General features: G+C 42.9%; 6 protein-coding genes across 16 annotated transcripts; 4 read left to right on the forward strand and 2 right to left on the reverse strand.

Moving 5' to 3' along the window:
- Nucleotides 1-1,208: 1,208 nt before the first annotated feature.
- Nucleotides 1,209-23,685, forward strand: ZDHHC5 (zDHHC palmitoyltransferase 5). 2 transcript variants are annotated; one of them, XM_082845569.1, is made up of 12 exons: nt 1,209-1,452; nt 4,483-5,677; nt 13,937-14,058; nt 17,615-17,772; nt 18,532-18,704; nt 18,860-18,962; nt 19,557-19,648; nt 20,069-20,201; nt 20,674-20,797; nt 21,232-21,344; nt 21,813-22,672; nt 23,106-23,685. In XM_082845569.1, the coding sequence occupies exons 2-12, from the start codon at nt 5,574-5,576 to the stop codon at nt 23,269-23,271; spliced, it is 2,148 nt and encodes a 715-aa protein (XP_082701695.1). In that variant the 5' UTR covers nt 1,209-1,452; nt 4,483-5,573; the 3' UTR covers nt 23,272-23,685. The 2 variants fall into 2 exon arrangements, with proteins under 2 accessions (XP_082701695.1, XP_082701696.1); XM_082845570.1 differs by lacking the exon at nt 1,209-1,452 and adding an exon at nt 3,083-3,343.
- A 934-nt stretch (nt 23,686-24,619) lies between these two features.
- Nucleotides 24,620-31,169, reverse strand: MED19 (mediator complex subunit 19). Its single transcript, XM_082843824.1, has 5 exons — nt 30,909-31,169; nt 26,900-27,156; nt 26,656-26,752; nt 26,246-26,340; nt 24,620-26,145 (listed from the first exon to the last, which is right to left on the reverse strand). The coding sequence occupies exons 1-5, from the start codon at nt 31,123-31,125 to the stop codon at nt 26,077-26,079; spliced, it is 735 nt and encodes a 244-aa protein (XP_082699950.1). The 5' UTR covers nt 31,126-31,169; the 3' UTR covers nt 24,620-26,076.
- Nucleotides 31,170-31,530: 361 nt separating this feature from the next.
- TMX2 (thioredoxin related transmembrane protein 2) lies at nt 31,531-40,136 on the forward strand. Its single transcript, XM_082844763.1, has 8 exons — nt 31,531-31,764; nt 36,402-36,462; nt 36,923-37,036; nt 37,304-37,380; nt 37,611-37,717; nt 37,893-37,958; nt 38,038-38,167; nt 39,276-40,136. Exons 1-8 carry the CDS (start codon nt 31,576-31,578, stop codon nt 39,420-39,422), a joined length of 891 nt encoding a protein of 296 aa, XP_082700889.1. The 5' UTR covers nt 31,531-31,575; the 3' UTR covers nt 39,423-40,136.
- Nucleotides 40,137-40,591: 455 nt separating this feature from the next.
- SELENOH (selenoprotein H) lies at nt 40,592-42,347 on the forward strand. The gene is made up of 4 exons (XM_082845788.1): nt 40,592-40,843; nt 40,931-41,076; nt 41,219-41,349; nt 42,119-42,347. The coding sequence occupies exons 1-3, from the start codon at nt 40,722-40,724 to the stop codon at nt 41,317-41,319; spliced, it is 369 nt and encodes a 122-aa protein (XP_082701914.1). The 5' UTR covers nt 40,592-40,721; the 3' UTR covers nt 41,320-41,349; nt 42,119-42,347.
- Nucleotides 42,348-43,064: 717 nt separating this feature from the next.
- On the reverse strand, nt 43,065-48,160 carry BTBD18 (BTB domain containing 18; the record flags this gene model as incomplete). The annotated part of the gene is made up of 2 exons (XM_082845135.1): nt 48,020-48,160; nt 43,065-45,076 (listed from the first exon to the last, which is right to left on the reverse strand). Exons 1-2 carry the CDS (start codon nt 48,141-48,143, stop codon nt 43,065-43,067), a joined length of 2,136 nt encoding a protein of 711 aa, XP_082701261.1. The 5' UTR covers nt 48,144-48,160.
- A 7,796-nt stretch (nt 48,161-55,956) lies between these two features.
- On the forward strand, nt 55,957-103,113 carry CTNND1 (catenin delta 1). Of its 10 annotated transcripts, XM_082845573.1 has the most exons (20): nt 55,957-56,163; nt 64,658-64,711; nt 78,991-79,107; nt 80,542-80,832; nt 82,829-82,900; nt 83,640-83,792; nt 84,207-84,742; nt 87,927-88,390; nt 89,493-89,676; nt 90,537-90,654; nt 91,116-91,269; nt 92,143-92,211; nt 93,063-93,190; nt 93,293-93,443; nt 94,201-94,393; nt 94,747-94,861; nt 95,935-96,022; nt 99,290-99,352; nt 100,075-100,178; nt 100,585-100,908. In XM_082845573.1, the coding sequence occupies exons 4-20, from the start codon at nt 80,638-80,640 to the stop codon at nt 100,744-100,746; spliced, it is 2,949 nt and encodes a 982-aa protein (XP_082701699.1). In that variant the 5' UTR covers nt 55,957-56,163; nt 64,658-64,711; nt 78,991-79,107; nt 80,542-80,637; the 3' UTR covers nt 100,747-100,908. The 10 variants fall into 10 exon arrangements, with proteins under 10 accessions (XP_082701699.1, XP_082701704.1, XP_082701705.1 ...); XM_082845578.1 differs by lacking the exons at nt 64,658-64,711; nt 100,585-100,908 and adding an exon at nt 100,939-103,113; XM_082845579.1 differs by lacking the exons at nt 64,658-64,711; nt 100,585-100,908 and adding an exon at nt 100,942-103,113.
- The last annotated feature ends 38,330 nt before the right edge of the window (nt 103,114-141,443 follow it).

Below are 141,443 nucleotides of genomic sequence, written 5' to 3' on the forward strand. Positions count from 1 at the left end.
CACAGGATTTAGAATCACACTTTACAGGTGAGACACCTTGGCTTCAGAGAAGTGGCTGGTGGAACACTTTTTTGAAAGACTATTATGTAATAGCCAGAGCAGCTTTCAAAAGAGAAATGGCCTTGAGCGAAATGAGAGAACACCGGGCCTTGCTCTTGGGTTCACAGCTGTGTTGGGCTAATTAGGGCAAAATGTGGCGCTGTGAGCTAAGTAGAGCTGGCCAGCAGCTCGCCAGGGACTGGAGCTTCTAGAGAACCTTTTCCTTCCTGTCTGTATTCCCGGATTGGGAGAGGTTAGGCTTGGGGGCGTCCAGCCTTTGTGTTGCGGTGAAACATAGGGAAATAAGCGGAGCTAAGAGCCGGCCCTCATTCCAGGGGGCTGCCACCGCCTCAGCGCGTATTCCCTGCGCCTCCTTCCACGGTTGGCACTACGGCTCCAAGGCTCGCGGCCGCTCTCCTTCCTCTTCCTCCCGTGCCTTAGGCAGGAGCTTCGGCCCCCACTGACTCTTCCAGTCCCTGCGACCCTTCCCTGCGGAAGCCACAGCCCAGACTTTTCCATCATCCTGGGATTCTGCTGGTACCAAGGAACTCGTCGGAGTTCCATAAAGATGCTCCATAAAGATGGTTTTAAATAAAGTTTTCGCCATCCAAAAAGGGGGGAGGGATTGGGGGCGGGCTATTTAGTGGCCAAACCGCATTGGCCAATGCATGAAGGGGCTGAAGCAGGAAGACGCAGGGGCCAGTGGATGATTGGTTACGCCAGAAGCCTGTCTAGACTGTACCATACTTATTGGAGGGGGGGGTTGGCGAATTCGGGAGGGTAGCTGCTTGTTCTTGAGTACTTTCAGTAAACACATATAATTATTTTTTAGTTCTGAGGATTTCTGCTTCGATTCAGGAGGGGTAGAAAGCAGGACAAAGGAAAACGGAATATTCGCTCGGCCATTTCCCCAGTTCCAACTCCTGCGCAGTACGCCCACCCTCCTCTCCCGGTTGCCTGCGGAGCCTGACGGCCCTGCGCGCGCGTTCTCGTTTTCTCGCGTGGTACGGCGCTGTGCTCCTGCAGCCAATCAGGCCGCGAGGTCGCCGCGGTCGCCAGGGTGCGCGCGCACGCCCTAGAGCGGAGTTGGGGTGGGGGCTATGGGTGAATGGGAGAGTGAGCGGGGGCGGGCACGGCGGCGCGAGCCGCATGAATGAGAGAAAAGTGCCCCGCGCGAGATGTCGCGCGCACCCGGGACAGGGAGCCAATGAGAACGCTGGGAGGGCTCGAGACCCGGCACTGAGGGCAACGGCCGCGCGCCGGCTCGAAGACGAGCGTCGCCGGGCCGGGAGCGCGCGGAGCGGGGCGGGCGTGGAGCGTGCGGGGGCCGCGCGCTGCCTCTCAGAGGCCGGACGGCGCTGCTGAGACGCGGCGGCGACTACGACGGCAGCGGTAACGGGAACCGCGCCGGGGGTGAGTACTGGGGACACGGGTCCTTGCGGAACCGGAAGTGCCGGGCCAGGAAGGTGGGAGGGGAGAGTGACCTCTAGGGAAGGGGGACCAAGGAGGGGGAGGTGGCTTGAGGCCCCATTCCTCCCCCGGGCCGGGTCATCCAACTGCGGCGGGACCCTTGGGCCCCGGAAACGGACGACGAGTAGAGGCCAGGGATCCACGGCTGCCGGGGCTCAGAACGGGTTAGTGTCGGGCCTCCGGGTCCTAGCTCGGGACCCCGGTCCCTCCGCTCCCGGCGCCCAGCCGCCGCCCCTTCCGCCCCCGGCCCTGCGCCCCGAGGCTCTGTCGCCTCCCGCAGCCTGCTCCCGCAGCCCCAGTGGGCCCTGCTGCCGCGGATTCCGTCTTCTCTGTCTCGGCCAGCCCTGCCCCATACGGTGTTTCTCAGTGCCCCGGCTCCGCGCTGGGGACTGGATGCTGTTCCCTCCCTGCGTTTCACGTCCCCTCGCCCCTTTCTTCTGATACTTATTTTGGCTCAAGCCTCATCCTGTTACCTGTTCTTTCGCATCCGTCCGCTTCCTCCCCTACCCCCACCAGCCGGGAGCTCCACGCTTTTAGTACTTTGTACTTTTTATAAGTGGGAACTCGAATATATTTGCCATTTTTTTACGTATAGGAATCTGTTATGGGACAGGGCAGAAAGTGTTTTACCCACTTGGCCGCATGAAAACATTGAAATGAGACGTAAGAAACTGACTTACATGTTATACTCTAGACCATTTTTCTGCCTTGCATTTTTCACTTACTGGTTAATGCCATCTTGTCTAGGTTGGCCTTATATTCTCATCTCTATCCTTTTATCCCAGTATCCCTTTGTACTATATTAAATCTCTTCAGAATATTCATTATCACTCGTTCTTTAAATGCTTACAAGATTTATATTGCCATGTACTTTGGTACCTCGGTATAAGATGATAATACCCATATTAAACTTCTGTTTGACTCTTCAGCCAATATCTTGACATGTGGATCATTCCATGAAACGTTGATAACTGTGTTCAGATTTACTGTATTTTACTATTATACCACTTTATTTCCACAAACAATACTTTTGCTCTCAGTCATGCTGCCATGTCCATTTACCCCTTTAAGGAGGTACTTGTATTAAACGTTTGTTAAAGCCTTGAAACCACATATTCTATAGTTTGTTTTGTATATACATATTACTATTACATAGATTAAGCCTGAAATGTGTCATACACATTCCTGTACACCTTTCTTATACTGGTGTGGATGCAGACTGCTGGCTCTGATGAGCCACACTCACCCTGCAGCCTCATCCCTGCTACCCACAGTACATCCTTCTGCTAAGCCTTGGTGCATCTTTATTATACCCAATACATTCTTAGGTTTTGTCTTGTCACTTCTAAAGCATATGCCCTAAACATCTGAGACACTGATATCTTTTGTTTCCCAGTATTGTACTCCCTAGATGCCGTGGCCTTTTATGTCTCTGAATTACTTTGGCAGTATTAGCCCATGTGACTTTTCTCCTGTCAGAAAATATAATCTGAAATAATATATGGTGTTTAAATGATATCCTACCCTAGATAAAATATAAGCAGTGCAATTTTCCACCTTCTCTAATCTTTGGGGTTTTGAGGGGCAAGTTTACTTTAATAGTACTGTCTATAAAGCAAGAATTTGCTTCTCATTGTTAACAAAGTTACTTAAGCCTAAATTCAGAAAGTTGGGTTTTGATTCCTGTAGGAATCAATCTATTCTAATAATGCTGTTTGGCCCTCTAAAACTCTTTTTTTTTTTTTTTTGAGAGAGAGAGAGAATGAATGAATCTTGAAGGAAGGCACCTTAGCCTTTCATGCCACAGAAAAGAAAGGAAGTGCTAAGTTCCAGGGTACGTTGATATTTCACTATTCAAAACTTCTGGTATTTTAATTTCAGCCTTTGGAATTAAGGAAGCTATTACTCCTCTTAGGTAGAAAAAAACCTTAAGTAAATTTTTGGTCTGTAGATTCCAAGTTGTCATCACTGAGCAGGTAGTGTAGTGGGTGAGAAAGAGATAAAAAGGGTTTGTGTCGGCAAAGGGGCCTGTGGACTCTTGGGTTCTGAACCTGACTGCACAAGTCTTTCAGTGGAATGGCCTCAGGCGTTCTCTAGACTTCAGTTTTACCGAGTGGGATAAGGAACTGTGTCACCAGATAATGAGTTAAATGCTTTGCGATCACTAGACGAAAAGCATCCTATAAAATCCAAAGTGCTAATGTTATTTTACTACTACCATCAACAGAAATAATTGTTATTTTTAATCATATAAGGGAAGGTGGGGCTCACTTGACTTCCTAATAGGCCAATGTAGGAATAAAAAACTGTTGAATTGGGAAGAAAAAACCCAGCCCCCCCCCCCCTTGTTGACTCAGTTTCTCATAGAGGGCATCTCACCTTTCAGTGCAGGGACATTTCTCATCCAGCTCCTTTCATGAGTTATTTCAGAAGACCAGAAATTCAGCTTTTGCCTCTTTAAGTTTATAACTAAAAAGTATAGAAGGGTAAGAGTGAGAGAGACATACACAGAAAGGAAATGAGACTGTCCTAATTTCGTCCTACTTTTTTCTTTTTTCATTGTAGCAATAAATATTCTCTTTGTTCAAAGACAAGTCTCTTTTCTAGGACTGCCCTTCACTGCTGTGCCTTTGTTTGTTTTTAGATTTTGATATTCTTGGTATTTGTTACTGCCCATATGTGTCAGGTGAGATGGGCCCCATCTGTGTCAAGAGCTAGTTCTTTGATGACTTTAGGCCAGCTGAAGCCATGTTTTTCTTTTTTCAATATGAAGAGGACTTAGAAGAGTGAAGAATTCTGAACCCATTGTCCTCCCAATTCTCAGTCCTTTCCCACATACACATAGTGAAGTAGAAAATCATCTTTCTTTCAAAAGGCACTTTTTAACAGAGTAGCTTGTGGGGTTTTAGCCTTGCTGGTCTTAAGAAATGCCATGAAAAAATTTCTCTGATAAAGATATTTGTTTTTCTCCAGGTGAGGCACTGTAACACAGTTGAACTCTGCATCCAGAAAGCCCAAGATTGAAGAAGAAATATCAGAGACATTGACTAACCTGGAAACAGGGACCTCTTTGGAACTTTGCTTTCATCCACAGTAGCTTTTAAAAGTATCATCGAGTGGAATTGATTTCTTCATCTTATTTTGCTTATTGGGAAGAACATGGCTTCAGGGATTATATGTTTCCCTTTAGTTTTGCATGAACTCCATAGGAAAAGGAGCCCTTAAAGGGTTTGGGAGTAACAAGAGACTGAAGACAGGCAAGCTTGCACGAGCTCGAGCTCTCTCTCTGTTTTCCCTCCCCCTTCAAAGAAAAGGATTTACAACTTAACCTTGTAACAGCTGCTGCCCAGCTTTAACCATCAAGAGAAAGTAAATAAAATTAAACCACCATTGCCAGACTACAGGCCCTGAAGTCAAGGTGTGGGAGTGGTGGCATTGAGAAAGCTGCCTGAAAGGGACAAAGACTGCAGTAAAAACGGCTTCTCTTTAAAGCTGGAAGGGGCGCCAGGTTCCTTCTTGGATTGAAATAGAAACACCTCTTTTAGGTGCTGCTCACATCTTGTGGAAGTGTGGTAGTCGTGGAGGTTCTGTAGTATCTCCTCCAAAGAATTTTTCCTTGCTTGAAGTGTTCCGTCCTACCCTGATATCCTCCCCTTCTTTCCTTTGGAAGACTCGCCTCCCTCCATGAGCTGTTCCGTGATCTGTCTGACTGCCCATGTTCTCTACCTGCAGCCATTTTCATGTGTACAGCCTACTGTTTGTCTCCAGTTTTTAAGCTGTACAAGTTGTGTTTCTTAATCTCTCCTTCTGCCTTGTTCTGGGGAGGTGGTTATTCATCATTTGGAATCACCTTTCCCCCTCCCATGTGCTTTCCTTCATTTGAGATCTTTTGACCTTTGGTTTTATTTGGGAGGGGGAAGGGTGATAATTCTAAATTTTCTGCTTCCCTGGTTTCCTTCTGTACTCCTCTGGCCGTTGTCTCCCTCATCCCATTTTCTTGTCTGTTCTGCCGCTGTGTGGGCCTGGGCTATGCGGCAGGGCAGATCTTCCATCAGAGCTCCAACATGCCCGCGGAGTCTGGAAAGAGATTCAAACCCAGCAAGTATGTTCCAGTCTCGGCAGCCGCCATCTTCTTAGTGGGAGCTACGACCCTCTTCTTTGCCTTTACGTGAGTTTTCTCCCAGTGGTGGTATGGGCGGGGGAGCTCCATGGGAGGCGGGCGAGGGGGTATTTTTCCTCTGGAGTTCGGCTACTTACTTGCAAAGGCAAGTGACTGGGAGAGTTTGAGGTCTGATACAGGTAAATCCAGATCCCAGAGATGCGGCAAGAAGAGTAAGAACAGGCCTACCCTCTCGACCTTGTTAGGAATTTTACTCTGCTGACTCCTCTACTTTCCCCTGCCTCCCTTCCTTTGAAATCACAGATGTCTTCATATTTTCCTACCCAGTTTCATCGTTAGATGATTCTGCACTAGGAAGGAAATGGGAGGGAATCACCAGAGTCTTGAAGCAGCCTAAGCAGTCAATTCTGTGAGAGAACTGGACTAGATGAAAGGTTTTTCAAAAAGTAATGGCTTTTCCCCAGGATATCTGAAGCTTAGATTTGAGGCTGTGGGAACTGGGAGTACTAGAGAACTTCAGAGTTGATTTCGAAGGTATACCAGTAAGATGGTCTTGGCTCTTAGTGTTATCAGATGGTTTTCTCTGTATTCTTAAGAGCCGAAGCCTGGAGAAGTGAAGGCCACTGGGAAAGGGCAAGTTTTACTTAGGAAGAGAGTTCTAGAAGGCTTCCTTTATGTTAGTTCCTGCTGAAGGGAATGACAGTCATTTCTCCCATTCCCTGGTCCTATTAGGAAAAACAGTTGGTGTCGAAAGATTTCCCACTTAGGATATTCAGCCTTTGTTCGTCTGCTTGTTACTGGAGGAGACGTGAGTGATTTACATCTTTTTCCTTTTCCCTGGTATTTCAGCTGTCGACTACCTGGCAAGCGTCTTTGCCGTTACCTGTTTATAAATTAACAAGTACCAGGCTTCTGAGCCTTAAACTGTTGAGTCATTGAGTTAGTGTTCCGGTTGTAGCTCTTGGAACAATCAGAGCATGCTAGATTTTCTGGGGAGTTCACTTTGCTGTGATTCAGGCTCAGACCTAATGGTGGGGTGCTGTTTAGAGCCAGTGTGAGGTTGCTGGCAAGAGGAAGAGAATGAATTGACGTGGTAGGGAATAAAAGCAGTTTGGAGTCATTGAAGGATGAATGAGCAGGAGTTGCTGGGGTACAGACAAATTAAATCTGAGATAGGAGGGAAGGGGCACCCGCCACCTCCACCCAAACAGAGCTTCTGATGCCAGAAGGAATTCTAAAAACTATGGGTCGTTTGGCCAAAAGAGTAATAATGCAGAAGTAAAGTAAATACGATGTTTTCCTATTTAGTTTTTAAACAAGGAAAGAGTGAATCTCTTATCTAAGGTGTGGGCATCATCCTGCTTCCCACCTCTTCCTCTAAAGAGTAGAAGTCCTAGATTCTTTGGCCCCCAGCTCTTCAGCCTGAGCATACCTGTTGAAACCCTCAAGGATTCCACTCCTACCCATAAGGAGTGAGTCTTCAGTGTCAGACTTGTTTTGGTTTCTGCTCTTATGACCACTAAGTGGAATCAGCATTTTAACCAAGGGACATTTATATGGGATCTTAGTATCTTTGTAGCTGTTGTGGTGCTGTATCAGGAGGGATAAGTACAACACCAATTTGACACCCTTAGACCTGCTTAATTGGAGAGGGTCTGTTTTCCTTTAAGAGGCAGAGCCTTCGGGAGTTAGGAAATTTGGGGAACTGGCTAAGTGGTTTCTCTTTCAACCCATCCATTCTTGAGTTTGGACAAGCAGAAACCTTGTTCTTAATTTGCTAATCTGGAACCATTGAAGTGTTTGGCTGGTTATACCAGTTTTGCCACAAAGAGTTGTCCTGACATAGACATTTTCTCAACTGAGAGTTGAAGCTGTTTAACCTACTTCCCTGTTGCCTGATGCTAGAAGAGTAGGGGGCCCTCCTTATTCCATGGTCTCTCAGCCCTAGGACAAAGAATTTTGGAGGACAGTATTGACTCTTATTTGGAATTACTGCCTCTAACCCAAAGTTAGAAGAGCCTTAAGTCTTAGCTAGAGTTCTCCCTGGCAGTTTCCTCAGGACACGTTTCTGGGCTGTCTTTTCCTCCCTAGGCTTTCCCCTGTCCACTTTGGGGAGACATAAATACCCTGTTTATCTTACCTAGCTCTTGTACCTCTGAAATTCTCATCTCTTCTTGCCATCTGACCATAGCAGTTCCTCTGCAAGTCTACACCTGGGCTGAGGTGTGCCGCTGTTCTCCAGAGCTGTTCTGTCCCTTTTGATGTTCAGTTCTATGTTTAAAACCATATACCACCTAAAAAAGAATTACTGGTTTCAAATAGAGATAAGAGGAAGGCTCTTTTTGAACCAGCTCCTATTTGGGGCCTTAAACCTGTAGCTACTTTGTCATCCTCCTGTTCTCTTCTCTAGGCTACAGCTGTCTGTTTTTACATCAGTATAAACCCCAGGTGAGAATTACTTTAGGACCTATAGGACTGGAGTAGGAGGACGAGCCCTTTCAGTTGGCAGACATAATTAGTGGAGGCCTGTGGGCTTCCACTAATTAGGAACAATTTACCCTCCGAGTCTCTCTGTCAGGTAGGGAGGGCTATGAGCAGAAATTATCAGTTGGGCTTCGTCATCAAAAAAATGGTGATCCTCTTCTGCCCCAGAGAACCTCGAATAGAACAGTTGAGGTCTCCCCCTTTGCCCCCATCCCTCTCATTTATAGGGTTTGTCCGGTACTAAAACTAGGCAGGAGTTATTGGGGAACCTGTGTTAATTCTTTTCCCTTTTCACTATTTGGGAAGGAGAGTGTCTGCTAAAGTAACCCTCCTGGTCCCCATTAGGTAACAGACACTGCATTTAAGATAACGGGCCTGGACCCTCATCTGGCTTAGTCTCCTTTTGTGATTGGCAGGGGGCAGTGCCAGGTGAGAGGAATAAGCACTGTTTGGGGCAAGCTGATTTTGGTAAAGTCTGTTAACCTTTGTGGACCTCTTTCTTCTGTGTATAATGAGGAAGTTGACCTAGAGCAGTTTATTTAAGCAATATGACCTTTTTTTTTCCAAATGAGATCTTTTGGGGAACCCCAGTATTTAAAATGTCAGAGTAGGGCTGCTCTGGTTCGAGTGAGGCTGGTGCATAGAGGCCCATACACTGCGTATCTCCTCTTTGCCTTCCTGGGGACCCCTGAGACCTTCTTAGGGCTCCTGGCAATACCATTTGAAATAAATCGCAGACTTGTATCCCCTAAAGTCTCTTTGAGCTGTGAGTTAAGTCAGCTAGTTTCCCATATATCTGTTTCTAAAACTGATGAGGTGGGGACTTCCCTGGTGGTCCAGTGGTCAAGACTTTGCCTTCCAATGCAGGGGGTGCGGGTTCGATCCCTGGTTGGGGAGCTAAGATCCCACATGCCTCGTGACCAAAAAACTAAAACAGAAAACAGAAACAATATTGTAACAAATTCAATAAAGACTTTAAAAATGGTCCACATCAAAAAAAAAATCTTAAAATAAAATAAAATTGATGGGGAGGACATGGGGGTAAAGTCTCCGCTGCAGGTGATCCTCTGTGGGAAGGCTGAGTCAGGGTTGTCCAGAAATCCGTGATGGTCTTTCCAGTGTCCCATCCATGAAAGAGCTTTCTCCATTACAGTTTCTGCTTCTATCCCCTCTCAAGCATTTCATCCACAGAGTTAGTTGGGCAACCTCAGTGACTCTCCCTTCTGGCCCTTTTTTTCCATGACTGCAGAGGTGCTAGCACCTGATTTGAGTGGGAGCAGCCTCGTGATTTAGGGCATTAATTGAGCAGTGGTTGTTCTTTTCTTCCCCACGTTGTTTTCTCAACTAGGAATAAGCGCCCAAGTCCTGTATCTTGTACTCAGCTGCTTGAAAGTCTGGTAAGACAGGACAAATCAAGTCTCTTACGAGACATGTATCCACTAGAAGCGGAGAGATTGTTTTCCTGTGGAATCTTGAGGATCCCCAGGGGCAAGAAGTGGGATATTCATTCTAGCCTTGCCTCATCACCAAAGAACACTAGTCACAGTGTTCATACACATAGTCAAAGTATGTGCTAGGCATGGGAGGAATGCATAGACCTGTTCTTCAGGAGCAAAGTGCCTCTGTTGTTAAATGTTCTTGAATCTAGTAGTTCAGAGGAGAGGAAGTGGAGTTAGCGATGAAGGTGGAGCTGGAATGATAATTGATGATGATGGAGATAGTTAATAATGTGGTTTTTTTTGTTTCTTCTATCCCATGAATGCTCAGTATTAAACCAGCTGGTTTAAAAAGAATTCTAGGCTCATTTAAGACACTGTCTCCTTCATTCTCGTACCTGTATTAGGTAGCTGACCTAACAAGCTTGGAGACTTTCCTGTGAATTACCTAAGGCTACAATAGCAAAGCATTGATCAAGACAGGGTTAAAATCCAAAGCTTCTTGACTCCTACTTTATTTTTCTTACCAGGAACTTATCCATTTTTTATAATGGGCAGAGTTAGAGAGGGCTAGGAAACAGATTTGCAGGAGTGTGGGTATTGAAACCCACTCTCCCAATTTTATTTGGCCTTGAAAACAGGAGTGCTAAAGGGATGGGCAGAAGAGCCTGTTCTCCCTGGGATGGTGTAGGTTTGGGAGTCTCATCGGTGAGTCAGCCAGCCTTCTGGGCTACGGCCACTCCCTCTGCTTTGGAGCTCTGTGATTATCGCCATCGGCTAAGGACGAGCCCAGCAGCTCCTCAGCCCAGCCCTCCTCTCCGTCCATCAAAGGCAACAGATTCAGATGGGCCACTTGGGGTGGTCACTTAGGAATCTGGCGAAGTTCTGTAGCAATGGCAAGCCTCTCCCGGAGCCAAGCAGAATGTGGGGTACAGTGGGAGCAGGCTTTGGTCTCACAGGCCTCTCCTTGATGGGATGTTCCCTCAGAGTGCTCAGGTTGGAAGCAATGGTCTTTGACTTGAATCTAGGAGCGGCTGTTGCCTGTGAAGTTGAGTTATTTGCATCATTTCCAGATACTGCCACTGTGAGGGTAGGCTTTATTTTGGCAACAGATATTGGAACTTGATTCTAGAATTACTTCAGCTGGGATGGGTTGATATCAAGAAGGTTGTAGGGGTAAAGTTCATTATCTAGGGGCAGGTCATTGGCAGGCTGTCCAAGAAATGGAGTGATTTGCTTTGTTTGGAAATGCAGAAACTGGAGGAAGAATGGGTTCAGAAAGACTGACATCTGGGCCTGCAAGGGGACTGATGTCTCATTCTCATTCACCTTAGTTTCCCTCAGAGATGGAGAATACCCTTATTTTTTCAGAAGCTCAAGAGGCCATGTAGCCAGTTCTAGGAATGAGACATTTAAATCACGGACACCTCAGTGTTCTAAGGATTTCATTTCTTTTTCCCTTCTAATTATCTTCCCAGGCTGTAGGAGTCAAGTGAGTCACCCTTTCTCCTCTTCCCTGGGTGGAAATTGAAATGACAGCTAAGTACTAGGGAGGTGCTCTGACCTGGACGACTGGTTTTCAGTTTCTCTCCCTCCCTCTTTAAGATCCTAGGAGGTCAGGCTTTGGGTGGGGCTGTGTAAAGACTCTTGCCTTCTTGCTTGTATTCCACCCCAAATCCTGCCAAGGTATGGGGACATCTTTTTTGAATGAAAGAACCCCCAGAGGAAGAGGCTTCCATAGGAGACTTTGGTAGAATAAAACTAGAGCTGTGACTGAAGGTCTAAAGTTTTTTCCTTGAAATCACTGCCTGCGCTCTAGCCTCATTATTTTTTCTCCCAATTATGTACTAACCCATAAAGAGAAGCAGAGTTAATTGATAATTACTATCTAAAAAGCCTGGCACATCATAAATATTTACTTAAATTTTTTTTTTTAATGAATGGCTAAATGGAATTTGAATAAATAGATGGTGCTGGTAAAGACTTGTGAGATGCTTTGTGACAATCAGTTTTACTTCTTATCATTAGTTTATTTTTCATTGAGGAGCTCAGTTCTTTTGAATTGTCCTGAATCACTATTCAGGGCTGTGCTTTTTATTTTTTAAAATTTATTTATTTCTGGCTGCACTGTGTCTTCGTGGCTGCGTGTGGGCTTTTTCTAGTTGCGGCGAGCAGGGGCTGCTCTTCGCTGCAGTGCGCGGGCTTCTCATTGTGGTGGCCACTCCCGCTGCGGAGCCTGGGCTCTAGGCGCGCGGGCTCTAGAGCACAGGCTCAGTAGTTGTGGCGCACGGGCTTAGTTGCTCCATGGCATGTGGGATCTTCCCAGACCAGGGCTCAAACCCGTGTCTCCTGAATTGGCAGGTGGATTCTTAACCACTGTGCCACCAGGGAAGTCCCGCTGTTGTTTTTTTTTAAAGGTCTATTACAGTGGGGAGAGGCAGCATAGGGGTAGAGGGGTAAAAGGTACACATCATTAGGTATAAAATAAGCCACAAGGATATATTGTACAACATGAGGAATGTAGCCAACATTTTATAACAGCTATAAATGGAGTATAACCTGTTCTTTTTATTTTAATGGAGACAGATAACCTCTCAACAGAATCCAGGACTGCTGTGGATTAATTCTCCGGAGTCAGTTGCTGTCTTGTTCTCTTGGTCCCTTCTTCCTTTCCTTCACTGAACTCTTCCTTTCCTTCCGCTGGTCTAGATAAAGGGAACAAGGACAGATGCTGGCCTAATTCTGGAGATTAAGTTCTCAGCCACAAAGCAGATTAGGGTATTTAGCCACTGTCTTGTTATGGGAAGTTCTTCCTGAGCTGAGACAGGAGAGAGGGTGTTTGATACCACTGACCAAGCAAGCAGCACATCACATGTTCTTTTGACACTTCCAGCTCCCAGGAACCATCTTCAGAGAAAGGGAGAGCTCTTGCAGCATTCCTGAGACATATATCCTGACAGAAACTGAGCTTAATCCTGGACTAGGTCACTATTTTGTCAAGGAAAAGTTACCTAAAGCATATCTCTTGATTTGAACCCTGTGGAATATTGGATATGTGTGGCCAGTTTCTTTTTCCTGCAGGATTTGGGGCTGCTTTGGTCTGATATCGTCCCTTTTTTTTCTCCTCCACTCTTCTGCTTCATTTATTCATCTCGGGGTCTAGTCCTGTGTCTTGGTATCCTTCCTTACCTGTGAGTGGTTTCCTTTTCTTTACCTTGAGAACTAGCCTCTAGTTGAATAAAATTCTGAGGAATATCTGATGTATAATGTGTCTGGAGAGACTTTAGGCAGTTGAGAGTAGTTCAGAGCCAGCTGGGAGGAGGGAAGAGAAGCCAGAGAGGCAGGTGGTGTCCCATGCTTTGGGTGAATGTGCAGGTCAGTGGGGCATGGCTGGGGTCCAGAAGCCTCAGGCTGTTCCAGAGAAGGGAATGCAGCTGGTGTCAGTTACATACTTAGTCCCTAGCTCTTGTGCCTGGTTAAAAGGAGGTAAGGACAGAGTCTAAAACATGTGCAAAGATCCACGAGGTAAGAACACAGACTTTAGTGCAAAGGGTTATGAGTCTTGTACCTTGATCAAAAATGAGTATTTACTTATTTATTTTGGGCTGCGCTGGGTCTTTGTAGCTGCGCGCAGGCTTCCTCTAGTTGCAGTGAGTGGGGTCTACTTTTCATTGCAGTGCATGGGCTTCTCATTGCGGTGGCTTCTCTAGTTGCGGAGCACACGCTCTAGGCACGCGGGCTTCAGTAGTTGTGGTGCGTGGGCTCAGTAGTTGCAGCTTGCGGGCCCCAGAGCGCATGGGCTTCAGTAGTTGCGGTGCGTGGGCTCTAGAGCGGGCGGGCTTCAGTAGTTGTGGTGCGTGGGCTCTGGAGCGCAGGCTCAGTAGTTGTGGTGCACGGGCTTAGTTGCTCCACGGCATGTGGGATCTTCCCAGACCAGGGATCGAACCCGTGTGTCCCCTGCATTGGCAGGCGGATTTTTAACCACCGGACCACTACGGAAGTCCTAAAATGAGTATTTCTGTGGGAAACTAGACCCACTTGTTGGGAAGGATAAAGATAATTTGAGACTTCAAAGGTGAACCACACAAGATTTATATATAGGTATGGGGACTGAATCTTTTTTTTTTAATATTTATTTGTTTGGTTGCACTGGGCCTTTAGTTGCAGCTTGCTGGCTCCTTAGTTATGGCATGTGAACTCTCAGTTGCGGCATGCATGTGGGATCTAGTTCCCTGACCAGGGATCGAACCCGGGCCCCCTGCATTGGGAGTGTTGAGTCTTAACCACTGCGCCACCAGGGAAGTCCCTGAATCTTTATAGATTTTTTTATGTGGTTGGTGTCCAAAGTGTTAGAGACAGCCCCTCACTTTCTTTATTATCTGTGCAGCTGTCCAGGACTAAGCCTCTACGTGTCACCTGCAGTGCCCATCTACAATGCGATTGTTTTTCTCTTTGTGCTGGCCAACTTCAGCATGGCCACCTTCATGGACCCAGGGATTTTCCCTCGAGGTAAGATCTCCCTCCTCTCTCTTGGAAGTATCTTACTGCCTTTGAAAAAGAATGATTTTTGGACATTTATACATTTGGTCTGGGGCCTTAGGAGTCTTGGGTTTTGGGATACTTTTATAGTCTAATGATGAAAAGCAAGTCAGGATCTTAGGAATATATGTCATAACTTCTAGGCATCTGATCCACTTTGGGTCAACTCTTTGATTTTCAGTTACTCATTCAGCAGAAATTTATTTCGAGCACATGGGTTGGGCATTGTTGCTAGTTTTGATACTATCTAAGATGAATTAGAGAGTGACAGTGTGATAACAAACTGTAATGGAAGCATGAGAAAGGTTCTCTGAGACCTTAGAAAAGGGCACTTATATCTGCCCAGATAAATTGGGGAAATGCTGCTGAAGGTAGGTAGGAAGGACTTTACCGAGTAGAGGATGGAAGGGAAAGGCATTCTAGGAAGAGGAAGCGGCATATACAGAATTGTAGCTGTGAAATGCAGAATTCAGTGGGTGGAAGTTAGAATGCATGGTGGGGCCAGAAGGGGCAAGAGATAAACCAGAGCCAAGTGTAAAAGACTTTATGTGCTAAATTAAATAGATTATAATTCTTCCTTTGGACAGCAAGACGTCTTTAATTGGGGGAATCACAGGATCACATTTCCTTTTACAATAATAATTCTTATAAGAATGTACAGATACCTTTTGGGAGGCTATTGCAATAATGCAGACCAGATGAGAACTTTAATTCAAAGCTGGATTTACAGATTTTTCATTAGTAGACCCAGCAGAATTTTTCATTACTAATTGCTTACTAGGGGAGAGTGAGAGGGTGAAGGAATTGTCTAGGGTAGTTCCAAGGTTCCTAACCTGAAAGATAGGTTGTATGCTGGTTCTTTATAAACCAAGACCCAAGTTATAGACTGTTGAGTGGGTTTGGAGGGAAGACAGAGCATCTTAGACATGTTGAATTTGGGATACTTAATGGATCATTCAGGTAGTTACCCAATGGGCAGTTGAGTAGTCAGACTCATGGCAGAGTCCTCAGCCACGTAGTATTTGAAGCAACAGGAGTAAGATCGCCTAGAGAAAGTAGAATGAGATTAGGAAGGAACGAAAGTCAGCCTGACCAGCACTAACATTGTAATAATGAGGAGAAGGAGGAGCCGCTGAAGAGCCACTGAAGAGGGACTGAGCAAGGAAAGTTAGGAGGAGGACAAACCGGACACAGTGGGAACTGAGGAAAGTTCATGAAGTAGCTGATGGTTGGCAGTATCAGAACTTAGGTCCAGTAGTATGGAAACTCAAAGTTGCCCATTGTTTTAGTGTCTAAGAAATTAGTGATCTTAACAAGAATAGTTTGAGACATCCCTGGTGTTCCAGTGGTTAAGAGTCTGTGCTTCCACTGCAGGGGGCATGGGTTCGTCCCCGGTTGGAGAACTAATAAGATCCCGCGTGCTGCGTAGTGTGGCCAAAAAAACAAAACCAAAACAAAACAAAAAACCACACACACACAAGACTAGTTGGTTTTTGTTTTTGTTTTCATTGTTGTTTTTTTTGGCCACATGGCTTGCAGGATCTTAGTCCCCGACCAGGGATTGAACCCAGGCCCCAGCAGTGAAAGCACTGAGTCCTAACCAGTGGACTGCCAGGGAATTCCCAACAAGAATAGTTAATAGTGTGTTTATGTATGTATGCGGGAGAGAGACAGTTAAATTACCAAAACTATAATGGTTTGGAAGGCAGTGAATAGGAAATGAGGAAGCAGAGTCAATGAGTATTAAGATTATTCTTTCAGGAAGTTAAGCAGAGAAGGCAGAAGATGGAATATCTTAGGGCAGAGGGAGGAGTTTTGTTTGTTTGTTTAATGATACAGAAGACTTTAGCATGTTGATAGCATGAGGAGGTGGAACCAGAAAAGAGAGAAGCAGGAGGTGATGAAAGAGGGTAATTGAAGAGTGGCCATCTGGAAGGAGATGCTTTCCTCTGCGTGTTGGAAGGGTTATGCTTACAGAAGTAGGCTGTTTCTGGAATAGGAGGTGAGAGTGAGGACCAACCAGCATTAGTGGAATAAGAGACAGAAAGAGAACTGATGATGGTTGTTACTGATGACATCTCATTTTTCTCTCAAATGTGAAGTTACCTTGTAAGAGTGAGGCAGGTGGGATTGGGATAGCAACTTCAGTGAGATGAGGTTTTTCTGAAATTCATTGTGCTCACAAAGCCTGTGTCACTGTGCATGGTGACTTTTGTTTCAAAGCGTAGATTAACAAAAGGTGCTTTGAGTCCCTAAAGCCAAGGAAGGCTATTTTAATGAATGTTTAATGTTCATTTATCAAATATTTATTGATTATTATGATATGGTCATTTGGAATGATTATTATGATGGTCAAATAGCTCGGTCTTGAAGGGAAGATAGAGAAGACATTTACATAAATACACTGTGGTAACTTTAAAGAGTAATCAAAGAACTGTAGTACTTTAAGAAGAGAAAGCTCACTTCTGATACATGATAGTGTGGAAGAATCAGATATTCAATATAAGTAGCGTTTGAATTTTTTTCCTTTAAAAAACTTTTTTTAAAAAAGATTTTAATAAGTAGTGAATATTCATTATATAGAAAGTATAAAAAAGATAAATATATTTCCCAGCCCAGAGATAACTACTGTTACATTGTGGTATATTTCCTTCCAATCAATATTGTGAAGATTTATACATACAATATTTATTTATATATACCGTAAATCTGTAGCATATATATGTGTGTTTTTATTTGTTTTCAAAATGGGATCTTTTTGTTTGTACAGTTCTTTACCTTGTACTTTTTCACTTAGTTACATTGTTAGCATTTCCCTAAGTCAGTACATTTGAAAACTTCTAATTCCTATACCATCACTTACTTAATTTTTCCTCCTCACGGGTATTTTTTTTTTTAGATTAATAATAAAAAATGAAAATTGCACACTATAGATGAGAAGGCAAATGATGTCCTTTAAGTTTTGAAGTGGGGTGGTGAGTTTCGGACAGCTGAAAATTGAAAGGGCATTCAGGTAAAGAGAATGTCTGCAACCAAGAAACAGTCCTGAAATGTATATAGGGAACTAGGGGAAGATCTTTTGGGCAAGGGTGTCTGTGTGTGGAAAAAAGGTTGATGTTAGTTCGTTACTTCCTCTTTCGGATTGTTGTAGTTCAGTCGTGTACTTGTAGACACTGAACTGTTACGCAAACTCATTATAGATGTACTTTGATATATAAAGTGTCTCTTTCTTTTGAAATATAATATGTAAACCAAGAATAGCAGCATATCCATATCAGAGCCACCTCTGAGTCATATTCTTAAACCTCGTTTCCCAGTGTAGAATAAATTGCTTCCTCATCTGCGTTTCCATAGTGTTGTATATAGAGCTGATCTCACCGTATTAGAGTTACTAGTTCCTAGTCTCTCTCACCATTAGACTGAATTCCTCGAAGGCAGAGGCCATATTTTAAATATCACTGCATCCCTAGTGCCTAGTACACAGTTCTAGCATAGTCATTTTTTCATTAACTTTTACTCTCTACAGCTGAAGAGGATGAAGACAAGGAAGATGACTTCAGAGCTCCCCTTTACAAAACAGTGGAGATCAAGGGCATCCAGGTGCGCATGAAATGGTGTGCCACCTGCCGCTTCTACCGTCCTCCTCGATGTTCCCACTGCAGCGTCTGTGACAACTGTGTGGAGGTAAGAACTCTGGGTGGGGTTAGCTGAACCTAAGTTATCTTCTTCCTACCCACAGAATAAGAATTGAATCCAGTGGATTCTTGGCCATGGACGAAAATGTAGCCCTGTCTGACTGCCTGGGCTGTGTTCTAGCTCTGGCAGAAAGTGTTAGCAACGATGTACACACGAGAGGTAGAGCATAAATATTCTGTTACAGGAGGAGCCCAAGTGGGTAGGCATAGGCTTTCCCAGCACCATTAGTCAGAGCTCCAGCCTTCCATCCCTGGGCTCATCTTTGCAGTTATTTGACCTGCTTAGTGTTCTCCACTCCTTCCACTTCATCATGCTGCTGCATTCAACCTTTCCAATTATATTTCTTTCTTCTGCGTTCCTTGTCTTTTATTTTTAACCCTTTTTTCAGTGCGTTTTTACTTAGCTGTAAGCAGTTGCCTGCCAGATTTTTCTTCTAAGCCTCTTTTTTCATGAATCTTAATGTTTCTGTAAAGCCTCTGACATTTGTACCTCTCAGAGTTCCTTGGTCACATAGGATAAACTGAGAGGTGGCCTTGGCCTTTGATCAACCTCTGGAACGTCTTCCTTATAGATTGATAGAGCAAGATAAACTGCATGAACTGTTTTTAAATTTTGTAACTAAATGGTGAACATGATGACAGATTATTAAAAGAAACACTTTAAGTTCTGCTGTTTGTTCTGCTTGACAGAAATGATCTAGTGCCGTGGTCCAAGGATGCCGCTCAGTCTGTCTCATTTTGCTCCTAGGAATTTGATCATCACTGCCCCTGGGTGAACAACTGTATTGGTCGCCGGAACTACCGTTATTTCTTCCTCTTCCTCCTTTCCCTGACAGCCCACATTATGGGTGTGTTTGGCTTTGGCCTCCTTTATGTCCTCTACCACATGGAGGAACTCTCAGGGGTCCGCACGGCTGTCACGTATCCTTCAAGGCCTGTGGGTTGCAGGAGTGGGAGGGGGAAGAATGTAGAAAGTTGAGTCCTGTGGCAGTGAGGGTCAAAGGGAAGATGGCTACAGCACGGGCTGGGGAAGGCGAGATCACGTTGCTCTGCTCTCCTTGATTGTCTGGCTTCAGAATGGCAGTGATGTGTGTGGCTGGCTTATTCTTCATCCCAGTAGCTGGCCTCACGGGATTTCACGTGGTGCTGGTGGCTAGGGGACGCACAACCAATGAACAGGTATGGGGAGAAGTGATGGGAGATCCCTGAAGAGCAGGGCATGTGTCTCTTGGCCCTCTCGTTAGTGTATACTTTTTATGATGAGGTGTCCAGGTTCCTCATGTAAGCATGAGTATGGGCCATTTCTTAGTTAACAGACATTGATAGAATGTCTGCTGTATACTGGTCGATTTAGGCTCTGAGGTAATAGAAACAGTAAAAGACCTGGGCCAGCCCTCAAGAAGCTTATAGTCCTGCTTAAAGGAAAACAATTATTTTTGTGCCCGTAACAATAGCTAACCTTACTTGCTTATTCTTACGTTATGTTATCTTAGTTTTCAATATTTAGAGAGCTATTTATCCCCATTTTACATAAGAAAACTGATGATTAGGGTCAGATAGCTACCATGAAGTGGACCCAGAATTTGAACTGATGGCCCTGACTTTGGAGTTCCCATTCTTAGCTTATGCTTCTTTATGGTAGGACTGTATTTTACTCATTTTTATATCTCCCCGATAGTGGGTGCACAATAATTTGTCATTGATTTGTGTTTTGGCTTTTGGAGGTCAAGGTCCCATTTTTTGACTGATCTGGTCCTTTTTCCCTCCCTCTAGGTTACGGGTAAATTCCGGGGAGGTGTGAACCCCTTCACTAATGGCTGCTGTAACAATGTCAGCCGTGTACTCTGCAGTTCCCCAGCACCCAGGTACACCTACCCCTTTGCTCTAGTGTTCACCCTTGGTCAACACTTTTGTCTTCTTTGGGTTTGTTCTGGCTGCCTTTTAGGGAGGGTTCTCTTAGAATGAGAAGTGCCTACAAGGGAGAGGCACACCATCCTTTAATGGACCCTGTGAGTTCAGTTGTATTCTTTAGATGTTACTCTCTTTGGAGAACTGAGGATGAGATTTACTCGAGTGCCTTGAGCTAGGTGTATCTGCCCATAGGCCTGGTCTTGCTGTTGTTCTTGTTCTTCATAGAATCAAAGAAATCAGTTCAATGCTGATCTTTTCCCTGGCCTGGTAGGACTGTTTCTTGTATTTGTAAAACTGCTCTACACAAGGTGGGCAACCATTAGATATTTTGGAATGAATGAATGAATGAAAGCCCTCTCACTCTTGACACTCAGGTATTTGGGGAGACCAAAGAAAGAGAAGACAATTGTAATCAGACCACCCTTCCTTCGGCCAGAAGTGTCAGATGGGCAGATAACTGTGAAGATCATGGACAATGGCATCCAGGGAGAGCTGAGGAGAACTAAGGTGAGGAGAATTTAGGGAAGTAAAGCTAGGTAATTTGGGGGGGTCTCACCCATGGCAAAGAGATGGAAACTTGCTTTGTTTACATCTCTCTTATAGTATCTATCACTTTCTGATTTGTGTTAAAGTTACTTAAACACATATCTTCTTTTTCCCATTAGATTGTAAGTTCATTGACAGTAGAAATTTAGTCCATTCATTTGCATGTCTTCATAGGACTTAACATAGCAGTTTATAGATGGTAGGAGCTCAACAAGTAGATGTTGGTGAAAATGAACAAATAAGTGACAGAATGAAGCCCTTGTTGAAAGCTTTTCTTTCTCCAAAACCGTCCCCAAACTGATCTTGTGTCCTGTCTTCCAATTCCAGTTCAGAAGTATGTGATGACTCCCCAGTGCCCCTCTTACACCAGTTTCATACTTTGAGTTGCCCTAACGCTCAGTTCTCCAAATCTGATTTTTCCTCATTTATCCAGTCTAAAGGAAGCTTGGAGATAACAGAAAGCCAGTCTGCAGATGCTGAACCTCCACCCCCCCCTAAGCCGGACCTGAGCCGTTACACGGGGCTACGGACACACCTCAGCCTGGCTACTAATGAGGGTAAGGGCAGAAGCAGGAGTGAGAATGTTATTTGTTAGCTGTGGAGATGACACAGGCAAGGGCTGGGAGATAATGCTTGTGTTGTGACTGAGAAAACCCAGCAAGTGGTACTTGAACCACTTCTCTGGACAGCCGGGAGAAAGGGGATGACATAACAGTTAGCTATTGGCAGTGAGTTGGACATCTCTGTGTGTCTGTGTGTACTCTCAGCATCCGGACAGACCAGAGAACATTCTGGGATCTGTTTGGTACATTCACTCACTCTGTGTTCTGGGCTGGTGTGAGTCTGTAGTCTTGGTTTCAGCAAAATCGTTATGCTCCTTTGCTTGGTATATCTTTTCCTACCTTGTCCTCCCCTGGTACTTTAAGGAACTCTAGCCAGGTCAAAAGAACAGCTTGTAAAGTGGTGCCCCCTGGGCCTTTTCTTCCTGCAGAGAGCAGCCTCTTGGGCAAGGACAGCCCCCCCACCCCTACCATGTACAAGTACCGGCCGGGCTACAGTAGCAGCAGTGCATCAGCCGCCATGCCTCACTCTTCCAGCGCCAAGGTACTGAGTACTCTCTAAGGAGTAGGGTTGTCATGTATGCCAGCTGTTCTGGGAGAAGGGGAGGAAGAAGCAGAGGGAAGAGAAGAAAACCAAAGGCATTTTACTAATTGTTGGCTTAGTAACAGCGTTGACAGTTTTTCCTTCATCCAAGAGAGGTCACGGTAGCATAATAGATAAAAGCATTGATTACAGCATCAGATCTGAGTTCAAAACCCAGTTGTGCCATCACAGAGAAGTTCCTTAAACTCTCTAAGCCCCATTTCCTGCATCTTAAAATGAGATATTATTTGTTCCTACTTACAGATTTACTTTAGGGGTTAAACAGGATAATGCCTGTGAAAATTCTAAGCATATTGCTGGCACGTAGCAAATACTGTTTCTGACTGCCTCCTTGGGCTCTGGGGCCTACTGTCCCAAGAGGGGACAAGAGGGGGAGCACTAAGAACCTGCTTTGCTTTTCTCCCTCAGTTGAGTCGTGGGGACAGCTTGAAGGAGCCAACCTCAATTGTGGAGAGCAGCCGTCATCCCAGCTACCGTTCAGAGCCGAGCTTGGAGCCAGAGAGCTTCCGTTCTCCCACCTTTGGCAAAAGTTTTCACTTTGATCCACTGTCCAGTGGCTCACGCTCCTCCAGCCTCAAGTCAGCCCAGGGCACAGGCTTTGAGCTGGGCCAGTTGCAGTCCATTCGTTCAGAGGGCACAACCTCCACCTCCTATAAGAGCCTGGCCAACCAGACACGTAATGGAAGCCTATCTTACGACAGTCTGCTCACTCCTTCAGACAGCCCTGATTTTGAGTCCGTGCAGGCAGGGCCTGAGCCAGACCCACCTTTAGGCTACACCTCTCCCTTCCTGTCAGCCCGACTGGCCCAGCAGCGGGAAGCCGAGAGGCACCCACGTTTGGTGCCAACCGGCCCAACGCACCGAGAGCCCTCACCGGTTCGGTACGACAATCTGTCGCGCCATATCGTGGCCTCCCTCCAGGAACGAGAGAAGCTGCTACGCCAGTCACCCCCACTCCCAGGCCGTGAGGAAGAACCAGGCTTGGGGGACTCAGGCATCCAGTCAACACCAGGCTCAGGCCACGCCCCTCGTACTAGTTCCTCCTCAGATGATTCGAAGAGATCACCCTTGGGCAAGACTCCACTGGGACGCCCAGCTGTCCCCCGTTTTGGCAAGCCAGATGGGCTAAGGGGCCGGGGACTAGGGTCCCCTGAACCAGGCCCAACTGCCCCCTACGTGGGCCGATCTATGTCTTACAGCAGCCAAAAAGCCCCATCTGGTGTCTCTGAGACAGAGGAAGTGGCCTTGCAGCCATTACTGACACCCAAGTAAGTATTAGTCCATCCTGGCCCCCAATGGACTTAAAAGTAGCGTAGTGCCCTGCAGAAGGTATCAGGGCTTCACCTGTACATTTTAGTGCAAGTGGACCCAGGGTTATCCTGCTTGTAAGAAAGCCCTTCATTTTCACTCTTAACTCCAGCTGCCTTCACGGGCTATTCCTGTTAAGAGACTGAGGATTAATACTTTTTTCTTATTTCTGTCTTCCTAAAAAGTAATTTATTTGCCTGAGAGTGAAAGGAATAAGTAGAGGAGAGAGGGTATCAGGCTGCTTGTAAGCAGGGCAGTAAAATAAAAGGGAATCTTTGTGTAAGAAAGTATATATGTAGAAAGCACATTTTTTTTCTCTTAACTTTTTAAACTACCTCCCTTTTCGGTGCTGTGTGTCCCACTTCTGACACCTCTCTCTTCTTTTCTTCCCAGAGATGAAGTACAGCTCAAGACCGCCTACAGCAAAACCAACGGGCAGCCCAAGAATATAGGCTCAGCCTCCCCTGGCCCAGGCCAGCCACCTCTCAGTAGCCCTACAAGGGGAGGAGTCAAGAAGGTGTCAGGGGTGGGTGGCACCACCTATGAGATTTCGGTGTGAGCTTTGGGCAGCTCCCCTCCCCCACACCTCTGCGCCTACACCAAAGGGCCCCAGGTGGCCACCTTCCTTTCCTCAAGGGGCTCCCCTCCCCTGCATGGACATTTTTTAAACAACCGATTCCAAGAGGATGAGGACATTTTATAAAATGCAGTGGGGTTGGGGAGTTGGAGAGTTGGGGCCCTGAGACTGGGGTAGCAACCCCCTTCACCTTTTAAGACCTTCCCCTTCCTTAACCCCTGGACCAGACTCAGTGGACATTTGTGCAATTGCTCGCCTGGAGGGAACCAGATCATTTTTAAACCAGAAATAATTTTTTTTATTATTGTTACGGATTCTATTTTTTTCCTCTTCTGCGTTACCAGGTGTGTGTGTACATTATATATATATATATATATATATATATATATATATATATATATATATAAAATAAATATCAAAGAAATTATATATCTATCCTGGGATGGGAAAATGAGGGAGGGATATGTATAAGGAGAGGGATTTTACTCTTCTTACTCCTCAGACCAGCAGGAAAAGAGGGGAGACATCGATTGAAGTCTTCCTTTCCCCCGTGGTTCCCTCTCTTTGTCCCAGTTACCATCTAAGGAAATAGCACCCCCTGTTGTTGGTGCTAAGTGACCAGGAAAGAAACCCAGGGAGAGGCGCGTCTGGGTGGGGTTCTGGTCAGAGGAGGGAAGGACCTGGAGAGGAGAGTTTGTTTTCTAGGCTCACTGGCACTTAGTTTCCCCCAGGGAAGGGGTCGCAGCCCCATGACTTTGGTGGTGGTGGTGGGGAGATCAGGACAAGAGCTTGGCTGAGCTCCAGAAACAATACTGGATAATCCCCCCTTCTTGGGGGAGAGGAATTGTGGTGGGCTTCTTCAACTGGCCCCTCAAAGCCTTCCCCCAACTCACACGGTTGACATTATTTTTAAATTCAAGGCCGGGAGAGAAGAATCCAAAAAGCAATATTTCTCATCACATGCCAAAAACGGGATAGAGAGAAGGAGTGGCAGGCCTAGGCCCCTCCAGTTGTCCCTTGGGGGGTCACCCCTCAGCCCACCTCAGTATGGTGCTGGGTAGAGGGGATACCTGGGTTCTAACCTTTAAGTAGGGGAGACCCCAGCCTCTAAACAGAAGCCCTTTTATTTTTTATTCTGACTAGCCATTTTAAACCAACAAGGAATAAAAAGAAATCCTGATCTAACCAGCTCCCCCTGACTTGTGTTATTTTGTGTGGTTAAGGCAGGGTGAATGATCTCTGATGGGAAGTTAGTTACATGGAAAACCGCATAAGCGTCTCTGGTCCTGGTCCAACTTTAAGCAGGACTGTAGTGAAAATAACCACTTAAAACAAGAGGTCCTGTTTTTATTTCAGTGATTTAGATGTTTCAGAAAAAGGTCTTTTGGAACCACCAAAACTTGTCATTTCAAAGCTTAGAGAGCTCTTGACTTTTGCCACAGTTGTTCCTTAATACAGAATTTTGTCTCTGGAAAATAAAGCTCATTTTGGATGTAGTCAGAGGTGAGCCAGTGGATGATCACAGTATGAAAGCCTGTTAAAGGCAGATAGGCTAGAGGGATATATGGGTGGCAGTCTGACATCTCATATTGTCTCTTCCGTTGGTCGAAAGCAAAAGGCTGTGCCCTCACTTTAAAAAGGCACCATCAGATACTAAATCTCAGAAAACTGGCCAGAACCCTTTATTTTCACTGTCCATAACTTAAGTATTTAAACTCTTGCTCTGAAATCCTAGTTAAAACGAGCTGAATGAGTGGTTTTCCACCTGCTGATCTAGGTTAACAGTCTTGGCTCACTGCAGCAGATTTTAACTGTTCTGTGTCAAACTGAGCTTAAAGTCAGATTGCATTAGCTTGTTTTCTCATGGATGTTTCTGGTTATCTGGCCTGCTGCAAAGACAAGGGATTTATTTTACATTTTGCTAGTTTAGGCTACCTTTTTTTTTTTTTTTCCTGTCTTAGACATGTTTTCACATCGGCCAAGTAATTTCATTGTCGTAAGGAATGAGGCAGGTCAAAAGTTCTTATAAAGAGAAGCATTTACCTTTGCTTGCCAGAGGTTTATTTCAAAAAATGATAGGCTTGACCAAGAAGCAACCTTGCTGAAATATGTTGGTGACTGTGGGTGCTTTTTCCATTGGCTACTCTGTTTCAACACAAAACTGACGCAGAACACAGCTGAGACCTAAGTGAATCCACTCCTTGAGACAGAGCCTGAAGATCATCCAGGTTACTGGTTCTCAACACTACAGGCAGAGTGTTATGTGTCTGCTGTGGAAAGGTATTAGCAAGCTCTGCCTCGCCTTTGGACCATGTTCCCCAATCTCATTTTGGTTGTTTCCCTGCCTGCTGATGAGAATGTAATACAAGACCCAAATCCCCTCAGATCTTAGCATGCCTTGGCTTAAACCCTGACTCTCATAGAAAGGCACTTACCTCTTAACAGGCAGCCACACTTCAGCCAGTTTGATAAATGCAATTTTAAGAAAATAAAAATCCTAAAAAATCAGATAAAGTCCTAAATCAAGACAAATGGCACAAAAGAGATGAAAAGAAAGCTTCCTGGGAGAGGAAGAGATGTCCATGAGAAAGCAAACTGGGCTGAGGCTTACAAAAGCAGAGCCCTTCTCTCTTACAGTGTGTTCATCTTAACTGAGCACAGCAGGAGCTGGCTTCTGTCCCAGCGGCAGGGGATGCTCCCAAGGCGGTGGCCAAGAGCCTGCAAGGCAGCTTTGTCAGCGGGTTCAGTACAGCAGGAAGGTCCTCCTGGCAGAGTCCCCTGGTCCTGCTAGCGGAGGCTGCTGCTGCTGCTGGCCTGAGAGCTGCCCACGCCTGGGTGGTCGGGGCTGTGCCGGTTCTGGGGAAGAAAAGTGAGCAAGAGTAAGAGAGCCAGACTCCACCTAGGATGAGTGAGACGGGAAAACTCACCGGGCTGCAGACACAAGCCGCTCCCATACCTTCTTTTTCTTCTTCTCTTTCTTCTTCCGTTTCCGTTCAGGATCCTCTTCTTTTTTCTTTTTCTTCTTCTTGTGATCTGAATCAGATGGTGTTTCTGTAGGAGAGATGAGGAGCCTATCACCTGTCGAGTTCAAAATTCTCCACCGCCGTAAGTCTGAAGACTAGAGGAAAACCCCTAGTCAAGGGCAACCGCTTTTCTTCAAATGACCAGCAAGGATTTGGAGGCAGTGCTTAAGCTCCTGCCCCAAGGTCCTACTTGCCCAGGAGACCCACATTATGTCAATTTCTTCTTTAAGGAGAATCTGGGAGTCCAGGGCTCATAAGGAATTTGACTGGGTTTTTAACTGAGGAAGGTCAAAACAGATTCAGAATGTCCGGTTTTCTGGCTTTGAAGAGAACCACTTCTTACCTGGGGGGACCGGATCCTGGGTACGGCTCTGTTTGTGCTTCTGCTTATTCTTCTTCTTGGGAGGCTGAATATGCATCAGACGACACTGCTCTGGCAACTGAAGGAACCAAAGGAAGGTCCAGGTGAGTAGAGGGAGGGAATCCCCTGCTCCCATCATCTGTTCTGCTCAGTAAGTTATGAAGGAACAGAGGTAGACAGAAAAACCACCTCCGTGCCTCTCAGGCCTCCCCATGAGGGGACTCACCGGGCCTGTGTGGAGGCGGAAGCCAGCCAGCATGGTCCCTGTGATAGGATTGAAAGAGCCACCAAGAATAGGGGGCTTCTCAATGAGGGAGCGGAGGCTGCTGTTGTCATGGGAACCAGGCAGATCAATCATCCCTGGCAGGTCAGGCAGGAAGTTACTTAGCTTCTCCTTCACTTTCTTCCCACAGAATTTATTATAGGCATGTTCCAGGTTGTAGTGTGTGATCAGATTAGTGCTGCCTGTCAGCTCAGTGCTGCCTAGAAGATACAGGGAGAATAATAATAAGAAAAATTAGTACCAAGAGGAGAGAATTTTTTTTTAAGTCATTGACCCAGAAGGGAAAGTAAATTAATCTTTTAAGTGAGAATTACCAAAAAAAAATAATTTAAAAAGTTATTTTTAAAGTAAGAAATAGCAAAAGTAGGGCTTCCCTGGTGGCACAGTAATTACGAATCCGCCTGCTAATGAGCAGGAGACACGGGTTCGATCCCTGGTCCAGGAAGATCCCACATGCTGCGGAGCAACTAAACCCATGCGCCACAACTACTGAAGACCACGCGCCTAGAGCCCATGCTCTGCGACAAGCCACTGCAATGAGAAGCCCGCGCACCACAACTAGAGAAAAGCCCACACGCAGTAACGAAGACCCAACACAGCCAAAAATAAATAAATAAATAATTTTATTTAAAAAGTAAGAAATAGCAAAAGTAAATAACATACAATAAACACTAAAAATATAATACTATAGAATGGTAGGTTGGAATGAGAAGGAGAAAAAATAGGCAAAAATCCAAATAGGGCAGCAGTGGAAACTGCTTTAACCCAATGAAGGATACACTCGGACTAACCAGAGTAATAACTTACATGATGCTTATACTCTGTGTTAAGCACTGTGCACTGTTCTGTGTTTCATAAATGTACTAATGAGAAATTATACTTTTGGCCATGACCAGAATAATACAACCTCACAGCTCAGCTACAACCAAACTTAGGGTCAAATATGACCCAGTGGCTTGAGTGTCTTGCTTCCTTTTTTTTTTTTTTTTAAACTAGCAAGAAACACTAATCACCTTTACAGAGAAAAACAGGAGATTTTTCTAGCTACTGCTACATAACTTTTGTTACCACCATCTTTAGTCTCCTAATAATACCAAATATGATAGCTTTGCCTAGAAGAAAGAAAGGTTTGATTAGAAGCTGGGCAACTAGATTTCTAATCCTAGCCGTCCTCTATGTCTCAGTTTCCGCTTATCTATGGAATGGAGTAAAAGCTACCTTAATTACACAATTTTTCTTAAGGTTCAAATGAAATATTGAAAAGTATAAAGTATTATATAAATGGAAGGCTTTATTAGTATAAATATTTCACAGCTGGCTTTTTTGAAAGAATACAAACTTATGAGTAATTTAACTAGGGTCCAGTGGCGAGGGCAGAAATATCTAGCCTACAATTTCATGTATAGTTATGATGAACACTCAGGGTACAAATAACAAAAGTGACTTGTTTATAATCATTCACTTGATAAAACTCAGGTTCTGAGCTATGAGCCCACTGAGGGCAGAGAAAATGCCTTGTTCATTCACGTACCACTGGTGCCCAGCACACATTAAATGAACAATGTATTTTTCCTCCCCACTTTCAGGCCTTACGTTATTCTTTTCCTTTGTCTTCCCAAGCCAAATATCTCAGAAGAGTGGTCCACGGTAATGGAAGGAGACTCAGTGCCCCCGTACTTCTCATAACTCAGCACTGCTTCCTGCCATTAAGAGTATCCTGATTTTTTTCCTCTCTGTCAGCTCTCCTTCCAGGTGATTATTCTCAAGGCTCAGGTGAAAAGGCACTCTGTGCTTTTTTGTAAATTCTTTAAGAGTCCATCCAACTTTCTGTTTTGCCCATCAGTTCTATAAAGATGACTTATAAATCTCTCTTCTTCAGTTTCCTCTCCTGACAACTAACCTTCCATTTCCAACATTGTCTTAGTTAATTCACTGCAGATTTAATTTTTTTTTAACTCCAAATCTTCCCCACCTCACTCATGGTTCCTTTATTCTAGTACATGGCACCCACATTCTCCAGATATCTTTAGAAGCAGTACTCAGTTCAAATATCTCAATGGTTTCCTATTCCCTCAGGAAAAAGCTCAAATTCTTTTGACTGTCACTCACGGTTAAACACATCTTACTGTAACTTAGCTTTGGGGCCTGACCAACTGGTACTCCCCTATGTAAAATTTCTGATCCATCCAAACGGGTATCCATCATCTCTTGAAAAAAAATACCCCTCGTATTGTTTCCTTTTAGAAAATTTCTTTTAGAAAAATTGACCTAATTATAGGAAAATTCTTCCTAATTTTCCTCACCAGTATGAATTCTTCAGAGTCCAGCTAAAGTGACAACTTATTCTTGCTGTCATGTTGAACAACAAGAAACACATTTTGAAAACCATTACGCAGTTCTTAGTAGTTGTATGTGAGGCATGACCAGAAAATAATGACATTGATCTTGACAAGAAATAACAGTCATTATCTTTAAACAACATACTTTTCATTCTTAAGTAAAATTAGCTGCTTAAAAGCAAGGACCAGGCTTACTGATCTCTCTTCCCTTCTCATCACATGCTCCCTTTTTACACACCCAGTGTTTGCCCAGAACGGATAGTCAATATCTATCAAGTGATTGATGTAAGTAGGTACAATCAGAACAGGTTAAGGTTAAAGAAACTGCTGGTAGACATCAACCAGTAATTAACTAAAGTCAAGTCAACCTCGCTATTTTTTTTTTTAAGATTTAAAAAATATTTATTTATTTATTTGGCTGCGTCGGCTCTTAGTTGCGGCAGGCGGGATCTTCGTTGAGGTGCGCGGGGCCTCAGTAATTGCGGCGCGTGGGCTTAGTTGCCCTGCAGCATGTGGGATCTTAGTTCCCCGACCAGGGATTGAACCTGCATCCCCTGCATTGGAAGGCGGATTCTTAACCACTGGACCAGCAGGGAAGTCCTTGCTTCAGTTTTTTCAACTATAAAATGCAGATCACAATGCCGATCTCAAGGGACTATTTAAGTATTAAATACTATAATATAAATAACTGCACTGTGAACCTCAAAGTGTGTAACAATATTCATTATTATTTCCCTCAGCTCTTGATGTAGCAGTAGGACTTGGGATGAACTAAAAGGCATCCTGGAGACGTAACACATCCAGAATGACTCTTGAGGATCTCCCTGGTGGTCCAGTGATTAAGAATCCGCCTGCCAATGCAGGGGACATGGGTTCGAGCCCTGGTCCGGGAAGATCCCACATCCTGCGGAGCAACTAAGCCCGTGCGCCACAACTACTGAGCCTGAGCTCTAAAGCCCGCGAGCCACAACTACTGAGCCCGCGAGCCACAACTACTGAAGCCCACGCACCTAGAGCCCGTGCTCCGCAACAAGAGAAACCACCGCAATGAGAAGCCCGCGCACCGCAACGAAGAGTAGCCCTCGCTCGCCGCAACTAGAGAAAGCCCGCGCGCAGCAACGAAGACCCAACGCAGCCAAAAATAAATAAAATAAATAAATAAATGAATTTATTAAAAAAAATTCTAATCACTTCCAACAGATGAGGGAAACGCCGAGGCCCAGATTAGGAAGGAAGGCAACACGCCCCAAACCAACAGGAAGTTTGAGGCAGATTTGAAACTAAGTTCGCAAGGATATTAAATCTGAACTCTCAAGTTGCAAACTCAAACTCTGGATAATTTTTAGGGAGCCATAAACCACTGTCAGGGACAGGGGCACGATAGAGCGTGAAAGGTGGTCACGGATATCCACTCTTCTCATTCTCAATCCATCCCAAGAATTCATGTCATCCCTTTGCTTGTGAATCCTCAGAGTCCGCTCCGATATACAGCTCTGGAATCCCCACACGCGTTGCCTACTTTATCCCTCACCTCTGCCAGCCGGCTGAGAGGCACGCCCATTCCCTCCTCGTTATGATCTGACTGGCTGGCTTTGGCCAGGCCTCGAACTCACCTGGCAGTTCCCGCATTAGGTAGAAGGGGCCACAACCTGCCGCTGACTTGTCAGCGCCGGAAGGGGCCGAGGCCGCGGTTGGGGGCGGGGCGGGGCCGGGCCCTCCACCCGGAGGAGGAGGCGGTGGGGGTGGAGGTTTTCCAGCTCCGAAGCCGAGTGCGGTTGGGGGCGGCGGTGGGTCAGCCTGAGCCCCGAACAGCGCCGTGAAATTCTCCATCGTCCCCTCTGCCCCGGCGCTGTCCCGGTGTCTGGCGTTAATGACTTTCATTGGTCAATCTTTTCCCGGGGTACCGCCCCCTTCCTCCAGGAGCCTCTTACCATTGGATTGCCTCGGGCCCTGCCTACCCTCTTCCGGTAACTACTTCCGGCGCCTTCTGAGAACTTTCCGGAAGTATTACCTACCTTTATTAAATTCTCCTCCTACCTCCGTTCGCCACAGTCGTATATTCAATAATATGACACATAGAAAAAGCGACAGCTAGGTGAGCCAATAAAGTATCAAATCCCTTTCTCAGTTTTTACCTGCCGTAGAGGCCAATCAGATATCTAATTCCGGGTCCAGAGGTGGTGCATCCGACACTGGACCCAATGGAAGCCTCAATGGTGGGAGAGGCGGGACCAGACCTACGGACGCCGAAGAGTGGTCGGCGCCCCAAGGGCCGGAAAGATGGCGGTCCTAGCACCTTTAATTGCTCTAGTGTATTCAGTGCCGCGACTTTCACGATGGCTGGCCCGACCTTACTACCTTCTGTCAGCCCTGCTCTCTGCTGCCTTTGTACTCGTGAGGAAGCTGCCTCCTGTCTGCCACAGTCTCCCTACGCAACGCGAAGACGGTAACCCGTGTGACTTTGACTGGGTGAGCGACCCCCGCCTTAGGACCCCGCGACCTTGACTGTCCCTGCCCCTGCCCCTGTGATTGCATCCGGGAGCCCCGAGGTTTACCTTTTTGAGAACATCTGAGGTTCCGAGCCTCTGGCGGACTTAACAGACTATTAGGAGTGTAGGGCGTGGATCGTCATCGAGCCTAAACCTCTTGTTTAGGATGGGAAAACATCCGGTTAGCCTGCACAACAGCCTAAGCCTTCTCCCTTTTGAGTCCAAGCTCCTTTCTGTCTCACAGTTCATAGTCGACAACAGACCTACCCAAACTAGGCAAGTACACTGTTTTCCAGAGCTACTCATTATGTAAAGCCTTTTGAGGAACCAGTGAGTTAAACAAGGCAAGTAGTATACTTGTTTTATTGATGAAGAAATTGATCTAGGCGTGGTTAGGCGACTTGTCCAAGGTCACACAACTAGTGAGTGACTAGGGCTTGAAACCACTCTTCGGCCATGGTATCAGCACGCTCTGTCAGCCATTGCTTAATTCAGTTAACAATTACTGAGTGAGGACTGTTAATGCTACGCACTGTGCTGCATCCTGGGGATGTAAAAATGAATAAAATTGTTAGGGCTATTGAAATGGAATTGTAAAAAATACATTGCAGAGAAATCTATCTCAAGCCTCTTGCAGTATTCCCTGAGCTGGAGTGGAGAGACCACTCAGAAAAATAAGTTGAAGCTCTCTGACCTCTGCTGTGTAGCCGCATCTGTGTTCTGGGAAAGGAGGATCACCTGAGTTTTTGTCCTTTTTTCAGCCCCAAAATGAGTCTTGACCTTTAACAGAGCCCACTTCCTTACTTTTATTCTCCATCCCTTGTTTACTTTTTCATACTTCCTCTGTCCTTTCCCAGTGTTATTAATTAGCTCAAATGTAGCCATGCTACTTCAAAAGATTCTATTTTTATCTATACCACTTTAACCAAAATGAGACTCAAACATATAAGTGGTTAGTAATAAAGATTTTAATAAAAGGAGGGACCTTTTATACAATAAATTTCTCTGTATTCTCTTGTCTTAATTATGTGCAAAATACTGTAAGGTTTTATATTTTCATATTACTCTGTTATGTTTTTTGTTTTTAAACTATGTAGGGTTTATGGCCAGTGTTTGTTTTCCTGGAAAATCTGTGTTTTGCTGATTTACCTTGGTGATTTGGAAATTAGAATATAAGGTAAATAATGTTAGCAATAACAGGTAAACTTCAAAATTTCAGTGGCTTAACAGAATAAAAGTTTATTTCTATTTTGTTAAATAAAAAGAAAGAATCAAGTATTTTGCTTTTCCTCTACATACTGTCAGAGTAACCAAATAATTGATATAGAAAAATTTGAGCTAATGCAGAAGGAGTGATAGCATTTAAAAGTCATGTAGCATTCTCGAATGCAATAATACATGTAGACAATGATCATGTAAAGCCATCAGATGAAAGGTTGCTATGTCCTCTGAAGTGATTCAGTAGGGAGTACCTAGTACCTCCTATGATGTATTTTTGGCAAAAGATTTGGATTTCATTGTATTCACATCTCTAGATTTCGTTACCATTTTACAAGAAATATGGGAAATAGAGGATCATCATCGTCAGAACGCATACCAAGAGTATTGCCAGCAGCCAAATCCAAGAAAGTCAGACAGTTGACAGTGCAAATGACTCAAGGTCTTCAACAGATAAATAGCCTGGGATAGAAAGGAAGAACAGGTATCCTTTAGAGATTAAAGAAGACCAAAGAAACACATTGGCCAAATGCAATTTGTGGTTCTTGCTTGCTTGTTCCTGATTTGAACAAACAACTGTACAAAGTTGTACAAAATCTAATACTTTGTTCTTTGAATTTGAATAAGGGCCAGGTATTAGATAACAATAAGTAATTATTGTTAATTTTGTTAGGTATGATAATGGTATTTTGGTTTGTTTTAAAAAAGAAGTCCTTGGGACTTACCTGGTGGCTCAGTGGTTAAGAATCCATGAGCCAGTGCAGGGGACACGGGTTCAAGCCCTGGTCCGGGAAGATCCCACATGCCGCGGAGCAGCTAAGCCCGTGCACCACAACTACTGAGCCCACACGCCACAACTGCTGAAGCCCGCATGCCACAACTACTGAAGCCCGCGTGCCTAGAGCCTGTGCTCCACAACAAGGGAAGCCACCGCAACAAAGAGTGGCCCCCCACTTGCTGCAACAAAGAAAGCGCGTGCGCAGCAATGAAGACCCAATGCAGCCAAAAATAAATAAATAAATGAATAAAATTTTTTTTAAAAGTTCTTATCTGTAAGCAATACATACTGAAGTATTTACAGGTGAAATGATGTAGTTGGAATTTGCTTTAAGTTCCTCCAGCAAAAGAAATGGGTAGCATAGATGAAATAGAACCATATTGGCAAGATATTACTATTGAAGCTGAGTAATAGGGGTTTATTAAGGTATTGTAGGGGTCAGAAAAGAGTTTTCCCTTTACCCTTCTGAGGTCTTGCCTGAGACCCCCTAATAAAAGACAGATTAAAGACAAATACAAACAGAAGTTTATTAACATGTATAACTTGTATACAGGGGAGATACCCAGGGAAAAATCAGTAACTCAAAGAGGTGGCTTCCAGCTTATATGGCATCTTCAACAAAGAACAATAAGTTTGTGGAGAAATGACAGGATGAAGGAAAGAGTTTTAGGCTTGCAAGAGCAGAAAACTGTGGAAAGGTAAACTAATGGTAGGTAAAGGCTAGTTTGTTATGTAGATTCCTCTGGTGCTGTTTCCAGGTTGATAGGGTCTAAAGTTATCTCCCCTGATTAGTTTTGTCCTTGGTAGAGGTTGGAGGGACACCTTTGAGAATTTACGTCCTACCTTTCGACAGATAGGTAGAGGGCAGGGAGCTTTTCTTTATTCTACTTCTTCTGAATTGCCTTTAGACTCAAAATAATCCTTATGTCAAAGTGGCATATTTTGCTACCCTCAGTATCCTCTCTGCTTTTGTGTATTGTTTGAAAATTTCCTTAATAAAAAGCTTGAAAACAATGAATAAACAAGTGAACAACCAAGGGGGCTCAGGTTTATATAGTTATTCTGGAACCCTGTCTCATGCTGTCTTCAACTGATGGCTTTAAGATCATCCCAGCATCATCAAGCTAGCAGGTGAAGAAAGAAAGCTGGACTGCAAGGGCATACATACCCTTTCTTATTTTATTTATTTATTTTTTGGTACACGGGCCTCTCACTGTTGTGGCCTCTCCCGTCGCGGAGCACAGGCTCCGGAAGTGCAGGCTCAGCGGCCGTGGCTCACGGGCCCAGCCGCTCCGCGGCATGTGGCATCTTCCCGGATCGGGGCACGAACCCGTGTCCCCTGCATCGGCAGGTGGACTCTCAACCACTGGGCCACCAGGGAAGCCCTACATACCCTTTCTTAACCACCTGGACACAGAAGAGGCACATCACTTCCATTCACATTCCATTTAGGAGTACTAGTCACACAGTTCTCCCTAGATCCAAGGAGGGAGTCTACCTGCAGTATGCCCAGGAGAAAAAGGAAATAAGGTTTGGAGTATACATGGCCAGTCTTTACCACAGACCCATTCTCTCTCTTTAGAGTATGTTCCTTTTAGTCCTATCTCTGGTCTCCTGATTGGCCATACTTCCCTTTTTAAATTCATCTTTCCATAATTATAACTGCCAATTCTAATCCAGCTTCATTCTTGAAAACTCTTCCTAATTTCTACTCGGATGTAATATTTAGTAAGGTCTGTCACATTCCCTACCCCCCACTTTACATGTTCATTTCTAAATCCAGTCAGTTGCTTTTTGTTGGAGATTGGGGCTAAAAACCTAAGTCCCTGACTGCTAGCTGTAAATCGCAGTTAATTGGTTCTGTCTGAAGTAAAGATTTGGATCCCTGTATTATAAACAGAAAGGTATGGAAAGCCTCAGACCCTCCCCCTATACTTTCTCTCACAAAGTCCTTGTTATTCTTCATTGCAGTCTTTACTCTTTGAAATTATGTCATGTTTATCGTCTGTCTCACTCATTCACATGGAGCTTACATTCTAGAAAGAGAAAGAACAGTAAGCCAAGGGTACTGAAAACGATCTTTGAGAGCTTTGAAAGGCCTCCTTCAGCTCTCAAATTATATTAAAGGTGCATGGATTATCACTATGAATATTAGGTGGAGAGGAATGATTTAACTTAAATAAAAATAAATGGAAGAACCATATGTTGTATTAATGGAGTATTACTGAGAAAGTTTACCTGGAAAAGTTTTATTTTACCAGGGTCACACTGAGTTGATTGTAATATCTACAGTTTTATACCATGTACTTTATATTAACTCTTTCATACTCATCTTATTTAATCCTCACAGCACCACTTTGAAATATTCAATCAAAGAAACCAAAGCTCAGAGGTTAAGTGCTTTGCTGAAGGGCACCAGCCAGTTTGTGGCAGGGATAGAACCGGAATCTAGATCTTCTGACTGGTGTTTTCCCCATTACACCTTAGCTGACTCCAGTTACTTCGCTATGGTTACCATTCCCAGTGTGGATCTCTGTTGGTTTTTATTACATATTTGGCTCCCTTGCTCACCCAAATCATTTCTGTTCATGGCATTCCTGTCACTCTGATTTCTGTTCCAGAGAGAAGTAGAGATCCTGATGTTCCTCAGTGCCATTGTAATGATGAAGAACCGCAGATCCAGTAAGTGTAGCCTGCTTCTCTGTCTCTCAAGATTAGGACTAGTGACCTCTGAGGTGCTTTCATCCATGTTATGAGAGGGGCGTTATTTGGTGAACTTGTCCATCATTCCGTGCCAAGGCTGAATTTGATCTTGGACTTTTTTTTTTTTTTTTGCGGTACACGGGCCTCTCACCATTGTGGCCTCTCCCATTGCGGAGCACAGGCTCCGGATGCGCAGGCTCAGCGACCATGGCTCACGAGCCCAGCCGCTCCGTGGCATGTGGGATCTTCCCGGACCGGGGCACGAACCCATGTCCGCTGCATCGGCAGTGGACTCAACCACTGCGCCACCAGGGAAGCCTGATCTTGGACTTTTATCCTCTTCCCCCTCTCCCATTTCAAAATACTCTAGGAACAGGGGCAAATAATAGGTCATAGGAGCGTGCAGCCCAGCCTGACCTGTGACATCTCTGTGTTTCAGTCACTGTGGAGCAACATATCGGCAACATCTTCATGTTTAGTAAAGTGGCCAACGCGATTCTTTTCTTCCGCCTGGATATTCGCGTGGGCCTGCTTTATCTCACGCTCTGCATAGGTAAGGAGACCGCAAGACTTGGTTGTGGGAACCAAATTCCATCCCCAAACCAGGTTCTCCATAACCTTCTGCCATATCTTATACCTAATTAATTATGTGTGAGCCTCAGATGATAAGAATCTACAGAGATTTTAAGAGGAAGGGAATGTGTCTGTGTATGTCCACAAAATGCATTCTTTGGTGCTTGAAATCTTTGAGTTGCTTTGAAAGTAAATCCGCTGCCCAAGGCCTTATATGTTTCCTGTGACGACTTTTTTCTGTGTTTAGTGTTCCTGATGACATGCAAACCCCCATTGTATATGGGCCCTGAGTACATCAAGTACTTCAGTGATGAAACCATTGATGTGAGTGCTCTTTCTCCCCTGTGTCTTGGGTCCCTTGTGGGTGATTTTGTAGTTGTGCTCTCTACTCACTAGGAGGAACAGCGGTGCTTCAGAATGGAAGTCAAGGGCACTCGTTCACTGTGGGATCTAGAGGAGAGGTATAGGGAAGCCAGCATGAGGAATTAGGTGCTAAAGTCGGAATCTTTCCAGGAGCCTGTGTAATCCGGTTCACTGTTTGTTCTCTGTGACAGGAAGAGCTGGAGCAGGACAAGAGGGTCACTTGGATCGTGGAGTTCTTTGCCAATTGGTCTAATGACTGCCAGTCATTTGCTCCTATCTACGCTGATCTGTCCCTCAAGTGAGTAGGACAAAGGGAGGGATGACAGAAATTATGCCTTCCCTCTCATTGTTTTGGCCTTGATTTTTGCATATTGCAACCAAAGGCACTCCCACCCCCATCCCAAAATATCTGTACTTCTACTTCATTGATTCATTCTCTCTTCTTTCACCATGTTAAATAATCTACTTCTCAGGTACAACTGTACAGGGCTAAATTTTGGGAAGGTGGACGTTGGACGCTACACTGATGTTAGTACACGGTATGTAAGGGCCTGGGCAGGGGATCTTTCAGAGTGATATACACAGATGCATTTACAGAGCACCTTCTGGGCCCTGTAGGTACCAAGTGAGCATGTCACCCCTCACCAAGCAGCTCCCTACCCTGATCCTATTCCAAGGTGGAAAGGAGGTCATGCGGCGGCCACAGATTGACAAAAAAGGACGAGCTGTCTCTTGGACTTTCTCTGAGGTAAATGAAAGAGTGGGCAAGTTTTGGAGGAGGGTGTGGAACAGTAGGTAAGTTTTAGAGCCTAACCTGGGTTTAATTCCTAGTTCTGCTACTTGCCCATAAGCTTTGAGAGTGTGGACTAGTTATTAGACCTCATTCATGAATTCACTTAGCAGATTTATACTGTTTCTACCATATGCCAGACATGGTAGTACTGGGCAACAATTATTTGTTAAGATTTAGTCTCAATGGCTCTCGTACCTATAGTCTTTTTCCTTGGCAGTACATTGGAGATGGTAGCACTTGGCTCACAGGTTTTGTTTTGCAGGTTACATTAAATAATGTAACCATAATTCTTGGCATAGTGACCGGCACATAATACGTATATATCAGTTGACTTTTCCAGGTACCCAAAAAAGGACAGCTGGGTTAGAGTAGATTCCTGTCCTTTGCTTCCTCCTTTCCTAGACTGTGTCTAAATACAGTTGACCCTTGAACAAATGGGTTAGAACTGTGTGGGTCCGCTTATGTGGACATTTTTCAATAGTAACTACAGGGCTTCCCTGGTGGCTCAGTGGTTAAGAATCCGCCTGCCAATGCAGGGGACACGGGTTCGAGCCCTGGTCCGGGAAGATCCCACATGCCGCAGAGCAACTAAGCCCATGTGCCACAACTACTGAGCCTGCGCTCTAGAGCCCGCGAGCCACAACTACTGAGCCCACGTGCTGCAACTACTGAAGCCTGCGCGCCTAGAGCCCATGCTCTGCAACAAGAGAAGCCACTGCAACGAAGAGTAGCCTCCGTTCACCACAACCAGAGAAAGCCCGTGCGCAGCAACAAAGACCCAATGCAGCCAAAATAAATAAATAAATTTATTAAAAAAAAAAAAAAGTAACTACAGCACTATACGATCCATGAGGTTGGTTGAAGCCGCCACACGTGTGGAACCACGGATTCAGAGGAACTGTGGATACGGAAGGCTGACTATAAGTTATAGGTGGATTTTTGACTGTAAGAAAGGTTGGCGCCCCTAACCGCACACCTTTGTTTAAGGGTCAACTGTACTTACTTCCCAGACATGACACCCCCTTCCAACCTGAACCCTGATGTGTGCACCTCTATTGCGCAGGAGAATGTGATCCGAGAATTCAACTTGAATGAGCTATATCAACGGGCCAAGAAGCTGTCAAAGGCTGGAGATAATATCCCCGAGGAGCACCCTGTGGCCCCAGTGCCCACTGCAGTGCCAGATGAGGAGAGCAAGAAGGACAAATAGGATCCCTGCCTCCAGTACTTCATCTCCTGTCAATCCCAGGCGCCTCTGAGGCCCTGCCCTTTCTGTAGCCACAAGCGTTGCCTGAGGCCTTGGCCTTTTTTTTTTTTTTTTTCCCTGTTTGGCTCTGCCCAGGAGGGGCAGGATATTGCTTCTGATTTTTAAGAGGCATCCAGGGAAATGACAGATATCCTCCAGGAAGGCCTCTACTGCTGTGGTCTGCTATTTGACTGGAAGGAGGGAAAGATCTTATATGGTGGAGGGGGAAATGCTTTCCTTCCAAGCTTGGGCCAGTGTGTCAACTGCTGTGTGCTGCCCACACGTCTCCATCACACGCTGGTTTCATTATTCCTCATAGTGGATATACACAGCCTGCTTAGATTAGATTAAACCCTAACATAACAGGCCAAGATGCAGAGTTAGTGCTAAGATTTTTCCCTCAAGACTCTTGCTTCTTTAAGCCCTTTTGGCTTGGTCTGTGGCCTATATTTAAAAAGTATAAGCCTGTCACTGGTCCCAAGGAGAAACCTTTAACCACAGAGTTTTCTCATTGAAGATAGTATTGAATTATCTCCCTATTTTATGGAGATTGGGAGGAAGGGGAATAGAAGTTTGAGACTTCCTTTGTGTGGTGGGCCCTGGAGGAGAAAGCCCCTGGGCAGGGTCTCACTCACCCTCCTACGTCCTCCCCACACCCAGTTGATGGTTTTCCATAATAAAGAGGCTGGGATTTACTTTTGATTGCGCCTTTGTGTGTTATTCACGTTTTAGAAAAGCCGGGCAACTGCAGAGGAGTTGTCCATCTTAATTTCAAAGGGCATCCTGATCAGTTTCACCAAATGCTGTACATCGGTCCCCAGGATTGCGAAGAGCTGGAGAAGGTTTAGATTCCCTAACCCTAGAGTTAAGTTGTCTTGGTTTGGGATTGGTCCGCGGGTCCCCGGAAGGAGGTTTTGGGTAGGGATCGTGATGCACACCATTTAGCTGGTCGCGCGGTTACAGAAAAGCCTGTGTGAAGCCAGGCTCGTTGTCAGAGCTGTCCGCCCCCCGCCAAGCACTGGTGGTTCGGTCTGGAGCCTACCTCCCCCGTCTCTACGTGCGGAGTGGCTCTGCCCGAAGGCTCCGCCCCCAGGCCACGTGGGCGCCCACCGCCACGCTTTCTGCAGTTTAAGAGGTTTTGTTTGGAGAGCAGAGTGGGTTGCGGTTTGGATCTTGGAGCTTGGCTGGCCTCTCCTCGGTGGCCGCGTCTCCACCCTATTCCCGCCCCAGGTCGGCTCGGTTCCCAGCCGGGCTCCAGGCGCCATGGCTTCCCGCGGGAGGAAGCGGAAGGCCGAGGCGGCGCTGGCCGCAGCGGCCGAGAAGCGGGAGAAGCCGGCTAGCAGCCAGAAGGAAGTGGAGGAGGCGAGCGTCGTTATCGAGCATTGGTGAGGGGGTCTGGGGAGTAATGGGGGGCGGGCAAGGGCGCCGCAGACCAAGGGTCCCAGTCTCTGACCTCCCCCATCTCTCCTTAGCATGAGCTGACGCGTCTACGGGCGCAACGCCGCGGCCCTGAGCCAGGCGCTGCGCCTGGAGGCCCCGGAGCTTCCAGTGAAGGTGAACCCTACCAAGCCCCGGAGGGGCAGCTTCGAGGTGACACTGCTGCGACCCGACGGCAGCAGTGAGTGAGGGCCCGGGGCGGGGCGTTGGGGGGCATGGATCCGAGGCGAGGAAGCGCTGGTCTCAAACCGCCGCCACCTGATGATTTCGGGGACTTGCTGGTGGATTGCAAAGTAATTTCGCTTCACGTGGACTTTTCCCAGGTGCGGAGCTCTGGACTGGGATTAAGAAGGGGCCCCCACGTAAACTCAAGTTCCCTGAACCTCAAGAGGTGGTGAAGGAGCTGAAGAAGTACCTTTCGTAGGGAGGTTTGGGCAGAAGTCCTCACGCTAAGGTTTGAAATGGGAAATGGGGGAGAGTGGACTGATCTTGGTGTGGCTATTGGCGGAGCAGCACTTACTGTTAAACCCCTTATTTCACGCAGGACCTACATTTTCATAACTCTTTTCTGCTCTCAGGATTTCCTCTAGTGGGAATACCTCTTCCCCTTACTGGTGGGAAAAACTGAAGTCCGCAAAAAATGATTTCTATCCAGTGTGCCCTTTGCTAACTCCATGTTTCATTTCATTGTCTTTGAGCTAAGTCGTGGAATACCGATGGTAATGTAAATGATTACAAAAATGCAAATTGTGTCCTTAGAGGATGCAGTTAATTGTTGCCCTTGGGGTGTAGACCAGTTTTATATATTTGTTTAAAAAAAACTCATTTTCCTGTAAATCCCACTTATTTATTGGGGATTCCCGTATTTATTGGTAAGGGTTATGATTCTCCCCTTTCCTGATCAAATCTTTGTGTAACTTCAGGTATGCCTACTCCTGTCCTCTTGTCTTTTTTGTTACTGGTGTGTTGTTTCTGTTACCACCCACGTAATAACCCTGCATTGTAGTCCTCTCACTCCTGGTCACAGGATTTGACCTTGTCTTTATCCCTAGTGCTTCACAGAGTGCTTTGGCATGTTGTCAGGCACTTGATACGCTGAGGGAGATGTCGGGGGAGGATGCAGTCCTTGAGCTCTCCTGGGTTTGTGGGTTCAAGGGAGGAGGGCTGGCCATATGATTGCCTGGAGCCCTTCTCTAACTTTTTTCCCACTCTCATTTTCACAGCCTCTGTCCCTGGTGATGTTGGAGCATTTATGACGGGACATGGCCAAACTTCAGTCATGTGCCTGAAGCTGTGGTTTCTTCTCCAGAAACGGCGGTTCAGTTGTGAGGCAATCCTCTAGTAAGGCACTGAAAAGTTCTTGGATTGGTTTAATAAAAATTAAAGTATTTGAATTTGATATAATCTATGAGTAATGAAGTAAAACTTAATCTTATGGTAAGGGATGCCCTAAGCCAGCCTTATGGGATTGGTCCCCCTTGTGTTTTTCATAACCTAAGGTCACCAATTAACCTGGAACTCCTGTGGTCCCTGTTAGAGCATGTGAAATACTTGTAAAAACTATGGGGAAAAACTAAATAATTTCTTTTTAAAAAAGCAGCTGTATCTTTTTCAACTCACTTCTCCGAAGAGGTGATGGAAGTACATCTTCCTGGCCCCTGTGGAGGTTCTGGCTAGACTAACCATACTGGCAGTGACTAAGCCACGCACATTAGGTACTAGACAATATCCTGTCACTCCCACCCACTTAGTGTTCCATCCCAGCATTGCTTCACACCTCCTTCTGGAACATTTTCTCTCCCACAGAACCCCCACCACAGAGGGCTGGTCTTTCTCAGCTCTTCCTGAGTTGCCTCTTGACCTGGGAGACCTGGCTTTGGCTGTTGGCTGTTACCTATGACCCACTTAGAGTTGTGACACACAGTTTATTGTTTCACTTGTCACTAACTGCAAAATAGATTATAAAGAGGTAAGATGGTTCAAGTTCATAATTTTCTACTCATGGAACGATTTTTGTCTGCCTCCAAAAGCCTGGGGAGGGAAGGAGAGCTGGGGGTATATCTGCCTCTTGTGCTAAGAGGACAGGGCATGTGCCAGCCCGCCCGTGTACCTTCTGTTAGCCAACATTTCCCACCCTCCCAGTCCCTCTAACCTGCCCTCCCCACTCCATTACGTTAGTATGTCCACCTCTGTTTCTGACTCTGAGGAAGGGTCGGGCCATACGGAGGGAATACTCATGGGCACAATCCCCTCTGACATCGAGTCCACCACATCAATCTCTTCCTCTTCAGGGCTAGCAGGAAGTGGATCCAACAACTCAGAGTTGCTAAATCCCTCCTTGCTTGCCTCTGGAGCAGGGTAGAATACTTCATCCGGAGTTAGGGACACTTCCAGCCCAGTCTCCACCCAGTTTGAACAGGGAGGTAAGAGGTCCCCATAGGACCTTTGGGGAGGGTCAAGGGAGTTGATGTGGAAAAGTTTGTCTCTCTGACCATCCAGTGGCTGGGAGCTGGGAATTTCCAGGTCTGGAGTCCAAGAGCCTCCTATTGAAAGCACCTCCCCTTCACTCACCTCAGAGGGCATGACAAGGGGGCTAAAAGGCTCAGTTGGCCCTTTGTTCTCACCAGCAGGTTCCTTTTCCAATCCTGTGATTTCCCTGGGCCAGAGCTCCACGTCTGGCAAACACCATTCTTCCCCTTCAATCCAGTTCTTTCCTGTTTCTGTCAGGTGATAACTAGGGGTCCTGCAGCCCTCAGCCCGGGGACTCTCCAGAGACCCTATGGGTGGCTCGATGTCTGAGCCACAGAGCATGAAGTCCAGGATTTCCTCCAGCTCACTGGTGGCAGCAGCACTGGTGATTCGGTACTCCTCAGCCTCGCACGGCTGCCCGAGCAGGGCTGTGTCAAATGCATAGGGCTCTCTGCAGTCGATATCCAGTCCTGGTTCCTGCCCTGTCAGCTCTGGACTGGACCCAAACCCGGACTTCACCACTGGGTTGTCCGGGGAGTGGCTAGCAGAGAGCAGGATGTCTTGTAGCCTAGAGTGCATGGGGGAGTCCTCACACAGCTCTATTCTAGCAGATGTCACTTGCTGCTCGTTACCTGAGGACGGCTGAGTCCCTGGAGGCTCTTCTGAGTCTTCAGGTTCTGGGATCTGAGGGCTATCTGGAGAGTTTTTGAGGGGAGGCTCTTGAACTACCTCCCAGCAGGTCCCGTTGACGATCTTGCGAAGCTTCACTCTGCCGACCTGCCCCTCTGCAGGGTCTGAGTTAGGTGCCCTGACCTCAGGGCTCTGCTTCCTGTTCCCACCCGACTTTCCAAGACCAGACTGGCTTGGAGTGCTCTGTAGAGGACTAGTTCGCCCTGTTTTCTGCTTGTCCTCTGGTGCTTCTTTCTTTATACTCTTCTGCCGCCAGAGACGCCGGCCAGGGGCTGGGGGTACTGAGCTGGGTCCACTTAAAAGGCCGGCAGGCTTGGACGTACAGACATCAGGAGACAGCTTTGAGCGGCTCAGCCTGATCTTCCTGGGCAACAGTCGCTCGTCCACAGAGGGGTACAAGCTGGGTGGGGAAAGTGCTGTAGGACCAAGGGCAGGGTAACTTTTGTTCTCTTTAGGTCCCTGACTGTGGCTTGATGGTGAAGAGCCTTTTTCTTGTAGAGTTGGGCAGGCTCTGGCCTTCCTCTTGAGCAGAAGCGTGCCCGACAGGTTCTCTGTGTTCTGTCGGTTGTTCTCCTGGGGCCCCTCCTCCTTCCCCGAGGACTTCAATCTCACTGCCCCAAGAGGACAGGGAGTCTGGGTAACAGGCAGTGGAGTTCGCGGGCGGCAGATGGATGCCACCACCCTGGCAGAGATGGGAGCAGCACTTGGAGGTTGTAGGCACTCCCTGTTCAGTCTTCGACCCTGAGGGGCCTTCACCAACTTCCCACCCTCTAGATGGAGGGATTCTAGCTCAGATACACGGAGCTGCCGGGCAGCAGAAAGCACATCCTGGGCTTCTTCTCGAGATACTTCCATCTCTGAGGTATACAGGAAGTCCACCAGCTTCCTAAGTGTCCTGATCTTCAGGCCCCCCAGCTCGAGCACCACCTTCCGACCCTGAGCTGGCCTCTCCCGCTCCAAGCGCTCTGTGAAGAAGGGGCTGCAGGCCGAAAGGATGCAGCAATGGGCTGGGACTGCCTCACCTGGAGGGAAACCCAAACACTTTTTATCTGTCTCATGCCAACTGGCATGTTCACGGGTTAAGCACAGACATTACTACCTAAATGTGCTGCCTCTTCTCTCAGTTTCCCTCCACATTAGTTGAAGGATAAATTTAGTTCTTCTGCCTGCCTGGAACATTCTGCCATTACCTAGTTAACTCAGTTTTTACCTATTTTAGGCTTTCAGAAAGCCTTCCCCCGCCCTACCCCGTCTGGGTTAGGTGCTCTGCAGCTATCACAGCATTCAGCTATCTGCGCTGCAAGTGTCCATCTCCTTCACTAAACTGTAAGCTCTGTGAGGACAGAGACCGTGTGAGTAAATGTTTTTGACTTACACAAGAGTTTAAAACTTTCTGTAGAAGCTGCTTGTGGTCTAACAGATCATGAGCTCTGGATATGGACGATCAGGGCTCAGTTCTCTCCTGAGCTCTCTTCGCTGCCTGGTATCCACTGTCCTGAACAACCTTCTCATTTTATGGGCATTTCATGGGCAATTTCCATCTCTCCAATGGCCTCAGTTACCAAAGGCTTGCAGATGACTCCCAGATTCTACATCTGCCCAGGTATCTTTTCTGAGATATTAAGCATGCCGTAAGCCTGCATGACTACATGGAGGTCCCACAAGTACCTCCAATGCAACCTTTCTAGAAAGTGAACTCATCATTCCCCACACTCCAAAACTTCCCAATTTTTGCTTCAAAATAAGATAGCACATTCATCCAATTGCCCAGGCCTGAAAACCAGAAGTCATATTTGATTCTTTTCTCTTACCCACTGCATCTAGTCAAATATTAAGTTTTTTAAAAAAGCTAATACTTCTTGAGTCCTTATTATGTGCCAGGCGTCTAAGGATTTTATCAGCATTAATTCAATCTTCACTGCAACCTTGTGGGGTAGCTGTCATTACAGATGAGTAAACTGTGGCATAGTGAAGTAACAGGCCCACAATTACAGTTAAGGAGCAGGGACAAGATTTGAACCCAGGGCTACAGTCTATGCTCTTAACTGCAGCAAGTATTGTAAATTCTCTTGAATAGCTCATAAACTATATATTTCTTTCTATTCTCAGTGCCTTAGTTCAGGCCACCATTCCCTCTCTCCTGGATTCCAAAATAGCCTCCTATCTGGGCTCAATAACAATCTAATAATTCTTCTCATTGCAGCCCCAGTGCTGTTTCTAAAGCAGTTAGGACCTTCTTGAAACCTTTAAATACATTTCTCAGTGTGCTGAGGATAAGACCAACTTCCTTGGTATAACACTTCAGACCTGCTGATCTCTCTAGCCACACCTCTGATCAATACACTCATAGTCTGTGCTCTAGCCATAATGAACCACTTGCAAATCCCTGGTCACATGTGTACATCTCCGTACCTGCTGTTTTCTCTGCCTGGGAAAATCTTACCCATTTCCTCCTACTTCTATGTGTCCTTCACAACTCACCTATGGGGTTATTTATTTATTTATTTTTAACACTTGTTTTTTTTTTTTTAATTTATTTTTTGGCTGCATTGGGTCTTCGTTGCTGCGCGTGGGCTTTTCTCTAGTTGTGGTGAGCCGGGGCTACTCTTCGTTGCGGTGCGCGGGCTTCTCATTGCGGTGGCTTCCCTTGTGAAGCATGGGCTCTAGGTGTATGGGCTTCAGTAGTTGTGGCACGCAGGCTCAGCAGTTGTGGCTTGCGGGCTCTAGAGCACAGGCTCAGTAGTTGTGGTGCACGGGCTTAGTTGCTCCGTGGCATGTGGGATCTTCCCGGACCAGGGCTCGAACCCGTGTCCCCTATATTGGCAGGCAGATTCTTAACCACTGCGCCACCGGGGAAGTCCCCTATGGGGTTATTTCCTCCAAGAAATTGTCCCTAACACCCATCCCCCAACCTACTCAAGTCTGTGAAGGATGCTCCTCTTTTGTGCTCCTGTATCAGCTTATACTCACCCCAATGTTATTATACTGCCCAGTTATCTGGAGGCACTGGTTATTTGAACGTCTCCCCTTTACATGGTTTCCTTACGAGGATGGACTTATCTTCATATATACTATATGCCATGCTAGTAAAGTACATTAGCATACACCGGGCAGTTGATACTTTTTATGTTTATTTTGAATTAAGGAATGCATCCCAACTCTGCACTTCCTAAGAGAACCAATAGACAAGTCACTTAACTCTAGGCCTCAATTCACTCATCTGTACTGCTGGAACCATGTAACATTCCACATCTCACAAGGCTGTTGTAAGAATCAAATGAGACACTAAACTGTGCTATATGTGCTCTGCAAACTAGAGTGTTACACAGTGTTGGCTGTCATAATCCTTTTTGATAAATGAAGAAAGTGAACTGGAAAGAGGTGAAGTTACTTGCTCATTTGTTACTGTTAGTAACAAAACTAGGACTTAAACTCGGACTTCTAGTCTTAGGCCTTTTACACTATACCAGGCTCTACCCCAAGCTGATTTAACATCTCAAGTGTAAAGGGAAGGGGTGGAAATAAGCTATATGTTTTTAGGTTTAACAACAAAACAATAAAAGCCATCAATTTGAAGACAAGAAAAAAGGAAAATATGTAATATCATTTAAGTAAGTATCTAATACTTACATTGTGCTTAGTACATTAAAAGTACTGTTCTAAGTGCTTTACGTATGTTAACTCAACGTTCACAACCATCCCACTACGGTGTATCCATGTTTTACCGAATTTCTGTGCTTACAAAACTTTATAATTAGTTTCATTTTTTAAGAGAAGGGGCATAATCTCACTTTCACTCATTGAAAAATGTACCTGTCCTAGAAACAGCTCTTTACCAAATAGCTTACAGCACTCAAAGGCAATAATTACACACTTTCCTGGTTTTGTCCTTCACTGCTTGGCCCTGAAGTCATTTTATCTTAGTCTATGGTGAGTTTTCAATTGAGTCCCTACTAGTCTCTTACCTTCTGCCTGCAGAAGGACATCACAGAACACACCACTCTGTTGCTGGTGATGAAGCTGCAGAAAAGCTAGCCGGAGGAACCGGGGATTCCTGTATAGGATTTTGGGACTGGCAGGAGAGGACATGTTGGTCTCTTAACAAACCTAGGTTTTCATGGATCAGATTCCTGTGGGTGAAATAATACCTTTCAGAAGCACAATTATACCTAATTTTTTTTTTTTTTTTGTCTTTGAAATGACAGGGAAATTTTGAAAGTGGGAGACAAAACCATGAGTTGAGGAACCATAAGCCCAGGAATTGTGCCAAGGGTATCTTAAGAAAGAACATCCTAGTGGTTACAGGTGGGAGCTCAGAAACAGCCTAGATTTGAATCTCAGCTCTGTTATTTATTAGCTTAGCTGTATAATTTCAGGCAACTGACCTAAGTTCTCTGAGTCTTACTTTTCTCATCTAGGAAATGGGAATTATAACAGTCCTGTACTTACCTCGTAAGGCTGTTTTAGAGATTTAATGAGTCAATTTTACCAAATTGCTTAGTACTGTGAGTGTCTGGCACGAAACTAGCACTCCAAAAATGGAGTTGTTGTTATCCTTAAACCTTCCTCATTCACATTGCCAGAAACTCAACTCCTATGGTGCTCACTACTCATATTCTTCCTGAGCACCACATTTCTGAGTTTCCTGGGTATATACTTCCCCAATTTAACACATTTTAACAAAACACTATGGAGTATTAAATGACCTCTAGGAAGTCGTACACACCTTCTTTTCTCTGAGCTCACTCTACCACACTAACCAGCAGAGGGTGCACAGTAAAGAAAAGAAGCTGCTGGACTTGGTGGGAAGGTCTCTCACAGCAGTAAGAATATTGCCACCGTGGGTTCAGATGTTCTTGACCAAAGTGAGCCTGATTCCACCTGGAAATGGGCAAAGAATCTGGCCTTTAGGTTTGTCAATCTGGTCAGTTCTCTGGCTAACAATCAAGCAAGGATAATTAAGCGTTCTACGCCTCCCAACACAAGCTGGGTATTCTGATTTCAGGCTCACTATGTCTCCAGGTTTTGCACTGAGATCCCCACACTCACTGCACAGCTGGTGCTCCTTCCCTGGCACGCAGTTTTCTATCAGGTGGCACAGAAGCTCCAAACAGTTCACGTCAAACTATCAGGAAAGAAAAGAGTGGAAAGGTAAATTAAGAAACTGTAGGCTCAGTTCCATCCCAGCCAGATAGATGGGGATATGGAGGATGGCAGCTGTTGCAAGGGCCCAGAGGTAGGCCCTGGGGAAGCTTCCCAATCCACCAGCACTGGGCCTTGTCTCCAGACCCAACCTGGAAGGGCTCTGCGGCAGGAGATGCTCCTGCTGTCCTCTCCGTGCTTGGGTCCTCGGTCCGGCCTGCCTTGCTTCCTCCCAAGGTCCAGGCTCGCGCGGGACGGGGCTGGGGGTGGGGGTGGGGTTTAGCAAAGCTGCACAACGTCCTGAGGGTTCTCCCCATCCAGAACCAAGGGAATCGGGGTTGGCGGGGGAAAGCAGGGCTTCAGGGAAGGCCCTGCAAAGCTGGGCGCCTCGGCCCAACTCCTTTGAAGAGAGAGCTCTCGGCGCAAAGGTTTCTGGGAATGGAGCGTGGGGATCCCGGAGGCCCTAATTCAAGGCTCACCCAACACCGTCACCTCCGGCCGCACAGGCTTTGCAGCCACTCCCCGGTGCCCTCGTCCTGCCGCAGGCTCGGGGATCCTTATGCACTGGGAAGTGGTGACAGCGAAAGCCTGAGGCCACGCGGCCGGTGCCACACACCTCGCGCCACTTTTCCGCTCACCGCACGTCGCGGCCCCGACGTCCTTCCTCCTCCCCCAGCTCGCGGGCCTACGTCTGCCCGAATACGTTATCCCTATTGGCCGAGGCTCCTCAAAGAGCCAATCACAGGACGAGCGCTTTGGGCGGGAGGCTAAGTCTCGAGGGACTTGGAGGCTGCGGGAAGGCGATAGGGCTGCAAGAGGAAGGGGGAAGGGCCCGCTCGGAAGGAATTCTTCTGGAAGCCAGCCTCGTCCTCTGTACCCGATGAAAACACACGGAAAAGAGGCTCAGGACTCCCAACAGGGCAGGCTCCAAGGTGGTAGAAGGGCATCTGCGGCTTCCCTTTGAGGAGGCTGCGAATGGCCTCGGCCTCACTAAGAGTGCCCCAGGCGTAATGGAGGAGAAGGCCTCTGGATGGCTCCAGCTGCACCTTGTCCCCCATGTCTCTCACTAGATGTCTCCTAAAGCCAGGAATGTTCTGGAACAAGGTCTTCGGGCTAGTTTCTGAATTCAAATTATTCACAGATTCCACTCCAGCCCCGCATCCCGGAGACCTGGTGATCCAGGGGGTGGCAGACCTTTCCGTCTGGAGGGGGTCACTGGTGTTGATTTCCTTCACACACTTCCCGACTGGAAACAGCTGTTCTTAGGGATGATATCAAAAATTAGAAGATCTCGAGATTAAACATTTAGAGAGAATGCTAAGCCACGTTAGAAATCTGGACAGCTGCTCTCTCCCCCGTGCGCGTTAGGACCCTGGTCCCCGCGTCGGGTAGCTGCCTGGTATGTCCTGCGCTGGACAGAGCCGGCTGAATCCAACGCCACTGGGGACGAGGTGCGATGAATTCGCCCGGAGCAGCCCCCGCGGAGGCCAACTGGAGGCAGGAAGGACGATGTCTGAGAGAAGGGGAACCTGCCCACGGACAAAACGTAGAGGGGTGAGTAGTACAGGGCGCTCAAGTGTATCTTTATTGATATTTTACACCTTTTCAAAAAGGATTTGAGGTGGTTGATTGAAATATGCGGGGTGGGGGTGGATTTCCAAGTCAGGTAATATTTTCCCTAGTTTGAGGCTCCTGCTCTTAAAACGAAGAAAGAAACAGGGAACAGAAGACATTTTTGGTTGCTGTCATATTTTGAAGAGGTAACAGTTCGTGAAAGGACATAAAACTTAGCAGAAGGACAGGTTTTAGATGTTGTCAGCACCCACACACACACAAAGCGGGCAAGCAAGGAAAAACAGGCAGAACAATACTTGTTCACGCATCTGTTACTGTGGAATCAAGACTAGATTACGCAGGTGCAATACCACTATCGGTGATTCTTTGGGGTTGTAAAGAAAATATAAGTATTATATCTCCTCATGAATATATTATCAGGATTAGATTAATTTTCAAGAGGTACGAGGACACACTTCTTGGTTTTATGGGTTTTTTTTAATCCAATTTTAGTTACATCTTGTGTTAGTAGATTTTCTAAAGGGAATGATAAATGGCCATCCTACGCAGGGCTTCAAAAATGACAAACTTTGTATGGTAACGTGTTGTCATCAGAGGGTAGAGAAGAGTAAAAATGTTTTGTTTTCCTTTGTATGGATAGCCAGTGTTTTTTTGGAGTTGGATTTTTTAAAGTTTCTGGGCTTCTCTGGTGGCGCAGCGGTTGAGAGTCCGCCTGCCGATGCAGGGGACACGGGTTCGTGCCCCGGTCCTGGAGGATCCCACGTGCCGCGGAGCGGCTGGGCCCGTGAGCCATGGCCGCTGAGCCTGCGCGTCCGGAGCCTGTGCTCCACAACGGGAGAGGCCACAACGGTAAGAGGTCAGCATACCGAAAAAAAAAAAAAAAATTTCTTCTCCTTGGCATTTATAGTTTTAATCTGTTTTAGAAGTAGAGCCATCACAGCACAATGCTCTAGCCTACATAATATTTCAACACTTTTTTTTTTTTTTTTTTGCGATACGCGGGCCTCTCACTGCATCGGCAGGCGGACTCCCAACAGCTGCGCCACCAGGGAAGCCCCCAACACTTTTTTTTTTTTTTTAATGTTTTTTTTTATTTTTATTTTTTGCGTTACGCAGGCCTCTCACTGTTGTGGCCTCTCCTGTTGCAGAGCACAGGCTCCGGACGCGCAGGCTCAGCGGCCATGGCTCACGGGCCCAGCCGCTCCGCGGCACGTGGGATCTTCCCGGACCGGGGCACGAACCCGTGTCCCCTGCATCGGCAGGCGGACTCTCAACCACTGCGCCACCAGGGAAGCCCCCAACACTTCTTTTTTAAGTATAATTTTATTTCACGGCTCTTCTCTAATCTTTCACCATTTTATGGTATCTTTTTTTGTGTGTATGTGGTGATGGTTGTTGGTGGAGCAGTTAAACTTTGAGAGCTGTAAGAGTGAGCACTGACTGTAGTCTTCCATGCATAAAAAACAAAACAGGAAAGAAAAAAAAGCCCCAAACAAAATCAACCCTGTATCTCTGAACACATCCTCAATCCATTGACTTATCTCCATTTTTACTGCTACCGCTGTAGTCAACTCCATATCACTGCAACTTGACCTTCAAACTAATTTCCTTGCTTTCACTCCTGACCCTACTTTTTAAAATTATTGTTATTTTTTACAATTTTTATTTATTTTTGGCTGTGTCGGGTCTTCGTTGCTGCGCACGGGCTTCTCATTGTGGTGGCTCCTCTTGTTGCGGAGCACTGGCTCTCGGTGCGCGGGCCTCAGTAGTTGTGGCTCACGGGCTCAGGATTTGTGGCTCACGGGCTCTAGAGAGCAGGCTCAGTAGTTGTGGTGCATGGGCTTAGTTGCTCTGTGGCATGTGGGATCTTCCCGGACCAGGGCTTGAACTCGTGTCCCCTGCATTGGCAGGCAGATTCTTAACCACTGTACCATCAGCGAAGTCCTCTTGCCCTTCCTTTAATCCATTTGTCACATAAGCAGCCAGATCTTTTCAAAATGTGGACTGGATTATGTCATTCTGCTGTTTAAAATCCCCTCAGGCTTTCTTCTACCTAAGAATAAAATAAAAACTCCTTTCTCTAACCTATAGAACCCTTCATATTCTGATTCCCACTTATCCCTCCCTCCTCATTTCCAACATGCTCTGCTGGATCCAGTATGTTTCAGCCCCACACTTTAGGGCTTTGGCATTAGTAGTTGCCATTGCTTATATTTTCTCATGGTTGGCTGCTTCTTACCATTCATATTTCAACTTAAATGTCACCTGTCCAGAGGGACTGTCCCTGACATCCAGTCTAGAACAAGCCCCAAGTCATTCTCATCAGTCTGTTTTGATCTCTGCATAATGTTCCATCTGACATCTTATCTGTTAATCTTCTGCAACCCCCCCCCCAACACCCCCCCAACTAGAATGTAAACTTGAGAGCAGGAAACTTGTCTATTTCATTATCCTTGACGTCTGGAAGAGTGGGATGGTGCTCAGAATAACCCAGAAGGAACTAGTCTTTTTTCTGTTCACTGAGTATAAACAGTTTTTCTCTCAGTGAGTATTAATCCTTGTGATTCTTTATTTGGAGATGGCTGTTTGAGATAAATTTAAAATTTAACAACTTTTTCACCACTGAGTTAACTTTTTTGACTTGTATATAATTTTATTTTGAATGTTATCTACAAATTCATTAATGTTAAATGGCTTGTCCAGGATTATATAACTAGTAAGCTAACAGACTTCATTCATTTATTCATCTGTTGCTAAATATGAGATACAAGGCTGAGCTCTGGGGATACACCATAAACTAGAAAGACATTTTTTATGCCTTCATGGAGCTTATCTTCTGGTGAGGGAGACAGGAACACACACACACACACATACATACACACGAAAAAAGGAAGGCAAAATACTTGCAAGTTAGTGGTGGTGTGAAGGAAACAAGCCTAATCCATCTCTAGAAAATCATAGCATATTCTAGATAATGGCTCTGATCTAGGAACCAGTGAATCAACAAACATATGTGTTGATTGTTTTCCTTTGACAATCATCTTTGGCTTTTTTTTTTTTCATCTTTGGCTTTTAAACTTGCTATGTAGGACTAGGAATAGATGGAAAGTAGAGGTAGAAGATGTGATAAGGTAACTGGAAAAGATTCTTAGACAATGAGAGTTAAAGGCTGTTTGTTTCGCTGTCAAATGTATTCATTTCCTATTCTATTACAGTTTGTTTAAACCCCATCAGACAAGTGCTGTGATGTCTGTAACGTCTTCCAGCACTTCTGAGAGAAGTCCTTTTTGGCCACATTAGACCAAATATGAGGGTATATGAGACAATAGACCAAATATGAGGGGGTGGATAACGATCAGATAAACCTGATTAGAAGGGCACTTTCATCCTGAGGAGGAGCGGAATTCCAGTTTAGAAAGATAAGGAAAGGTCAGATTATGGTTAATAAGTGTTACTTTAATGTATTGGATGAATAGATATGGCATCTTGAAAACAGACGAGGAACCTGGCCTTTATCCCGACCACAGTGTAAGGTAATGGAAAGAGCATGGGCCTTGGAGTCAGACTGATGAGGGGCTCACTCCTTAGCCAGATGAGCTCAGGTTAGTTTCTTAACCTTGCTGAGCCTTGATTTTCTCATCTCTAAACAGTGGTAATACTATCTCCATGGTGGTGTTTGAGAAGTTAGGGACAGTGAGTGCAAAGTGCCCTCACGTGATAGATGCTTCATTTATTCGTTGCTATTATTGGGCAGTGGTGAATCACTGAAAGTTTTTTGGTAGGGTAGATATTGGTAATAATAACTCATTCTTATTGAGTTTGTACTGTATGCCATGCATTATTTTAAGAACCTTATGTGTATTTTAATTCTCACAACAGTCCTGTGAAAGAGATATAGCTATTATCTCCATTTTATAGTTAAGAAACTGAGTCACAGAGAGATTATCTAACTTTTACAAGGTCACAAAGTATGTAGTACATTGACTTGATTAAGTATACTTACAGAAGAGAAGGTTTGAAGCCAGTCAGTCTGACTGCGGAACCTATGCTCTTAACTATTTTAGATTATGAAACTGTTATGAAGATTCATTTGGTAGCAGTTTACAGGATAGATTTTTCAGTAAGAAAGAAAAATTTCAATTTATCAGTATGATTTTCACATAGCTAATCCCCGAATGACCATAAAATACTAGTCTTTGTCAAGCATGTAAAAAAAAATTTTTTCAATCTCTGTCCTTCATGGCCTAATAGTCTAAGAACATATTAAAGATAACTCTTAATTCAGAAAAAGAATACTTGCTATAATCCTTTATTTAGGTCAAGCATAAACAGAATGCATGAACTAGACAGTCTTAAGCTCAAAGTTAACAAATAAATTGAATTTTCTAGGTATGAGATTTTCTTTTCCTTACACATGCTCTCGTCTCCTCCAAATATATTGTTTATTGGATATCATTTACTCTCCCCCTCAAACCCACATTATTTTGATTTGGGGACAAATGGGAAGACAGTGATTTTCCTCAACAGCCTAGTGGATTCAGCTTCCTTCTGGTTGAAAGTATAGACACTGAAAATTGTTAACAAGTCCAAGCATTAGGTTTTCTAATTAACTCTAATGCATTTAAACCAAAACAATAAAATTGAGAGTTTACCTCAGATATCCCCTACCGTCCCAATCAACACATTGTAGTCCTGTTTCTAGCATTTCACGCTCCTTCCCTTCCTGTCTTCCTTTGGGGAAATGCTTTGGGGTAGAAAGCAACAAGCCAAATAGCAGCAGGCAAATAAAACCAGCTCTTTTTTGCTTCCCCACCCGGAAAGGAAGGAGGGAGCAAGAACCCTACCATCAAAGAGAGCCGAGGTCCTTAGGCATGCCATTCTGAAAACCCCTTATTCCTTCAGCCCCCTTCCCCCGGCCCCTCCCAGCTCTGCAGAATTCCTCAGAGATCATCTAGGTCTCCACTTTAAATATAAATAGATATATAAAACTTCCCCCTGTCTTTTTCTCCTCCTCTTGCTCTCCCCCCTTCTTTTTTTAATTTCCTATAATAAAGTTTCCTATTGGATAAAATCAGCTCCCTGATTTATGCCCGGCTCCTATTGGAAGTTCTCAGGGGCTGACATCACTTAGGAAAGCGAGGGGGTAGGGCTGCCAGATCAGTTTGTCACCACCCAGGCTCCCTAGCCTCTGGCTGGGTGCAACTTCCATTTTAGGTGTTGGATCTGAGAGAAAAAAAAAGAGGGAGAGAGAGAAAGAAGAGCAGGAAAGATCCTGAAAGGAGGAAGAGGTGGCGAAAAATCAACAACCTTGCTGGATTTGTCTTTCTCAGAACATTGACGAAGCCTTGGTTTTCTTTCTTAAAGGACTGGTTTTTAGAAGTCCACATTTGAGGTGTGTGCCTTTTTAAAAAATATGTGTATAGACGGGTAAAGGAGGATAAGCCAAGTTGAATTTTTGTCTTATGGTAACCGAGGGAATTTAGAAACGAGAGGGTCTGTTATGCTGACGGGTAACTTTTAAGCAGTTAATTTTTCTTTCTACTTATTTTGGGGAATTTTGGTATTTTATCATATTTAAAGCAAAGTAAAATATTCAAGACCCAGAAACAAACTTCTGGTCTCTCTAATGTAGGGAGATGAATAGATTCAGGGGGGTGAGAGCAATTCCATAAATTTACATTTTGGTGTGTTCTTTGATCTTATGTATTTTTTTTCTAGGTTAGGCTAACAAACTTCTGTTTTCAGAGCCCAAACCAAAAGTTGGTTTTTTTGGCATGTTGCGTGTGGGTTGGGAAAGGAATTTGTCCGGGTCGGAAGCTAGTTATACAGATGGTTCTTCATACGTTTCAAAACTTTTTTTTTCTCCCTTTTATCATTAGATTTGTGGAAGTGGAAAGTTGCAGGGAGCTTTGCAGCTTAAATGGTGATATTTTTTTCCCATAGAGAGTTTGAACGGCCCAGATCGGTTTCAGCCCTGCTGTTCCTGGGTGGATCCTTCTTTTACTTTTCCAGGTGTGGTGGGTAGGAGCCTCAGCCTCATTCTCCTTCTAGACTTAGCCTCCCTGCTTTGCCTTATAAAAGAAAATAAATGGATCCATGGTAACTGAATTGCCATCCCCTTACTTCTAAAACTACCTTTGCTAGCAAAGATTTGTGGAGGTGTTGTATGTTCAGTCTGCATATACGATAACGTTTGGTTTATGTGCTTAAAGGAGTAAGGAAATTCTAATCATGCTTTTTAGTTCACCTGAGTAAAGTGGCACATGTGAAAATATTTTCAGCTTTGTGCTCTCTGAAAGGGCCTTGGATTAAAACAAGGTTAGGCTAAGAGTAAAACACTTACACAAACTTTAGTGTTTAGGATGCAGTTGAGAAAGCACAAGGGGAATTCTTATTTTTAAACCAAACTGAAAGTTGTTTTTTGGAGGTGAGTTTTTTATTTGGTTAATTTGCCGTGAAATCAGAAGTTTTTAAGATCTGAAGGCCCATGACTGCTTTCATATCTTATATTTAATTTTAAGATTTGTTTTTGTTTTGCAAACACATTCTTGTAAAAATACTGATGCCAGATAACCATATAACCAACTCATCAGTGGCTGAAAACTGGATGTTCTCTTCCTTCTCCCTTTGAAAATGCGAATCATTTGAAAATTAAAACTGCAATAGATACTGCCTAATTGTAACAAGATGGGCCTTAATATGTAAGCTGCTCGTTAGCTTTAAACTGGTATGTATCTATAATAATCCTCTGATTTGGTACCCCCCACCCCTTAATTCTTTTCAGACTAGAGCACTTCCTTGAATTTCTTTTCCAGACATGAGTATTTCTTGAAAGCTGATTTCATTCTTGTGAGGTTGTGGCTTCAGAGGAAATGGAACTTTGTTCCTTCTTTTAATATAATTTATGCAAGGGCTACAGTAAGATTTTAATGTCTGGATCTCCTAATTATAGCAAGTGCAGTTAAAAAGGAAGAAAAAGGACAGTGTGTACAGTTTGTTGGGCTGTAGTTCTTATTTCATTTCCAGATTTTCAAATGCTCTTTCTGCCTTGACCCCAGCCTAGGGGTTTCTTGGTGGATCTTTGGAGAATTGGTCATGTTGCTACCGGAGTGTCAGTTTCCCACTCAGCCTTTAGGGGGAGGGATGAGGGAATCTGAAGAAGGAGTACAAAGGCAGTTTGAAAATAGGTTCTGGATGACTGAGTGGTGGTGGTTTGGGTCCAGCTTTAAATGCTGGGCTTTGTGTAGCTGCAGTGAACATCCTAGTTAACTAGCGTCCAGGACTGTTTCACGAACTGAGGCATTGTTTTGACTGGTGTGTACTATGAGAACCTTTTGGATGATAAGATGGAAGATTTGTCTTTTACCTCACCTCTACTAGTTCTTCCCGGAAATATAATAAGGGGGGTGAATAAGTAAATCTTTTATTTTTTGTTTTGCTCCCCATTTTGGTTTTGGGGTAAAAAAAGACAAGTAAGTGAGAGTTGTGCAGATTTTTCTTTCCTTGTCTGACTCCTATCTGCTGTTGGTTTCTTTGTTATATGACTAAGGTATGGTATGTTCCAGGTGGGGGCCTCCTTTGGGTGCTTAGAGCCCTAGTGCCTTTCTTAGGGTTCCAGTTATGGAGAGTTAGAGGGGTTAGAACGTGTTCTTTCAGCTAGGATGAAAATGGGGACTGTTGGAAATCTTAAAAATAAAAGAAAGCTCCAAGTAATTGCAGTTCCGCCTTGAATTGGGTTTATGAGGCAGTTGCTCTCTAGGGATGAGTGAGAGAGGATGGATGCAAATAAAGTAAGCATAGATCACTATTCAGTTGGAATAGCAAAATGATTAACTCTGTAATAATTTATTGCTTTCTATTTTGGTACCTGGTGGTCCCTTGTTAATAACTGCCCACCCTCCCTCCCCCACCCCCCTCCTTGTTTTTTTACTGAGTGCTAAGCATTTTGCATAAACTATTGTATTTACTTAATTTCCTACAACAACTTTTTGTTTGTTTGTTTCTTGGTTTATTTTTTGTTCTTTAAGGAATTTGAGCCTCAGAGAAGCTGAGGTTTGCTGAAAATTTCAGTGCTTGTAAGTGACCAAGGCCAGGATTAAACCCTGGTCTGACTAACTACAAAGTTAGTGGACTTAACCACTAAAACACTGCCATTCTCCACAGAGAATAGAAACAAGAGCCAGAACTAAAATGAGCCCTTGCTAGAGGCTCATCTTGCTGAAGGTCAGTGCTCATTTAGATTTCCAACCCCCTCCGTGTTAGAGTAATGTACGTAAAAAAAATCCATTTCCCATAAAGCCTGTGGGGAGGTGGGGAGCGAGATATGTTAGAATGGCTATTATTTCAATCTTTAGAACAGGAGTCTTTCCATATGCACACCATTGCCCTCCTCGAATTTCTTAAACTTACTAGAAATGTCTCAAACTTCATTTGATTGTCAGTGAAATTTCTTCTTCCAGAGAATTTTCTGGCATGTGGTTTGGAATGATATTGCCAACTTGCAGGGAGAGGTTTGTAGCAGGTAGTTCAAATAATGTTTATCACACTGTATTAAAATTGTCTATTTATTTTTTGAATTTTATTTAATTTATTTTTTATACAGCAGGTTCTTAGTAGTTATCTATTTTATACATCTTAGTGTATATATTGTCAATCTCAATCTCCCAGTTCATCCCTCCCCCCTCCCCCCACTTTCCTCCTTTGGCGTCCATACATTTGTTCTCTACATCTGTGTCTCTATTAAATTATCTTTTATTTTTGTCTTTCCCTCTGTACTGACCTGCTTGAGTGTAGGTACTGTTTTACCTCTGTATCCTCTTAGCACCTATCTTAGTGTCTGGGATATATTGAGGTGCTTAGTAAGCTTTGGTTAAATAGGCACTATGGGAATCAGTGAGGGACTTTTGTGGGGAAGGCTGAAAGGAAGTTGAAATAGGAAGCAATTCAACAAAGATTAATAAAATTGCAATGTAATTTTGAAACTTTAGTCTGTAGTTTCAACCTTTTACACATCTCCCACCTTCCTTTTTTTGTTTTTGCGGTACGCGGGCCTCTCACTGTTGTGGCCTCTCCCGTTGCGGTGCACAGGCTCTGGACACGCAGGCTCAATGGCCATGGCTCACTGGCCCAGCCGCTCCGCGGCATGTGGGATCTTCCCAGACCGGGGCACCAACCCATGTCCCCTGCATCGGCAGGTGGACTCTCAACCACTGTGCCACCAGGGAAGCCCCACCTTCCATTTTTAAATAAAGTTTCTGGAAATAATTGAAGATTTAAAATTTTAATTTCTCTTTAATCCTGTTTTCTTTCTGGGCAGACGGTACAAATAATAGTGTAAAAAGTAAGGGTCCGGGACTTCCCTGGTGGCGCAGTGGTTAAGAATCCGCCTGCCTGTGCAGGGGACATGGGTTCGAGCCCTCGTCCGGGAAGATCCCACACGCCACGGAGCAACTAAGCCCGTGTGCCACAACTACTGAGCCTGTGCTCTAGAGCCCGCAGATCACAAATACTGAGCCTGTGTGTCACAACTACTGAAGCCCATGCGCTTAGAGCCTATGCTCCACAACAAGAGAAGCCATCACAGTGAGAAGCCCAAGCACCCCAACAGAGTAGCCCCTGCTCACCGCAACTAGAGAAAGCCCGTGTGCAGCAACGAAGACCTAACGCAGCCAAAAATAAATCAATAAATAAATTTTTAAAAAAAAGAAAAAAGTAAGGGTCCTAGTCAGTTCATTTCATACTATAGGCAGCTGTTAACTTCAACAACTGAAACCTTAAATGCAGCCATTTTCTTGGGGAGAGGAACTCATTACCCAGAACATATTAGGGCAGCAGCAGGGAACTATTGCTTTCAGCCATGTTGGAAGTGAATGGCTTTTATACTTGTTAATAAAAACAAAAAGCTTGGGAACATAGTTTTTTTTTTTTTTTTTCCTCGGTACGCGGGCCTCTCACTGTTGTGGCCTCTCCCGTTGCGGAGCACAGGCTCTGGACGCGCAGGCCCAGCGGCCATGGCTCACGGGCCCAGCCGCTCCACGGCATGTGGGATCTTCCCGGACTGGGACACAAACCCATGTCCCCTGCATCGGCAGGCGGACTCTCAACCACTGCGCCACCAGGGAAGCCCGGGAACATAGTTTTGAACATTAGTGCTTCAAAGAAAGTATGTTTGGATATCATTGTACTTTTTTCACTGCTTTCACTGTGAAACTTCAGGAGATTTTGTTCACAAAGTGGGAAGTTTATGAGTTTAAGAACCCAAATTAATTTTCATGGGAAATTTGGAATAATAGTAACAAGAAATTTGCCTAAAGGAACGAGCCATAGGTTATCAGTATGTGATTTCATGTTCTCTTCCCTTGCAAAAGGGGTTAAATGCTTTGAGAAGCTGAAATAGGGATTGCTCTGCCTAAATGCAGCTGCCTCCCAGGTTTGCAATAGAGGGCATTGATATAGCCTGGCAGGGAGATTGTGAAGGCGGGGAAGAAAAACTGTTCTGGTTAGAACTAACAAGTGGGGTATAAGGGTATGGATTGATTTGTAGTTAGTTATATTGTATAATGTATTTTTAGAAGTAATTTTTTCCCACTAAGTCTACTTGGAATTGCGTGTTATTGATTATTAAATATTGAGTATTGAGAACGGGGCCCACATTTACTATTCTGGTTCAGGGACAATGTTCCCTATTTTTAAGGCCATTTCCTCTCCAGTGAGTTCTTAAGCCTTTCTGGAGTGGTGTGGGCAATTTATTTTATTTTTTTTAAATTTATTTATTTATTTTTGGCTGCGCTGGGTCTTCGTTGCTGTGTGCAGGCTTTCTCTAGTTGAGGCAAGCGGGGTCTACTCTTTATTGCAGTGCGTGGGCTTCTCATTGCGGTGGCTTCTCTTGTTACGGAGCATGGGCTCTAGGCGCGCGGGCTTCAGTAGTTGTGGCACGTGGGCTCAGTAGTTGTCGTTTGCGGGCTCTAGAGCACAAGCTCAGTAGTTGTGGCGCATGGGCTTAGTTGCTGCGTGACATGTGGAATCTTCCCGGACAAGGGCTCGAACCCGTGTCCTCTGCACTGGCAGGCGGATTCTTAACCACTGCACCACCAGGGAAGTCCCGGGGTGGGCAATTTAAATCAGGCATGTAGTGGGAACATTCTAAGGATCCAGAGTTTTCTTAAAGCCTTCTTTGATGGCTAACAGATAATTTGGGCATCACTTTCACAAAACTTGTGCCATTGTGTGATGATAAAAGAAACTTTAACTTTTTATTTTGAAAACATTTCAAGCTTACAGAAAAGTTGGAAGAGTAGCACAATAACTCCTATATACCTTTCATTCACCTTGACACCAATTGTTAAAATTTTGCCACAAATGCTTAATTATTCTGTATTCTTTGATCAATATGCTGACTAAACAGGGAATTTCCAATCTCAGTGTTCCATAAATGTAGAGAGGCAAGGCAGCTTTGCATGGTTAAGAGCATGGATGCCAGAGCCAGATTGCATGGGTTCAAATCTTCTACCACTTAACTAGCCAAGTAACCTTGGGAAAATTGTTTAATTGCTCTATGCCTTGATCTCCTTGTTTGTAAAATAAGGACAATAATATTAACCATCTCACAGGATTGTTGTGATGATGAAGTGACTTAATACGTGCAAAATTCATAGGATGTTGCCCAGCTCATGGGAACACCTTGTGTTTGCTATTAGAATGGATACTTTAAGTGAACTCAAACATCATTTGTCTGTTGGACTAAGTTCCCTCTAAGGTGTCTTAAAACCTGAGACTCTATGGTGGATATAGATGCTTATATTACAGAATAAATGGGCATCCTGGATGGATAGGCTAACTTTTTTTCTTTAATGGGGAAAAAAGTGCCTTTAGCAATAGGCAGGTTTGGGGAGTTACATGGGCAGGATTGTCCAAAATATGGGTGCTAGGGGAATGGATAACCCTTAATAAAGTAAAGTAAGGTGTGAGTGAGGGAGGAGAAGCTGGTGGCAAAGCTTGAATCTCTTGCAGTAATTTCTTAGGAGTCTTGGATACTTTAGGGGAAAAAACAGCAATACAAGTTTCTGCCACCTTTTTGTGTCTACAAGAGACAGAACTCTAGCACCCAAGGATAAACTTCCTTTAATCTTGGCAGAGAGTGGGTTGAAAAAGCTCTCTTTGGGTTTATTATTCTTGACTTTGAACCAGATTCTTTTCCTTGCCGTCTCACTTGTCCAACCAGGATTTTTTAGGGTAACGTTAGTTTTGAATGTACAGGAAACAGTTACATAGCAATGAAGGCAGTTTTTTTTACTATGTCTTTCTTGAAATAAACCTCCCTTTTTTATGTTCAGGAAACATCATTTTCTATTTTCAACCTTTATTTAAACTGAGACTTGTAGAAATTTTGAGTTCATCAGTGCTTCCTATGAGAAGTGTGCCTCTAAGAAAAAAGTCTGCTCTTCTATGTGGAAAAGCTAAACTGTGGCCTGTGGGAAATACATATGTGTTAGATGCAGCCTTGCCTGGAAACTTTTGATTTCTTCCAGCCTAAGATTTTCCTTCTTTTTTTCCTTCCCTCATACTAAATAACCCATGAAACTAGTGTTCTGAATAGTATTTAAACTTAATTTCTATTGACACTCCGTAGCTTCCTGTCATAACTCCTTCACCCAGCTCTCCATGTTTTTTTTAAACCCCCATTTCCCTCTACTGATTCTCCTACATCTTCTTCTTTTCATTTGCTTTCCCCTTTTTATTTGGTGTCTCCCTTTGTCTTTTTGCCTCCCGTCTTTTTTCCCCTTAGATTGGTGGTCTTCATGGGCATCACTTTGCCTCACTGACACATAATGTGGAAGAAATTTCTTTTTTTTTCTTAATTTATTTATTCATTCATTTATTTTTGGCTGCGTTGGGTCTTTGTTGCTGAGCGCAGGCTTTCTCTAGTTGTGGCGAGCGGGGGCTACTCTTCGTTGCAGTGCACGGGCTTCTCATTGCGGTGGCTTCTGTTGTTGCAGAGCACGGGCTCTAGGCGTGCGGGCTTCAGTAGTTGTGGCACATGGGCTCAGTAGTTGTGGCATATGGGCTCAGTAGTTGTGGCGAGTGGGCTCTAGAGCGCAGACTCAGTAGTTGTGGCGCATGGGCTTAGTTGCTCCACGGCATTTGGAATCTTCTCGGACCAGGGCTCAAACCCGTGTCTCCTGCATTGGCAGGCAGATTCTTAACCACTGTGCCACCAGGGAAGTCCTGGAAGAAATTTCTAGTTCTTAAAATAGAATAAATTGTACTCATGTGGTGAAGGTACAAGTATTAGGATACTGCTTTTGGTTTATTTCCATTAGGTCTAGATTAGGATTAAATGTTATGATACAAGAAGATTGATTTCTTCTAGTAATTAAGATTAGGTTTTATTTTTTCAATTTTCAAATCTCATCCACATTTACTAATTAATTACTCATTTTGGTTCAGTTGACAGTAGAGCAAAAGATACTTAGTTTTCCCAAAGTACACTGTCAATTTTGTGTGTGCTTCCCATGTTCTGTATTGGAATGTGGTCTCATATTGAGAGGTCTCTTTGTGGAGTGAAAAGGTTTTTGTTTTAGGGAGCTTACATTTGAAAAACCAAAATATATTCTGGTGGTTGAGGTTATAAGGCATTGTTGTAGAAATTAAGTCAACTTCTCAGTACTTTTATCAAGGCACCTACAGTTCCCATTTCATTGCAAGTGAAGTAAATCTCATTGAAATACAGTAGCTGGTGTATATTCAGTACACTTTTAAAAATAGAGTGGTCTATTTTAAAGGAGAAATTGGTGCCAATCTGATTTCTTTCCATTGTTTCTTTGTTGGAATGGGGGAAGTACTGTAACCTCTCTGTTCTCTTCTCTGTTGACTACTTTGTAAACCAGGGCAGAATTGGCCATTTGAATGTCTACCCCGCTGAAGGTCAGCCAAATCTGCAGGTAAGGCTACTGGAGACCCCAATTGATGGGCCTAAGGTCACAATTAAAAAAAATGTGTAGAAAGAAAAATGAAATAATACTGATTTATTTTTCTAAACTTTAACTTTTTGTTTTCATTAAAAAAGTAAAACATCTTCATTCATTCATTCAAAAGAAATTTGAGAGCCTGCTATGCACCAAATAGACCTCACAGAGCTTACATTCTAGTTGGAAGAGATAGATATTAAGTAAGCAAGTAAATATATAGTAAGTCAGAGTGTGATAACACTATTGAGAAAAAAATAAAGCAGAATATGTAGGGTGGTGAATAAGAAGTGCAGGGGTGGGAGTGAGGTTGTTTAATACAGAGTGGTCAGGGAGGGCCTCACTTACAAGGTATGTTTGAAAGAGACTTAAGAAATTAGAGATTGAAGTCCTATAGATATGGGTACAAAGTGCAGAGGCCCTGAGGCTGGTTTGTTACCAGCAAGCAAGAGAGATGGGGGCAGTATATGTGTTCAGAGAGGTCCAGTGGGTGTGTGTTGGAGATAAGGGGGGACACAGTGTAGGACCTCCTCCTGCACTATACGGTACCAAGAAAAGTCTCCTCGCTTCAGACCCCAGAGACAAAAGCTGTTAACGATTTTTTGTGTGGGCTTTGTAAGGAGTTGAGGGAACACCTGGCCCAGCCTCCATCTTCATCCTATTGTAGAAGTTGCATGTGAGTATAGTCAGCACATAATTTGCAAAGTAGCAGAATTTGCATAGGTTGATGACCCTTGTCTTGGAGAATGATAAAAGTAAGGCAACTACTTAGAATAAGCTTGTATGTGTTTGGGATGGGAGATCAAAATTTTCTTCCCTAGAGAAATCTATTTATCTACCTTCTTATCTACAGATTCAAATTTCTATGAATAGTAGAAGTGACAGCCTTCTTTTTGAGTACATAGAGTTTCCTTTTGAGTACATTTGTTGATTTGGTTTATGACCAAATATTATGCCTACCCCGCTTATCTGCTGCTTTTCGTTTTGCTCATTAGACCAAAAAGCTCCTGCTTCCCCGCAGCCCTAATCATTGGAATTAAATGGCTTCAGGTACCATTTTATAGGTCACCGTATCCATATTTCTGTCTGGCACATCAGGGGACATGATCAGTCCTGATAACTAACTGTATGTCTCTTTTCCCTTTCTATATGTGTGTTTAAGCAGTAATGGTTGTTAAAGCGTGTTGCTGAACCACTTGGCCTGGTTGGCTTTGGTGGGATTGAAGAAGAAGCACCAACTGTTTAGTGATTGATGTTCTGTGGCAACCCCATAATGGAAAGTAAAAGGATATTTGATTACCAGAGTAGCTGTGTCTTGAATCACCCATTCTTACTTTCCCTCTCAAGATTTCTGGTTTAGCTAGCCTGTCCTTCAGTGAAAGAATTTCTCTCTCTCTCTCTGTTAGGAGTTTAGCCCTAGAACTTGACCTGGTTACCCTCTATTCTTCTTTTTAATTATAACTATCTAGTTGTCATTCTGTTACGTAATATCATCCTTGGGCCATGACCTCAATCAGGAAACATTTTTCCCCCTTCCATCCACTTCCTCTTTGGTCAGGTAACTGTATATCATCTTGCAGGAAGTACTCTAGGCAATCAGGTTCCCCCAAATTTTGAAGTTGCTTTAAATAACTGCTTGATGTGTATTACTTCAGCATTTATAGATGTTTGTAGTTGTCTTGAAAGTATGTCTTTCCATGCCATTCTTCTTTCCTAAGTCTTCAGTGACATGCTTCTTTGTGGAAATATTTCGCTTTATGCCTCTTCTAAAAACATCTTGCTACTCACTTGCCCTTACTCAAACCAGAAGTTAGTGACTTGGATAAGTGTCAGACGTAACACTTGAATCCAGAGTTTCTGGTTACTTCTATTGTCAACTGGGCTAAAATTATCTAGGGTCTTGAATGCTAGATTTAGGACTTCGGACTTCTTTGGGGATGGAATGTGGAACAGTCTTTGAAAATGTGGCACAGCTCTTTGTTCCTTGGAGGAAAGTTAAACTGAGTCATTTAAAAAATAACTGGGTTTACAAATTGGTACATTGTCTTCACAACAGTTGCAAGTTGCATGGTGGCACATTTTAGATTATTAATAACTCGTATTACTCTTAAATATGTACATATGTGACAACATGCATGCAGTATGAAATTATTATATTGGCAACTAGATGAACATTGAATCCTAGAATTGTGTATGGTTTCATTTTTATAAAAATATTTAATAAGATTTGGTTGGATTTTCATATTATTAAATAAAAATTCTAGCTCTGTATGTTAAATTAAAAAAAAAATAGTTGGGTTGTCCAATCTGCTGTGTAAATAGGGATGTCCACCACTGTAGCAACTCAGGATTCCAAAGTGAGACAGTTCTTCCTTTTAGGTTCTGAGTCTAGAATATAGCATTTAGGATTGTGTCATTCTGGCCATTTATATATTTAAATCCATGCTTTCAAATCCAGACTGAACAATGAGCTGTCTGCTGAATAGTTAAGCAGGTCCAAATAATGTATTTTATAACTAATGCTTTTTTGGGAGAGGAATGTGGTGGTCAGAAGGTTGTCAGGGATAGGCCAGGACGGTGGTTCCCAATAGCTGACTCTCAGAATCACTTTAACGGCTTTTTGCAAACATGAATTCTGAGGCATTCCCTCCAGAAATTGAGGTATGAGGGTTGGGGAGGTAGATTTGGGAGATTGTATTTTTAAAAAAGCTTCCCAGGTGATTCTGATCACTTAGGCTTGAGGACCACAAGATCTGAACATTTGAGTTAAGCTACATATCTATATGATTTCTCAGATGGGTGGTTATTTACTTAGTATAAGAAGTAGAGAAGAATAGTTCATGGTAGTAGACACGGTAAGAAGGTGGCTAATTTGAAGTTTTCTACCTCTGTATCCCGTATTATTTTGGAATTACAGATGTCACTGCCTGATTTGGGGATTCTGCCAGCACTTAGTATGGAATTGAGGACTTGCCTCTTAGGGGGAAGGGAAACTTTTAGACCATATCTCCATTTCCCCTCTCCATTTTGAAATTGTGGAACAAATTCAGGAGAGGATGTTAACATTGAAACTCAGCTGGACAATTTGTTTAAAACTCGACAGGAAGGGCCAATGTTACTTCCTGTCTGAAAAGGAAGTGCTGGCTTCCTTCCCTTCCTCCTTGGCTAATGCTGGTCAACTTAGAATATGGGTGGGGGAGGGGCTGATCACATTACTACTTCAGCTGGCTGTTCGTTCCATGCGAAATAGGGCTATCATCAATGTTCAGTAGCACAAGCATTTGCTCCCTTCTTTCCTTGCTTGTAACATGGTGATGGGTGCTCTGTGGGCTCCTGTCTACTTACCCTTATGTGATAGCCCTGTGCTAGGTTTGGCTGTTGCAGTCCAGGAAGGCTTCCAATCTCCCAGACATTATTTTACATTCAACCTTATACCTCCCCTGTATTCCCTGACATTTGAAAATAGATCAAGGAGTTGTAGGGAAGAAACTGCAATCCATTTGACACTGAGGGGTAGGTTGTGGAAAGGAGAACATAATTGGGCAGAGGGGAGTGGATGACAAAAGTTTCTTATTTTAAATTGAGCCAAGAAAGCATTCCTTCTAAGTGGGGCCAGTTGGCACTCTTCCTGCTATTTTAGTTCTGGCTTCTCCTTCCTACTGGCCAATTGTATTACGTGTTTGATGTGAGTTTGAACTGTGGTCTCTGGGGTTGGGGGGAGGGAGAGTGGTGGAAACAGCTGGCGCCTTCATCAAGCTATCTCAATTATGCTGCTTTTCAGGGTGCTTAGGGGGAGGGTGGTAGAGGAATTGGATGTGTGTTAGCAGAGTCCTAGCAACTCTCAGTAGTGGGATTGGATTCTTGGGCACTCTTAATGCTATGTGGGATGTTGGCTACTTGGAATGCAGCAAAACCTTTTCCCAATCACATTCTTTTCTCTGCCTCCCCTCCCTCCAGTTCTTTCAGCTTTGGGCCTGACTTGGAGAGAAAGGGGGTACGTGGGAAGTTATATAGCAAAACAAATTCATACTTTTCCAACCATTGAGTATTCAGCTTAAGTCTTGGGCCCTTCCATTGACTTTCTCCTTACCCATTTGTTATTCCTTTGGTTGGGTTTTCTAAATGTCTGCAAACAGCCAGAGAGATACAAGTAGACCAGGACTTTTGAAGAAGTTGTGCTGAATTGCGATCAGTTGGCTATACTGGTCTCCTTCCCTCCTTCCCATCATGGGTTTCTATATTTCTGAGTCAGCGTGCAGTTTGTCTCACCTACTCAGTTTGAGGCAGAGAACCTGCGGAGCATCCTTTTGGAGTAGCAGTAGCAGCATTGATACGGATGTGTCCAGTTCTGTCTGGGGTGTGTCTTTTATAACCCTCTTTTTTTTTTTTTTTAAAGTATCTCAGAAAACTCTTCTACTCTACTATTTTTATCTGCTTTTTATATAACCATCTCACACAGTAGTACTTAATTGACTGATTTATTTGGCCTGGGCTATGAATAAGGGAGAATTGGATAAGAATACCAACAATTGTAACTAATTTTTAAAATTATTCTTGAGTGAAAAAGGGAGTTAGTCCGATTTAGTGCTAGGTAAGAGATCTCTAACTTTTTTGTGTGTGTACTTCAGTGATAGTTTGCAGTGGCTAGGACCTGCTGTTAAGTTCTGTTCTAAAATGTAGTGTTGCTCAATATTCTTTTTTCTATCCCGTTCTAGAATGGCTGACTATTGTGTATATACCTGCCCCACTTCCTTTCATCTGGTTATATCATAGCCAGATATGGACTAATTCCTTCTAATTGTGCTGTTTTAGACTTATCTCCTTTTGCATCAGCATGTACTATCCCAGTCAGGCTTCTGCACAGAGTACTTCTAGCAGATCCAAGAAGAAGGGGAAAGGAGTGGAGGAGAAAGGGAGGAGAAAAGATGAGAAATGATAGTGTATTACTAGTTAGTTGCCTGGAATGTCCCTCTGGTTTGAGAACTCTGTGCTGAGCCTTATACTAGGCTTTATGCAAGAATTGAGCCCTGGGGGCAAAGGGTGTTGGTTTGGATTTCACGAGTCTGGCTAAATAGAGCTTGATCTATCTGCATCTTTGCTTCGGAAGTTTAGAGCTGACGTCCAGTGGGCTTGTTTAAGATAGCAGAAAAATGTATCATTTATCCCATTCTTAGTGTCAGCTGTGGACCCTTACTAGGAAGGGAGGCTTTCTTTTCTGATGAGGTTCCAAGTCTACAGCCCCTGATCCACTCCAGGGGGAGTAGTGAGCGGGAAAAGCTGTTTGTTGTGTTGACTTTTTTTTTTGCTGCAAGAAGTACTGTGCAATTCCTAGTGGGCCTCCTTTCATTCCCTAGGGAAGTAGATAACTTTGCTCCTAGCATCTGCTGATACCTATTCTGCCTCTTCGTAGGGTGGAGTCTGCTGCCTTTGTTTGTTCTGTTTGGGGCCTCTTAAAAAATCAGCTTTATTCTTGTGGGGAAAAGAGTTTGAAAGCCTTTGAAAACAGTAGAAATGGGTGATAGAGAAGTTGACAGAGCATGTGTCCTGAAGTAGTTTTTCCAGGTGGGAATATTCCATTGACTGAATTCAGGTTGGTTATCAGATTGCCATGATGAAGCTTTCTATGAGATGTATCACACGTAGCTGAGCTGAGTATAATACCAGTTTTAAGATCCGCGGCCTCCAAAGTGAAGAAACTAGCTAAGCGGGAATGTTGAACATCCCCTCAGCCCCTCTGAACCCTTAGATCTTCACACAGTATCTTTCTGATGATTCTTAAAGGCCTGAGCTTTGTCCTATGTAGTGTTGGCTTGGGTCGGGGAGGAGGGTTGTTTTCCCTGAACATGATAAGGAATTGAGCAGGGCAAAGTGGGAGCTCTGGCTGGTGATTGGTAGACAGGATGCCCTGGAATGCAGTTGGCTTGAAGCCCAGAATCCAGCACTTTGTATTTGTTTGTTTCTGGGAGACTGTGGTCTGGTGCTACTGTGACAGGAAGTGAGAAAGCTGGGAGTGGGGGAATGGAGAGGGGCGATGTCTTTGTGGTTCTCCTGTGAAATCTCTTTGTCCCTGGAGAGCAGCCCTGCTACAGGGCTCTACTGAGAAGAGAGCAGCCTTTGTGTGTCTAATGGGTCTCAGAGCATCTAGCTACTCCGAGGGATTAGGGAGTGTGAATTCTGACTGTGGCCTCTTGCGTTTTAGCACTTGAGTTATATAAATGGCTTCGATCTCGTAGTATTGGGGATCTCACTGACTTTTATGTGTGCTACTATTATTTACAGATCTCTAGGATTTAATTAAGAAAGGAATTTTAGAAGGAGATAGATGTTTATTTGTATTATGTTTATTCGCTGTGTATATTGCAGATACCTTGTTGAGTCTGAAAGGAATAGAGAGAACCAGGCAATGCCGGGCCCCTATATTTTAGGTCTCATCCTTCCAGTTGACATCTTACTACATACAGAGCTGGAGAAACCTACCCATTTTTTATTTTAGTATTGAGAGGTACTGGCAATTCTCTGTTTGCGCTTAACTAGGGAATGGTTGGTAGTTTCCTAGGATTTTTTTTTCTCCTCTGTCTAGACTGAAATAGCACCTGTAACACTCTCTGTCCCCGCCCGCTGCCCCCAACCCCCTCCCGCTGCCTTTTCCTCTTGTTTTGTGTTTTCCCTGCCCTCCATTCCAGCTGTGAAACAGGCATCTCTTCTCACTTTGTGGATTGGGTGGCTGAGTCCTCAGCTTCTTGCCAGGCTGGCTAGTCCCTGAGCACACGCACAAGCCGGCCTTTGATTACCCAGGAGGACAGCTGCCCTAGAGGCAGATTGCTAACATACCGCTAGAACAATCCCTCCCCTCTGTTCTGATGCTGGCTAGCACAGTCTTCCCTGCTTCTAGTTCCTTCTGTTTCCCACCCCACCTCTGATCTGATCTTTGCTTTTGGTTTAGTGAGATGTCACGTTAAAAATGAGAGTAGGGATGTTTGTGATTAGATTTCTTTCTTGAGCTGTGATTAGAGAATGTGGCAAGTAGTCAGATTTCTATAGCGGGCCAGTCAGTGGAAAAGTAGGTGATTGTGTACCAAGTAATACCATTACTTTTGCTCCTCTCACCTTTTCTCCCAAGTTCTTTTTCCTTTTAAAATGGGAAATCTAAGGTATTTCTCAATTCTGGCCTTCTCCAGAATTGAATGAGGTCTTGCGCTTTAGAATGAAGGCAATACCCAAAGGTCTAGGTGCTTCCACCTCATCCTTTCTCACTCCCCTCCCCCCCCCAAAGTTTACTTTTGGTCACCTTCTCTATTTGAGTTAGAATGACTTTTAACCACAGGAAGCGTAGAAAGTTCATACTCATTTCACTCTATCAAGGAGAAGGAACATGGACTTGGAGTAGAAGAGATGCATTTCTACCACTTACTAGTTATATGATGACCTTGAGCAGGATAGTGAATACTTTTTTTAAAAATTAATTAAATTAAATTTATTTATTTTTGGCTGCATTGGGTCTTTGTTGCTGCACACGGGCTTTCTCTAGTTGCGGCACGCGGGCTTCTCATTGCAGTGGCTTCTCTTGTTGCAGAGCACTGGCTCTACGCACAGGGGCTTCATTAGTTGTGGCACACGGGCTCAGCAGTTGTGGCTTGTGGGCTCTAGAGCGCAGGCTCAGTAGTTGTGGCGCGCAGGCTTAGTTGCTCCGCGGCATGTGGGATCTTCCCGGACCAGGGCTTGAACCTGTGTCCCCTGCATTGGCAGGTGGATTCTTAACCACTGCGCCACCAGGGAAGCCAATACTTCTGATGCACAGTTTACTCATCTATAAAAGGGGCCAACATTACCTCAGAGGTTGTTGGGAAGAGTATCTGTGATAATTTATAGGGGGAGGTCAGTAATTAATGACTCACAACTTCTCTCCCCCTGTAAGGTCAGATTTTCTTCTTTCAGATAGGGAGAAACATTTCCTTCAGCTATCTGCCCTGAGCTGAAATAGGACCTTCATCTTGCCTATGATTTCTTCATAGACTCACACCTTCTCTCTCTTGCTTGTCTCAAAAGGGAGGCATACTCTAAACCTAATGGAAGGGGTGTCTTGTTGCTCTTTTCAGGGCTCAGGGCTTTCTTAGGAAGCTGGACTGTAAATATGATTCAGTTACATGCTTTCAGCTTTTCCAAGTCATCTTCAAATGATGGGCAGAGGAATGGTGGGAATGCCAGGGATAGAAAGTTAGGAGGTTTGGTGAGAAGCTGCCACTTTAAAAAAGGACTGTGAGCTCAGACAGTTGGGTGGCCTCTAGTAAACCTTAAGGTTAAGCTTTTTTTCCATGAATTTTTTCCCTCTAGCCTAGGGTAGGGAAGAGTGTAAGGTGTCCTAGTTAATTTTAGGATTTCTCTTTTATGACAGGAGTTAAACACTACTGTTCCATTTTGACTAGACTTTTTCTAATTTCCCATTGTATACCTGACCTCCTCTCTTTTCCCCTCCTTTTGTAGAATGGAGAAAGGCATTTGGCCTCTCCCCTTCCTCCAGTCTGACACCTCCCTCTGTTTTTTGCCCCTCCTTCTTATCTTTGTTTCCTTATTGGCCTCTCCCTAAAGCTCTGCTTTCTCCTTATAAGGCTGCGTGAGGTGCCTTTGGCAGGGTTGCAACAGGGATACAGGTAAGTAACTTGAGGTGTCTCAGACGCTCAGGATTGAGAGAAAATTCAGTGTTATCTGTCCCAGTGGAAGGCCTTGGAGAGGCACGTGGGTGGTGGGGGAGGAGAAGGAGGTGGCCTGGCCTGAGAGATCAGAAGGGCTTGTTAGACCAGTCCTGTGTGTGTGTCATACACTCTCCAGAGAGAAGCAGGTTTTGTTTCTTTCCATACCCTTTCAGTCCTGGGCCCCCTCAGGAGCTGAGAGCCACACCCTTCCTTAGCTTCAAAGCCAGTCTAGCATTTAGACATTTTAGTATCTTATGGTTTGGGGGATTCCCAGAATACTTGGGAGGGGAAAAGAGAGCAAGAAGAATGTTCCATCTGGTTTCTGAATTTAGGGTCAAGATGGTGGAGGTGATTTTTTTTTTTTTTTCCTTTTAAAGTCACAGTAAAAACTTTAAATCCTGACAGGTAACTAGAATGTTTAAGGTGTCCTAGTGACCTATAGAGATTGCTAGCTCAGCCGCCTTGTAACAAGTATTTCTTTAAAAAAAAAAAATCCTTTCATATATCTATTTTCCCTTTTTTCTCTGAAACTCCAATGAGATAGAATGATCACTCTTTCCTAAGAGGAGGGTGATTTGCCGGAGACTCCCTTAATTCATCAGATTTGTGTTGGACACAGTGAGACCTAGTCCTTCCTTGTAAAACTGAGACTCCTTCAGTCAGCCTTTTGAGTGCTCTTAAGTGGAGAAGCTGAGCCTATCATAAAGCAGATCCCCAGGGAAGCACAGAAACTGCTAAACACCTAAGACAATGCCATTTCTGGAATGTCAAGTTTTGTAATTCTGAGAAGTGCCCAGTTGACATGAGACTGTGAAGTGAGCAGAGTCCTTTCTCCATCTTATTGCAAGTCACGTTCAGAGACTTGGGGTTAGTGTGGGAGTGAGTTTTTCCAGCAGGGAGAAATATGAGAGTTGTTCTGACTGAGCTTTGAATTGTTCTAAGCTTTGGATGGTGGAACTTCAAGTGGTGGGTGGAGTACTAAGACTTTGGACTTTGGTATAAGCACTCTGTGATAAGAAGCCATAGAAAAACTATTGACAAAACACATTCCTTTTGATTTAAAAAAAAGGTGCCAATTTTCTCTGTTTGTGGTTGAACAGCATTAATTGCTTTGAACTTGCAGGCAAATGCCAGTTAACGCAAATAAATGCCTTTTCGGTGTTTGGAAGACCTACCTTTTTTGGTTTGAATGTTATGTAATACAGTTCTGTAGTGTTACAGGTGCTATATTTTATTGATTGGTATTCTTTAATAGAAGGCTCAGTGTGCTTTTTAAAAAAGCAGTTTGAAATCCCTAGGGTGATGTAGAAGAGGAATTTTGCTTATCATTGCATTTAGAGGGAAGGGATAACTTTCTGACATTGGTTTTGATTTCATAATGAAGAAATAGGAAGAAGTGAAGAGGGCTGCATTTGGACCTGGCTCTACAGAAGATAACACTTCTTTCCTAAGAACCCAAAGACTATTTTTCGGGGTTTAGAGTTCTCCATCTGAAGACACGTAACTTTTCTGCTTTCCGCAGAGGCCTCTATGCCTGATCCTGCTCATCTCTTTGGATATACTTGTCTGAAGTGCATGGAGGCGGCAGACACGTTCAGAGTTACCCAGCCTGTAGTTTTACATATATTAGCCCATTAAAGCTAAACTCTGAAAAGTAATAAAAAGTAAAACTTACAGGGGTTATTTATAACTTCTCCAAGGTCTCACAATTTGTTTTCGGCAGAGCCAGGACTTGAACTCCGGGTCTTTTGACCCCTGGCCTGGAGTTTAATTTTTTTTTTTTTTTTCCCTTTAAGAGTGTGAAGGATTCCTGTAGTTTACAGAGCTACAGTAAGTGGGAGAGGGGAACATGTGGAGACGTGTGGTTTACTCAAAAGCCCTAACAACACGACCAAAACTCTAGTCTCTTGTGTTAACTGTTTGTAATAGTATTGTATTGGTAGCAGTAGCTTTCTGTGCGTCAAGACATTTTCTAAGTACTTTCCATGGATTGTCTCGTTTAATCATCACAACCACCCTGTGTATTTTATTTTTCCCATTTTACAGAAAAGAAACCTGAGGATTAGAGAGATTTGCCCAAAGTCATATAGCTAAGAAGCAATGGAGCTGGGATTTGAACGCAGTCAGTGTGATTCCAAAGTTTATGTTCTTAACCTCTAAAAATTAAAATTTCAAATTATATTTCTATGGCCAATTTACAGTAGAACAAGTCATTGTGGGGACTGTGCTATTGGCAAGTGACTTTCTTCTTTTCCTCTTTTACCTGGTTGGCATTGTCAGACTGTTTGGCCTTTCTGGGTATTTGATTTAATTCAACTTCTTCTGGTTCAGAATTCTTACAGAAGAGATTGAATGTTTACTGTTGTCATTGCTTGAATGTGGGAGCCTTGTTGTAGACTCGTAGGTCTATAGGACCTATGGCTTGTTAAGAGTAAAATCAGGGCTTCCCTGGTGGCGCAGTGGTTAAGAGTCCTCCTGCCAATGCAGGGGACACAGGTTCGATCCCTGGTCCGGGAAGATCCCACATGCCGTGGAGCAACTAAGCCCATGTGCCACAGCTACTGAGCCTGCGCTCTAGAGCCTGTGAGCCACAGCTACCGAGCCCTCGTGCCACAACTACTGAAGCCCACACGCCGCAGCTACTGAAGCCTGTACGCCGCAACTACTGGAGCCCATGCTCTGCAACAGGAGAAGCCACCGCAACGAGAAGCCCGTGCACCGCAGCGAAGAGTAGCCCCTGCTCACCGCAACTAGAGAGAGCCTGCACATAGCAACGAAGACCCAAATGCAGCCAAAAATAAAAAAATAAATAAAATAAATGTATTTTTTTTAAAAAAAGAGTAAAACCAGTTACTCTGAGAAGATCTAGTGTTAGGAGAATTGCAAGGTTCATTTGTTCACTTTGCTCCTCTCCCTCACCTTGGCAATTCCTTGATGATCTTTTTTTATCCTTTGGCTGTGCAGCTTGGCTTGCAGGATCTTGGTTCCCTGACCAGGGATTGAACCCGGGATCACGACAGTGAAAGCCCCAAGTCCTAACCACTGGACCACCAGGAAATTCCCGATGAACTTTTTTTAAGTGAGAACAAGTGTAATCCATAGTAAGTGGCCAACCTGTAAAGATGTTGGCCTGTAGTCTTAAGGCTTTCCTGATTCTCACTGCCAACATCAGTTAATGGTTTGCAGATTCTGGTCTATAGTATAATTTTCTTATGATGTGTATGTTTGGCATGGAGAAGACTCTGAAGTCTCTGAGTTGTGAGGTGGGGTACTATATATCTTGCCTAACTGCTTCGTTCTCTTCCCCCGCATATGCTTTCTTTTTCCTCCCATTTATTTCTTTTCTCCCACTTATTTCTTATTTGTAGACATTATGGATAACCCTTTAACCTAAAGATAAATGGAAATTTTTTCTTTTCCCTTTTTCCTGTGATGTTTGGGTAGAAAGCTCTTAAAAGTTGTAAGAGAGAGGTGCCGGACTGTCCATTTTATATTGGACTTAAGTTCAAAATTTGCTATTAACTGAGACCTTGGGTAATTTCTACACCTATAGCCTGTTTTCTCATTTGCAGTAAAACTTCCTTAGAGTTGCTGTAAGGATTGCCAGGATAGTAAATGTAAAACATTCAGTAATTGCTAGTTCTTTTCACCTTCCCTTTCTCCTTAGTAATAAACTGCTAAGGCCTCACACAGGGAATCGAGAGCTCATTGTAGCAGATGTGTAATTCTGTGATAACTGCCAGGCACTTAGGAGAAGCACCCTGTGTCCCAGAAACACTGGTCTAGGTGGGACCTCCTAGTAAATAGTGTTGGAGTAGGGAAACCAGCCTCATCCTCTCCTTAGAACCCAGTTATGCACTTGATCCAGTTAATTTCGTCTACTAGTTCACAAAATAGTTTTGGGCTGAGGCATTACTATTAAGTAATGTAATTGGAAGATAGAAACTAACTCTTGAAACAACTTAATACCTCACATTTGTATAGCATTAAATTCTCAGCCAATCCTCACAGCAACTCTGAGTTAGACGGGGCTGGTGGTATTGGCATCTTACAGATGAGAACGTGGCAGTGACTTACTGCCATTGTTGGCTAGTGGCAGAGCCAGGACTGGGACCTGTCTTCTGAGTCCAGTTCTGTCCTACAAAGCTCTGCTTCTGCCCTCTTTCAGGCAGAAAATTTCCCCCATGCTGTTAGGCCTAGGAATCTGATCTTCTTTTTCTTAACTTTTCTGCCTTCTTCTCCAAATTAGAGCCAGGTGGTCAGCTTTTAAAGCCACGAAGATGGGAGAAGCTGATGTTTTTCCAGATATTGCTTCCCGACCTAGAGCCCTGGGTAGAGGCCCTACTACCCTTCCTAACTCCCTGTATTGTATTAGCTAAAGTTGTGGGGGCAGAAAGTGGCAATTTTATGGAAGGGTGACAGTTTCTCTGTGCAACAGGGAGTGTTGGCACTGTATGCCTGAAGTAGTGGTAGTTTGGTGTTTTATTAGCAAAGAAGATTACAGGGCAGAGACTGCCAGAGTGCTAACTACAGTTCAGACAGACCCTGTTGAAACCCAGAACTGGAAGAATCTCCCCAGCTCCGGGTCCTCTTGGTGTGGAAGGTTCATAGGTCATTGTACATAGCAGATGAGGGCAAGTGCAAATGAAGTAACAGAGATGAAAAGGGAGCAACATTCAAAAAAAAATAAGGCTACTTATTAAAGACCTTTGAGTGGCCTGTTGGAGTGCAGGGTGGGAATTGAGAAAGTGACAATGGGCTTTGGACCTAAAGGAAGAACAGGAGTTGATAAGTGACTGCGGGAGCCCAGAGCCTGGGTAGGAGGACTTTGGAAAAAAGACTGCCACATTCTTGGATTTAGATCCACTGGAAGGAGATCTAGATCCACTGGAAGGAGTCTTGGTGATGGAGAATTAATTGAGGAGTTTATTGGGCACCTATTTATCAGTTCCTCTGGGTACTCTTGCTTGCTGAATACTACATATACTCTAAAGCAAACAGGCCCAAGCGATTGTGCTTGGTGTAGGGCTCTGGGGAGCGTGGGAAAGGGAACTGAAGCTAAAGGCTTAGCCTAGGCTAGTCCCCACATGTCTTCCCCACGACGACTATTGCATTGGTTTCTCAATATCTTTGTGGGCATGCTGGGACTGGGCTCTGAGGTTTCTGCCTTAGGGGTGGGAAGGAGGGGGAAGGGCATTCCAACAGCCATTTTTTTTTTTTCCTTCCCAATTTGGTTGCTGGGAACAGGGGGTAAGTGAATATATATCCATATTATGACCTGCTCCTGGTTCTCTACAGAAATACATGTAGAGGAACTCTGACATGACAGTAGAATCCAGGTTTTAATGAAAACTACGACCAAGGTCCAAGTATTTGAAAACAGAGCAAAGTCCAAAGGGCATTTGTCACATTAAGCAATTCCAAGTCGTATTTTAAATTACTCCCTTCCATTCCCAGATTGTTTTTTCCCCAACACGTGCCCTTGCTGCTCTTTTTTTTTTTTTAATGTATTAGGTATATTTTATTTTTCTCTCATTCCTATTTTTCCTCCAAATATTTCTACAGCTCTCTTCTTCCTGCTTCCTCCTTGCTGTGGTGGCTGGGATGCTTCTCCCATGATATTTTGAATCTAGACTGGGCTGTTCTCTGTTAAACCAATCAGTTACGACCTTCTCTTAACAGGTGTGTATGTAAATATGTTTATTAAGAATAAAAAAAATTTTTAAGTGCCTTTTTTCTGGAGGGGTTGAGGAGAGGGTGGGGAATAGGGGAGAGGGTTTATTCTAAAACCTGCCTTTCAACGTGGTATATCTTGGGCTGACCAGAAAGTCTCTTATAGCCAACTTATAAGAGAGAAACCCTACTAAATCCAACAGTATGACTACAATGCCCCTCCACTTACTAGCCAGCTTGCAGATTATGTAATAGGGTATGGGGAACTCTTCGCTTCTGAATATCATTTATTGTGGAAGTGGTACACATAAACCCTCTAGATACTTGGATATTTACCCTTAGTTGGAATATGTAAAGAGGTAAAAATGTAGCCTGTTTAGAGCTTTCTGCAGGATAACAGAGATGTAGGAAGTTCCAGCTGTTAATTGAAGGTTAGAATACGAACTACTTCAAGGGGTAACTTTATAATTTAATATAATGCTCCTTTTCCTACTCCACAAAGAGATGTGAAGGTCACTGAAAATGTTGCCTTTTTACACGTAGACTTTTTTATTCTGTTGCTTTCTTGCCTCTGTTAGCCAAGGCACACATTCTGCCCTCAATGTTGTAGTATAGTGTTTTGTTTTTTTTTTTTTTTGCGGTACGCGGGCCTCTCACTGTTGTGGCCTCTCCCGTTGCGGAGCAACAGGCTCGGGACGCGCAGGCTCAGCGGCCATGGCTCACGGGCCCAGCCGCTCCGCGGCATGTGGGATCCTCCCAGACTGGAGCACGAACCCGTGTCCCCTGCATCGGCAGGCGGACTCTCAACCACTGCGCCACCAGGGAAGCCCTGTAGTATAGTTTTTAGAAGTAGAAAATCCCTTTATAAATGTATCCAATTTGAGGGCTTTAGTTTTATTTCCTGCCTTTGATGGTGGGAATTTTTTTTACTGCATCCATTTCTTACCGGCGTTTTAATTTAGCATATTCATTTAGTATATTTGCCACCACTCCAGCAATTCCAGTGTTCAGATTTGGGAGAGGTTAAGTAAGATCTGCACTGCCCCCGTATCTCAGAGGTGGCTCGCCCCAGCAGGAGAGCGTGTGCTTGTCTATACTGTGGAGTTACATCTTTCATTGAGTTGATGCCAGCAAATTTTTCCAGGGGAGAATAACCTAATTTTAAACTCATGTCATGACTACAGCCCCTAGGCACATTCTCCCTTGGATCTAGTTGCACTTTTCCTTTCAATAGGTATTTCTTGTGGGGTGTTGAAGAGGGTAATGGCCAAAGGATCCTGCTTGAACAGACACTGGTGGTGGGTCCAGGCTTGGTGGTGGCTCTCTTTCTGTGCTGCAGTAAAACCACGAGAGGGCATCTTTGGCTCTGGGATTAATAATTCATCTGTCTTCTCTGACCTGTGACCTTTTCTTTCTCTCCTCTCTCTTACCTTTTCCCGGTAGTGTGAAGTGAGGGGGGCCTTCTCCCTCCTTCCTCCTCCCCCTGTGATCCACCTTCCCTTTTTACCCTGCCCTGCGGCGGCTCTGCCCCTTACCTTCATGGACGACTCAGAGGTGGAGTCGACCGCCAGCATCTTGGCCTCTGTGAAGGAACAAGAGGCCCAGTTTGAGAAGCTGACCCGGGCGCTGGAGGAGGAACGGCGCCACGTCTCGGCGCAACTGGAACGCGTCCGGGTCTCACCACAAGATGCCAACCCGCTCATGGCCAACGGCACCCTCACCCGCCGGCATCAGGTAACCCCTCTCTCCATCAGACCTGCAGGTAGGACTTTGGCATGGTCATAGAGAGACTATGATCCTTCTTGCGAAACTACTCTCCTCGTGGTTATGGGCTGTCCAGTGCCCATGCCTCATGATAACCTTTACAGGCGTGATAAATACTGATTAAGAGATAGGGAATATTGCTGCTGTGCTGAGTTGGGTGGACTTATCTCTAGAAGCATCCATCTGACTTCTTGTTTGCTGGAGCGGGGTTTCTGGGTTGGGATGCAGTTCTAGTAATGGCAGATCCTATAATTTGAAGCTGTACTCAGGTTACTTGTTTTTTTCCTTGTATGTCCCCCCCCCCCCCGCCCCCATATCAGAAATTCAGGAAATTAAATGCCTACTTAGTGGTTGGGGCAGTTGGGCATCTTGTATCCTCCCTCAGAGAACAGTTTGCTCAGAAGGTGTGGCAGTCAGCGTTCATAAACTGTGCATCCCTGCGCCATGCTCTTCTTGTTGGCTGTGCAGATCATTCCTTGGAGGAAGGGGTTATTGTTAATTCTTTCGGTTAGAGTTGGAGAGCGAGCATCATGCTGCTGTTTAACCCAAATAACCACAGGAGCCAGTGGTCTCTGGGTTGGCTGACTCTGCTGTGACTTGGGAGAGTTGGTGTTAGAAATGAGAAGTATCTTGTGTTTCCTATGGTTTCTGTAGTCTGACTTCGCTGTGATGTAATCTGTCTGAGGTTTTGTGTGTGTGTGTGTGTGTGTGTGTGTGTGTGTGTGTATGTAGTAGGCATTGCCTGATAGACTTCATTTTAAGAGATCTCTGATGGGAACGAAGAACAGTGCTCATGCTCCAATAAGTCCTTTCATTGATTACTTATTTATTTTCTAAGATGGAGAAGGTCCCTCATGCTAAGGAGCGTGTTGAGTGAGAGGATATAATTCCAATTGGGGATGATCAGGAATTTGGAAGCAGTGTGTTTGCAGTGTTCCTAGGATTTTTATAGGAACAAGAATAGAGGGTTAGGGTTGAGGGAGGGGTATGTATTGAAAAGGAGAGCAGGATTGCTCAGCCTTGGAGGTGGTGGGGAATTCCAGGATTTAGTACATGGATTCTCTCTCTCTTTCTCTTTTATTTTTAACTTCTGCTCAGCAATGAAACCACACCCTTCCTTCTTCCTGAAAGTAATGTTTAACTTCCTTTCCCTACAGCATTACACTCCCTATGTAATGGGAGTAGGGTGGGGGAAGAGTCTCCCAAGGTGGCTGAATCTCACTGTATTCTTTTTGAAGGGGAGTAGTCAAATGTATTTTTACGTAGTATAATGTTATTAGATTATTTCCTGCTGTTTAAGACAGAGCAACTTAAGAATGACATTTTTGAACGTGTTCTGTGGCTCTAATAATTGGTGATGAAGATACTGAGACATCTGCTTGAGGGGAGTTGAGATACTTGTTTTCTTTCTACTTGGAAAGAGAAACTCATACTTCTTGCCTCTTTCTTTAAAAAGCTGCCTGGTATGGGAGTTTCCAGTGGTTGTAGAGCATGAAGATGCATGAAACAATAAAGAAGGCTTTGGAAACCCCCCAACCTAGGCTTTCCAAGTTTCCTTATGTTCTTATGGCTTTCCAAAAAGATTTCGTGGGGAACTTATCTGAGTCTCTGCTGTTTATTCAGAAAATAGTTTTTGAGTACCTATTATGTGCCAGGCACTGATCAAGGCACTAGGGAGACAGTGAACAAAACTGACCAAAAACAAAACACAATAAACCTCTGCCCTCATAGAGCTTACGTTCCTATGTTCCAGAGACCCAGTCTGCCAGAGTTCTAGGCCCGGTTCCAATTTTGAGGTGTTAAGTCTAAGGAGTGATGTGCTTCTTTTATCTGTACTGACAGAAGGACTCCAGGCCACAAATGTCTTCTTGAAAGGCCTTTTCCTGTTTGGAACAAAGATCATTTGTGTTTGATAGAGCAAAAGAAGGCCACAAAATGAATTGTCTTCTTGTGGGCTATGTTTCAGAACGGCCGGTTTGTGGGCGATGTTGACCTTGAGCGACAGAAATTTTCAGATCTAAAACTCAACGGACCCCAGGTAATTCTTTTGGCTCAAGGTCTGGGTTGCTTATTCATATCTTTCTTACTTCCTCAGCTTAAGAGCATATTGGTGTCTTCTAAAGTGCCTGGCACATTGTAAGCTCCCATTAATTAGTTTCTTTCATTTAGGAAAATTAAAAAATGGAGTTTCAAAGTATAAATGTAGTTTTATTTTGGAATTAATTGTAATGCCCATTGATCCAGTATTTGATCTCTCAATTACTGCATCCCTTTTCTAGAATGGGCGTGGTTCTACTTTGCTGAAAACCATGCCTAGAATCTGGCTGACCTTGAGCCTTAGGCATATCTGAAGAATAGCATAGAGCTATTCAGAAGATAGCTCTTATTGGGGTTTTCTGGTTCATCTTAAAACTTCTTATTGGGTGAACTTTTTTTTGTTTTTTGAAGGATCCCTCAGATGTAGATGTAGCTGCAGTTTAACCCAGTTCATATTCACTTAGATGATTAGAACTGGGAAGTTATATCTGCTGTCTCTGTCACTTGGGTGTTGATGTAGCTATAGTTAACTCAGTTCCTGTTTGTTAAGTGACTAGAACTGGGAAATTATGTCTTCTGCCCTTTTGTACAAATTCAAAAGTGGGGACAGGCACCCCTCTAAAAATCCTGGGGCCCATAGAAGGTGCAGTGTCTTTAGGGAGGCAGTGCCTCTCATTGGGATGGATTGTTAGTATATATGGCTTAATAATAGCTCTTTCTGTTTTCTCTTTTCCATGTAGGATCACAGTCACCTTTTGTATAGCACCATCCCCAGGATGCAGGAGCCAGGGCAGATTGTGGAGACCTACACGGAGGAGGACCCTGAGGGAGCCATGTCTGTTGTCTCTGTGGAGACCTCGGATGATGGAACCACTCGGCGCACAGAGACCACAGTAAGCTAAGACTTGTATAAGGTCTGGGATGATGGGGAAGTTCTTCCTATGGTCTTCATTAAGGGGAGGGGCTGAGCACTTAATTAGGGTGGGTGAGGAGCCACTGATCTGTGGTAAAGGCATAGAGAAAGTGATCTCTGGGTAGACAGAGAAGATAGAAGAGATATGGGAAGATCTAATGGAATGAGGAAGAGTCTGCAGTAGCTTCCCTTAGAGGCATAGTTAACTGCCTGTGCAATTTTCCTGCCTGGAGAATTCCTATAAGATGGAGAGAAGGGTAGGTGGTAGATTGCATGGCATTTCTAGGTAAAGCGAGCTGGGGGTAGAGGTTCGTTTCTTTTCTTAGAGTGGTCTAGAATTTAAGCTTAATTTGTTCACTTCATTAATTTTTCTTTTCTCTTTCTTTACTTGAAGGTCAAGAAAGTAGTGAAGACTGTGACAACACGGACAGTCCAGCCAGTCCCTATGGGACCAGATGGGCTGCCTGTAGATGCCTCATCAGTTTCAAACAACTATATCCAGACTCTGGGTCGTGACTTCCGCAAGAATGGCAACGGGGGCCCTGGCCCCTATGTGGGGCAAGCAGGCACTGCTACCCTTCCCAGGAACTTCCACTACCCTCCTGATGGATATAGCCGCCACTATGAAGATGGTTATCCAAGTAGCAGTGACAACTATGGCAGTCTGTCCCGGGTGACCCGCATTGAGGAGCGGTATAGGCCCAGCATGGAAGGTTACCGGGCACCCAGTAGACAGGATGTCTATGGGCCCCAGCCACAGGTTCGGGTAGGTGGGAGCAGTGTGGATCTGCATCGTTTTCATCCAGAGCCTTATGGGCTCGAGGATGACCAGCGTAGCATGGGCTACGATGACGTGGATTACGGCATGATGTCTGATTATGGCACTGGCCGTCGGACTGGGACACCCTCTGACCCTCGGCGACGCCTCAGGTAGGCAAGAAAAAGGGAAGAAAAGGGTCTTTCAAAGACAGCAAAAAGGGGTTGCTCTTCCTTCTCCGTCTAAGTGCTTTTTGGGCTCAGAGGTAGTTGTGGCCCCCTCCTCTGCCTGTTTTTGTGGAAGACCACCCTTTTCTTCCCTTTTCTGATTTTACTAAGTATTGACATGCTTTTTTGTCTCTTTTTCATTGTAGAAATCATATATTTTAATTATAGAAAACAACTTGTGATGGTTATTGGTCTGTGTTCTGAAGAGTGGCCTTTGTTTCTGTGCCAAGAGTTTCTATATTTTCTGCCTAAGATTTGACCCCCTTTTGGAACCTGGTGTCTGAGGCTATGGAATATTTGTTCTTGGGAATTTCTTCAGCTTCTGGTTTGGTGTTAAGAACAAGGTTGAGGGTTTTAGGCCAGAATAGATAGTTAAGGGTATATATAAGAACCTTCGCTGTGATGGTTTTAATCTCAAGTAAAAACAAACCTTGATCTCACGAAAACCCTGACACTTTGTGCTTAGGTTCTTACATTTGATTGTAAAGTGAAATGGGGGTGGCTTCCTTAGAGGGTGGTACATTATTGACACTCTGAAAGGTCACTAATTCCGACTTTACTGTTTATCCCTGGGGATTCCTTGGTGATGTGAAAAAGGTAGTAATTGACGTTTGGACTGGTAGATGGTTTGCCTTGAAAAAATGCTTTAGAATGCGAGTTGGCAAACCTTTTCTGTAAAGGACCAAATAGAACTAATTTAGACTTTGCAAACAGTATATCGTTTTTGTTGTATGTCGTTGTTCTTCTTTTTACAACCTTTTAAAAATATAAAAACCATTCTTAGTTTAGTTTTGGGACTGTACAGAAAACAGGTTTGGCCCATGGGCTGCCAATCCTGCTTTAGAATAAATCAGAGACTGTTTTCCAGGCAAAGAGAAACGATAAGAATGAAGGGAGAAGATTTATGGATGTCTTAATGGTAAGGATATCCTAACAGCTGTTGCTGAATTTCTGTATGAGGTCATGACTTTCTAAAACAAATGCCTTGGTGCTCGTTTTTACTTATATGACGTAGCTTTGGTGAACAGCAGACTGGGCTGGGCCCAGGGGTAGAGGCCTCATTACCTAAGCCTGAGTCACTCACCTTTCAGGTGTCTTTTGGACAGCAAATCCAACTCCCATGTGACTCATCTTTTATTCCTGGGGTGGGGGTGAGGGGGCACATCAGGCCTTAGTTGGTGCAACTTGGAGCAGTGGTAGATAACAGCTATCACCAAAGGAGTCTGCCTAGGGTGTTGGCTTCTTCTCTTTGTTGACAAGTCTGCTTTTTCTGACTTCCTCATTAGTAGAGGGATTGGATCTAGGTGGGTGCTGGCGGCCAGGTCATTCTCTGTTGTCCCTTGCTGTGGCAACTGACATAAAGAACGAGGGCTTGGGCTTGGTTCTTGGGTTTATTCCAGGGTGATACTGGACTTGGAAACCTGCTTGACTAGCAAGAACATTTGCTGCTTCCTGTTCTGGGGCTAGGAGAGTAATACAAGGTCAAACGAAAACTGTAAGGCAGAATGATTTGTAGAAAAAGCACTGAACCAGAAGACCTTGGTTCTAGTTGTGCCTTTGCCACTAGCTGTGTAGCCTTAAGCAAGCCATTTAATCTTTCTGGGCACAGCTTTGTTATTTGTAAGACAAAGGAAAGAATGTCATGATCCACTTGTAAAACTAACTTGAGTGACCAAAATCTTCAGTTATGGTAATTTTTTGTAATTGCTTATATTAAAATAACAATAAAAGTAAAAACATCATCACTACAAAACTAGATAAGCACACCATCCATTGATAAAGAACTACTGTTAACATTTTGATGCTTTTCCTTTGAGTTCTTTTTCTTATACATGTAAACACACTCTGACTTTATTTTTTCCCTACTGAAATGGAATCTTAATATGCTGTTTAGTTGCCTACTTTTAAAACTCAGCTCTATAACCTGCTTATTTTGTTTCACTGATATTGCAAAATAGTGATCTTTTACTAACTGCTTTGTCCATTTAAATCACTTTTGAGTGGTTGATGTTGACAGCTATGAGGCAGGCCCTCTGCTCAGGCTAAAACCTTGAGGGTTTGGTGACAGTGGGAGTGGTTTTGCGGAACAAACGACGGGCTTATTTGGAGAGTTCCACACAATGGATTCTCCTCTCTCCTGTGGGAGCCACAGAGTGAGATGAGCTCACTGATAATGGGTCTCTTCCTTCCTGGTGGCTATGAATAAATAATAGCGTGACAGACTCGCCCTCTAGTGGTCGTTGGTAGTACTGAAATAGGGAGCGCTATCTCTGGTTAGATGTTTTTCTTTACCTTCAGTTGCTCTGTCTGTCCCTTTTCATAGTGACTGGGTATCCCAAATGTGATGGTGGTCAGTAGTATCTATTTTGACAGAATTGGAAGTGTTGTCTTTAGAAATTGGAGACTAGAAATTATGTCTCAAACACATTTGTTGAGTAGCAGAGATGACCTTGGGATGAACTAGTGCAAACTAATGTTCAAGCTTATACCTCATCAGTACCAAAGCCAAGTCCTCACATGAGGTGTTAAGACATCCTTTACTGCTTTTACTCTATCATCTCTTTTTTAATAATTTCCAAAATAGGGTAAGGAGAGACTTAAATGTGAAATGTGTTTAAGGGTCTTATTCCACCAGCTCTTTCCTGTGTGTAAGTAAATGCCTTATTTTCCCTTTAGCCTAAGGCCTTATGAGAGCTGTTCTCAGACGTTGTTCGCTAATTTCTGTGGCACCAAGTCAGTTGGTTTCATTAACTCTGCTGTCTGAAGGTTTATTTCAGTCTCTATCTGGAGAAGTTTAGTAGGTGTCAGATATCCTTCAAGGCTAAGCAGTCAGGGTTTGGTTCTTTTTTGTGATTAACTCTTCGAATGCTTGTTGCTCCTCCAAGCTAGTAAACTTCACAGAAAAAAATGGCAGCTTTAATCTAATTGCAGATGCGTTTAAGATTATTGCCTTATCTCATTCAGAAAAACTGATCGGTATATTTTTTATGCAAAGGAGAGATAAGACCTAGTGTACTAGAGCTGGGGTTACTCATTCCTTGAAGATGAGGGGTAATGGGAGCCCCCCAAGAAACCAGGCTTAACAACTTAAAGTATTCCTTTTTTCTTTCCGGTTCTTCCAACACTGCAGGAGCTATGAAGACATGATTGGTGAGGAGGTACCATCAGACCAGTACTATTGGGCTCCTTTGGCCCAGCACGAACGGGGAAGTTTAGCGAGCTTGGATAGCCTGCGCAAGGGAGGGCCTCCACCCCCAAATTGGAGACAGCCAGAGCTGCCAGAGGTGATAGCCATGCTAGGATTCCGTTTGGATGCTGTCAAGTCCAATGCAGCTGCATACCTGCAACACCTGTGCTACCGCAATGACAAGGTGAAGACTGACGTTCGGAAGCTCAAGGGTATCCCAGTACTGGTGGGATTGTTAGACCACCCCAAGAAAGAAGTGCACCTTGGCGCCTGTGGAGCTCTCAAGAATATCTCTTTCGGGCGTGACCAGGATAACAAGATTGCTATAAAAAACTGTGATGGTGTTCCTGCTCTTGTGCGATTACTCCGAAAGGCTCGTGATATGGACCTCACTGAAGTTATTACTGGTGAGTTCTAGGCCCAAGGGAAACTGTTAGGTTAGGGTCACTGTTATCCCTTAGAGAGATTGAGAACTAGAAGGATTTCTAGTCCTTTGACTGTTGATTAAATGTTGTGGCCTTTGGGTCAAATCCATCTCACAGATTTGGATCATGCAAGGTTTTCCAAATTTTAAAGCATTGTTTGCTAATGTTTTAAACGCAGAAGATTTCACTTAAAATTCCAGATTCTTGCCTTCTATTTTAAACGTGCGGGAACTGGTAGCAATGGATCTCTTTTGCTACCTGGCAGTAGCTGGTCTGAGCTGATTGGGGCACGTGCTCTCCAGTTCGCAATAATTTCCAACATGTTATCTCTGACCAACTGCCACCACCTAGGAAGTTGTCTCCCCAGAATTGAAGCTGAGTGTCAGTTGGCACTTAACCCATATTCTTGTAATTTCTTTAAAATATCTGCTTGTCCTGACTCACCTGCCTGGCATGTATAGGCATTTGTGCTTGTGGTCCTTGCTTTAGAAGAGTGGTTTTTCAGATTGTGGGTCATACTCCATTAGTGTGTATTGAACACAACTTTGTGGATCACAATCAGCGTTCCAAGAGAAAGAAAGAAAGAAAGAAAAAGAAATAGCATAGATCATTAGTTCTCAATTGGGGGTGATCTTGCCCCCCAGAGGAAATTTGCAATGTCTGGTGGTATTTCTGGTTGTCATAACTTGGGAAGGTTGGGAGGGAGTGCTATTAACATCAAATGAGTAAACGCTGGACATACACTAAACATTTAATGTTGGGCAGGACAGCTCCCCACAACAAAGAATTATCTGGCCCAAAATGTCAGTGGCGCTGGGATTGAGAAGTGGGTGTAGATAGCCTAGAGGGTATGGCTTATAATAAGTATTGTTTTATGAAACCTTACTTCATGGGATGTATGTTTGTATTGAGCCATAATGTACAATATATTATTGTGGGTCACAGGCTAAAGCTTGAATATCATTACAAGGTATTTGGTCATTGGGGAAGACTGAGAAATGTTGGAATAGGGGATTCTCTTTGGCATTCTTCAAACATACTGTCTTGGGTGCTGGAGAGCTATCTGATGAGCTGTCTCTGCCAGGAACCCTGTGGAATCTCTCATCCCATGACTCAATCAAAATGGAGATTGTGGACCATGCACTGCATGCCTTGACAGATGAAGTGATCATTCCGCATTCTGGCTGGGAGCGGGAACCTAATGAAGATTGTAAGCCGCGCCACATTGAGTGGGAGTCCGTGCTCACCAACACAGCTGGCTGCCTTAGGTAACATAAGGGTTCTGAGAGTATGAAGGTAGAATTTTTGAAGACTAACTTAAATTGCTTTTAAAACAAGTTTAAATTCCTTAGCCTGTCACTCAGCCTCCGTTCCTATTTGTATTGCATACTATGACTTCAACCTGTTTTTCTACCTTTGTCACTACTCCCTTGCATATCATATGTGCCTTATGTGGGGAATGGCAAGTAAACCGCATATCTTCCTCACTTCTGTGCCTCTTTGACTTTGTTCATATAATTTGGTAAACATTTGTTCAATACCTACTGCACGTAAGGCAGTCGTCTAGTCCTAGGCTTGTGTGTACCTGTGTTCTTGCCTTCAATTATTTGTATTTCAAGTCAGGCTGCGATAAATGCAACAAATGGAGTACAAACTACTAGAAGGATAGAGTGAGGAAGAGCTCTTCCTCTGTCTGCAATGCCTTTCTCTGCTTATTTATCTTTTGAAGCTAAACTCAAGTGCTTTTATTTCATGTAAGTTTTCCTGATTCTTTTTCTAATACCCCGTAAATGTGCGATATATTCTTTCTCTCTTTGGAATATACCCCTATGTGCTCTGCCCCTATTCTTCACTTGTACTTCCACACAAGAAGTATCTGTTCTGTCTTAAATTATTGTTGTTGGTATACTTTATTTATACACCCCTCTCCCTGGCCTGGTTATAAATGTCCTGAAAGCAGGAACTGTTTTATTCAACTTTCTGTCAACTCCAGTGCCTTCCTTATAACAGGTACTCGGTATTTGTTACAGTGAAAAGAAAAGATATTAAGGGGGCTTGTAGATGTTAAGGATATTAAGAGAGGGTTTCTAGGTTTTAGTCATCTTGAAGCCTCTCCTTTTTCCCTCAGGAATGTCAGCTCGGAGAGGAGTGAAGCTCGCCGGAAACTTCGGGAATGTGACGGTTTGGTGGATGCTCTCATTTTCATTGTTCAGGCTGAGATTGGACAGAAAGATTCCGACAGCAAGGTAGGTTAATGGGTGAGAATTCCATTCACAACAACCACGAGGTACCCATAGGGCAGACCTATCATCTCAGGCTTTCAAATAACATTAGATACCTATACCAGCCCCCAGTCCTTAAAGTGGGCGTTCACCAGAGACGAAAACTGTTTTCTTTAGAATTTCCTTCACCTATATATTTTAAAGCTGTTTAGCCATACTTGCATTTTTTTTCTGATTAGGAAAAAAGTCAGAGTGAGCCTGAGTTTTGTGTTAACACACCAAACGGTAGCAGAAACCTTCTGTTAGCCTGAGGCTACAAGAATTTTGAGAAGCGTGGGCACTTGAGGTATTGTGAGAGATGATGAATTGGGCTGTGCTTTTGAGGATAAATATTTTAATACGTGAATCGTGGCAGCCTGTACTTGCTAGGAAATCACTATAGTCGTTCTCTTCTCTCATTGAACCTTGTATTTTGTGATCCCAAGCTTGTGGAGAACTGTGTTTGCCTCCTTCGGAACTTGTCGTATCAAGTTCACCGAGAAATCCCACAAGCAGAACGCTACCAAGAGGCACCTCCCAATGTTGCCAACAGTACTGGGCCACATGCTGCCGGTTGCTTTGGGGCCAAGAAGGGCAAAGGTGAGTCTTGGTTCCTTGTCCCTTGCTCTTTAATGTAAGGATGGGGAGAGGAAGAAACACGTTTAGCTTTAGGTACAAAGTACTTGCTGAGCAAGTACAGCAATCGGCCCAGTCAAGGATGTCTCTTTGCTCTGCTGCTGCTTCCCCTGTGTCGTGTGCTTCATGGTGGCGGCGGTGGTGGTGGTGGCGGCGGTGGTGGTATTGGCATCAGTAATTGGGCAGTGAAGGCCGAGAACTCAACTAATCTGGGGCCTTCTCCCCCATTCCTCCTTTGTGTTTCCTGTGTTTTTCTTTTCCTCTCTGCTTTCCTGCTTATTTTCCCATGATCCTGTTGACATCTCTCTGCCGCATTTTTCTTCCTTCATTTCTCTCCTCTACTTTCCACCTTGGGTGATGCACTGGAAGATGAGTGGTTCTCCAGAGGTGAGTGGAATCTTTTAAGGCGCTTACCTACTTCTAATTTGCATGTTTTGGTTTTAGCTTCCCTGGTATTTCTTTGCCTAACCCTTCCCTGTGGATGCATGTAGGAAAATTCAGTTGAGGATGGCCACTGAAACAAGTTTAGCTCTTCTGAGCTAATGGCTCATGGCATGCTATTTCTGGACAGCAGCCCCAGTTATCAGGACTCAGGACGGCAGCAACAGTAGTGGTTATCCTTGTCTTACCCACGTGCTGCCTGTTTTCTGTTCTTGTATCTGATAGGGACAAGCTGGGGATCCTGGTGTTTTGTCTGTTTGTCTGTTTTCTTGTTTTTTGCCCCTCTTGATGCATCTCTGATCCAAAGATTTTGACTGAAGAATAAAAAAATATACTGGGTGGACTCTTCCCTTTCTTAAACTTTTTACCCCTTCCCCCTTTTTTTAATTTCCAAAGGGAAAAAACCCACAGAGGATCCAATAAATGATACAGTGGATTTCCCTAAAAGAACTAGTCCTGCTCGAGGTAAGTCATCTTTTTCTTCTCAGGCTCCATAGAGCTCATAAACGTGGTCCACAGATAGGTGTTTGGCAGCCTAACAGTAGGCTGTACTGTACGTTCACTGTTCTGTCTCCTCTGACTTAAGGATTTGAAGTGATGACAGAAGTATTTGGAAACTAATAACAGTAACTTTCAAAGGACTTCTTGTTATGGCAACTCTTCAGATTACTTGAGGATAAGGACCTAATGGTAGTCTAGACCAGAAACTTAAGTACCCTAAGTAGCCACTAGTTCTTGGGACTCAAACTTTACTTGTTACAAGAAGTCTCTTTATCACAGTTTGGATCTTTATATTCATCAATATGGTGAGTCCAAAATTCACAGCTCCCCGTGGATATAAAAATTCAGATGTTATTAAATTTGAGCCCCTTTCACTTAATCATAGTTCAGGTGGGCAGAATGACTCAGTTAAGTTAGAAATAATTCTTCTGAGATGAGGAATCTTTAACTCTGAGTGCTATCGATGAGTAAATGAACCCCTTGAGTGCCAAGCAAGGTCAGAGTAAACTGTGGGAGGAGAGAAGGGGCTAGGAGGAGGGAGAGACAGGAGCTGCATATGAGTTGATATCTGTTTTGCTCTTGCCATGGTTGATTTATTCTTAAGGCTACATTCTTAAGGCTACCTCTGACTACATCAGATGTAGTAGTCAGATCTCTTGAGTTTGCTGTTGGGTGGGTGGGAGGGTTCAGAGAGTTTACTGGTATTGGAGCATAAACCCGTTAATCCAGAGTACTAACGCTGGAGTTCAACCAGCCAGAGCCTGGTTCGTAGGTACTGATAAGCATCCTCTGCTTTCTTGTCCTTTCTTGTGCAGGCTATGAACTTTTATTTCAGCCAGAGGTGGTTCGGATATACATCTCACTCCTCAAGGAGAGCAAGAATCCTGCCATCCTAGAAGCCTCAGCAGGGGCCATCCAGAACTTGTGTGCTGGGCGCTGGACGGTGAGCACCTTTTACAAAATGGATTTGGAGATGGGAGGACTTAGCTAACTAGTTTGCTACCATTTATAATCTGTTCTGCTTCTTTCCATGTGCTACTTGCAGTATGGTCGATATATCCGCTCAGCTCTGCGTCAAGAGAAGGCTCTTTCTGCCATTGCTGACCTCCTGACCAATGAACATGAGCGGGTCGTGAAAGCTGCCTCTGGAGCCCTGAGAAATCTGGCTGTGGATGCTCGCAACAAAGAATTAATTGGTGAGGAGCCGCTACCTTAGCATCTAGTGCAGCACCTTTGATCCAACAGGTGCTAAATAATTTATTTGTTGAAAGGGCTGAGGAAGAATCCTAGTCCTCCGTAGTTTGTGAATCTGGAGGTTGGAGAAGGTTATAGTTTAATGGTTCTTGGAAAGACAAGAGGGGCTGATTCTTCAAAAATAGAATAACAATATCTATCTATTGAGCGTGTACTTTGTTACTAGGGATTGTTAAGCATGTCTGTGTATTCTCATTTAAATGTCACCACTTTACAAGGGTCCTTTTTTTAAAATTTTTTGTTAGAATAAGGAAACTGAGGGTCAGGGAAGTTAAGTAATTTGTCCAGAGTTAATATAGCTCATAAGTGACAGAGCCCAGTTTTTGTTTTTCTTAAATTCACAATGACTGTTCTATTAAGCTATAATAGTAGTATAATATTCTGTGGTATAGTATTCAGTGTACTATTTTCATTAGACTATCTGAATGGACTGTGTAGCATATTTGAGATAAAGTATTCAGATTGTTTTATTGTGACTGAAAGAGAGAATAAATAAAAGAGTAGGAAGGACAGTATATCCATGGCTATTCCAGGTCCTTTGCTCTTTTGAAATGATAATCCTACAGGAGAAGGAAGTTGATTCATGTGGATAGTATCTGTGCTTGATATGAGCAATGCGATTAAGTGTAGCGTTAGGCTCCTAACGACCTGACTCAGCTTGTTCTCCCCGCACACATTCCTCCTGTCTCACCGCTATAGGTAAACATGCTATTCCTAACTTGGTAAAGAATCTGCCAGGAGGGCAACAGAGCTCTTCCCAGAATTTCTCTGAGGACACTGTGGTCTCTGTTTTGAATACCATCAATGAAGTTATTGCTGAGAACTTGGAGGCTGCCAAAAAGCTTCGAGAAACACAGGGTATTGAGAAGCTGGTTTTGATCAACAAATCAGGGTGAGATTAACACTTAAAATTACAACTGGAAAAGTTTGAATATGAGAGAGGGGTTGCTGGGAAGGGGCTTTCCCCTTTTGCTTTTTCAGGTTATTTTCCCTTATTTACATGGAAAGTATAAAGAGGTATTGCTCTTTTTTCTGTCTTCATGTTGATCCATAAATTGATAAGACTCTTACATCAAACATTTCTTTGTGTCACCGTTTGAGTTAAAATATGGGACTTGGTGAATACTTGATCTTGCCCGTTTTGGGATTGATATCCGTACGTTACATTATATTAGAGAGTACAAGTTTTCAGCTTCTTCCCTCGTCTTACATCCAAATTCCATCTGGTGTTACTTTCCTCAAAAGGAACCGCTCAGAAAAAGAAGTTCGAGCAGCAGCGCTTGTATTACAGACAATCTGGGGATACAAGGAACTGCGGAAGCCACTGGAAAAAGAAGGATGGAAGAAGTCAGACTTTCAGGTAGAATAACTCTTGGGACTGAGACTTTCACCTTTTTTTCCCCTTGGTCTCAGGTAATGCTTTTGTCTTTGGTTCTTCTATTTCACTGTCACACTGAGTCTACTTTTTTGTTTTTTTTCTTTTGTATTTTGACGGCATGTGGGATGGTTCCCCAACCAGGGATTGAACCTGGGCCTCCGCAGTGAAAACGCTGAATCCTAACCACTAGGCCACCAGGGAACTTCCCCTGAGTCTACTTTTGCCCCAAGTCTCTGTGTGTAAAGAAATCATTTATTAACTTTTCCCCCAAAATGGTGCCTATAGTTCATTTGCTGCTGAAATAGCTCTGGTCTTCCTCTGTGTCATAGCACAGTGTAAATGCCAGTTGGTAATGAAGGATGATGATGGCCTTTTTGACTTTCTCCGAATCTGCCTTAGCCCTTTGAAGGAGTTTGCCATTTTCTGAACTGTCATTTTCTGAGACTGTATCTCCTTGATAGCGTGAGTGTTTGATACCTTTGTAATCTGTTCAGAACACAAATAGAAGCCTAATATCCTAGTGGTTTTTTTGTTTTTTTAATTTATTTTATTTTATTTTATTTTTGGCTGCATTGGGTCTTCGTTGCTGCAAGCGGGCTTTTCTCTGGTTGCGGCGAGTGGGGGCTACTCGTTGTTGTGGTATGCAGGCTTCTCATTGTGGTGGTTTCTCTTGTTGGGAGCGCGGGCTCTAGGCGCGCGGGCTTCAGTAGTTGTGGCACACGGGCTCAGTAGTTGTGGCTCGCAGGCTCTAGAGCTCAGGCTCAGTAGTTGTGGCGCACAGGCTTAGTTGCTCCGCGGCATGTGGGATCTTCCCGGACCAGGGCTCGAACCTGTGTCCCCTGCATTGTCAGGCGAATTCCTAACCACCGTGCCACCAGAGAAGCCCTAATATCCTAGTTTTGTTTCACTATATAGGTGTTTATTTAACCCTTACGCGTTACCTTTTGGTAAGAGTCGTATTTGGGAATAAGGACCTAAAAGTCTGAGCCCATTAAGGAATAAGATAAGGGTGAATTCAGTACTCTGTGACATTATTGTGTTTTGTTTGCCTCCAGGTGAATCTAAACAATGCTTCTCGAAGCCAGAGCAGTCATTCATATGATGATAGCACTCTCCCTCTCATTGACCGGAACCAGAAATCAGGTACAGTAACCAGGGGACATAGCCCTCTGCTTTTATTCCACTTATGCTATTCTGCTATTCTTTCGTTAGATGGCTTACCATCTAAAGAAATAGCATATATATTTATTTCTGAATGAGCTTGTCTTTGGTGGAGGGAGAGTAATACTTCACCTCAGGATTATAACCCAGAAGCTGGTAGACCTGAGCATCAGCAAATAAGACAGGCAGTTAGCCTGCGTGTGACTCCCCCATCTTTGCTTGTGGACTTAAAATGACCAGGGAGCGAACCCTACTCTGTTTCCTCTATTTAAGATATACTCAGCATATAGCAGTGTATAAGTTTAAGATGTACAGCATAATGATTTGACATATGTATATAGATAGTGCCTGACTTAATGACGGTTTGGCTTATGATTTTTCGACTTTGTGGTGGCGCAAAAGTGATGAGCATTCAGTAGAAACTGTATTTCAAATGCTGAGTTTTGCTCTTTTCCCTGGCTAGCGATAACATGGTGGGACAGCATCTCACACTGCAGCATCGGCTGCAGCTCCCAGTTAGCCATGCAGTCATGAGGGTGGACAGCCGATACACTTACAACCATTCTGTTTTTCACTTTTAGTACAGTATTCAATAAATTATATTATGAGGTATTCAACACTTTATTATAAAGTAGGCTTTGTGTTAGATGATTTTGTCCAACTGTAGGCTGATGTAAGTATTGTGAGCACGTTTAAGGTAGGCTGGGCTAAGCTATGGTTGGTGGGTTAGGTGTATTAAAATGCATTTTCAACTTGTATTTTCAACTTATGATAGGTTTATCAGGATGTAACCCCGTTGTAAGTCCGAGGAAGATCTGTATATTGCAAAATGATTTTTTTTTTCCCTTTTGAATTTTCGTATAATACCAAGTAGTATGTGTTTACTGTTGAAAAATTAGAAAATACAAACCAGAAAAATGACAACAAAAAAAGTCACTTATTTCTGTTATCCAGAGATAACCACTCCTATTCTATCTCCTCTAAACACTGCCATGTGAGCAGATACATTTTTCTTCAAAAGACAAATCATATATTTAGTGCTTATTATAACCCTTTTAATCTTAATGACACTTGGGTTTTGCCTCAGTCAGGGTTCTTAAAATGTGGTCTGAGGATCACCAAATCTGTTGACATTTGTGCTGATGGTGCATAAGCAGTGGTGGTGCTTTATTGCTGGAGGCTGAGTGTAAACCAGGGCGACGACACCAAACCAAACTAGTTGTTGTAGTCTTCGTTGCCATGTACTTGCAGTTATAAGAAGGGCCAGTTTCTGGAGGGTAGGGGGAAAAAAAGGAGCCAAGTTCACTTAAGAACGTACTTGATGGAACTGTAACAATGTTAATTTTATTGTTTCTGCTCTTGAGTACACAGCTTTTTAATAGCCTGTGTTGATGATATAGGGGGTACTCATAAAGCACCCTGCAGCATACCAAAGCATGATGGTAATCTTGAGGAAAAGCACTTGTGCTATTGTTGGAGTTACTAGGTACACTAACCACTTTTTTTTTTTGGAACACTATTTTTACTTAAAAAAATAGACATTTTCTTGAAAATGAACACAGTGAGCTTGTCAGTTTGAGGAAAAATAACTGACAGTATTTGCCTGAATTTTCAAGGGAAAATTTTATTTTTATTTATTTATTTTTAAAATTTATTTATTTATTTATGGCCGTGTTGGGTCTTCGTTTCTGTGTGAGGGCTTTCTCTAAGTTGTGGCAAGTGGAGGCCACTCTTCATCGCGGTGCGCGGGCCTCTCACTATCGTGGCCTCTCTTGTTGCAGAGCACAGGCTCCAGATGCGCAGGCTCAGTAGTTGTGGCTCATGGGCCTAGTTGCTCCGCGGCATGTGGGATCTTCCCAGACCAGGGCTTGAACCCGTGTCCCCTGCATTGGCAGGCAGATTCTCAACCACTGTGCCACCAGGGAAGCCCGAAAATTTTAAATTTTGGAAGAATTGTATCTGTCACTGTGAGCCTGGTAACATCCCAATAGTTAATATACTTTTAAATGAAATCAGTGACGATGTTAATGAATGTGATTTTTTTGATATTATATCATGAAATGTGTTAACATTTAGAAAATCTGCATAACTCTGTGAACCAGTGTTTTCCAAGTGACCAGTGCATGATTTTCAAAATCATGCATGAGTAACTGATCCATTCAAAGTGTAAGACAGACCAATAGATATTAATTTAACAGACTATGAAGAGAGCCTTAGTTTGGATTCAGATTCCTTATTGCGCTAACCTTAAAGAAACTCTCCTTGTCGAGTATTAGTATACTATCAAAGAATATCCACAGTTATCTGAAAAGACTAATAAAGTTCTCCTCCCTTTTCCAACTTCTTATCTGTGTGATGCTGGATTTTCTTTATATAATTCATCCAAAATAACATCACAACGGATTGAATACAGAGGCAGATATGGGAATCTAGCTATCTTCTCTTTAAAGATGTGCAAAAATGTAAAACAGTGCTTTTTATTTTTTTTGATAAGTGTGTACGTTTTATAAAGCCATCTTGAACAATTTGGTACACTATCCACTGTGATGCTATTAAGAATCAGTTTGATTCTTTTTTTTTTTTTTTTTTTTTTACTTTCTGGTGAGAAAAAAACATTTTTAATTTTTATCCTTTTTTTTTTTTATTGGAGTATAGTTGATTTACAGTGCTGTGTCAGTTTCTGCTGTACAGCAGAGTGAGTCATTTATGTTCATCCAAAATAACATCACAACGGATTGAATACAGAGGCAGATACGGGAATCTAGCTATCTTCTCTTAAACCAAACTTGAAATATGTGCAAAAATGTAAAACAATGCTTTCTTTAAAAAAATTAAAAGTATTATTTATGTTAACGGAATAAGTATTGTTCTTTTAAATGAAATAAATATTTAAAATAAATTTTAAATGAAATAAATATTTAAAAGCACTGTAGCTGTTAATACATGTAGTCTATACCAGTGAACATTCTTTGGATCCTCATAACTTCTAAGAATATAAAGGGGCCCTGAGACCAAATAATTTGAAACCTGCTGGCTTAGAGTGAATCGTTTCTTATGTTAGAGTCTGTAGGAAAGGGATCTCTTTAAGTCCCATGAGGGCTTTGTCTAGAGCCTGGCACTTGTGCTGGGTGCTTAGTAAAAGTTTGATGGGAGGGAGGGGGAAGGGAGGACAGACTAGAGAGCAATTTTTATGAGTTTAGATTTTGAAGAGTTGGGTTTTGACCTGGATAACTTTCTGACTCCCTGTAGATAAGAAACCTGATCGGGAAGAAATTCAGATGAGCAGTATGGGATCAAACACAAAATCATTAGGTAGGTGATTAATTCCTGCCTAAGGATATGGAGTAAGCCATATTATCATATGGGATGAGGAGAACTGTCTGGCTCTGTAGCTCTTTCCAGCACCCGCACCATTCACCTTCCTGGAAGGACACTGGCTGGACATTGCATTGGGAAGGATTCAAGGAAGTGTAGTAAAACCTGATCTGTCTGCCTTTTTCCACATTCCCAAATGCTCAAAGGTTAAAAAAGAATCTTCGAATTGCCTCCCCCATTAATACAGAATCAAGCGTGTGTCCCTGAACTTGCTCGCGGCCTTTCACAGTCTGACGCCAGGTTCGCTCTGTCTTACTCTCCATATACTCTGTGTGAGCCCACCTAGTCTACTTGCTATCCTGTCTCTTCACTCTATACTTTTTTATCTTGCTCTTGTAACACCTCCTATTGGAATGTCCTTCCCACTTGCTTTGTAAATGGTCTTCATCCCCAAAGGCTTGGCTGAATTCCTGTCTGCTTTGTTAGGTCCTCCCTAACTATTGCAGCTCACCTCACTGTCTTCTCCTAATTCCAGGACCCTTCATAGAGCTCTTCAGTTTAGCTTTATTATCATATATGATATATTTTGCCTTCCCGGTTAGATGTAAAGCTCAAATGCTTTACCAAAGAGGTGCCTAAATCACATTTCTCTGCCTAATACATATTTTACACCAGAGGGGAACATCATGTCTCTGTACTTCTTTTTTTTTTTAAACTAGATAACAACTATTCCACACTGAATGAGAGAGGAGACCACAATAGAACACTGGATCGATCTGGGGATCTAGGCGAAATGGAGCCATTGAAGGGAACGCCCCTGATGGTAAATTCTCTTTATATACTATTGTCCTTCTGAGGCTAGTTCTGTTTTGAAGCCTGCATGTTCTGTGAAATAGGAAAAAAGGACTTAGTGAAAGACAGCACCTTTCCTTGTAGGGGTTTTCAGGGAAAAAGTAGGAGTTTTGATTCACATTGGGATTTCTGGTGCCATTATTCTGTGATGGTCGAGATGGGAGAAAGAAGGCTATAAATGTGTTGCTTATATGACTAACGCCAACTGATCTATTCTCGCATTACTCTCTTTCTGTTCCTGCCTTTTTTTGAATATCTTGCCCTTCACTTACTATTACCTTGTTTTGTTTGAGTTTACAAATTTGGGGATTTTCCCTAGATCTGGCACGCACTCATGTTTTCTTACTCTCATACTAACACATTGCATGTGTTCACAGCAGGACGAGGGGCAGGAATCTCTGGAGGAAGAGGTGGATGTGTTGGTTTTGGATGATGAGGGGGACCAAATGTCTTACCCCCCCATGGTACGTCCTTCAGCCACCCCCAAGATCATCCTTGAGGAGGAGGTCTCTGTGCCAGCAGTTTGCCAATCATGCTGATCTGATCAGTCAGCCACACGGGGCTTAGGGGTGCTGCTTCTGTGATTGTTACCTCTTAAGAGGCTGGGACATGCCACTGGTGATCTGATTCTCCATTATGTGCTACTTTCTTCCCTTCAGATTTGCTCAGCTCTCTTTTGGTTCTCCTTATTCCCAACCCTATTAACATCTCTTTCTCTTTTTTCCCTACAGCAGAAGATTTAGCACCACTCTCTCCGCTACATCTGGGCTTATAATATATGTACTTTTATTTTTTGGTGGTGAAATGGACTGATGATTTTTCCCTTTCTTCGCTGGACTGTTGTGCCCACTGCCACACTGCCTCCTGCCCTTGTAGCCCTAAGTGGCTGCCTTCTTTCCATCAACTCCCTAACTTCTTCCAGTGAAGCTTAATTGTCCCTCCTCCCCCCTCCAGATCCCCTGCAATTACTCCCAAGAAGCCTGACTCAGTTATATGCATATCTTGAGAGACTGCTGCAGATTAGCTCTTTTTGCCAGCTCTCCCTGGAACTCTTGGCCTTTTGTGGAGGGAGGGAGAGAGTGGGAATCCTCACTGGAAGCTATGGGAAGAATTGGAAGTTACATGCTATATATGCAGTGTCCAGCAATCTGATAAACCCATGATTCTTAAGCAAGATTTTTCTTCTTTTGGTGGGGAAGGGACCTTTACTTTTTTGGAGAGTAGAGGGCGTGAGCTCTTCCTTTATTCCTAATGACTATTTTTGAAGCAAAGACGGCCGGCGACATTGGCACATACCACTTGGCAAGGGCCCTTGAGCAAGTGAAGGTTTCCTAGAGCGGAGATTAAGAAACCTTGCCCTCCTCATCTCCAGGGCAGGGACCATCAAGGACCTACAGACTCCATCTCTTCTCCAAGCCTCATGCCAGCCCTGGGCTGCAGCTGCTGCCCCTTACTGAGGCTGTCCTTAACCCTCCTCTCCCATCCTGTGATAATAATGTCTGCTGACTTGGCCTGGCCATTTTCAAGAGGCTGTAGAAAGAGGAGAATATGTCAAGGAAGACTTCTTGGGTGAGAAGGAGCAGAAAGATGTCTTCTGGGGAGAAGAGCCTCTAGGAGGAGCGAGTAGGAATGTACATGAATCATTTAGTCTGAAACTGTCAGGAAGCTACAAAGCTGGCTTCCCCCTGCCCTTATTTCTCCTTTTTCTCACCCTTATAGCCCCATCCTCCCCTGCTTCCTCCCTGGATTGGTTGGCTGACTAAAGGACTTGATGTACATACTCCTGCCCCCTTTACCCTTAAAAAGGTGGGGCTCGCCCCTGGCTTTGCCTCTTCTTTGTGCCTTTGGCCTGGGGTGCATCTCCTCCTTCCCTTCCATGTGCCTTTCTTTGCCTCTGCAGTCTCATTTCTCATGATTTAGCAAATTATATTTTGTTGCTTTCTTACCTACTTCTTGGCCCTAAATAGCAGAAAGAAGAGGAGAGGTGACCTAGAGAACCTCAGTCTCTCCACTGGGAATTGGAATAGCCTCTAATTTTAGCCATAGAAGGTTTTTCTCAACTGTATATGTTGGGATTTTGCAAAAATCCTGTTCTGATGAACCTCCAAATGAGGTTGGTGGGAGGAGTGAGTGGTGTGACTCTTGCTCCTTAGTTGCGCAGAATGATTGTCGTCTCTGAAGGGGTTATAGGGAAGTCGTGTCCATATCCCCCTCCCCGACCACCCCCCCCACCCCTGTTCCTCCTTCTTTTAGTTTAGTGTATATTAGCAGGTTGGGCTAGAGGAATCAGCTGCTATGCGGTTGATTTTTTTTTTTTTTTTTTTAACCCTTTCCCTTATTTGCCTTTTACTCCTCCCCTTAATCTAAAAGCTCTGTTTAATGCAACTGGAAATCTTTATGCTCCTCTCTCCCCCTTCCTTTATATATTGAGGCTTTGGGGTAGGAGAAAAGTGCACAACCCCCCACCCACCTTCCCTCTGCATTAAAATTCCTTATTTACCCCTTTTCCCCTTCACATTTCATCCCACTCCTTTTCTGGCAAAAAGGAGCCTTTTCCTTTCTGTGACCCTGAGAGCATACTGCACAGGGGAGATCGCCCCCATCCAGATGTGGCTCCACTCTTGGTTTCTCTTGTCTTCTTCTGCTCTTTTCCTGGTGCTCTTTTTGTCGGTGGGGTGTGGGTAATAGAACAGCCATGGGCTTTTGGGGACCTTTAACTGTTTTTTCCTTTTCATTTATAAAAACACTAAACGTTCAATTTCAGAGAACCAAAAATCCCACCTTCCCACCGAACACTACTAAGGGGCATGTCTTCTGCTCCATACCTTTTCTGTTTTTCTTTCTCTCTTGTTAATGCTTTTAAAAACAAATGAGTTTTTTTATATAAATAAAGTTTTTAAAGTGTGTATGTGGGGGGTGTGTGTCATTTCTTCACTTTAAGCTGTATCTCTTCTCTCCTTTTCATCTTGGTTACTTCCTTATGTATCAGTGTCCTTTTTCTCTGCAGAGCAACTAGAAGGGGATCGTACCAGGACTGATTTATTTTGAGCTCAATCCCAACTCTTAACAAGGAACATTCTTTTTAATTATATATGAAACATTTTTCCTCTGAAGATTCTTAAAAATTAAATGTGGCTAAGTAGAGCACGGGAAGCTTATTGCTAACTTAGAGATAGGAAACTGAAGTATAAAGAATTAATAAGTCACTGGGATTCTTTTGCGACATTTGACAAAACTAACGTTGAATAAAGCTCATTGCAATTCATGACCCTCTTGAACATTTATGGGTAGAAGATGAGAAACTACCAGCTCCAGCTGTCATCCTAATAAGTCTGAATATGTAGAATTAAAAGGCTCACTAGGCCACAATGTTGCTTCTCAGGCTATTCGCAATCTTTTAGTAAGATGATAAGGGGCAGGCCTATAGCTGCTTCCTCTGTGTCCTCCCAAGTAATATGTGGGTGGGTAGCAAATACTCATTGGATTACCAGGGGTTGTCTTTACTGTAGAGGCCAAGGATTAAGACCTACAGAAAGGTGCTTATTTCTCTGGGGCCCATATTTCCTGTTACATTATTAAGACTCGAGAATTTATGTAAAATGCTTTCTGTATGCCCGGTCTTTAGATTAAAAATATATAGCTGCTTCTGGTGATGCTCATGTCTCAATTTTGTTGAACTAGGTCTTGGGTATGAAAACTTTCTTGGGCTAGTTAAGACCAGGAAATCTAAGCATTGTAGCTGATAACCTTTTAAAGCTTGGTTTGTGTCTGACGGTTGTAGTTTTAGAAGGATGAAGCACAGAGGCAAAAAGCTATTAGAGTTTGCTTTGCAGAGAGGGTTGGCAGACCTGCTGGAGATTTTTTTTTTTTTTTTTTTAATGTAGGAAAACCCGGCTACTGGTGAATAGCCTTTATTTCTGTCATATTCTTTATTATGCACTGGCATTGAGCTACATAGAAACCTTACTCTTCTCTCGATTGGTCCATTTGTTTTATCTCATTCAATAAATATTTCCCCAGCATCTTCCATATGCCAGGCATTGTTGTGTATGTTAGGCTTAGATTAGAGAATGAAACAGATGGACCCTTTCTCATGTGCAATCCATGAGAATTCTATGCAGCTGAGAATCTGTGGTCTTTTAAAAACATTTTTCTGCCCTTAACTAAAACAAGGTGTTAAAAGAATGATTTGTAAAGTCCCCGTATCTTGTTTCTTGACGCTGATTTAGTAATGCTTTTGAAGGTTCTTGGTATCTCTTAATACGAACTTTAGGAATCCTGTGTATTTTGTCAAGATTTGCCCATTTGTTCCCTGATCCTTTAGAGCCTGAGTTGTTTTTTTTTTTTTTTCCCTGGAGGCGGTTATAGATTATGCTCAACCACTCTTCTGCCTCAGTGAGTCTTTTTTGTGAACATGTTTGTGAAATAGCTGCAATGAGTCTTGCTGTGACATACTTTCTGACAGCTCAGAGCTATGCCCTCACTTGGCCACTTGCTCTTTCTTGCTGAACTAATGCACTTTGTTACAGACTAGAAGTATCTCACCCAGGAAGAACTAAGGATCAGTTGCTCTAGATCGCTATTTTTCATTTTGTCTGTCTTTATATCTGAAGTACAGGACAGTAAAGATTTATCTTGGTATTTTCATAGGTAGAGTTACAGACGGACTACACCCAGCCTCAGAGACCTGAGCAAGTACACAGGAATTACCTGGGAAGCTTGTTAAAAATGCAGAGTTCCATGCTGTGTTTCCAGAAATTGCTTAAATAAGTGGGACTCAGGAATCTGAAATCTTAAGTAACCTAGGTTATTCAAATGCCTGTGGTGAGTTAATTGCAACTTGAGACACTAAAGACTTGCTTAAGAATTCAGCTTCAAACGAGAATCCAGGATGACCGGCTTCGACTCCCCTGGCAGTGATACTAGTTTCATGGTGGGTGTGGTGATAACCACAAGAAAGGAGTGTTCATATAGGAAACAGTGTTTATCTCAAAGGAATGAATGATTGCTGTAGAATCTGAGATGACAGTGACAGGCTGACATGTAGCATGTAGGTAGGAGAAACTTCTTTTGTAAATCATGTCATCTGTATAACGCCCAAGCTGATGAGAGGTGAACTTAGCCCTTGATATGGGACCCTCTAGGGCAATAGAGAATTCCCTAGAGCTGATGGCTCTAACTAAAGTGTCACTTCGGCTACAAAGGGTACCTCAGCTGGGAAGCAAGTGGCCCCATTGGCCAAAGCCAAGGAGGTGTGTCTGGAAATTTAAATCACTCCTGACGGACAGCCTATGCCAAGAAAGCGCGCGCCTGCACGTGCCCACACGCACGACATTGTAGGAGCTAATTTCTTTTCTTTTTGGCTGTGCCCTGTGGCTTGTGGGATCTCAGTTCCCCACCCAGGGATTGAAGCTGGGCTATGGCAGTGAAAGCCCGGAATCCTAACCACTAGGCAACCAGGGAACTCCGCAAATTTCTTTTTCATGTAAATTTATGAAGTTTTTTTTCTTTTGGCTGCGGTGTGCGGCATGTGGGATCTTAATTCCCTGACCAGGGAGCAAACCCTCGCACCCTGCAGTGGAAGCACGGAGTGTTAACCACTGGACTGCCAGGGAAATCCCAACCTATGACCTCTTGACTTTGCTGCTGTCTACATCACTTAAAACATGAGTTCTTCAGCTGATCCACCCAGAATTTAGGGGCAGACGTGGATGGAGAGGAAGCTGGAGGAAATGAGGTAGGGAAAGCATAAATGAAAATAGTCATTTTGGTCTGTCTGTATAATATCCTGACTATTTTTTCCCTTTTTATGTAGTATGAAATGCAGCCATGAATGGATTGAGTCAAGAGCATTATACCTGTTAGTGTAATTGTAGGAGCCATAAATATTATTGTAAGCATGTGGCAACTAGCTATTTTGTTTCATTTTCAGCTGAGGAGAAACTGCTATGCCTCTCACTATATACATTTCTATCTTTATTGTTGAAAAGGACAGGTTCTTCCACTTTTATTTAGGATACAGAAGGGATTACTATCTTGCTGTCTTTGCCCAGGTATTTGTAGTGCTAATGGACAAGTAGTCTGAAGCCATAAGGCATTTGTGCCTGAGGAAAAGAAAAAGAAATATGAGATATTCACGGTAAGGTGCCAGGCACTTAACACTGCTCTCGTCTTCAATTCTTTTTTGCTCCATCCTTAAGGCAAAGTTAGCATCGGGCTTTTGCAAACTTTGCACTCTGGGCCTTTTTACAACCCAGTCTGTTAGAATCAAGGGTGAGGGGAGTATAGTGTGTATAGTTGGGACTAATTCAGACTTCTGTTTTTTGGCATTGTGGTGGATTGGATACTCTGAAAAGTACTTTCAGCAGAAACAAGATGCTGGGTAAAATGTATTTATTTTAAAAATAGTTAAAAACATATTGCTGAACAAGCACAAAAGTAAGGAATCCATAGATCTTAAAAAATGAAGTGAAAACTGGAATTGTAGGGAGTAAGCAACTGCTAGAGCTAGCTTTTACTCAGCTTTTGCCAAACTCAGCAGGCTTTCAGCATCTATTTTAGTGACTATGCAGGGTATGGGAAACAAAACGAAGGTGACTCCAAGTAAAGCCAGGATACCCTCAGTGTAAAGGTGAACAAGAAATCAACTCTATGGAAGAGGGCAGCAAGGAATTTTATGTCTCAACCTTGATATTACCCCAAAACTGGGCTCACCTCTTGGTTGGGTGTCAAGCCAAAGACACAGCCAAGCCAAAGATCAGGAGAAAGAAAGATTTTTTACTTGCAACAAGTAAGGAGAACACCAGGGATCTTTCCCAAAGCAGTGTCTCTCCGGATCAGCAAAATGGGGGAAGTTTTAAGCTAAGGCTACATGCATATTCATGAAGGAGCTTGGGCTCAGAAGAATTCACCATAGAATTGGGGCTAAGGTTGACAGAGTACAAGCTTCAGTTGATTGAAACCAGAAAAGGTCAACATGACCATCTTTAGGTTCCAGTTGATCTGGTGGTTGAGTGCCCAAGGGGATGTTTAAATTCTGAAAAACAGCTCAAGAAAGTGCTTCAGACTAATCTTTACCATTAAAACAGAACTGGGAGTCTCTAGAACTCATTTATTAGCCTTGCTGTTGTTACTTCTCTTGCCCAGTAACAATTTGTTCTTTTGTTCCCTTAAGATCATTATTACTGAGACCTGTTCAAGGGCAGGCATTGTGGCCAGGCTTAGATCATAAAACGGCTCAGGCCTAAAATGGCTTCTCTTATGTCAGAAAGCTATATCTGGTTCTTTTCTGGGCTCCCTACTCTATCTGCTTAGAGTTGGTCATGCCTTCAGGTGATTTCCAGAAGCAAGTGCAATCCCTTGAAGACCTCAATTCCTATATATAAACTCCCAAAGCAAATCCTGCTTAAAAATTTTAAGATGCACAAAGAAATAAGATGCCACAAATGGAAAAGGGGCCAGCCAAAAAGTTACAGAAGCTGATCCTTAAATACTTCCGATGATAGCATTGTCACACAGACTAATGAAATAACTTTTTGATTAATGAGCTAATACAAGTTTGAAGCTAAGAGGTGACAAAAAAGAACCCAGCAGATTTTTTGGGGGAAAAAAAAGGCTTTCTGAATTAGAAATGAAAAATACAAATTTGAAATAAAAACTCAGATTAAATTGATTGGAGAAATTGAAGGGGTTCTAGTGAACTGGAAGATCTCAAGAAATTGTACAGAATGCAGTCCAAAGAGAATGAAAGGAAGAATGGAAAATGGCAAAGAAGTTGAGAAGCAGACAATAGAGGACAAGTGAATGAGAAGATCTAATGTACTAAGGTATCTGGAGCTCCAGGAGGAGACAATAGGAAGAGACGATATCCAAGGAGGTAACCACCGATCAATTTTCAGATTTGCTGAAAGGCACTAAACCTCAGATTTAGGAATCCCGGTGAGTTCGCCAAGCGAGATGAAAAGCAGCTCGTATCTAGAGACACTGAGGTAAAATGCTCTCTATCTTGAGCAGCTAGAGATAAAATGCAGACAAACCTTAGAAAACAGCCTAGATGGGGGACTTGTCAGCACCAACAATGAAAGCCAGAAAACTGGAATTCTTTCGCTGCATCCCATTAACAAAAGAAGTTATCATGGAAGTTGACACTTGGTAAAACTTTTTTAAGAAAGAGGACTAATTAGAAACATTTTCAGACAAAAGCAGAGTTTGCACAGGTAAGTCAGGATTCCTGAGGCAGAAGGAAAATGGTCTTAAATGGAAAATCTGATTCAAGAAGGAACACTGAACAAAGATACTGGTAAATAATGTTGGTAAGAGTAGGTAAGCATTAAGTGTGAAAATTGTAATTTGTGGGAGGGAAATATGAGCTAGAATTAAAATACTGGACATCAATAACGTGTAACTTGGGGTGACTAGAACACTAATTTTCATGTTCTTATATTCAGGAGGAAAGTGAATGTATTGATTAGCTTAAGACTTCTGTGAAACTGTACATATTAGCTAGAATAACCACTAGAGAACAGAGCATATCACCTTCAAACAAGTAGAGAGGGAAGAAGGCAAGAGGAGGATAGGGGGATCAGATCTGGTACTACCTCTGACAGAACAATCTAAACTCCCAGGGTACCAGTTATAGGAAGTGGTGAGGAGCCTACCCGTGTATCACGGAACTGGGACATAGTGTATGCAGAAAAAGAACAGTGAGTGAAGTGTAGGAGGGGGCAGAGAGAACAGGTCCAAGATAGTTTCCATTAAAGCAAAGTTAAAATTTAAATAAAAATTATTTGCTGGGTTGTGTGTGAATTGGTCCGCCTGACTTAAAGATAGGAGGTTGGGACAGAATATTTTCATATCTTGCCCACTGAATTGTTGGCTCCTGGAGTCCTTCAGGATACGGAACCTTATAGTTTTACATCAGAGGAAGAAGAGTTAAATGAAAATTGAATCCATGCCCTCTATGTTTCCAGACCCCAGACCCCAGACCAAGATCCAAATAAACACTATAGGAAGATGAGAAAAAAATCCAAACATGGAACATCCAAGCAAACCCTACTCTCTGCTGCTAGTTACTTCTCTTTGCACTAGGAAACCATGCAGCTTCTTCAAAACAAACAAAAACTGCTCCCAAGCCAGAGAGTTCTCTAGTTTCATGCCCCTAGTGACATCACCAACATTCTAGGAAGAAAATTCTCTCCTCCTTTTAGTCCTTGTTTTCAGGACCTCCTTTCCCTTCTTAAACACTGATGTACCACCAGGGTTCACATCTAGCCTGCTTCTGACTTTTTACTGACGGAATTCCTGGGAGGGACCTGGGTTCAACCTGATTCTCACCATGTCTTTGTATTTTTGAAAAGTCAGGCCCCAGGCTCTCTTCTCAGTCTGGTTAAAGTCTGATGGTGGACCCTTGGTAATTCAGCTCTACTCCGTCTTGTAAAGTGTCTTGAATTCTGGTAACTCTTCTTCTAGTGATGGTTATCTCATTGCGAGTTGCTTTGTAACTTGTATTTTACATAATGTCACTTAAGTGACACTGACTTTCGTAAAGTGAAATCCTACACATATTTGTTCAATAAATACTTTATACAGGTGCTAGGACCAAAGGCCGTTTCTGTTTTTGAGCCCCAGGGATAGAGGCATTAAATTTATTAGTCAATGAGATAAGCGTTATTATAATGATACGTTTCTAGCATTAGAAGAAGGGTGAAGTCTGCTTGGAGTGAGGGCAAGACTTCACTGAGAGGTGATATTTTGGTTGGTTTGAAAGTATAGCTAGCATTTCATCAATTGGAGAAGATGTGTCATGCAGGACAGATGGCATAATGTGAAAAATATTGAGGTGTGGGTATCGTCATGGGTGAGGGGAAGTTTATTTTATAAAAGCATTTCATCTAATAAATGGGGTGATTGAAATATCACCATTTTGCCATCCTTAATAAATAGATCTTAGGCACTGAGCATCAACAGCTGCTAACGTCACAAAAAGAGACAGATACCACCTGCAAAGTGGTTTTTCAAAAAAAGAAAAGAAAAAACCTGAGTCTGATCAAACCTCTATATCCAATTACTATTTTATAGGAAATACAGAGGATGTGGGAAATGTTTAAGTACACTATGGGGATGCAATTAGCAAAATGGGACAAGAATTACAAAACAAATGACCTAATTTTTAAAATAAATTAATTGCAAGAGGAAAAGAGATGGAAGGATACTTATAGACTGAAAGATACCAGTCAATCTACAGATTAAAAGACATCCACCAATCACAATGCATGAGTCTTATTTGGTTCCTGATATAAACATAACATTTTATGAGAAAATTGGAAATTTGAACACTGGATACTTGATTTTACTAAGGGATTGTTATTTTTTAGATGTGACACTGGTATTGTTGGTTATAATTAATTCCTTGTCAGACTGAGCAATGTGATGAAATTCTAGTGGATGGAATGTTCTGAGGAAGTTTGCTTCTAAGTAGTGTGGGCTAAGAGAGGTTAGAGGTATAAATGAAACAAGATCGGCTGTGAGCTAATAATCATTAAAGCTGGTTATGGGTATGTGGAGGTTTATTATTATATTTGATTTGATTTTTATGTATATTTGGAATTCCCCATAGTCAAAAGTTTTGAAAAACGGTGAAAAACAATTTGGGAGCTAATTGTTCCAGGTATGGGACTAGGAAGGGGGGATGGTGGCAGCAACTATAATGCTTGGGTTATAAGTACTTTTACTGCCGCAAGCAGGCCAGTGGGATTCTGGGAGGCGTTGCCTCCAGAGCAGCCGCAAGGATGGGAGAGGGGCGCTGAGCAGAGGGGACAGCTACTGTGTAGCTCGCCTACACATTTTAACAAGAACAGCTTTGCTTCTAACTTTTATTAAATTGGACTTCTCAGTGATATTTCATTTAAAAACAGGATTCTGAAGCTTTAAAAATTTTCACTATTAGGGGAACAACTGAATATTTTAAAGACTATCCCTTGAGCTGTTGTCCAGAAGATTGGAGGCAGGGAAATCAGCTAAGAGACTGTTGTGATATCACAAATGAATGAGAAGTTTGTTTTGAGGGGAATGTAGCTAATGAACATTTGGTCTAGGAGGTAAACGTTTTATGAAAATGTTTGGTTTGTTTTTGGCTGCGTTGTGTCTTAGTTGCTGCACGCGGGCTTTCTCTAGTTGCAGCGAGCGGGGGCTACTCTTCGTTGTGGTGCGCGGGCTTCTCAGTGCAGTGGCTTCTCTTGTTGCAGAGCACGGGCTGTAGGGTGCACGGGCTTCAGTAGTTGTGGCACGTGGGCTCAGTAGTTGTAGCTCGCGGCCTTTAGAGCGCAGGCTCAGTAGTTGTGGCGCACGGGCTTAGTTGCTCTGCAGCATGTGGGATCTTCCCGGACCAGGGCTCCAACCTGTGTCCCCTGTATTGGCAGGCGGATTCTTAAACTTCCCTTGTGCCACAAGGGAAGTCCCTATGATAATATTTGTAATAGTTGTTTCCCGGTCCACAAAGGACAACAAAGAGGGTGTGGAAATATGCTCACTCTTCTAACAAAGTCAGTCTCTCTGAGCACCTCCTAGAGTACAGGCTGGAAGCCAGCTCCCTCTCCTACCGCATTCTTAGCAGAACACCAGAACTCCTCCTTGCTGCAGTCTCAGCATCTTTGATCACAGTCTATTCTTGTCCTGTGCACCATGACTGATCTTATAGGGAGGTAGGGAATGGTGACCACTTCTATCATCACTGCCCCATCTCAACTACAGCTGCCTCAGGTATGCCCCACCACATCTACCTGACAGGACTCTGGATTCTTATAGCAGCTGAACTCCAGATTGTAAAACCCAAGAGTTAACCACCATTTCTTCCCTTATCTCCACAACCTTGGAGTCTATCTGCCTAGGAAAATGCACTGACCTTCCCTCCTATTACTGTCCCCTGGAGCTGATGTCTTCCTGACCCCTGTGCCTTTAAGCCACACATCCATCCACCAAGTTCCTGTGGCTAATAAAAATAAGCTATTAACATTCCAGACTTACAGGTGAAAATGATTTAGGTACATCCTCAGGGTTCTCCACCTCACTGGCTTTCACTTCACTCTGCCTTGGTTCTGCTTGGTTTCTCAGAGTTTGTAGGTTTTTGTTCTTTTTTGAAAGCCTTGCCCCGGCCCCCTGACTTGCTGCTTGAGTGAAGCTTCTCTAGTTCTCTTTGTGCGCATCAAGACAGTTCTTAGGCGTCTTGAATTATGGAACTCCTTGAGAATCTGATGATAGTAACGGACTTTATCCAGAAAAGTGCACACACACAGTATTTTGCCTATAATTTCAAAGTCTCTAGATTTTTCAAGCTGTGCTCAGTGCATCAGGAAGTCTTTTGGTGGTGGTGGTGGGATTGCTTGACAAAAGCGCAATGTTCTTTGGCTCTACCCCAGACCTATTAGATCAGAATTTCTGGCGGTAGAGCCTAAGAATCAGCAATGTAAACAATCTCCCTGGTTGATTCTTAAGTACACTAAAATTTAAGAAAGTGTGCTATAAAGACTCAGCTTATCTTCCCAGTCTATCTCATCTTCCCCTCCCAGCCACTTAACTATGGTTCGAACTCCGGAGTCCTGGTCCTCTAGGGCTGTAGTGAAGCCCCCTGTAGGAGAAACTCTAGAGTCTGACAATGGGGTTAGGTCTCTTTCATTTCCAGGCATAGTTCTAAATTTAGAGAGCCAAGGCATGTCTAAGAGAGCCACATTTCCTCCCTTCCTTTGATCCACCTTGCATCCATTCTTTATGTATTCACTTTCCCCAATCCAGAGTGGAAACTCCCTTCTAATGGAGACACAGATTCCCACCCAAAGCAAGATGTCTTGTGCCTCTGCATGTTTGCCTCATCTCATGTGTATTAGTCCTGTGGATAGCCAGTGGTTCAGAGTTAGAGGGCCTTGTAATTGGGGTAGAAGGATACAGTAAACAGGTTTGTGGGGTTAAATCTAAATGCTAGCAGGTCCAGGTACATCATTGACGTTCCAAACTGACGACAGAGTAGAGAAGGTCACTGAGTAACTTCCTTTTAAATGATTCTTTTTACTGGCTATAAGCATTTTTTTTAGATGTAATAACTGAAAACAATTTAGCAAGTACAGAAGTACAGTTTTTTATTTGTTTGTCTTAAAGCAGAAGATAAGTCAATTATAATCCTGGGTCCTGTCATCCAGAGGCAACTACTAGTAACATTTTGGCATCCTTCCATCTAGTATTTTCCTATTAAAAAAAAAACCATAATAGAGCTTATACAATACAAACAACACAGTTACCTGCTTCTCTTGTCTAACATTGGTTTATAACATTTCCCAGTTAATTCTTCAAGACCATAATTTTTTTCATGGCTGTATGATATTTAATCAAATGGATATACCATTATTTATTAACTTTCGCTCAGTTGTTGGATACTTAGGTATACTACTTATGTATGGTATTATAAATATGCTGTAATAAACATCTTTGTGCATAAATCTTTGTCATCTGGATTATTTCCTTAGAAGAGGAATTTCTGGGTCAAAAGTTAAGAACATTTTTTTTTAAGAACATTTTTGAGGCTCTTGATATACTGTACCGAGCTATTTTCAAGCAGGGTTAGCTCCATGGGAATGTCTTACCACACGCACACGTAGAAGTTGCACTACATAACAAAAGTACTTCAAAGGGTTTGCACACAAGCAAGATATTACAGTGAAGTGTGGGTGAATAGGATTGAGAGGAGAGGGCCAATGGAAGCAACTCCTGGAGGAGGAGGTCTGTTTTGTTAATACTAGAGCAAAATTCTGTACCACATCCTCTCAGAGACTTCAGGCTTGAGTAAATATTATGACAGAGTTTTGGACTATGAACCCCAACCCAGTTTGCCATTGGTATTCTAATCTCTCAGGAGACTTGCCTCCTTTGTTCTTGTTCTTTCTGCTGTAGCTACTGTTATTTCCCCTTTGGCGCCTCTGCTAAGACTACTGCTGTCTTTTTCCTGTGCTGTTCCTGCCTTGAAATGGGAATAAAATTTTCTTCCTTTGATAAGTAGAAGTCCTTGTTGGCCAGCTCTGGATCCTCAGCTCTAGTGACCACCCGCCACCCTCCCATCCCTGCTCAAGAGTGGCTTTACCCACTCTTTCAATTTCTTGTAGTTGCCTTCATTCAAGAACTTGAAACATGTTCCCCAGAGACTGGGCTGGGGAAGCGTCTCATGCAAATAGAGCTCCAGTGTTCTGTCTTATCCTAGATTTCCTGAGGTTCACTTGCACACTGGGTCCCCCTTCCCCAATGAATAAATGAACACATCTCTGAGATTTTCTAACGTTAAACCATTTGAAAAATTGGAAGATTAGATTTAGATTATCTTCTGACATAGGTGAAAAACACTTGGGTACTAGTCCTATTTCTTCCTTTAACCAGTTGCATGACCACGGGGTAGTCTATGTACTCTCTGGGCCCCAATTTCCTCATCTATAAAATGAGTCATTTGGGTATTGTCATATTTAGGTTCCTGTCAACTCTGATAGTCTATGATCTGAAAGGAAATCGAGTTGTTTTTAAAGTTCACTGCAGAAACAAGAGACACAGAAAGCTAAGAATAAAGATAAACCTATTGGGTGATGAGTAGATCATTTGTAATTCAAAATGTTATATGGGTTAGCACAGAAATAGGTCCTTCTACATAAGACTATGATAAAGCATCACAAATCAAAGAGGGAAGAAAAGTCAGTAGATGGTGTTGGGATGATGGGGTTAACAAGTAGGAAGAAAAAAATCTAAGAAGATTTTTTTCCTCCCATACCACATAATACGTTTATTTAGATTTTAAAAGTTATATTTAAAAGGGGGAGAAAACAAGTGAATATTAGATTTTAGGGAGAAGAGCTTGCAAACTCTTTGCAAAAAGTTATAATATGTTTTTTTGGTGCAGTTACAAAAAAATTGAGTGGAAAGTACGGAGAGTTTCCATATATCCCCTTACTTAGTGTCTCCCTACCCACCCCTGAACCAGTTCCCCTGTTATTGATACGGTGTATTCATGAGCCAACATTGGTTGATACATTGTTATTAATTGACATCCATACTTTACATTAGGGATCACTCTTTGTGTGAGTTTCTCTTTCTGTGGGTTTTGACAAATGTGTAATGTTTCCACCATTACAGTATCATACAGAATGGTTTCACTACTTTAAAAATCTTCTGTCTTCCTCTAATTAATCCCTTCCTCCTCCCTAACCCCTGGCAAGGATGGTTTTTTTTTTTTTTTTTTTTTTTTTACTATCTCCATAGTTTTGCCTCTTTCAGAATGTTTATAGTTGGAATCATACATTAATGTAACTTTTTCAGATTGTCTTATTTCGCTTAGCAATATGCAGTTAAGTTTCCTTCATGTTTTTTAATGGCTTGATAGCTCTTTTAAAAATATTACTGAATAAGATTTCATTTTTTTAATTTATTTTTTATTTATTTATTTTTTAAATTTTTTGTGGTAAGCGGGCCTCTCACTGTTGTGGCCTCTCCCGTTGCGGAGCACAGACTCCGGATGTGCAGGCTCAGCGGCCATGGCTCATGGGCCCAGTCGCTCCACGGCATGTGGGATCTTCCTGGACCGGGGCACGAACCCGTGTCCCCTGCATCGGCAGGCGGACTCTCGCCACCAGGGAAGCCCTGTTTTGTTTTTAATTTTTAAATTTTATTTTATTTATTTTTTATACAACAGGTTCTTATTAGTCATCAATTTTATACACATCAGTGTATACATGTCAATCCCAATCGCCCAATTCATCACACCCCCGACCACCACCACCACTTTCCCCCCTTGGTGTCCATACATTTGTTCTCTACATCTGTGTCTCAACTTCCGCCCTGAAAACCAGTTCGTCTGCACCATTTTTCTAGGTTCCACAAATATGCGTTAATATACGATAGTTGTTTTTCTCTTTCTGACTTACTTCACTCTGTATGACAGTCTATAGATCCATCAACGTCTCAACAAATGACCCAATTTCATTCCTTTTTATGGTTGAGTAATATTCCATTGTATATATGAACCACATCTTCTTTATCCATTTGTCTGTCGATGGGCATTTAGGTTGCTTCCATGACCTGGCTATTGTAAATAGTGCTGCAATGAACATTGGGGTGCATGTGTCTTTTTGAATTGTGGTTTTCTCTGGGTATATGCCCAGTAGTGGAATTGCTAGATCATATGGTAATTCTATTTTTAGTTTTTTTTTTTTTGCGGTACGCAGGCCTCTCACTGTTGTGGCCTCTCCCGATGCGGAGCACAGGCCCCGGACGCTCAGGCTCAGCGGCCATGGCTCACGGGCCCAGCCGCTCCACGGCATGTGGGATCTTCCCGGACTGGGGCACGAACCCGTGTCCCCTGCATCAGCGGGCTGGACTCTCAACCACTGCACCACCAGGGAAGCCCTATTTTTAGTTTTATAAGGAACCTCCATATGTTCTCCATAGTGGCTGTATCAATTTACATTCCCACCAACAGTGCCGAAGAGTTTCCTTTTCTCCACACCCTCTCCAGCATTTGTTGTTTGTAGATTTTCTGATGATGCCCATTCTAACTGGTGTGAGGTGATATCTCATTGTAGTTTTGATTTGCATTTCTCTAATATTTAGTGATGCTGAGCAGCTTTTCATGTGCTTCTTGGCCATCTGTATGTCTTCTTTGGTGAAATGTCTATTTAGGTCTTCTTCCCATTTTTGGATTGGGTTGTTTGTTTTTTTTAATATTGAGCTGCATGAGCTGTTTATATATTTTGGAGGTTAATCCTTTGTCTATTGATTCATTTGCAAATATTTTCTCCCATTCTGAGCGTTGTCTTTTCGTCTTGTTTATGGTTTCCTTTGCTGTGCAAAAGCTTTTAAGTTTCATTAGGTCCCATTTGTTTATTTTTGTTTTTATTTCTATTACTCTAGGAGGTGGATCAAAAAAAATCTTGCTGTGATTTATGTCAGAGTGTTCTTCCTATGTTTTCCTCTAAGAGTTTTATAATGTCTGGTCTTACATTTGGGTCTCTAATCCCTTTTGAGTTTATTTTTGTGTATGGTGTTAGGGAGTGTTCTAATTTCATTCTTTTACATGTAGCTGTTCAGTTTTCCCAGCACCACTTATTGAAGAGACTGTCTCTTCTCCATTGTATATCCTTGCCTCGTTTGTCATAGATTAGTTGACCATAGGTGTGTGGGTTTATCTCTGGGCTTTCTATCTTGTTCCATTGATCTATGTTTCTGTTTTTGTGCCAGTACCATATTGTCCTGATTACTGTAGCTTTGTAGTATAGTCTGAAGTCAGGGAGTCTGATTCCTCCAGCTCCATTCTTTTCCCTCAAGACTGCTTTGGCTATTCGGAGTCTTATGTGTCTCCATGCAAATTTTAAGATTTTTTTGTTCTATTTCCGTAAAAAATGCCATTGGTAATTTGATAGGGATTGCACTGAATCTGTAGATTGCTTTGGGTAGTATAGTCATTTTCACAGTATTGATTCTTCCAATCCAAGAACATGGTATATCTCTCCATCTGTTGGTATCATCTTTAATTTCTTTCATCAGTGTCTTATAGTTTTCTGCATACAGGTCTTTTGTCTCCCTAGGTAGGTTTATTCCTAGATATTTTATTCTTTTTGTTGCAATGGTAAATGGGAGTGTTTCCTTAATTTCTCTTTCAGATTTTTATCATTAGTGTATAGGAATGCAGGAGATTTCTGTGCATTAATTTTGTATCCTGCAACTTTACCAGATTCATTGATTAGCTCTAGAAGTTTTCTGGTGGCATCTTTAGGATTCTCTATGTGTAGTATCATGTCATCTGCAAACAGTGACAGTTTTACTTCTTCTTTTCCAATTTGTATTCCTTTTATTTCTTTTTCTTCTCTGATTGCTGTGGCTAGGATTTCCAAAACTATGTTGAATAATAGTGGTGAGAGTGGACATCCTTGTCTTGTTCCTGATCTTAGAGGAAATGCTTTCAATTTTTCACCATTGAGAATGATGTTTGCTGTGGCTTTGTTGTATATGGCCTTTATTATGTTGAGGCAGGTTCCCTCTATGCCCACTTTCTGGAGAGGTTTTATCATAAATGGGTGTTGAATTTTGTCAAAAGCTTTTTCTGCATCTATTGAGATGATTATATGGTTTTTATTCTTCAATTTGTTAATATGGTGTATCACATTGATTGATTTGCATATATTGAAGAGTCATTGCATCCCTGGGATAAATCCCACTTGATCATGGTGTATGATCCTTTTAATGTGTTGTTGGATTCTGTTTGCTAGTATTTTGTCGAGGATTTTCGCATCTATGTTCATCAGTGATATTGGTCTGTAATTTTCTTTCTTTGTGACATTTTTTTCTGGTTTTGGTATCAGGGTGATGGTGGCCTCATAGAGTGAGTTTGGGAGTGTTCCTTCCTCTGCAATTTTTTGGAAGAGTTTGAGAAGGATGGGCGTTAGCTCTTCTCTAAACGTTTGATAGAATTCACCTGTGAAGCCATCTGGTCCTGGACTTCTGTTTGTTGGAAGATTTTTAACCACAGTTTCAATTTCATTACTTGTGATTGGTCTGTTCATACTTTCTATTTCTTCCTGGTTCAGTCTTGGAAGGTTATACCTTTCTAAGAATGTGTACATTTCTTCCAGGTTGTCCATTTTATTGACTAGAGTTGCTTGTAGTAGTCTCTTAGGATGCTTTGTATTTCTGCAGTGTCTGTTGTAACTTCTCCTTTTTCATTTCTAATTTTATTGATTTGAGTCCTCTCCCTCTTTTTTTTGATGAGTCTGGCTAAAGGTTTATCAATTTTGTTTATGTTCTCAAAGAACCAGCTTTTAGTTTTATTGATATTTGGTATTGTTTTCTTTGTTTCTATTTCATTTATTTCTGCTCTGATCTTTATGATTTCTTTCCTTCTGCTAACTTTGGGTTTTGTTTGTTCTTCTTTCTCTAGTTCCTTTAGGTGTAGGGTTAGATTGTTTATTTGAGATTTTTCTTGTTTCTTGAGGTAGGCTTGTATTGCTATAAACTTCCCTCTTAGTAATCTTTTTCCTGCATCCCATAGGTTTTGGATCGTCATGTTTTCATTGTCATTTGTCTCTAGGTATTTTCTGATTTCCTCTTTGATTTCTTCAGTGATTTCTTGGTTATTTAGTAATGTATTGTTTAGCCTCCATTTGTTTGTGTTTTTTATGGCTTTTTCCCTGTAATTGATTTCTAATATCACAGTGTTGTGGTCAGAAAAGTTGGTGATATGATTTCAATTTTCTTTATTTAAAAAAATTTTTTTAAATTATTTATTTATTTAATTTTGGCTGCATTGGGTCTTCACTGCTGCTTGCGGTCTTTCTCTAGTTGCAGAGAATGGGGGCCACTCTTCACTGCGGTATGCAGGCTTCTCATTGCAGTGGCTTCCCCTGTTGCGGAGCATGGGCTCTAGTTGTTGTGGCCCATGGGCTTTGTTGCTCCGTGGCACGTGGGATCCTCCTGGACCAGGGATTGAACTCGTGTCCCCTGCATTGGCAGGCAGACTCACAACCACTGCGCCACCAGGGAAGCCCTCAATTTTCATAGATTTACTGAGGCTTGATTTGTGCCCGAAGATGTGATCTATCCTGGAGAATGTTATGTGTGCACTTGAGAAGAAAATGTAATCTGCTGTTTTTGGATGTACTGTCCTAGAAATATCAATTAAATCTATCTGGTCTATTGTGTCATTTAAAGCTTGTGTTTCCTTATTAATTTTCTGTCTGGATGATCTGTCCATTGATGCAAGTGAGGTGTTAAAGTCCCCCACTATTATTGTGTTACTGTTGACTTCCTCTTTTATAGCTGTTAGCAGGTGCCTTATGTATTGAGATGCTCCTATGTTGGGTGAATATATATTTATAATTGTTATATCTTCTTCTTGGATTGATCCCTTGATCATTATGTAGTGTCCTTCCTTGTCTCTGTAACATTCTTTATTTTAAAGTCTATTTTATCTGATATGAGTATTGCTACTCCAGCTTTCTTTTGATTTCCATTTGCACAGTATATCTTTTTCCATCCCCTCACTTTCAGTCTGTATGTTTCCCTAGGTTGGAAGTGGGTCTCTTGTAGACAGCATATAGATGGGTCTTGTTTTTGTATCCATTCAGCCAGCCTGTGTCTTTTGCTTGGAGCATTTAATCCATTCATGTTTAAGGTAATTGTCGATATGTATGTTCCTATGACCATTTTCTTAATTGTTTTGTGTTTGTTTTTGTAGGTCCTTTTCTTCTCTTGTGTTTCCCACTTAGAGAAGTTCCTTTAGCATTTGTTGTAGAGCTGGTTTGGTGGTGCTGAATTCTCTTAGCTTTTGCTTGTCGGTAAAGCTTTTGAGTTCTCCATCGAATCTGAATGAGCTCCTTGCCGGGTAGAGTAATCTTAATTGTAGGTTCTTCCCTTTCATCACTTGAAATATGTCATGCCACTCCCTTCTGGCTTGTAGAGTTTCTGCTGAAAAATCAGCTGTTAACCTTATGAGAGTTCTCTTGTGTGTTATTTGTCATTTTTCCCTTGCTGCTTTCAATAATTTTTCTTTGTCTTTAATTTTTGCCAATTTGATTATTAAGTGTCTTGGCATTTTTCTCCTTGGATTTATCCTGTATGGGACTCTCTGCACTTCCTGGACTTGGGTGGCTATTCCTTTCCCATGTTAGGGAAGTTTTTGACAATAATCTCTTCAAATATTTTCCTGGGTCCTTTTTCTCTCTCTTCTTCTGGGACCCCTATAATGCGAATGTTAGTGCATTTAATCTTGTCGCAGAGGTCTCTTAGGCTGTCTTCATTTCTTTTCATTCTTTTTTCTTTATTCTGTTCCACAGCAGTGAATTCCACCATTCTGTCTTCTAGGTCACTTATCCATTCTTCTGCCTCAGTTATTCTGCTATTGATTCCTTCTAGTGTAGTTTTCATTTCAGTTATTGTATTGTTCATCTCTGTTTGTTTGTTGTTTAATTCTTCTACATCTTTATTAAACATTTCTTGCATCTTCTCGATCTTTGCCTCCACTCTTTTTCCGAGGTCCTGGGTCATCTTCACTATAATTATTCTGAATTCTTTTTCTAGAAGGTTGCCTATCTCCACTTCATTTAATTGTTTTTCTGGGGTTTTATCTTGTTCCTTCATCTGGTACATAGTCCTCTGCCTTTTCATCTTGTCTATCTTTCTGTGAATGTGTTTTTTTTTTTTCCACAGGCTGCAGGACTGTAGTTCTTCTTGCTTCTGCTGTCTGCCCTCTGGTAGATGAGGCTATCTAAGAGGCTTGTGCTAGTTTCCTGATGGGAGGGACTGGTGGTGGGTAGAGCTGACTGTTGCTCTGGTGGCAGAGCTCAGTAAAAGTTTAATCTGCTTCTCTGCTGATGGGTGGGGCTGGGTTCCCTCCCTGTTGGTTGTGTGGCCTGAGGCAACCCAACACTGGAGCCTACCCAGGCTCTTTGGTGGGGCTAATGGCAGACTCTGGGAGGGCTCACGCCAAGGAGTACTTCCCAGAACTTCTGCTGTCAGTGTCCTTGTCCTCACGGTGAGACACAGCCACCCTCCGCCTCTGCAGGAGACCCTCCAACACTGGCAGGTAGGTCTGGTTCAGCCTCCTATAGGGTCACTGCTCCTTCCCCTGAGTCCCAATGCACACACTACTTTGTGTGTGCCCTCCAAGATTTGAGTCTCTGTTCCCCCCAGTCCTGTAGAAGTCCTGCAATCAAATCTCACTAGCCTTCAAATTCTGATTCTCTAGGAATTCCTCCTCCCGTTGCCAGACCCCCAGGTTGGGAAGCCTGATGTGGGGCTCAGAACCTTCACTCCAGTGGGTGGACTTCTGTGGTATAAGTGTTCTCCAGTTTGTGAGTCACCCACCCAGCAGTGATGGGATTTGATTTTGTTGTGATTGCACCCCTCCTACTGTCTCATTGTGGCTTCTCCTTTGTCTTTGGATGTGGGGTATCTTTTTTGGTGAGTTCCAGTGTCTTCCTGTTGATGATTGTTGAGCAGTTAGTTGTGATTCTGGTGCTCTCGTAAGAGGGAGTGAGAGCATGTCCTTCTACTCTGCCATCTTGAACAAATCTCACTTGTGCTTTGTATTTATTGGAGAAAAATTGCTTAGAAGTGGACTGGCTGGGAATTCCCTGGCAGTCCAGTGGTTAGGACTTGGTGTTCTCACTGTCTTCGGCCTGAGTTAGATCCCTCGTCACGTATCTAAAATCCCACAAGCCTCACGGTGCAGCCAAAAAGTAAATAAGTAAAATATAGATTAAGAAGTGAAAAAAAAAAAAAAGTGGACCGGCTCAGTTCAAACCCATGTTGTTTAAGGGTCAACTGTACTTTCACATTAGTCTCTAATAATTTTACACATTTAAAAAGTACAGATAGATTATAAGCCTTTAAAAAATATTGAAATATGGTTGACATACAATATTATGTTAGTTTCTGGTGTACTACATAGTGATATAACATTTGCATACATTATGAAATGGTCAGTGTGGTAAGTCTAGTAGCCATGTGTTCCCATACAAAGTTAGTAAAATATTATTACCCATATGCCTTATGCTGTATATTACAACCCTGTGGCTCATTTATTGTACAACTGGAGGTTCATACCTCTTAGTCCCCTTCACCTATTTGTTTGCCCCACCCCATTCCCTTCCCCTTTGGCAACTACTCATTTGTTCTTTGTACCTATGAGTTTGTTTTTATTTTCTTTTGTTTGTTTTGTTTTTTAGATTCCACATACAAGTGACATCATGCAGTATTTTTCTTTCTCTGACTTATTTCACTTAGCATAATGCCCTGTAGATCCATCCATGTTGTTGAAAATGGCAAGATTTTTTTTTTTTGGTAGCTGAGTAATATTTCACATCTTCTTTTTCCATTCATCTATCCATGGACACTTAAGTTGCTTCCATATCTTGGCTACTGTAAATAATGCTGCAATGAATATTGGTGTGTATATATCTTTTCAAATTAGTTTTTGCTTTTCTTGGGTAAATATCCAGAAGTGAAATTGCTGGATCAAATGGCGGCTCTCTCTTTAATTTTTTGAGGAATCTTCAAACTGTTTTCCTTACTGGCTGTACCAATTTACAATCCCACCAACAGTGCATGAGGGTTCCCTCTTCTCTACGTGCTCACCAACACTTGCTAGTTGTTGTCCTTTTGATGACAGCCATTCTGACAAGTGTGAGGTGGTATCTCGTGTAGTTTTGATTTTCATTCCCCTGATGATTAGTGATGTTGAGCATCTTTTCATGTGTCTTTGGCCATCTGTATGTCTTCTTTGGAGAAATGTCTATTCAGGACCCCTGCCCATTTTAAAATCAGTTTTTTTTTTGATGTTGAGGTCTTTTTTCGATTTTTTGTTTTTCTGGCCATGGCTTGCAGCTTGTGGGATCTTAGTTCCCTGACCAGGGATCAAACCCAGGCCCTCAGAAGTGAAAGCACAGAGTCCTAACCACTGGACTGCCAGGGAATTCCCTAATGTTGAGTTTTATGAGTTCTTTGTATATTTTGGATATTAACCTCTTATTGGGTATATAATTTGCAAATATCTTCTCCCATTCAGTAGGCTGCCTTTTTGTTTTGATAGTTTTCTTTGCTGTGAAAAACTTTTTAGTTTTATGTAGTTCCATTTATTTATTTTCACTTTTGTTTCCCTTCCTGAGGAGACAGAACCAACCCCCACCCCCACACCCCAAATTGCTAAGACCATTGTCAAAGAGTGTACTGACTATGTATTCTTCTAGGAGTTTTATGATTTCAGGTCTTACATTTAAGTCTCTTTAATCTATTTTTAGTTTACTTTTGTATATGGTTTATTTCTGCACTCTCTATTCTGATCCATTGATCTATGTGTCTGCTTTTGTGCCAGTACCATACTGTTTAGATTGCTATAGCTTTGTTGTACAGTTGAAATCAGAACACATGCTACCTCCAGGTTTGTTCTTCTTTCTCAAGATTGCTTTGGCTATTCGGGGTCTTTTATGTTTCCATACAAATTTTAGAATTATTTGTTCTAGTTGCTTTCAAGTTTTAACAATTCTGAATAAAGCTGCTATAAACGTTCATGCAAGTTTTGTGTGGACGTAAGTTTTCAAGTCATTTGGGTAAATACCAAAGAGTGTGTTTATTGAAACGTATGGTAAGAGTGTGTTTAGTTCTGTAAAAAACTGCCAAACTGCCTTCCACAGTCTCTGTACCATTTTGCGTTACCAACACAATGAGTGAGAGAGCTCCTGTTGTTCCACATCCTCACCACCATTTGGTGTTATCAGTCTTTTGGATTTTACTCATTCTAACAGCTGTGTAGTGGTATCTCATTGTTGTTTTAAGTTGTAATTCCTTAAATGCTTATCTTTTCATATCCTTATCTGCCACTTGTATAACTTCTTTGTAAGGTGTCTGATCAGATCTTTTGCCCATTGTTAAATTGGGTTGATTGTTTTCTTATTGTTGAGGTTTAAGGTTTCTTCATATAGTTTGGATAATAATCTTTCTTCAGGTAAGTGTCTTGCAAATATTTTCTTTCAGTCTGTGGCCTGTCTTAATTTTTTTTAACTTACAAACTTTTAAGTGATAGAATAAATTAAAAAAGGAAAAGACATATTCGACTACACAGACATTTAAAAGTTCTCTACATAAGTAACCAAGATTAAATGAGATACACGCAAAATGTGAAAAATACAGCAAAGATGACAAATGGTTAATGTGTTTCTTATACAAAAATTTCATACAATATATGGTCAGAAGACTTAAGCAAATTAACCATTAGAAAGGTTATAGAATTAATAAATATATGGACAGCTGTTTATTCAATAGATTTGAAAGGATTGAAATTATTCAGTGTTCTTCAACCGCAGTGAAATTAAATTAGAAATCAATAACTGAAAGAAATTTTGGAAATTAACAGATAGGTGGAATTAACAACTGAATAATCAATGAGTCAAAGAAGAAATCACAAGAGAAAAGAGAAAAATTGAAGACACAATATTACAAAATTTATGGGATACAGCTAAAACAGTAATTTGAGGGAAATTTGTAGCTATCAGCACCTGTATTATAAAAGAGGAATGATCTCAAATCAATAACTTAACCTTCCACCTTAAGATACTTGAGGAAAAAGAAGAGCAAACCAAAACTAAAGCAAGCAAAAAAAGGAAACAATAAAGATTAGAGTGGAAATTAAACTCAGAATAGAAAAACTGCAGAGAAAAATAAACAAACCAAAAGTTGGTTCCTTGGAAAGATCAACAAAGTTGACAAACCTTTTAGCTAGACTGACCAAGAAAAAAGGAGAGAAGACTCATATTACTAAAATCAAGAGTAAGAGAGGGGACATTATTACTGACATAATATAAATAAATAGATGCAGAAAGAAACATGTGAGAAAAATCCAACACACTTTCTTTATAAAAACATTCAACAGGGCTTCCCTGGTGGCGCAGTGGTTGAGAGTCCACCTGCTGATGCAGGGGACACAGGTTCGTGCCCCAGTCCGGGAAGATCCCATGTGCCACGGAGTGGCTGGGCCCGTGAGCCATGGCCGCTGAGCCTGCGTGTCCGGAGCCTGTGCTCCGCAATGGGAGAGGCCACAACAGTGAGAGGCCCACGTACTGCAAAAAAAAAGCCCCCAAAACAAAAAATTCAACAAATTAGGAATAGAAGGAAATTTCCTCAATCTGATAAAAGGTATCTATGAAAAACTCACAGCTAATACAATACTTAATGGTGAAAGAATAAATGATTTTCCCCTAGAATAAGGAAAGAGAAAAGTATGTCTGCTCTCTCAACTTTTAAAAAACGTTTTTTTAAAAAAAATTAATTTATTTTATTTAATTAATTTTTGGCTGTGTTGGGTCTTTGTTGCTGTACACGGGCTTTCTCTAGTTGTGGCAAGCTGGGGCTACTCTTCATTGCTGTGTGCAGGCTTCTCATTGCGGTGGCTTCTCTTGTTGCCGAGCATGGGCTCTAGGCACGCGGGCTTCGGTAGTTGTGGCTCGTGGGCTCTAGAGTGCAGGCTCAGTAGTTGTGGCACATGGGCTTAGTTGCTCCGTGGCATGTGGGATCTTCCTGGACCAGAGCTTGAACCCGTGTCCCCTGCATTTGTGGCAGATTCTTAACCACTGCACCACCAAGGAAGCCCCCAGCCAATTGATTTTTGACAAGAGTACCAAGAGCATTTAATAGAGAGAGAACAGTCTCTTCAATAAATGGTGCTGAGACAAATGGATATCCACATACAAAAGAATGAAGTTCGATCCCTACCTCACGCCATATACAAAATGGACAAAAAATGGATCAAAGATCCAAATATAAGAGCTAAAACCTAAAAACTGTTAGAAGAAAGCACAGAGGTAAAATTTCATGACCTTGGATTTGGTCATGGATTCTTAGATAAGACACCACAAGTATGCACAACAAAAGAAAAAATAAATTTCTTAGCTCAGGCTCTCATAACAAAATGCCATGGACTGGGTGGTTTCAACAATAGAAATTTATTTCTCACAGTTCTGGAGGCTGGGAGTCTTAGATCACAGTGCCAGGAGAGAGAGAGAGAGAGGGAGGGAGGGATGGAGGGAGGGAGGAAGGAAGGAAGGAAGGAAGGAAGGAAGGGAGGGAGGGAGGGAGGAAGGAAGAAAACTCTCTGGTGTTTCTCCTTACAAGGACATTAATCTCACCATGAGGGCCCTTCTCTCATGACCTCATCTAGATCTAATTATCTCCTAAAGACCCCATCTCCTAATACTATCATATTAAGTGTTAGGGCTTCAACATATAAATTTTCTGAAAATCAGTCCATATCAATAGATAAATTAGACTTCATAAAAATTTAAAAAGTTTTGTGCATCAAAGGACACTATCAAAAGAAGGAAAAGACAACTTATTGAATGGAAGAAATGTTTGCATATCATATTATCTGCTAAAGGACTTGAATCTAGAATATATAAAGAACACATAAACTCAATAATAAAAACAAAAATAACCCACTCAGTCTAAATACACATTTTCTCCAAAAAAGATATACAAGTGGTCAATAAGCACATGAAAAGATGTTTGACATTTTTGGTCATCAGGAAAATGCAAATCAAAACTACAGTGAGATATACCACTTCACATTCACTAAGATGTTTTTAATGATAAAAGATGGATATTAACAAGTATTAGGACAGGAGGAAATTGGAATCCTCATATACTGCTGGTGGGAACGTAAAATGATGCAGACACTTTGGAAAACATTCTGGTAATTCCTCAAAAGATGAAACATAGAGCTTCTGTATAACCCAGAAATTCTGTTCCTAGAGAATTGCAAATATGTGTTCATACAAAACTTGTACGTGAATGTTCCTAGCAGCATTATTCATAATAGTTAAAAGGTGGAAACAATCCAAATGTCTATTAACTGATGAATGGATAAATAAATGTTGTAGATCCAATGGAATATTATTCAGCCATGAAAAATAATGCCCATACACCACTGCCCAATACTCCAAGAGGGGAGATGGGCTGGAAATTGAATGAATAATTGATCATGCCTACATGATGAAGCCGCCATAAAAATTTCAAAAATATGGGGTTTGGAGAGCTTCTGAGTTGGTAAACACATCTGTATGCTGGGAGGGTAGTACACCCTGACTCTACGGGGATAGACGCTCCTGTACCTGGCACCCTGCTGGATTTTGCCTTATCTATCTCTTCCTTTGGCTGTTCGTCTGTATCCTTTATCATCCCTTTTATTTTATGATAAACTGATAAATGTTGGTAAGTGTTTCCCTGAGTTCTGTGAGCTGTTCTAGCAAATAACTGAATCTAATAGTGGGGTGATGGTGGTCGTGGAACCTCCAATTTGCAGCCAAGTCAGACTGCAGTTGTGGATAACCTAGGTACCTACCGCTTGGTTTGGTGTCTGAGGTGGGGAGCAGTCTTATGGGACTGAGCCCTTACCTGTGGGGTCTGTGCTAACTTTGGTTAGTGTCAGACTGAACTGAATTGTAGAACACCTTGCTCGTATCACAGAGAATTGCTTGGTGTGGGGGGAAACCCCCAAGCATCTGGTATCAGAAGTTTTGTGAGTGTGGTAGTAGTGTGAGGGTAAAGGAGGGACAAAGGAATATGAGAGGTGTGGGTTTTTTCTTACTTGGATGAATTGTAGGGTAGGGGAATTATATCCTGATAAAGCCGTTACAAGTAAAATTGTTTTCATTGTTTCCACTTAGAGATGTGAAGATAGGTAAGAATGAACAGACATTTAGTGAATCAAAATTCAGGTAATCATTAACTTTTGAACAAGTGGCCCTTTCATATATTATATAGCCACACCTCTGAACAACCTTCTTATACCAAATTTGACTTTTCTATTTCAGTAGACAAATAACCATTTTATGTTACCTCAGAGTACTGCTGTCTGCCAGCTAACAGTTTCATTTTAACAGTGTTGCCATCTAAACATGGCAATGTTTGTATAACTACTTGAATATTTTATTGCGTATTTGCCCTTATTTATAAAAGTAGAGTGGAAAATGGAAAAGTAAAATGCTGATGTTAATGATTTTACAATTGAGACAAAGGAAGATATCATTTGGCATGCCAAAAACAGTAAATTTGTTGCTTATTGAATTTAAACAAGTCTGACAACTGTTTCAATAAAGAGAACAACAAAATTTAAAACACATGTACAAAATGCTGTACATACATGTGCAAAGTTTGTTGCTAAAACGTAAGTTGTAGTGGTGGAGAAAATGTGTGGATCTTTACCATTAGATGTAGTGGAATCTTATTTTGATACACGTGATTTTTAAAAATAATTTAAAAAAAATCAATGATCCTTCCCCCTTCACACTAGACCTCTTGGCAGCCACACCTTGGTGTAGTGTTGGTGCAACATAGTGCAGATACCAAAAAAGTCAATCCCTGGGCTTTGAGGCTTAAAATATGTTCTGGAAACTCAAGGCAGAGATAAAACTTTTGTGATTAAAAGGTTTTGAACTTCAAAAGCTAGAGTCATCAATAACCCAGGGCATAAAATCATGTCTTAACCACAGACATATAAGAATAGGTGCTCAGTCAAAGCCAGCTTTTTCCAGTGCCTTTCTTTTTCTCCAAGACCAAATAAAAATTCCCTAGACTTGTAAGGTGAAGAAAGAGCAGTAGTGAGCTTAGAGGCTGGTGAATCCGGAAGGAATCCTGTGGGCCAGTCTCCAGAGTTTCCGTACCTCTTGAGGTGTAGGAGCAATGGAAAGAATGCATGTATGGCAGGCTGGCCAGAGACCCGGAGTGGTGTGGGAGAGGGTGAATGCGTCCGACCCCCTCTGAGAGGGTACAAGGAGTAGTGGAGAGTCTAGAGTGGCTTTCCTTTGGGACATAGAGTTATAACCATGACTTCATGGTCTGGCAATTGGAAACCAGGTGGGAATAGGCTGTCACAGTAAATACCAGCATGGAGAGACAATGACAGAGGACCAGGCAATATCTCTATCTATCCTATCCTTACTCCTTGGTACTCTCAGCCCTGGGAAAGGGAAGGAGTGCGTGTATGGGTGGGTGTTGGGCAAAGGTCAGGGGGTCCTGTTAAACTGACTGTGATTGCCCAGCATTGACAGAGAGAATGTTTTTGCCATCTGGCAGAAGAGGAACTCAAAAGACCTTGCCAAGAAAAAATAAAGTCATACTTTTCGTACAGGTGAGTTTGGAGCATTGGGTAAGCACCTGTTCTAGAGGACCTGAGAATCAGCATCAGCTAACACTTCCCAGAGGGAAGTTCACAGGCCACCAAGCTGTGGACCATGATTTAGCTTGTTGCAGTCTTCTTTATGAAGGGAGAAAGACGATCAATGTTACATTTTCTCTTTACAAATTTTTTCTTTAATTTTAATTTAGTTTATTTTTTTAAAATTAATTTTATAGCTGCTTTGGGTCTTCATTGCTGCACACAGGCTTTCTCTAGTTGTGGCGAGTGGGGGCTACTCTTTGTTGCATGGGATTCTCATTGTGGTGGCTTCTCATGCTATGGAGCACGGGCTCTAGGTACGTGGGCTCAGTAGTTGTGGCTCGTGGGCTCTAGAGCACAGGCTCGGTAGTTGTGGTGCATGGGCTTAGTTGCTCTGCGGCATGTGGGATTTCCTGGATCGGAGATTGAACCCATGACCCCTGCATTGGCAGGTGGATTCTTAACCACTGTGCCACCAGGGAAGTCCCTTCTCTTTACAAAATTTAAAAGAGCATTGAAAAGTCATTTTCATAGTTACACGATTTCTAACGCCATTATTTGCATGATTACTATTAGCAGATCTTTATATTCAACAATAAAATTAAATCTCCTTTCAAATAAACCAAATGAATAAGGATTTTTGAATTGCAAAGTTACAGCAGAAAATAAAATTTGAGGGAGTCACCTGGTGGTCCAGTGGTTACAACCTGGCGCTTTAACTGACGGAGGCCTGGCTTCGATCCCTGATTGGGGAACTAAGACCCTGCAAGCCTCAGCCTGGCCAAAAAAAAAAAAAGAAGAAGAAAAATTAAATTTGATTGTCAGTATTTAAAGTATAATCTATTGTTAATAATTTTTTTTTTTTTTAATGCGGTACGCGGGCCTCTCACTGTTGTGGCCTCTCCCATTATGGAGCACAGGCTCCGGACGCGCAGGCTCAGCGGCCATGGCTCACGGGCCCAGCCACTCCGCGGCATGTGGGATCTTCCCGGACCGGGGCACGAACCTGCGTCCCCTGCATCGGCAGGCGGATTCTCAACCACTGCGCCACCAGGGAAGCCCTATTGTTAATAATTTAAATATTCATGTATACAGTGTATAACATTCAGGTACAAAATCAAATTAAGCGTTTATATCATATTTGAGACATCATAATTTTATTAACTCTCTGAATTGTGCCCCTTCTCTCCCTCCTTTCCTTCCAGACATATAAAGCATGTAAGTACAAGGTTCAAGTTTCAGGCGTTCCACTCTCCAAAACATTTTTCAGGAAAGTATTTCCAGGAGAGGCAGGGATTATCTAAATAGAAAAATAACTTTCCTATCCCATCCCAGAATATCTAAATAAAAATGATCAATTCACCAAAGTTTCCAAGAGTTTTCTATTTTTATCATGGCCTTTGGCCCATCCAGTTGCAGCATGAATTGGAAATGGATCAATTCCTTGGAGTCAGTTCATTTACTGCCTTGGGGCAAAGGCATGGAAGAGTAGAAATAGCATTGGATTTTGAGTTTAAATATCTGGGTTTGGTTTCAGTTCTTTGCCATCTTTGTAGTCTTCCTTTTTGTCTTTGTTTCTATATGTATACTTAAAAATATTTAAAAACTTTATTCAAACTATATATTTAAAAATGTTATTAATTACAAAATACACATGCAAAAGTATAAAATCTACACCATTTAAAGAATATTGCTAAAATAAACACCTATGTATGCACTATCTACCTTAAAAATAGAACTTTACAAGTATCTTTAATGTGCTTATGAATCACCTGGGGATCATGTTAAAATGCAGATTCTGATTCAGTAGGTTTGGGGAAGAGCCTGAGATTAAGCATTTCTAACCAGCTCCCAGGTGACGCAGAAGGTGGTGGTCCACAAATTGCATCTTGAGTAGCATGACCTAAGAAGGCTCCTGTGTGCCTCTCCCTAATTTCACCCCCTTTTTTCTCCCCAACAAGAGGTAAACACTATCCCGAATTTTGTGTCAATCACCCCATGCTTTAATTTAAATAGCTTTACCATCTATAAATGCATTTCTAAATATTATAATTGTTGAATTTTACCTGTTAAAAATTTTTTTAACATCTTTATTGGAGTATAATTGCTTTACAATGGTGTGCTAGTTTCTGCTTTATAACAAAGTGAATCAGCTATACATATATCCCCATATCTCCTCCCTCTTCTTTTTATTGAATTTTTGAATTTTAATCAGTTTTGAATGAGGATAAAGAGTAACATGTTTTCTTACATCTTTAACAACACTATATCATCCTTTGCATGTGGTTGCAAACAATAGAAAATTACATAATAATCTGAAGCAGAAAGGGAATATATTGGAATTCCAATATATTGGAATATATATTAGAAGACTGGAGGACCAGGCTTGAAAACTTGACAGGTTCCAAGTGAGTTCTGGAGGGCTACGCAGAAGATAACCAGGGAAGGTCACACAATGCTAACGGGTCGTATTGTGCTATCACTTGCTCAAGATTCAAAGTCCTACAAGATAATACCTGTTGGCCAAGCCTGTGTCATAGCTTTACCATCTGATTTTACTGGTATGAAAAGAGAAAGGAGACATATCTCCTTCAGTTCATACAGTAGGATATAAGTACTGCCTTCAAGCAAAAGGTCTCCAAATTAATACGAGTACAACTAAGAAGCTTGCCTAGAAGGTGAACATCCAAGGTGGCTAAACTATTTTACCATAAATCAAACCCCTCTATGACAGCTTTAAAAAAACCTGTCTTCCAATTATATTTGGAAAATCATGTATGATCCGGTCATTAACCAAATTTATATGCACATTCTGTTAAGAGGGTCATTATACGGAAATCTTGGGAATTGTAGATGAAGGGGTACTTCCCTTGACTTTTGAGACTAATATCATAAAAGCAAAAAAAAAATGCTCTTCTCCAAGATAGAACATTGGTCTAAGTGGACCATTTTTTGACATGTAATGGTGTTTTTAAAGTTTCATTAATTATTTATTCCACAGGCATCTATTTAGTTTTTATTTTTTAAACATCTTTATCGGAGTATAATTGCTTTACAAAGGTGTGTTAGTTTCTGCTTTATAACAAAGTGAATCAGCTATACATATACATATATCCCCATATCTCCTCCCTCTTGCATCTCCCTTCCACCCTCCCTATCCCACTGCTCCAGGTGGTCACAAAGCACTGAGCTGATCTCCCTATGCTATGCGGCTGCTTCCCACTAGCTACCTATTTTACATTTGGCTGTATGTATAAGTCCATGCCACTCTCTCACTACCTCCCAGCTTACCCCTTCCCCTCCCTGTGTCCTCAAGTCCATTCTCTACATCTGCGTCTTCATTACTCTCCTGCCCCTAGGTTCTTCATAACCATTTTTCTTTTTTTTAAGATTCCATATATATGTGTTAGCATACGGTATTTGTTTTTCTCTTTCTGACTTACTTCACTCTGTATGACAGACTCTAGGTCCATCCACCTCACTACAAATAATTCAATTTCGTTTCTTTTTATGGCTTAGTAATATTCCATTGTATATATGTGCCACATATTGTTTATCCATTCATCTGTTGATGGACACTTAGGTTGCTTCCATGTCCTGGCTATTGTAAATAGTGCTGCAATGAACGTTGTAGTACATGACTCTTTTTGAATTATGGTTTTTTCAGGGTATATGCCCAGTAGTGGGATTGCTGGGTCGTATGGTAGTTCTAGTTTTAGTTTTTTAAGGAACCTCCATACTGTTCTCCATAGTGGCTGTATCAATTTACATTCCCACCAACAGTGCAAAAGGGTTCCCTTTTCTCCACACCCTCTCCAGCATTTATTGTTTGTAGATTTTCTGTTGATGGCCATTCTGACAGGTGTGAGGTGATACCTCATTGTAGTTTTGATTTGCATTTCTCTAATGATTAGTGCTGTTGAGCATCCTTTCATATGTTTGTTGGCAATCTGTATATCTTCTTTGGAGAAATGTCTATTTAGGTCTTCTGCCCATTTTTGGATTGGGTTGTTTGTGTTTTTGATATTGTGCTGCATGAGCTGCTTGTAAATTTTGGAGATTAGTCCTTTGTCAGTTGCTTCATTTGCAAATATTTTCTCCCATTCTGAGGGTTGTCTTTTCATCTTGTTTGTAGTTTCCTTTGCTGTGCAAGAGCTTTTAAGTTTCATTAGGTCCCATTTGTTTATTTTTGTTTTTATTTCCATTTCTTTAGGAGCTGGGTCAAAAAGCATCTTGCTATGATTTATGTCACAGAGTGTTCTGCTATGTTTTTTTTAATTTAATTTTATTTTATTTTTTTGCGGTATGCGGACCTCCCACTGCCGTGGCCTCTCCCGGCGCGGAGCACAGGCTCCGGACGCGCAGGCTCAGTGGCCATGGCTCACGGGCCCAGCCGCTCCGCGGCATGTGGGATCCTCCCGGACCGGGGCACGAACCCGTGTCCCCTGCATCGGCAGGCGGACTCTCAACCACTGCGCCACCAGGGAAGCCCCTGCTATGTTTTCCTCTAAGAGTTTTATAGTGTCCGGTCTTACATTTATGTCTCGAATCCATTTTGAGTTTAATTTTGTGTATGGTTTTAGGGCGTGTTCTAATTTCATTCTTTTACATGTAGCTGTCCAGTTTTCCCAGCACCACTTATTGAAGAGGCTGTCTTTTCTCCATTGTATAGTCTTGCCTCCTTTATCAAAAATAAGGTGACCATATGTGTGTGGGTTTATCTCTGGGCTTTCTATCCTATTCCATTGACCTATATTTCTGTTTTTGTGCTAGTACCATACTGTCTTGATTACTGTAGCTTTGTAGTATAGTCTGAAGTCCAGGAGCCTGATTCCTCCAGCTCCATTTTTCTTTCTCAAGATTGCTTTGGCTATTTGGGGTCTTTTGTGTTTCCATACAAATTGTGAAATTTCTTGTTCTAGTTCTGTAAAAAATGCCATTGGTAGTTGGATAAGGATTGCATTGAATACGTAGATTGCTTTGGGTAGTATAGTCATTTTCACAGTGTTGATTCTTCCAATGCAAGAACATGGTGTATCTCTCCATCTGTTGGTATCATCTTTAATTTCTTTCATCAGTGTCTTATAGTTTTCTGCATACAGGTCTTTTGTCTACTTAGGTAGGTTTATTCCTAGGTATTTTATTCTTTTTGTTGCCAAGGTAAATGGGAGTGTTTCCTTAATTTCCCTTTCAGATTTTTCAGCATTAGTGTGTAGGAATGCAAGAGATCTCTGTGCATTAATTTTGTATCCTGCTACTTCACCAAATTCATAGATTAGCTCTAGTAGTTTTCTGATCTTTCTGCTGAAAGATCAGCTGTTAACCTTATGGGAATTCCTTTGTATGTTATTTGTTATTTTCCCTTGCTGCTTTTACTATTTTTTCTTTGTATTTATTTTTTGATAGTTTGATTAATATGTGTTTTGGCGTGTTTCTCCTTGGATTTATCCTGTATGTGTATCCTGCACTTCCTGGACTTGACTGAATATTTCCTTTCCCATATTAGGGAAGTTTTCAACTATAATCTAGTAGTTTTCTGGTAGCATCAACTATAATTCAACTATAATCTCTTCAAATATTTTCTCAGTCCCTTTCTTTTTCTCTTTTTCTTCTGGGACCCCTATAATTCGAATATTGGTGCGTTTTTAATGTTGTCCCAGAGGTTTCTGAGACCATCGTCAATTCTTTTCATTCTTTTTTCTTTATTCTGCTCTGTGGTAGTTATTCCCACATTTTATCTTCCAGGTCACTTATCCATTCTTCTGCCTCAGTTATTCTGCTATTGATTCCTTTAGAGAATTTTTTTTTATAAATTTATTTATTTTGTTTATTTTTATTTTTGGTTGTGTTGAGTCTTCATTGTTGTGTGTGGGCTTTCTCTAGTTGTGGCAAGCAGGGGCTACTCTTCGTTGCGGTGCCCAGGCTTCTCATTGCAGTGGCTTCTCTTGTTGCAGAGCATGAGCTCTAGGTGTGCAGGCTTCAGTAGTTGTGGCACGTGGCTTCAGTAGTTGTTGTGCCTGGGCTCTAGAGTGCAGGCTCAGTAGTTGTGCCCCACAGGCTTAGTTGCTCCATGGCATGTGGGATCTTCCTGGACTATGGCTTGAACCCATGTCCCCTACATTGGCAGGTGGATCTTAACCACTGCGCCACCAGGGAAGCCCCCTTCTAGAGAATTTTTAATTTCATTTATTGTGTTGTTCATCATTGTTTGTTTGCCCTTAGTTCTTCTAGGTCCTTATTAAACATTTCTTGTATTTTCCCCATTCTATTTCCAAGATTTTAGATCATCTATACTCTGAATTCTTTTACGGGTAGGCTGCCTATTTCCTCTTCATTTGTTTGGTCTGGTGGGTTTTTACCTTGCTCCTTCATCTGCTGTGTGTTTCTCTGTCTTCTCATTTTGCTTATCTTACTGTGTTTGGGGTCTCCTTTTCGTAGGCTGCAGGTTCGTAGTTCCCATTGTTTTTGGTGTCTGCCCCCAGTGGCTAAGGTTGGTTCAGTGGGTTGTGTAGGCTTCCTGGTGGAGGGGACTGGTGCTGTGTTCTGGTGGATGAGGCTGGTCTTTGTCTTTCTGATGTGCAGGACTGTGTCCAGTGGTGTGTTTTGGAGTGTCTATGACCTTATTATGATTTTAGGCAGCCTTTATGCTAATGGATGGGGCTGTGTCCCTGTCTTCCTAGTTGTTTGGCATAGGGTGTCCAGCACTGTAGCTTGCTGGTTGTTGAGTGGAGCTGGGTCTTAACGTTGAGATGTAGATCTCTGGGAGAGATTTCGCTGTTTGATATTATGTGGAGCCAGGTGGTCTCTGGTGGACCAATGTCCTGAACTCGGCTCTCCCACCTCAGAGGCACAGGCCTGACACTAGGCCGGAGCACCAAGACCCTGTCAGCCACACGACTTTAAGATATATTGTTGAGGTGATGTCAGCAACATGACAAGTATAGCAATTTCTAGCGCTTGTCCTCCCCCAGAAACATCAATTTGAACAACTATCTGAGCCCAAAAATACCTTCATAAGAGCCAAGGATTCCAGGTAAGGTATTATAGCACCTCAGTGTGAGCTGGCTCCTGCAACTGGGGTTCAGTGGCTCCAGAAACAGGAAGCTCCTGACAGGCTTCCTCAAACCCAGGATCCTCACACATCCTAGCGTCAGCCAGCTTTTGTTACCAGCCAGGGTCCTTGGACTCTGTAATTGATAGAAATTGATGACAGGCCAGATGAGAAATTCAGGCAAGGCTTTACTAGGACTCCTACTGTATCATGAGGGAGTGAAACCAAGTAGCAGGTGCCCTTGCTCACCCCCTGAGAGGGGCTGTTTAAAATTTAAAAAAAAATTTTTAATACAGTTTTAAAGTTTACTTTCCATTTACAGTTTTTACAAAATATTGGCTATATTCCTTGTGTTGTACAATACATCCTTGAGCCTATTTTACACCCAATAGTTTGTACCTCTGACTCCCCCACCTTACAGTATCCCTTGCTCTCCTACCCCAACTGGGAACCATCAGTTTTTTCTCTATATCTGTGAGTCTGCTACTTTTTTTTATATTCACTATTTTGTAGTAGTTTTTAGATTCCACATATAAGTGATATCATACAGTATTTGTTTTTCTCTGCCTCACTTATTTCACCTAGCATAAAGTCCTCCAAGTCCATCCATGCTGCTACAAGGGGCAAAATCTCCTTCTTTTTTATGGCTGAGTAGTATTCCATTGTATATACATACCACCCCTTCTTTATCCATTCATCTGTGATGGTACAATTGTTTCCATACCTTGGCAATTGTAAATAATGCTGCTATGAATATTGGATGCATGTATCTTTCTGAATTAGTGTTTTTGTGTCTTTTGGATATACACCCGAGAGTAGAATTGCTTGATCATTACCTTACCTCTTTTTGAACTTTATACAAATGGAATAATACTGTGTACATTCTTCTGTTCCTTCCTTATTTCACTCAACCTTATGTTTTAGAGGCATGTCCATCGGGATGCATAGACCTGTAGTTCATTTATTTTTGCTACTGTTTAGTTTCTGAATTGTATAATATGCTCTATTTTATTCATCCCTTCCTACTGATGACAGATGCTTGTCTTGCTTCCACTTTTTTTGCTATGAGAAACAGTCCTGATATAAGCACTTCTGGTACATGTTTTATAATGAAAATGTGCAAGAATTTCTCTTGATTATATGCCTACTCATAGAATCGCTGAATCATACTGTCTATACATGTTCAACTTTTTAATTTGATGCCAAATTGTTCTCAAAAGTGGTCAGTCCAGTTTACACAGAGCCATCACAGATTCTGATTTTGTAGGTCTGGGGTGCGTCCCAGATTCTGCAATCCTCAAAAGCTCTCAGGTGATGACAGTGCCACTGGTCCAAGGAAAACAAGCATGTAAATGCCCATCCGTTCATTTACTGAGCATATTTATCAAGTGCCTGTAATATGTCAGGCATTGTTCTAGACATTGAGGATACAAGAGTGAATGAGACAGGACACTAATGTGCCACTCCTCAGATTGAAAGTATAAATATTTGTTCAACATTTATATCGTTGAGGTGGATAGCAACTGACAGTCAATTTAAAATTGTACAGTAGAGCCATATCATATGCACATTTAACTTGTATTATTTTGTTTTCTGACTTTCATGTTTAAAAAATGCATTCCTTTTTGTAGCTACTTATTCTCTCTTCAGGAAGGTAGATGTTTGTGTGTACCAGCTCTTGGGTGATACATTACAGGGTTTAAGCTTAGATGAGATCACTCTTAGTAAATACTACTGTGTTGTGCATTATTTAGTTTTAGAATTCAAGGGAACTATGACCTGCAGCTTCAGGCAACTGTCAACTAACAGGTCTCAGAGTTAGTTTTACTGCTTGTAGTGGCACCATGAACTTAGTCTGAGATTCAAAAAATACTCAACAGAGGTAGTTTAGCACAGGCAAAGGATGTTTAAAAATTTCCACCCAAAGAAACACTCCACCTCAATTATGCAGAAACGTGAGTTAAGCAGCATCTTATTTCAGGTTTAATCTGGTGATGTTTTAGAACTCCATACAGATGATGGTGTAATTACCTGCCCAATTGGCCAGTGACAGAGGCAAAACTATGTGTTTATGAAATCTCATTTAGTTTTCCTATGTCTGGATTAAAAAGGAGGCTACTTTTCCCAGTCTCCTTTGCAGTTATGTTGAAGCCCGATGAGTAGCTTCAGGCTAATGCTGTGGGGGTTGAAGGGATATGAGGCAACCTCAGGCCAGGTAATTAAAAGCACTCTATATGGGGCTTCCCTTGTGGTGCAGTGGTTAAGAGTCCACCTGCCAATGCAGGAGACACAGGTTCAAGCCCTGATCCAGGAAGATCCCACATGCCGTGGAGCAACTAAGCCCGTGCACCACAACTACTGAGCCTGCGCTCTAGAGCCCCCTAACCACAACTACTGAGCCCACGTGCCACAACTACTGAAAGCCATGCTCCTAGATCCCGTGCTCCACAACAAGAAAAGCCATCACAGTGAGAAGTCTGCGCACCGCAACGAAGACAAAATGCAGCCAAAAATAAATAAGTAAATGAGTAAATAAGTGTTTACAAAATTTTTAAAAAAAGCACTCTACATGACCTTCCCCCAGCATTAAAGTCTTGGAGGGCACTCACTCCAAGGTTGAGATGGTGGCATTGTCAGATGAAAGGGGTTCAAATACTGATGGGTGGATAAAGTTGCCCTGGAGAGTCACCTGATCTGTCTCAAGTTTAGCAAAGGTAAAAGCCTTCATGGTGTTAACTTACTGACATTGTGGGGTTTATTTGTAGCGTAAGCTATCTGACCAATACATGTTCTGACTATTAATCTAGGTAGGGCCTACCACACTGTGCTGTACCTAATTGCCTCATATATATTTTTACAGGTGAGTGAATTAGATTAATTTCTACCAAGTCTCTTCACCATAATTTTCCAGTCCTGACGTCAATTCCAGGCATGCACTAAAAGCTTGGTTTATTAGTTAAAGGAATGTGGAGAATCGGAGGAATTTAGTAAGTATATACTTTCTGAAAGGAGACAAAAGTAAGAAATTTTCACACTTAGCTTGCTGGACAGCAATTTTTAAATTATTCATTTTTAGAATAAAGTATCAAATTGAACACGCTCATTACAAAAGTTTAGTAAAATTTTTGAGAAAAATAGAAAAACATTTTTCCCCCGTGCTACCACTGTAATATAACCATCACTTACATTTTTGTGTGTTCTTCCCAGGTTTTTTGCCACTCGTTTTTATCGCATTGCTACAATCACACTCTAGATGTTCTGACCTGCTGTTTTCCATGTTTTCATGTGGTCTTCATAAGCATTACATTTAGTGGTTACATCGTAATCCATTTAGGGGGTGGATTTTTTAATCCTTTTCCTTCTTTGAACATTTAGGGTTCTTCTAACTTTTTGTTTTCAAAACTGATGCAGTGATAAGCCTGTTTGCATAGTAAGATTTTCTACATTTACAATAATATCCTTAATATAGATCTGAGAAAAGCCTTTTTAATAATCCAAAAATCTGAGGCCGATGCAGGCCAGGTTAAGACTTAGCCTTAGTTTAAGAGCATGGCTTCCATGCCCAGCATTCAACCTTGAATTAGGTCATGTCCAGCTTTGTGTGATTCTCTAAAACACATATACTCATCATATTACATGTATATTTAAAGATGTCCAGGCCAAATATAATTTTTTTTGAATGTGTCTCCTAAAGCACAGTGTCTTATATAATGCTGTAGCTGCCTAAATAACACACACACACACACACACACACACGCACACACACCTCTTGAGAACTATGAGTCATGTACATTACTTCTGGCTAGGAAACAGTTGTATAAGGAAACTGTCATCCTATGATAGAAAAAGGAAAACATTAATATTCATTGTGGACCAGAGACTCATGGACATTTGCATTTGGGCAAAATTAAACCCCTAAACCAAGAAAGTTAGAAAAGGAAGAGTGAATATGAAAAATACATGGGTCACCTGGGTGGAGAAACTGGAATGCAGGGCAGAAAGTTGACCTTGCAGGTTAAACTTCAAGGCTGAATCATGTGATAGGATTCTGCCACACCACCAGGACCCTGACTTTCAGTATTGCATACTTTGGCCTATATTTATAGATACAGGCACAAGAGAATGGGGAAGTAACCTCACATCTATTGATTCTCTGCTGTGTTCCAGACATTCAGAGGTTTTACATTTACATCAGAAGGATGACAGCCCCTTTCCCTAGACACACACACACACACACACACACACAAGGTGGTATTCAGCATTGGGTTTAGGCTGAACTTCTTGATCCTGCTTCCCAGTAAATGAGGTTTCTTGCCCTCCTCCCCAACTTTCCCTTTCTCCCTTCTTGCCTTGGTCCAGACAGACTGTGTTCCTTCCTAACCTACAACTCTCATCCCAACTCCCAGAGGGCCATTTTACTCCTTCAGAGGGACATCTATCAATAATTCTCAACTGTGGGGCTTCCCTGG

The sequence above is a fragment of the Leucopleurus acutus genome (genome assembly GCF_964270905.1).
Source record: "Leucopleurus acutus genome assembly, chromosome: 8".
NCBI classification, from domain to species: Eukaryota; Metazoa; Chordata; class Mammalia; order Artiodactyla; family Delphinidae; genus Leucopleurus; species Leucopleurus acutus.

Excerpts from the sequence above, each read along its gene's own strand:
- ZDHHC5 (XM_082845569.1), top strand. The coding sequence starts at position 5,574 with ATGCCCGCGGAGTCTGGAAAGAGATTCAAACCCAGCAAGTATGTTCCA. Across the intron at positions 19,649-20,068 it reads TGCAGTTCCCCAGCACCCAG|GTATTTGGGGAGACCAAAGA; the intron begins GTACACCTACCC and ends CTTGACACTCAG. Across the intron at positions 20,798-21,231 it reads CAGCCTGGCTACTAATGAGG|AGAGCAGCCTCTTGGGCAAG; the intron begins GTAAGGGCAGAA and ends TTCTTCCTGCAG.
- MED19 (XM_082843824.1), bottom strand. The coding sequence starts at position 31,125 with ATGGAGAATTTCACGGCGCTGTTCGGGGCTCAGGCTGACCCACCGCCG. Across the intron at positions 26,753-26,899 it reads TCCGCCTCCACACAGGCCCG|TTGCCAGAGCAGTGTCGTCT; the intron begins GTGAGTCCCCTC and ends TGGTTCCTTCAG. Across the intron at positions 26,341-26,655 it reads CCAGGATCCGGTCCCCCCAG|AAACACCATCTGATTCAGAT; the intron begins GTAAGAAGTGGT and ends TCTCTCCTACAG.
- TMX2 (XM_082844763.1), top strand. The coding sequence starts at position 31,576 with ATGGCGGTCCTAGCACCTTTAATTGCTCTAGTGTATTCAGTGCCGCGA. Across the intron at positions 31,765-36,401 it reads ACCCGTGTGACTTTGACTGG|AGAGAAGTAGAGATCCTGAT; the intron begins GTGAGCGACCCC and ends TTTCTGTTCCAG. Across the intron at positions 37,718-37,892 it reads TACGCTGATCTGTCCCTCAA|GTACAACTGTACAGGGCTAA; the intron begins GTGAGTAGGACA and ends TCTACTTCTCAG.
- CTNND1 (XM_082845577.1), top strand. The coding sequence starts at position 80,638 with ATGGACGACTCAGAGGTGGAGTCGACCGCCAGCATCTTGGCCTCTGTG. Across the intron at positions 82,901-83,639 it reads TAAAACTCAACGGACCCCAG|GATCACAGTCACCTTTTGTA; the intron begins GTAATTCTTTTG and ends TTTTCCATGTAG. Across the intron at positions 89,677-90,536 it reads AACACAGCTGGCTGCCTTAG|GAATGTCAGCTCGGAGAGGA; the intron begins GTAACATAAGGG and ends TTTTTCCCTCAG.